Source organism: Chanodichthys erythropterus, chromosome 3, assembly GCF_024489055.1.
Source record: "Chanodichthys erythropterus isolate Z2021 chromosome 3, ASM2448905v1, whole genome shotgun sequence".
NCBI classification, from domain to species: domain Eukaryota; kingdom Metazoa; phylum Chordata; class Actinopteri; order Cypriniformes; family Xenocyprididae; genus Chanodichthys; species Chanodichthys erythropterus.
In genome coordinates, this window is record NC_090223.1 from 36,914,266 (window position 1) to 37,058,444 (window position 144,179).

General features: G+C 38.8%; 8 protein-coding genes across 26 annotated transcripts; 1 reads left to right on the top strand and 7 right to left on the bottom strand.

Annotated features, from left to right (window-relative positions):
- Window positions 1-2,046: 2,046 nt before the first annotated feature.
- Window positions 2,047-13,334, bottom strand: kat7a (K(lysine) acetyltransferase 7a). Of its 6 annotated transcripts, none has more exons than XM_067382065.1 (15): window positions 13,112-13,334; window positions 10,972-11,113; window positions 10,573-10,752; window positions 8,875-9,123; window positions 8,180-8,262; window positions 8,009-8,095; window positions 7,782-7,871; window positions 7,597-7,686; window positions 5,723-5,914; window positions 5,527-5,616; window positions 5,273-5,413; window positions 5,094-5,187; window positions 4,710-4,856; window positions 3,271-3,377; window positions 2,047-3,179 (listed from the first exon to the last, which is right to left on the bottom strand). In XM_067382065.1, the coding sequence occupies exons 1-15, from the start codon at window positions 13,124-13,126 to the stop codon at window positions 3,081-3,083; spliced, it is 1,806 nt and encodes a 601-aa protein (XP_067238166.1). In that variant the 5' UTR covers window positions 13,127-13,334; the 3' UTR covers window positions 2,047-3,080. The 6 variants fall into 6 exon arrangements, with proteins under 6 accessions (XP_067238166.1, XP_067238167.1, XP_067238165.1 ...); XM_067382064.1 differs by having other exon boundaries at window positions 2,048-3,179; window positions 7,576-7,686; window positions 8,890-9,123; XM_067382063.1 differs by having other exon boundaries at window positions 2,048-3,179; window positions 7,576-7,686.
- A 934-nt stretch (window positions 13,335-14,268) lies between these two features.
- g6pc1b (glucose-6-phosphatase catalytic subunit 1b) lies at window positions 14,269-16,531 on the bottom strand. 3 transcript variants are annotated; one of them, XM_067375033.1, is made up of 5 exons: window positions 16,115-16,531; window positions 15,795-15,904; window positions 15,606-15,705; window positions 15,105-15,220; window positions 14,269-14,985 (listed from the first exon to the last, which is right to left on the bottom strand). In XM_067375033.1, the coding sequence occupies exons 1-5, from the start codon at window positions 16,330-16,332 to the stop codon at window positions 14,468-14,470; spliced, it is 1,062 nt and encodes a 353-aa protein (XP_067231134.1). In that variant the 5' UTR covers window positions 16,333-16,531; the 3' UTR covers window positions 14,269-14,467. The 3 variants fall into 3 exon arrangements, with proteins under 3 accessions (XP_067231134.1, XP_067231151.1, XP_067231142.1); XM_067375050.1 differs by having other exon boundaries at window positions 15,105-15,259; XM_067375041.1 differs by lacking the exons at window positions 15,606-15,705; window positions 15,795-15,904.
- Window positions 16,532-24,947: 8,416 nt separating this feature from the next.
- aoc2 (amine oxidase copper containing 2) lies at window positions 24,948-29,283 on the bottom strand. Its single transcript, XM_067382087.1, has 4 exons — window positions 27,713-29,283; window positions 26,537-26,822; window positions 26,308-26,440; window positions 24,948-26,221 (listed from the first exon to the last, which is right to left on the bottom strand). Exons 1-4 carry the CDS (start codon window positions 29,271-29,273, stop codon window positions 25,940-25,942), a joined length of 2,262 nt encoding a protein of 753 aa, XP_067238188.1. The 5' UTR covers window positions 29,274-29,283; the 3' UTR covers window positions 24,948-25,939.
- Window positions 29,284-36,048: 6,765 nt separating this feature from the next.
- Window positions 36,049-49,475, top strand: nbr1b (NBR1 autophagy cargo receptor b). 2 transcript variants are annotated; one of them, XM_067382071.1, is made up of 21 exons: window positions 36,049-36,729; window positions 37,615-37,677; window positions 37,813-37,831; window positions 37,937-37,959; window positions 39,041-39,229; window positions 39,567-39,644; window positions 40,881-41,077; window positions 41,268-41,393; window positions 41,475-41,678; window positions 41,941-42,100; window positions 42,185-42,454; window positions 42,865-42,993; window positions 43,111-43,186; window positions 43,342-43,452; window positions 43,558-43,713; window positions 44,888-45,091; window positions 45,225-45,645; window positions 46,357-46,439; window positions 46,550-46,619; window positions 46,752-46,848; window positions 47,876-49,475. In XM_067382071.1, exons 1-21 carry the CDS (start codon window positions 36,628-36,630, stop codon window positions 48,047-48,049), a joined length of 2,952 nt encoding a protein of 983 aa, XP_067238172.1. In that variant the 5' UTR covers window positions 36,049-36,627; the 3' UTR covers window positions 48,050-49,475. The 2 variants fall into 2 exon arrangements, with proteins under 2 accessions (XP_067238172.1, XP_067238171.1); XM_067382070.1 differs by having other exon boundaries at window positions 36,051-36,729; window positions 39,041-39,271.
- A 755-nt stretch (window positions 49,476-50,230) lies between these two features.
- LOC137017643 (caspase-6-like) lies at window positions 50,231-54,805 on the bottom strand. Its single transcript, XM_067382088.1, has 8 exons — window positions 54,663-54,805; window positions 54,355-54,393; window positions 53,983-54,022; window positions 53,731-53,880; window positions 53,546-53,622; window positions 52,714-52,889; window positions 52,465-52,612; window positions 50,231-52,326 (listed from the first exon to the last, which is right to left on the bottom strand). Exons 1-8 carry the CDS (start codon window positions 54,691-54,693, stop codon window positions 52,085-52,087), a joined length of 903 nt encoding a protein of 300 aa, XP_067238189.1. The 5' UTR covers window positions 54,694-54,805; the 3' UTR covers window positions 50,231-52,084.
- A 502-nt stretch (window positions 54,806-55,307) lies between these two features.
- Window positions 55,308-76,808, bottom strand: LOC137017641 (deleted in malignant brain tumors 1 protein-like). 8 transcript variants are annotated; one of them, XM_067382082.1, is made up of 12 exons: window positions 76,628-76,808; window positions 70,799-70,891; window positions 70,310-70,380; window positions 68,480-69,005; window positions 64,408-64,431; window positions 63,954-64,271; window positions 58,425-58,742; window positions 58,006-58,299; window positions 57,460-57,780; window positions 56,558-56,878; window positions 56,389-56,479; window positions 55,308-56,291 (listed from the first exon to the last, which is right to left on the bottom strand). In XM_067382082.1, exons 4-12 carry the CDS (start codon window positions 68,511-68,513, stop codon window positions 56,282-56,284), a joined length of 1,731 nt encoding a protein of 576 aa, XP_067238183.1. In that variant the 5' UTR covers window positions 68,514-69,005; window positions 70,310-70,380; window positions 70,799-70,891; window positions 76,628-76,808; the 3' UTR covers window positions 55,308-56,281. The 8 variants fall into 8 exon arrangements, with proteins under 8 accessions (XP_067238183.1, XP_067238184.1, XP_067238181.1 ...); XM_067382083.1 differs by lacking the exons at window positions 70,310-70,380; window positions 70,799-70,891 and having other exon boundaries at window positions 68,480-68,592; window positions 68,942-69,005; XM_067382080.1 differs by lacking the exon at window positions 70,799-70,891.
- Window positions 76,809-82,133: 5,325 nt separating this feature from the next.
- Window positions 82,134-90,532, bottom strand: LOC137017639 (uncharacterized). Of its 4 annotated transcripts, XR_010894624.1 has the most exons (10): window positions 90,411-90,532; window positions 89,541-89,564; window positions 88,452-88,769; window positions 87,884-88,201; window positions 87,466-87,759; window positions 86,901-87,221; window positions 84,276-84,596; window positions 84,060-84,197; window positions 82,892-83,943; window positions 82,142-82,803 (listed from the first exon to the last, which is right to left on the bottom strand). XR_010894624.1 is itself a non-coding variant. In XM_067382077.1 (9 exons), exons 1-9 carry the CDS (start codon window positions 90,442-90,444, stop codon window positions 83,645-83,647), a joined length of 1,977 nt encoding a protein of 658 aa, XP_067238178.1. In that variant the 5' UTR covers window positions 90,445-90,532; the 3' UTR covers window positions 82,134-83,644. The 4 variants fall into 4 exon arrangements, 3 of the variants coding, with proteins under 3 accessions (XP_067238178.1, XP_067238177.1, XP_067238176.1); XM_067382077.1 differs by having other exon boundaries at window positions 82,134-83,943; window positions 87,466-87,756; window positions 87,971-88,201; XM_067382076.1 differs by having other exon boundaries at window positions 82,135-83,943; window positions 87,466-87,756.
- Window positions 90,533-91,304: 772 nt separating this feature from the next.
- On the bottom strand, window positions 91,305-96,448 carry LOC137017644 (scavenger receptor cysteine-rich type 1 protein M130). Its single transcript, XM_067382089.1, has 5 exons — window positions 96,366-96,448; window positions 96,030-96,059; window positions 94,668-94,961; window positions 94,130-94,258; window positions 91,305-94,028 (listed from the first exon to the last, which is right to left on the bottom strand). Exons 1-5 carry the CDS (start codon window positions 96,391-96,393, stop codon window positions 93,757-93,759), a joined length of 753 nt encoding a protein of 250 aa, XP_067238190.1. The 5' UTR covers window positions 96,394-96,448; the 3' UTR covers window positions 91,305-93,756.
- Window positions 96,449-144,179: the final 47,731 nt, after the last annotated feature.

A 144,179-nucleotide genomic window follows, 5' to 3' on the forward strand; every position in this document is an offset into this window, starting at 1 on the left:
TTCTTGTTGCCATTTTGACGGTAAAGCTAAGTTTTAGCTTATCAAAAGCATACAAAACTGCCAGAGAAAGGTTGCTAGGCAACAGCTATGCACATCTTTAACAGCAGGAAAAAGCGCTGAGGAGATACACCTGCAATATGTGCGGTCAAATTGACCGCTATGGCCATTCAAGGTAGAAATACTCAGAACTCTTTTGTGTTTTGAAATTTTAATAAAATAACAATGTTAAAATAAAATTTACATTAATTTAAGAAAAGTCATGGAACTGTAGTTATATGGGTTTTATTTCAACAAAGTTATTACATTGCAAATCTTTAAAACGGTCAAAATGACTGCCTTGGTAGTTCTAGTCCCTTTAAAGGGACCAAATAGTTGAACTGTCATCATTTGCTCACTCTCATGTCGTTTCAAACTTTTCCTTCTGTGGAACATAAAGTATTTTATATATATATATATATATATATATATATATATATATATATATATATATATATATATATATATATATATATATATATATATATTATATAGGGAGTACACCCCCTTTGAAAAGTAACATTTTAAACAATACCTTAATGAACACAAAAACAATTTCCAAAATGATGACAATACTATGTTTTATATAACAACTGTTTAACTTATAACATGAAAGTAAGGTTAATAATATAACTTAGAGAACAAAATTTTCAGTTTTTTACTCAAATTAGGGTGATGCAAAAATGAATACACCCCACTTAAAGTCTCTGGAGCAAAGCTAAATTTTAGACTACAAATGTCTAATTTAACAAGTATTCAACCACAAGTGAGTCTATTTATTCATTACTCAGGTGTCCAGCAGACAGGTGACTATAAAAGGGTGTTTAAACCCCTTCCCATTTCATGCTGTCAGCAATGGCACCACATGGAAATATCACAAGACCTGGGAAAGAAAATAATTTCTTTACACCAGAAAGGTGAAGGCTACAAGAAGATCAGCAAAGCTTTACTTATCAGTCAGAATTCTGTAGCAAAAGTGGTACAAAAATTTTAAAAAGATGGAACTGCAACCATCTCACAGAGATGTCCAGGTCGACCATGGAAGTTAACACCTCTACAGGAGCGTCTTCTGATGAGAAAAGTTGAAGAAAATTGGCATGCAAGTTCACTGCAATTATCTAAAATAGTAGAAAGCCAAACTGAGGTGAATATTTCCTGTGATACGATACAGTGTTCACTGCAGAGGAATGGCATGCATGGGTTGCCGTCCATGAAAGAAGCCTCTCCTAAAGCCCAGGCACAAAAAAGCCGCCTAGAGTTTGCCAGGGCCCATGCTGCATGGCGCCTACAGTGAAACATGGTGGTGTCAGTGTCCTTATGTGGGGCTGCATGAGTGCTGCTGGTGTCAGGGAGCTGCATTTCATTGATGGCATCATGAATTCGCAGATGTATTGCTCTATACTGAAAGAGAAGATGCTACCATCACTCCATGCCCTTGGTCGTCGTGCACTTTTCTAACATGAAAATGATCCTAAACACACATCTAAGGCCACTGTTGGATTTCTGAAGAAGAACAGGGTGAAAGTGATTCACTGTCTCCTGATCTGAACCCAATCGAACACCTATGGGGAATTCTGAAGAGACAAGTTGAGCATCGCTCTCCGTCCAGCATCCAGTCTCTAAAAGAGGTCATTCTTGAGGAAAAAGATGCAAAATGTCGCCAACTTGTTCATTCCATGCCGTGAAAATTGGTGCTGTCATTAAAAATCATGGAGGCCATACAAAGTACTAGATGTAGTAGTTTTTGTTGTGGGGTGTACTCATTTTTGCATCACCCTAATTTGAGTAAAACTGAAAAATGTGTAATCCAAGTTATATTATTAACCTTACTTTCATGTTATAAGTTAAACAGATGTTATATTAAACTTAGTCTTGTCAACATTTTTTAAATTGTTTTTGTGTTCATTGAGATATTGTTTAGAATGTTACTTTTCAAAGGGGGTGTGCTCATTTACACTGAACACTGTGTATATATTATATGTTATATATATATATATATAAGTCTCAAGTGCTTTTTTTTTGGTCCAGACAATAGTAGTCAATGGTAGCTAAAACTGTTTGGTTACCAACATTCTTCCAAATATCTTCTTTTGTGATTTGTGTGAGTGAGTAAATGATGTGAAAAATTGTTTATTAATATTTATCCAATTAACTCAGAGAGCTTCATCAATTTAAACAGTGACTAAATTTATTTTGGAGGAGACAGAAAAAATCAAGTGCAACACATGCTACTGACATATTATAGTATAGTCTGTGTTAAATCCACTATGTGGAGTTTACAAGTGCATCATGGTAATTCTATGAGCTAAATTAAGCTATTGTGCCTGCTCACAAATTACACACTTGCTGCAATATATAGCCAAGACATGCTATGAACTAAATAAAGCTTCCACTTAATAGTTTCTGTTGTAGACCTTTGAAAAAAAATATTACTAGACAATGAAGGATAAATATATCACATTTACTGCAATGTGTCTGTTCCAAAATACAAGTTAGACTCACTTGAGCTAATAAAATATTCTTTTTACTTAGTGCAATGACTTTGGCTAATGTCAAATAGGGCTGGGAATACATAACTGGTTAAGAGGAATAAAAAAGAAATAAGAAGCCAATTAAGAGTCAGGCTCTTCAGCTCACAAAACCATCAGTGGTAGAAACACTATAATTTTTTTTTTTTCACAAATATTTAACAGTCAAATAGTCTCTAAAATAAAGAGATGCAATAGATTTTTTCCTGTGACTAAAAACAATAGTAAAAACAATTGCCATTTGAGTATCAAACACTGGTACTCAAATCGAAATAAGTTAGATGATAAGATCTATAATGCATGTTGAAATGTGTTAACCATGTTTCAAAAAACTAGAACAGGACAGTTAAGGTAGTTCGAAATGTTCTAACTGTATCATGTGACAAACACGATAAAGTTAGGATTGCAGCCTTACTTATAACTTACTGTAAAAAGAAAATGCTTTCCTATTTGTTAAGCTTTTGTAATAGTGACCAAGACCTGCTAAACTACAGCAAACAGTGAAGAGCATGCAGATTATGTTCCTTTGGGTGGGCTCCACTTCAAGGCCGTAGGGTCAATAGTCTTGCTGCTTCCACGTTTTGCCTCTTTGGTTTTCCAATCATCGATCAGATCCTAAAGATCATTCAATCATTTAGATGCATTAAAAACCACTAAAACAGATGAATGGTTACTAAAATCACTACATACATTGCATTACAATTACCTGTCTTTTTAAGATCAGGTGCTTCCCTTTCCAGTACTTCAGCATCTGGAGTGACTGTAAAGTGCTGACAATGTCTACAGGATTGACAGCTGTTTCTTGACTGATTTCTGCTCCCAAGTGTTAATATATGACAAAGAAAACAATTAGAGGAAAATCAATATTCAGAATTAAATTTTAATGATAACAATAAAAGAAGAAAATACATGACCGTTCACAAGTTTGGGGTCTCTAAGATTTTTTTAATGATTTTCAAAGGAGTCTCAATATGCTCACCAAGGCTTCATTTGTTTGATCAAAAATACAGTAAAACTGTGAAATATTAATTATTATTATCATTTACTATTATCAATTTTGAAAATAGTTGTGCTGCTTAAAGTGTTAGTTCACCCAAAAACAAAAATTCTGTCATTTATTACTCACCCTCATGTCGTTCCACACCTGTAAGACCTTCATTAATCTTCAGAACACAAATAAAGATATTTTTAATGAAATCCGATGGCTCAGTGAGGCCTGCATTGACGGCAAGATCATTTACACTTTCAGATGCCCAGAAAGCTACTAAATACATATTTAAAAGAGTTCATGTGACTAAAGTGGTTCAACCTTAATGTTATGAAGCGACAAGAATACTTTTTGTGCACCACAAAAACAAAATAGCTACTTAATTCAACAATATAGTGATGGGCAATTTCAAAACACTGCTTCATGAAGCTTTGAAGCTTTATGAATCTTTTCTTTTGAATCAGTGGTTCGGAGTGTGTATCAAACTGCCAAAGTCACGTGATTTCAGTAAACAAGGCTTCGTTACGTCATAAGTGTTTCGAAACATTCCGAAATTTCAATAGTTCACGTGACTTTGGCAGTTTGATACATGCTCCGAACCACTGATTTGACACAAAAGATTCGTAAAGCTTCAAAGCTTCATGAAGCAGTGTTTTGAAATCGCCCATCAGTAGATATTGTTGAATAAAGTTGCTATTTTGTTTTTTTTGGCACTTCATAACATTCTTGTTGAACCACTGTAGTCACATGAACTGTTTTAAATATGTCTTTAGTAACTTTCTGGGCATCTGAAAGTGTTAATTATCTTGCTGTCAATGCAGGCCTCACTGAGCCATCGGATTTCATCAAAAATATCTTAATTTGTGTTCTGAAGATGAATGAAGGTCTTACGGGTGTGGAACGACATGAGAGTGAGTAATTAATGACAGAATTTTCATTTTTGGGTGAACTAACACTTTTAATATTTTTGTGGAAACCGAAAATTCAAATTCAAATAAGAACAGCATTTATTTGAAATAGAAATCTTTTGTAACATTATTAATGTCTTTATAGTCACATTTGATCAATTTAATACATCCTTGCTGGATAAAACTAATAATGTCTTTCTTTCTGACCCCCAATTTTTGAACAGTAGTGCATGATGCAACACTAAATACCTTTAATGGATATTTCTTTTCCCTGGAAGTTGTGCAGGTAGCGCAGGAGCACTTCTTTCCAGTAGCTCCTGTAACTGATGAGGCCGAGATCAGACAGAGGCCGCTCAGGAGAGCCAACCTTCTCCTCTACTTTGGACAGCAGATAACCTGTGCAGACAACAGCCATTCACATTTTCATCTCTTTCATTAATTACAGCATCCAAACGTGCACTTGATCACACAGTAAAGGAGCTATTTTAATGCATTCTTTGCCATTTAAAAAATAGCATAAACATAAATTACGTATACTATGGTTGCAACTGTAACATCACCAATCTTTTGTTTAAGCTTAAACATATAAATGATAAAACACAGATATAAATGATCTAGATCTACTGCACTCACTGAAATCAATCAGCATCTTGCCATAACCCTGCCTCATATACTGTGGCATGGTCAGGATGCAGGAGACATTGTAGTTCAGGAATGAATTCTTTTCCTAAATCCAAATACATATTTTGATTACCACAAAAGCATCACTTGGCAAGCTAACTGAAGTTTGTGGGGCATTGGATTCAGAGTACCTTGGAGAAGTATCCTACAAGATGGCAGCCAGTATTGTCAGCTTCAGTCATCACATAGAAGAGGAACGGCTCCACATCGTAGTACAGTGTTTTGTGGTCCAGGAAGAGTTTGGCAAGCAGGCACAGGTTTTGGCAATAAATCTGCAAATGGAAAATGCCAGTGTCAGTGTGGTAGAATCACAAATTAATGTGGCCTGACTGATAGCCAATTTAAAGTTGTCAAATTTAATCAAGAGTCCTGGTGGAACATATACCTTGTTCTTCTTTCCGTCCACTTCAAAAACAGATATAGGCCCTTTTCTGTAAATCTCATCACCCGGTGGATGTTTCCACACACATTTGGCCTGATTGCAATTGAAATCAGAGAGAGGTGTAGTGTAAATGCAAAAAAACCTCATTATCGAAGAGACTGTTATTAACAGTTATTAACTGAACATGTGAAAATGTTACCATGTGACGTCGCAGAATAGTCTGACTCTTCATGTACTTTAGGCAGAACTCGCACATGTAGAGTCGGCCGAGGCGGGCGTACTCTTCGGGGTACGGCGAGTGGTACCAGGTGTCCAACTCGTAGCGGCCAAACACAATGGCCTTTATCATGTTGCCGCCCTCTGTGACCTGTCCCTCGAGCCGGAGTTTCTCCTGCAAGGACCAATGAAGGGTGGGAGAAACACAGGTCTGACAAAACGGAATGACCACACCGAGTTAGAAAGAAAAACCCTGAGGCCTACCACAGAAGATTCACATGTGAATGAGGAGGTTGAGGACGCATCAAGAGATACACTACTGTTCAAAAGCTTGGGGTCAGTAAGATTTTTGTAAAAGAAGGAAATTAATACTTTTATTCAGCAAGGATGCATTAAAACAATCAGCAGTGACAATAAAGACGTTTATATGTTTTAAAATACATTAAAATATAAATAGTTCTTTTAAATTGCAATAATATATGATTGTTTTTGCTGTTTTTTAATCAGATAAATGTAGCCTTGGTGAGCATAAAAGACTTCTTTCAATAACATTTTAAAAAATCGTACCAACCCTCAACTATTAAATGGAAGTGTACATTTTCAGAGACTGTCCTAATTAATAAACAGAAGGCAATGTAGAAATTAAAGTTAAGAATGAAATCAGCAGGAGAAAATAAGAAGGTGCATGTAATGTCAACTCAAGTTAAGATTATTCTTTTCTCTTAAAGGAAAAGTTCAACCAAAAATAATAATTCTGTCATTGCTTACACACCTTGTTGTTCTAAATTATTTTTTCTAGTTCAGCTCTAAAAGATAGTGGCATACAGGTTTGAAATGTCATGGTGGTTAGTAAATGACTAGTAATTTCCATTTTTGGAGCTGTCCCTTTAAGGAAAGTTGGGTCTTGGCAGGACAGATAAAGTACAGGGTACCTCAGAGATGACGTGTTTTTGTAGGCAGAACCCGGAAGCGAGTTAGCATTTTAGGACTTCCGGTTCCATCATGGGTTTTTTGAATGTGTTTTTGCAAAATCGCCTGAAATAAGGTCTGTGGTAAACAAAGCCTCTAAATATTTTCACGTTTTGATCCATGACATAAAACACACCAGTTATAACCCACTTATGTTTTTTTAAACTTTTACTGTGTCTTAAAATCGCGGTTGCTAACAAATTGCTAAAAGGGACTACTTCCTTTGGCGGGGACTCTAGACGTCATCATGACAAACAGGACATTTGGACAGCATTTCTCATGAAAAAGTGGATAAGCATTCATACACAGCGCATATCATAATCAGTGAGCATGTTTTTTAATAGAGTTGTTTTCTAAATAAAGTTTGAGGACGCTTGGTGGTGGTGACGTTGATCCGCGACCATGGTGTGCTGTAGTCCGTTTATAGCCTACTGTTAGCCTTTTATATCTGACCACTTTATTTAGGCTTCAAAATGTATAAATGTTGTGTTAACTTGTAAAGATTATCTTGATAGAAAAAACGTGTAAGTGTCATAAGTTTATTTTTTGTGATTTTCCAAAAGTCTATGGGGAAAATGCACAGGCTTTCGATCGAGGGAACCCGTGCGCCGCTAACTTCCAGGTTGGCCTACAAAAACACTTCATCTCTGAGGTACTCTATTGTGCCCTAAAACTTTGAATGAAACTCCATGCTACAGATGAGAGAATGGCAGTAGTGTGGAGGCTACAGTGGAAAAGAGTCCATTCGATATCCCAGAATTCAGTGGTGCAAAGGCTCATCCTACCTGCGATCTTTACAGATTCATGAAAAAGAGAGGGGAAAGGAGAAAACAAGAGGGCGAAATTGTGATGGGTCTTCTCTCTTACAAGATCATCCGAAGCACGTGCCTGGGCTTTTCTAAACAGCTCCAGGTCATAGTCACTTGTGATGTTCTCCAGCAGAGGCTCATGACTGCTGCCATGGGACGGTCTGTGCTCCTGGAGAGAGTCAAACAAGAGCTCAGAGACTGATGCATGCATCTGCTAAGGGATGTCATCATTCTTTCTTCATATATGGGGTGTGTGACACCCACCGTGTACTTGTCTTTTTGCGAAACAGAGTTTCTCTTCCTCCTCATCTCTGTCACCTTTTCCTTATACCGCAGCTGTCTCTCTGTCTGGGCCTGGAGGGGTGGTAACTCAGAGAATGTGAGTGCTAGAAATCATTTCATTAACACTGCATCTCATAGAACAGGGATCATTACTAGGGCACATATCGGTTCAAGAGTGAGGACGTTAAATACTTGGTGTGCTGCTTTACCTGTTGCCGAGCGGAATGGCGGTTCTCATCCTGCCGCTGTGATAGCGTCCTCTCATCCACATGTTTGTCTCGAGAGCTTGCCTTCACCTGAGTAAAACGTTTGATTTTTTTTTTCAGTAAAATGCAATCTGGCTGAAGGTTTAGTCCAAAAATGGTAATAATAACCCTTACCTTACACTCATCTGCTGAAAGGTTATGGTATAGTGGACATCCAGATATTGAGAAGTGCCTTTCATGTTTCCCTGTCAAATGTCCTGAAAGAAGAATAAAGATTGAATTTAAGTATTTGAGTGTTTGAATACTGCATTAAAAAAAGTCTGTACACAAAACATAAATAAAACCAATATTAATACATAAATGAATAACACAAAATACAATACCATTCAAAAGTTTGGAGCACTAAGTTTATTCAGCAAGGACACATTAAATTGATCAAAAATGCACAGTAGAGACATTCATGTTACAAAAGGTAAAGGTCATCAAAGAATCCTGAAAAAAAAAAAAAAAAAAAATCAAGCAGCTCAACTGTTTTCAACACTGATAATAATAATAAATGTTTCCTGAGCAACATATTACAATGATTTCTGGAGGATCATGTGACACTGAAGACTGGAGTAATGATGCTGAAAATTCAGCTTTACTAACACAGGAATAAATTACATTTTAAAATACATTACAATAGAAAATAGTTATTTCGAATTGTATTTTTTTTTTTTTTTTTTTACAATATTGTTTTTACTGTATTTTGGATCAAATAAATGCAGCCTTGGTGAGCACTACAGATTTCTTTCAAAAGCATTAAATTCATTTCGACCCCAAACTTTTGAATGGTATTGTAAATATTCTTAAAGATTAAAATAGAGGACCTGGAATCCAATTACCAAGTGAATTACAACCAGGTGTGGGGCACTTCATGTTAAAGTTGTAGCTCTCATGAAAGCGCCGTCTTTTGGGCCGGTGAGCAAGGCCGGATTCTTTCAGTGACAGTTCCTTTGCCAGGCTCTCATCATGAGACACATTTGGGCTGGACATGTCAATGTCAGACTCAGACGAAGGAGCGTTGCCTGTGGGCGTCCTGGGTGGGGACTCGTCATGGTCTGCGCTTTGTTTAATGTCTGGATGACCAACACAACAGAAAACCGGACCATATAAAAGGTATATTCTAATCATAACATGAAAACTAAATATAAATGAAAACTACAATAACTGTGTAACTAACTACATAGGAGAGGGAGAATTAAACAAAACTATAACAAGAGGAGGTTAAACTGAAGGAATAGCTCACTACATACAGTACAAAGCACTCTTGAATGCAGGGATTACAATATCGATCATATTTATCAGTAACCTACAGTATAAAAATGATTCATTATATGATGATCAATCTTGTTAAAATAACTGGGTTGAATATTTATAAAATTTTAATTGATTTTAGTTGTCCAAGCATGATTTAATGACGGCTTTTTTTTACTTTCTCCAGACAAATTTTAATACATTCTTCAACTTATTTTTTAAATATAATTCAAATGTAACTAATTTCAAAAAGCAAGATGCATTTGAAATGCAACCTAGGGTAGTTTTATTGAAGCTTGAGGCAAAATATTTAAAAAAACAGATTAAACTGAGTTATCTATTTTAGGGTGTTTATTTGTTGTTTGTTTATTTATTTGTTAACGACATTAAACAAATAGAGAGTGGTGCATATGAATTCAAATGATAGCAAATGACAACGGGGAAAAAATAGGCAAAAGCTACAGAATAACATGAAATGAGATATTAAGAAAGTTCAATTAATTACTTAATTCAATTTGTACAGCTTAACAATTAAGAATTATGAAAATGATATAAACTACTGTTCAAAAGTCTGGGGTCGCTAAGATTTTTTATGTTTTTGAAAGAATTCTCTTAAGGCTTCATTTATTTGATTAAAAAATACAGTAAAAACAGAAATATTGTGAAATATTTTTACAATTTAAAAAAAGTGTTTTCTATTTAATATATTTTAAAAGATAATTTATTCCTGTGAAGTCCAAGCTGAATTTTCAGTATCATTACTCCAGTCTTCAGTGTCACATGATCCTCCAGAAATCACTCTTAATGTATTGATTTGCTGCTCAAGAAACACTTTCTTTCTATTATCATCATTGTTGATATGATTCATTATCAAATTATATCAAAACAATTGCACTAAAGATTTTTTGTGGAAACTGATACTTTTTTCAGGATTCTTTGATGAACAGAAAGTTCAATAAAACAGCATTTATTTGAAACAGGAAACTTTTTTTAACATTATAAATCTCACTTTTGATCAATTTAATGCATCCTTGCCAAATAAAAGTATTAATTTCTTTCAAAAATGTAATCTAACTGACCCCCAACTTTTGAATCCTAAAGAAAACTCATGAGAAAGCTCATGTTGTGTAAAGTTTACATGTTTTATGATCTGTGACAAAAAAAAAAAAAAAAAGATAAAATGAAGAGAAGCACATGTGAGCAGAGCTAAGCATGGAGATACTCAAATGAGGGAAGGCATGAGTGAAGAACCATGCGGTTTCTCCTCCTACCCCTCTCTGAGATTTCCCCATGCTGCTCCGTGTCTGAGCCAGAAGAGCGACTCTGCCGCAAGGGGTATTTCTTGGGCGAGACTGTCACCCCCTGCTGTTGACTACGAGTCACACGACGGGTGGAATAGTTCACCACCTCCTCTGAAACCGGGGCAGAAGGATTCCCCACAGGACTGGAATCTAGAAACAAAGCTCTCAGGTTTGTTCGTCACCCATCACGCTTTCTACCAATCAACCCATCACCTATAAGATTACAATTACTCTTATTTTATTTTGGGGCAAGTAAAATCACATAATTTCACATTCCTTCAGCCCAATGAAAAAGTAAATCATATTTTTACAGAAGAGTTCTTAGGAGAGCAATGCCTGCTCCTATCAGTCCAACATCTCGTGTCCTACCTTGTGAGTTACGGCTGAGTCTCAGAGAGGATCGAGTGAGGCGGGTGTTTCTAACCGTGTGGGTGTCACTCTCTGAGCTGTCTGTGTGCTCAGCAGAGAAATCTGAATCCTCTGTACCCTCAGAGCTACTGCCCGCATTTCTCTAAGAGTCAGAAACATCAAAAACTTCTTGGTCACTGAATACAAATGCGACTCTTGACCACAAAACCATAAGTCGTAAGTCATAAGTCGCACAGGTAGCAATAGCCAACAATACATTGTACGGGTCAAAATTATAGATTTTTCTTTTATTGCAAAAATCATTAGGATATTAAAGGGATAGTTGAACCAAAAAATGAAAATTTGATGTTTATCTGCTTTTACCCCCAGTGCATCCAAGATGTAGGTGACTTTTGTTTCTTCAGTAGAACACAAATGATGATTTTTAACTCCAACCGTTGCCGTCTGTCAGCTGTATAATGCGTGTCAATGGTAACGCAATTTATAAGAATCAAAAAACATGCACAGACAAGTCCAAATTAAACCCTGCGGCTCGTTACGACACATTGATGTCCTAAGATACGAAACGATCGGTTTGTGCGAGAAACCGAACTGTATTTATATAATTTTTTACCACTAATACACCATGTCCAACTGTGTTCAGCACTCACTTAGTGAGGTCTGATCGCGCTCTGACAGCCGAAGTGATGTCTCGCGCTTATACTTCGATGAGTGCTAGACTTCACTTTGGCTGTTTGGCTGTCACTCGCATTATTTGACTGACAGACGGCAACGGTTGGAGTTAAAAATCATCATTTGTGTTTGACTGAAGAAACAAAAGTCACCTACATCTTGGATGCGCTGGGGGTAAGCAGATAAACATCAAATTTTCATTTTTTGGTTCAACTATCCCTTTAAGTAAAGATCATGTTCAATGAAGATATTTTGTAAATTTCATACCGTAAATATATCAAAAATGTATTTTTATGAGTGGATATGCATTGCTAAGGACTTCATTTAGACAACTTTAATGGTGATTTTCTCAATACTTTAATTTTTTTGCACCCTCAGATTCCAGATTTTCAAAAAGATGGCCAAATATTGTCCTAAACCACACATCAATGGAAAGCTTATTTATTCATCTTTCAGATGATGTATGAATCTTAATGTCAAAAAAATTACCCTTATGACTGGTTTTGTGGTCCAGGGTCACAAATTTGATCTTTTTGTTGTTATACTTATTCATGCAAGCTTATTCATGAAAATGAATATTTAATACTGTTAATTAGGGTAACTTAACTGTGACAAAAAAATCAAATAGCTCCACTTGACCTGTGACAATGACCCTGGTGAGTTTCTCCTAAAGTTTTTCAGTTTAATTACATAGACCCAGGGTGCTCCAAGAGGTCCATTAAGACTTACCTAAGTCTAACTACTGATCTGCATTATATAATGTGGTAATATTTGTTCATATTCTTTATAAAACTTAAGAATATAAACTTTATTATATTATCTTCAATAACAGAAAACTATACTAATAAGACTTGACTGGTTTGTCCCTGGTTTTAACTATATTAATATAATTAATAGTAAATCCTGATAGTAAATATTGCATTATCAGCATGAATGAAAACATACAATAATAGGTCATTACAACGACTTTAGGCATTTTCCTTGCATCACAACAATAAAAGTCTGAACTGATGGTAAAATAAATATCAATTATTTGAGACTGTATTTTATTTATTAATAATAAGCTTAAAATATACAAACCTTTATTTTGTATTTTTTATAAAGTGTTTGTGTTTGTTAAAGGCAGGAAATAACGTATTTAGTAATTAAACAGATAAGTTAACTTAATAGATAAGTTAACTCCAATTAACTGGTACATTTCGAGCCAAAACTTTATAGTTCTGGGCACCATCTACACATTCCCCACATTAACATTAACAAATGAACTTGAAAAAATGTGACAGTCATTTGCTAACGACGGCGCCCATGCAAACTGCTGTGTCTCGTGTGTGTGTGTGTGTGTGTGTGTGTGTGTGTGTGTGAGGGAGTGAGTGAGTGAAAGGAGCGGATTGCACATGAACACACAGGTGTGTGTGATGCGAGCGCTGTGTAAGCATGTGCGCAGCTGGCCTGTAGGACGCACTCATACCTTCCGCCGCGGCATAGCGCTTCTCCAAGACTCTTCCTCCCTGCAGCCGATGCACACGGGTTAATGTCGGCTTGATTTCTTCATGCAGTTAGATCGAATAAACCTGCCGATGGCCGCATGAGTGATGTATTCCTGTGGAAGTGAGGGAAACATTAATTAGTTATGAGGAAACACAATTTTATCTCTGACAACCGCGGGTCATGACTGCGCGCGTCTGTTTACACTCAACACTTCCGGTAGAAAAATCTAATGTAAAGGTCTCACGGAAAACGATAAACAAGAGGAAGTAACTATTATTATTAAATAGACATGGCCGATTTATTTAGAGTTATCATATTTATTAACTGTTTACAAATGTTTACTGAGTAAAAACACAAATAAAAGTGATATTTACCGTTGTGCAGTTCCTCTGTTAATACTTCCGTCGCTAGATGGCGACACTGATTCGTAATGTCACTGATGATGAAGACATTCAGTGTCTATTTATTGATGGTTTTCATTTTATAAAGGTTTTGAAACTCAATTTGAATACATTTGATACACTTACTTTACTGTAGTATACCATAGACAAATATAAAATTGTGAAACGTATATCACCTAGTTATGCACAATATATATCATCATCGTACATGTTTATTGTTCAAGCTCAATTAAAAAACAACAACAACAACAAACTGTTCGATGGTTCATAATAGTTACCAGGTTACCAGGGCTAGTTGTCACGCTTTTTACTCCAGTGAATATCTCTTATTAGTAGGCTTATTTTTTGAAAGCCAGTTTCTCTGTAGGCATATTGAACAAAAGAGAGGCTCTACTTGCTCTACTGTTGCTCTGCTTAATTTGTATACATTAAAATTAAAAGCATATGTGACCCTCGTCCACAAAACCAGTCATAAGGGTCAATTTTTTGAAACTGAGATTTATACATAATCTGAAAGCTGAATAAATAAGCTTTCCATTGATGTATGGTTTGTTAGGATATGACAATATTTGTCAGAGATACAACTATTTGAGTGTGCAAAAAAATCTAAATATTGAGAAAATTGCCTTTAACGTTGTCCAAATGAAGTCCTTAGCAATGCATATCCACAAAAATATTTTTTTGATATATTCATGGTAAGAAATTTACAGAATATCTTCATGGAACATGATCTTTACTTAATATCCTAATGATTTTTGACATAAAAGAAAAATCGATAATTTTGACCCATACAATGTATTGTTGGCTATGTGACTTATGACTGGTTTTGTGGTCCAGGGTCACATATAAAGTAATCTTATGTTTTCTAGAATAATACAAAACAGGCAAAGTATGGAAAAAAGTAAATACATATTTAATTAGCAAAAATAAGAATTTTATTGTGCTTTTATTCTGTTGAATACATTTGCTAATGTGCTTATGCAGTAAGGTACAAAACCTATAGTGGTTAGAGGCACAGTGGCGCCCTTACAAAAAGAAAGCGCATAGAAGAGAGCATGAGTGCTAGTCGGTGGTCTGAATGAGTCTAAGAGGCTCAGGAGTGGCAGTGTTGCTGCTGTACAGGTCAGTCTGTAAATGGCGCTGTTTCCACAGCTCTTGTTTTTTTCCAGATCACCATGACTAGGCAAATGGAGGCTCAGCCCTAGGCCGAACAGGGCGCCAGTGTTGCGGAGGAGGCCAGCGAAGGGTGTGGTGTCCAGATGGACCCATTCAGACTGAATGCACCACTTCTGTGCCTTCATTAGGCTCCAGTAGGGGTCTATTGAAGCAGCATCCAACAAAGCATAAAGCCCCAGCGCAACAAACACGAGACAGAGGATGGTGTGCACATAACCCTTCAAGCTTGCTGAATAGATCCAGGACACTCTGTTAAAAGCCTTGGCCACTGCAATTCCTGTATAGTGAAAGGGAACAATCACTTAAGAAACCGTGTGCTGAAACCAAGAGGAGTAAGAGATCTTGTATGTCATTTTAAAAGGCAGACTAATATGAAAAGCGTATTGTGCAACTGACCCGAAACAACTCCAGCAAAGACCTGATGTGGGAAATGAGCTGCAATGAAGACTCGAGAAAGACTCACACACACCTGCACACCCCAGAAAAGAGCCCAAAGAAGACCCTGCAAGCACCTAGTATATGGCACAAATGCAAAGGAAGAAGAAAGTTTACTATTAATATTAAATAGCTAAACATTGACATTCTTCAAAAGGACCTTGACTATTTCTTTGTGTGAGTTAGACTAATTTGTCTAACCAAAATAAACTGCATGTTTGCAATATACAACTTGAGCTGTTTACAAGCTAATGAGGTATTTCCATCTAGTTGGAAGCCAGGGAAGATACCATAGATTGTGATATGTTGTTCTAGTCCCGAGACAAAGTACTTTCCTTCCTCTTTATCTCAGTTGTTTTGGAGGATTTCTTGTGATTCGGTCTGATATTATCTTATAAATGAAGTCTTACTGAGTACTATATCAAAAGAGGGAAGGAAGAAAAACAGGACAGAATCCATCACCATCTTTTTAGGGTGTCACATCCCTGCAAAATCGGCAGCAGTGATGTGATCATGGAATAGTATACCCCTGCAGCTCCCATCGCATGACCGGAGGGACTTCCTAGAAGAGCGAACAGAAACCGCTGTGAAATCTGCTTTTGATTTAGTGTTGGTTGGTCTATAAAATGAGAACCATCAGGAGACACTCACCGGGGCCAGTCTCGCAGGTCATGGGGAACTGTTTGATTTGTGGTAGAGTCAAGTTACCATAATAAACAGTTTCTTTAACCCACCAATAAGGACGCTCGCCAAACATGAGCCTGTTTAATGATTTAAAAAGTAGATCCGATTAGAAGGAGCTTCATGAGGATAAATTCATTACAATACAAACAGATGTTCAATATTGAAAGATTGCTTTGTTTTTGTTTTTTTGATCATTCTTTTATTTGCTTTCAGTCAGACTCACTTTTAACATATTCTAAAAGGGTATTCCTGGATATTTGCAGAAAACAATATAATTTCACACTTACCATTTGAGGACTAAGTTGATCCAGTCTCCCACAACAGCAACCCAGACCAGCTTCACGCCCACTGCTGATTGTAGGTGGTACCAGATGGGAAAAAAGACTAAAAATGTTGTACGCAGGTCTGCCACCGTAGACACGAACGTAAACCAGCTTTGGGCATGCCCGTAATGCGTCTGCAGGTATAACGTACTGCTTATCCCATACCCATACAAGACTTCCATTACTACTGTCGGTCTGCTATAAAACAACAGTATTATGAATATTCATTCTCAGTATTTGGATAACGTTGTCAGTCTCAGCGTGCACAAGTCACTATTTGTAAAATCTCATCATGTTGTTTTCAGTGACTTGAATCCAGAGTGTCATGCGACGACCAGCATGAATTCGGTCTGCTCCTTTTATCCATCCTCTCAGTTGCCTAGTCACTGGGTGCCACCTGAGCTTTGGACTCTGTGGGGTAAATAGAGTGAAAATTGTCTCCAAACATTAAACGCCATGCCAGTCATTAAAGGGGTCCTGTGTTGTGCATGTGTGTAAAGTGGCAGGTTTTGGGTGCTAAATTTAGCTCTCGTTTACAAGAAAGGCACTCACTAGGTGATGACATTCATGCCTGTGGACACGTAGGGCTCCAGACTCTTTGTCCTCTGAGGTTGTTTGTTACTTCAATATATAAGTTACATATAAAGGTTGAGGTCTATAAGATTTTTAATGTTTTTGCAAAGTATCTTGTGCTCACTAAAACAGCATTTAAAGCATTTGATGAAAAATACAGTAAAACAGTTATATTGTAAAATATTATTACAATTTACTAACTGTTATTATAAAACGATTAGTTCCTGTCCTTGATTCTGGTTGATCAATAGCTGTGTTTTATTCAAGATAAAACACGGCTATGACCACTTCACCCAACTGTTCTGTGTATCTTGAAGCTTACTGTATTATGTAGAAGAGTATTGTGAGAAAAGATCGAGTGAGTGAGTTTATTACCTGCATTCAGATTTAGCATTATCCTTTGTTCATAATAAAAAATCTGTTTAAAAGTCCGATGTATTATCTTGTCCTTTTAACAGTTAAGGGGTTTTCCCGTGACTGACAGCGTTAGTCAAAGCATTTGTCAATTGCATCTTGTTCTGTGTTCACAACAATTCAGTCTTTTCAATGTAAAAGTCTTCGCTACTGACTGACACACTCATAAAGACAGTCTTTGCTGCCATTTAATGTACACTGTGTGAAGTTCCTAAACGTAATTTAGGGAGGAGCGAGCCCATCTAATCTTCCAATCAACATCCAGAGTATATAAGCAGCTGCTTACCTCTCTTCAGTCTCAGCTGTTTCAGCATCCCTCCACCTCCCCAAACTCCACCTTCATTTCAGGTACCTTGCCCTATGTAATCACATCCTATATTTATTCACTGGGGGGTGTATCAGAGCTCGAGTTGAAGATGCTTCATCGAGCCCCTCCTCAGTGGACAGCAAGCCAAATTAGCTAACCTAATACCCTAAAGATTATATGGGCAAACAAACTCGTTAAATTGCCAAAAGTATTGGGACACCCCTCCAAATCATTGAATTCAGGTGGTCCAATCACTTCCATGGTCACAGGTGTATAAAATCAAGCACCTAGGCATGCAGACTGCTTCTATAACATTTGTGAAAGAATGCGTCGCTCTCAGGAGCTCAGCTAATTCAAGCGTGGTACCATGATAGGTTGCCACCTGTGCAATAAGTCCATTCGTGAAATTTCCTCACTACTAAATATTCCACAGTCAACTGTTGTGGTATCATAACAAAGTGGAAGCAATTGGGAACAACAGCAACTCAGCCACGTAAAATCACAGAGCGGGGTCAGCGCGTGTTGAGGCGCACAGTCACCAACTTTCTGCAGAGTCAATAGTTACAGACCTCTAAACTTCATGTGGCCTTCAGATTAGCTCAAGAACAGTGTGTAGAGAGCTTCATGGAATGGCCGAGCAGCTGCATCCAAGCCTTACGTCACCAAGTGCAATGCAAAGCATCGGATGCAGTGGTGTAAAGCATGCCACCACTGGACTCTAAAGAAGTGGAGACATGTTCTCTGGAGTGATGAATCACGCTTCTCTGTCGATGGACGATGGACGAGTCTGGGTTTTGGCGGTTACCAGGAGAACAGTACTTGCCTGACTGCATTGTGTCAAGTGTCAAGTTTGGTGGAGGGGGGATTATGGTGTGGGGTTGTTTTTCAGGTGTTGGGCTTGGCCCCTTAATTCCAGTGAAAGAAACTCTTAATGCTTCAGAACAACTTTGGGATGAATTAGAGCGGAGACTGTGAGGCAGGCCTTCTCGTCCAACATCAGTGCCTGACTTCACAAATGCGCTTCTAGAAGAATGGTCAAAAATTCCCATAAACACACTCCTAAACCTTGTGGAAAACCTTCCCAGAAGAGTTGAAGCTGTTATAGCTGCAAAGGGTGGGCCAACTCCATATCAAACCCTACGGATTAAGAATGGGATGCCATTAAAGTTCATGTGCTCATAAAGGCAGGGTCCCAAAACATTTGGCAATATAGTGTATATTTAGAGCCCGAGCACTGATGGTGTGAGGACCCTATTGTAATTGCTCAGTCAATTCTTCTTCTCTGAAATGAATTGCATTTTTGAGGGCCTAAACGTTCTCAAAAACTCATGAAACTTTGCATACGCATCAGAAGTGGTGAAAATTTACATTTGATATGGGTTTCAGAATTAGGTGTAGCAAAATGATTTGAGCGCCACCTACAAAATTTCAATTAAGTGCCCTTTGCACTACGTTTCACATACAGGTATGGAATTTGGTAGACAGATCTAACAGCCCAATACCTACAAAAAAGTGCAAAGTTTGTAAACCCAACAGGAAGTGAGATATTTTGAATTTTCTCTACAAAATTTTTGCAGGTTTTGCCATTTCCAGATGTTGTAATTTAACGAACTCCTCCTACAGCTTTAATCAGATCAACATCATATTTGGTCAGTCTAATCTAAAGGCCTTTGCGACGTTAAATATCAAAGATCTAGAGTTTCCGCTGAAGGGCGTGTCTGTGGCGGCCTGACAAATTTCGATGTTTCGCCATGAAACAGGAAGTTGTTGTAACTCGGGCATACAATGTCTGATCTGCCGCAAACTTCACATGTGTGATGAGAGTCCTGGCCTAAAGACGTCTATATGACAATATTCAGTTAGTCATAGCATCACCTGCTGGCTTCAGGAAATGGCATGCTTTGCACTTTAATTCACTCCCAGAAACACATTTGTATATCCCATGAAGTACCAAACATGCTAGAAACACTTTAAATCATGCAACACTTGGTTAAGTGCTAATGTATGCGATTAACGCCAAAACAGAAAGTTGTTGTAATTCAGGCATACAATGTCCGATCTGCCCCAAACTTCACTTGTTTGATAATAGTCCGAGCCTGAAGACATCTACATGGCAATATTCAGTAATAGTCGAAGCGCCACCTGTAGGAAGCAGGAACTGTGGTGCATCAAAATGACTTTGCCATATTTCTCCTCTATTTATCCGCTTAAATGACTATTGCCCACAGTTTTCCTAAGGGCCCTTTCATCGCTGCTTGCAGCTTTAATTTAAAATGTAATTTATTCCTGTTGGATTAGATGGTGAAATACAGTCTTCAGTGTCACATAATTCTTTAGAAATCATTCATATGCTGATTTGCTCAAGAAACACTTATTATTATTAACAATGTGATAAACAGAAATGAAGTTGCTGAATAAGTTAACAACAAACAACAACAAAAAATTACTGACCGCAAACTTTTGAACAGTAGTGTATGTATATATATATATATGTAATATGTATTGTATTGAAATTTAGGGGAAAATTATGTGCTGTGACAAAAAAAATTGCCACAAAATAGTGAACCATAGCTCAGTTCCGGTTCACTTGTGTGGCCATCAATTGAAGAAGCAGCAGGATATTTCTAGAGTTTGCCTGAGACTTTCACGTGACACTGTTTACCTTGACTTGACATGATACCTAATTTCCAGTAACCGCTGGAGGCCTGTTCGTGCGAAGACTCACGACTCTGTGAGATGGCAAATTTTCCATTGGCTTCCAGAACTTCTGAGAGCAGTTGCTTGAACGACTCAACCATGTGGAAAAACAAAGATGGAACATTTCCAGAGCAGACTGTAAACAAGAACACTACCTGCAAGGTGTTAAGAGCTCCACAATGTTTACAGGTGCCATCTCTATGGAGACCTTTTAGCGTAGTCAATGTACAACATATACAGTATGTACTGATGGACATTGTACTACCATAATAAAACAGCTCATTTGTGTTGCCTTCATGCATTTTAGCATGCTTTGCGTTTTGATTTCTGCTGTTAAACATGCATTTTAAGTCCACTGCAGTCAAAAGTTTTGTTCTCATGAGGAAAATGTAGCTCACATACACAGGAAGACATAAAGGAAGTGCTCAGTTTACAAAGGGTAGCACAATCTCACACCATCTGGTCATGTCCAATCTCTGAAGTCCGCCCCCCTCCCCCCCGAAACAGCGGATAAAACAAAAACAAAAAACAATGGTCCGTTCCTGTGTGTATAAAGCTTTGAAAATAAATACTGTATGCTTTCCACCACATGTTCTTCTGAATTGTGCACATTTATATTTTGTTATGCAAATACTGGTCTGATAAAGATGTTCAAGTGAGAAAGAAGATCATCATTAACGCAAAATTGAGCAGTTTACGTGTATGTATCATCTTCTGTCTCTGAGCGTGTTGGATAAGGAGATATGTTACAGAGTGAAGCAGCAATTTTCTTAACATTAGACAGAAGCACTTGCTTTGCTTTCTCTCTTTGTGTGGTAATATTTTGCATGATAACATACATATTTGATTGTGTCATGCATACATTTGAACTATATGTTTTTCTAGTTTGTTGGTTTTTGTTGGTCATCATCATCATCATCGTCATCAATCAGTCATGAAATTAAAATGATGTTTTTGCAACTAAAATGTTCCATTATCTAGAACCATTTTAAGTTACTTTTGAATTCACATTGTTTCTTATTTAAGTTTTTCTTTTCTGAGTCCTCATTATGCAGGCAAGTCTTTGCCTTTTATTAATCCGCTGAACTGAACTGTCTATAATCGTGCAGCCCACAGTTGGAAATCGTAATTTGTATTCCCATTGGGAGTGCTGAGGAAGTTAAAGCAGCGGCTGTAGAGCTTGTGCAACCCTTGGAACCTATGGAATTTTAAGCACAAGCCAGAAGACATTACTCTTTCTGGGATTTCTTGGAATTCTTGCAGTACATGATACACAACCACTTAACATCCCCTCTGAGAAACTATGGGAAACGCAGCAGAGCTTGGATAAGTTGATTCTGTGCTGTTGAAACAGGTTTAATGCAATATTATTGCAGAGATATTTATAAGCTATTATAAGCTATTTTATAGCTATTTATAAGCTATTTTGCATAGTGTGTTGGATAAAATCTTTAAATAAAACTTTTAAAAATGATCTACAGTGCCAAATGTATTCACACCCTACCCATTTGCAACTCTTAACTGAATTACAAATCCTACATTGTTATTCTAAGCACTGAAAATAAACCAGTCTCCCACAGTCTTTCTTCTTCTTTTTTTGTGACATTGTTTAAAGTTTGAAAACAGATTGATGGAGCTGCAGAGTTTATTGGCTGGGAATGATATAAAGATATACCAGTCTACTAAGGGAGTGTACTTGAAATACTCAGAGAAAAACATGTAAAAGCACATCTGGAGTTAAACTGTTGTATGGAAAAATTGGTTGTTTTCTTAAGAGAAGAAAGTACAAATTGTTTTTGCATATTACAAAGAAATGCTACAAGAGAACGAGATTTAGTGTGTTAAAAAACTGTACTGGAATCCTAATCACACCAAAACAAAAATGTAAAGCTACTATTGTTTAAAAAAAAAAAAAAAAAAAAAAAAAGTTCTACAAAATATGAAAGCTCCTCCTTTAAAACATTAAAATTTAATTTTGAATGTCAGTGTTTTTAAATAAAAATCACAGAGAACAAAATGCCTTTTGAAGCACTGTTGTATGTGTGAAGACCATAATAGAGCCATGATATTTGTTTGTTTTTCTTCAGGTCTCTCTGGATATTGACAGAACTGTCTGTTCTTTGTCAGCAACACCTTGTTCATCACTCTGACAGTTCACTTTGAGTTCACCCCAGCGTTTAACAAATCACAGCAGATAATTAAATCGTCTCACTGTGTTTTTTCAGATCACCAGTTTGTCTGTTTGATCTGTTTTAAACTGTTGTTATTGTTTGTAACTGTTTGACATGACATGTAAAAGACACGTTGTTTAAATCTGAGACGTTGCAGCACAGTGATAAATTCTTCTACCTTATAGGGGAGAAGGGGCTAGTTGTCACAGGGAGGTTGTTACAGGGGCTGTAGGTCTATCTCACTATAAAGAACAGTCAATGACTGACTACACAAATGTGTTGGACAGTTTGGGGCAAATTGTTACATTTTATTAGGGCAGTTTGTCATGTTTTTAAATGTTATAAATATATGGAATTAATTAATTACAAAATTTCTTAGACTGGCCCCTGATCCAGTGTGTTTTCCTGTCTGGGGCCCGAGATGCATGCTGAGATAGGCTTCGGCCTCCCACGACCCTGGTGAGGCTCAACGGTATGGAGAATGGATGGATGGATTTCTTAGCCAAAACAATAGTTCAGTATTTTTGTATGTTTTGTTTTTATTTTTGCTGTCGCATAATTTATTCCATTGGTTTTGTTTCATAATTGTTTTTACAGTTTCAATTTTGGCATGCTCATCTGTGATAGCCCCAATAAGTCAACATTACATTAAAATAGTTGAAATGTTCAATACATTATTGTACTGAGAAATGTGACAACTAGCCCCGCTTCTCGCATATACATATATACATTATATATATATATACACAGCACTGTGCAAAAGTCTTAGGCACGTCAGTATTTTCACCCCACAAAAAATGGTTTTAAGCTAGTTATTTATATATTTTGCTGTAGAGTGTCAGCAGGAAATTTCAGTTCAATTTTCCAAACATTCATTTTCCCATTAATTGTAATAATCCAGTGAGATTTTTGAATACACAAGGAGTCTGACAACGGCTGGTGCTCCACATAGAGATCTGATCTCACCATCATCGAATCCGTCTTTGATTACATGAAGAAACAGATGAAACTGAGACAAACTAGATCCAGAAGAACCATGGCTGTGTCTCCAAGACGCTTGAAGAAACTGACCTCCAACAATACAGTACATTACGGAAGAGGATTAGGGCCAAGCAATAATAAAAAATAAAACCATCTTGAGATTAAAGTTAAATTTCGAGAAAAAAGTCAAAATAAAATGTTGAGAATAAACTCATTAAATTATGAGAAAAAAGTTGTTAAATTACAAGAAAAAAGAGTTTATTCTCAACATTTTATCGACCTTTTTCTCGAAATTTAACGTAATTTTTCTCATAATTTAACGAATTTGTTCTCATAATTTAACAACTTTTTTCTCATAATTTAATGACTTTATTCTCAGCATTTTATCTCGACTTTTTTCTCGAAATTTAACAAGTTTTTTTTTCTCGTAATTTAATGAGTTTATACTCAACATTTTATTTCGACTTTTTTCTCGAAATGTAAAAAAAAAAATTCTCGAAATTTAACAACTTTAATCTCAAGATGGTTTTATTTTTTATTATTGCTTGGCCCTGATCCTCTTCCGGAGTTTTAGGCACTTGTGTAAAAATGCTGTAACGTGAGGATGCTCTCAAAAATTTACTACCATAATTTTATTTTATTTATCAATTAACTTCTACTAACCAAATCAATCAATGTTTGGTGTGACCACCCTTTGAATTTAACAGCTTTTGTCCATGTACACGTGCGTATCGTTTTTCAGGTAGCTTTGCAGGTTGGTTTCTTCAAGCATCTTGGAGACATGGCCACAGTTCTTCTGGATTTAGTTTGTCTCAGTTTCATATGTTTCTTCATGTAATCACAGACGGATGTGATGATGGTGAGCTCTGATCTCCATGTGGAGCACCGGCTGTTATCAGTCTTATTGTGTATTCAAAAATCTCACTGGATTATTACAATTAATGTCAAAATGAATGTTTGGAAATGTGATTTGATATTTCCTACTGACAAAAGATATAAATAACCGGCTTAAAATCTTTTTGGGGGGTGAAAATATTAATGTTTTTGCACAGTACTGTATATATATCAGTATCATTTAATGAAGGAGAGTAAAGTATGTGTAAACTAAGATAACATGGACATAACTGACACGGCTTTTTCTCTCTAAATGTACCATCTGGAATTCATTGACTGCTGAGATCTTGACAGAATATCTGTATATGTTTATATGGGGGATGGGTGTCTGTTTGAGGCACAGAAAGGGAGAAAAAAAGATTTGGAATTTGAATATACATACAGTACATCAGCCTTTACTTACATGCATATACCTTAAAATAAGAGGCAGCTGGGAGCCAAACAATCATCAATCCTGGAAAAAGTTTCTTGTACAACATTAGTTCTCATAATTTATAGCCCTCTGACAGGTCATGCTCTTAATGAGTTTGGATTCCATATCTGTTCAGCTGTAAAACCATGCCTGTTTTGCATGCATCTGCTGCTGGCTAATAAGAAATCTGAGGCATTGATTTAATAGAACTGAACTCGCCTCCTACAAGAAGAGAGGACATGTTTATGTGAAACAGGCCAAACAAATACTCCAAGGAGACAGAATGCACTATTAAATGACTGCAGCTGAACTGGTAGAGCAGCGATAGCAATGCTAAGGTCACGGGTTAAATTCCCAGGGTAGTACTGAAAAATATATCTTGAATGCATTGTCATGATGTCAAACCTGTACCATATGTAATCTGATTTCATGAGGGTTTTCAGTGAATAACAACAAATTTCTGAATGTTCTTCAAAGCTATCATATTCAGAACACTTTAATAGTGCACAAGTCATATGGAGTACTTTATTTGTGTTTTTATGTTGCTTTTCTTTTGCTTGTTGGAACTAATGAATGGAAAACACTCCTTTTGCATTCCACATAAAAAAATAACAGCATACAGATTTGGTATATGAGTGTGACTCTGTGAGTAAAATGATTGTAAATGTGGTGCAAATGATTCTTTTAAAAACATAACATTTGAATGTCATTTCTGTGCATGGACATTATTGGACATATCATTATTGTTCTTGGTGCGAACAGGCCTTAACATTTGAAATGACAACCTTGGTATATATTCATTTAGAATGTTTGTGAGGAAAAAAAAGGAAGACCAAATTAACCAATATATAGTCACCCTTTACATTTTATTGCATGGATGAACATTTTTATAAAAATAAAAGTGAGCTTAGTGAGGTGTTTTATCAGTCTATTTAAGTTCTTATAAATCTCTTTAGAAAAAGTTTACACTGTTTACAAAATCACCATTTCACATGACTTTTAAAATAGGTTTTGCAAAAAAATAAAAAATAAATTAAAAAATACACTGCCTAAAGAAAGGAAAGATCTAACCTAAGTGATATGCTAATTTAATAGTCTAAATTAAAACAAGGAAAGGAAGCATCAATTAAGCAAACACCAAAAATGGCCATCAGTCATATCACACAATTTTGCTACAGACAAATGGAGAGAATATCCATAACATTTACAAAAAACAGCTGCAAAAGCAGGAAACAGCGTGAGTAGTGTACAACTAAGTAGTTTAAAGTGAGTATGAAGAATATACTACTGCATATGTTTTTAGCAAGACTGTAACAGCATACACATCTGAGTTAAGGTCCTTACTCAAACTTCATAACACCTTCAAAGCCGTGGTAAGTGAACGGCTCCAGTGTGGAACTGCATTGATCCTTTTCCAGACACGCCATTTTGTTGTACTCACAGTCACTCTCAGAGCCTGGAGCAAAATACACTCCATCAGGTGAGTTGATGGACGGATCTTCATCGAAATAGTTGTGCGGTCTAATGATGACACCACCACCATTGCCCACTGAAACCGTGTTGGGAATGTCTTCTGCATGCGGAATGTGTAGGAAACCAGCGGTCACCCAGGCTACCAAGTCCTTAAGAAGACATAATGAAGATCAGGTCATTATTTGAATTATATCTGCTAAATAAAAAATATTCTGATGAAGCTGTCGATTAATACCTCATTGTCGATCGTCTCGTTATCTTCAATATATTTGCTGAAGTCAACAAATGGGGACCACATGTAATTCTGACTATACAGACTGCTACTAGTCTGCTCTTCATCTTTATGCTTGGTTATAGCAACTTTATACCTAGAAGAAAGCAAGTGAATGAGAGAGAAGCTAAATCCAGAAACAACACTTCTAAAACATGTATTGTGTGCATGACTCAAAACAGTGTGGCCTTACCGAGCCCAGGACATGGACCTCTCTACAGACTCACTTTCAGGTAGGTGATCTCCAGCAAAGCTCACCACCTGAAGCCTGTAAGAGCGCTGGTGGCCCCAGCGATTAGTCTGATTACTGGCTATATGAAGGTAACGGGGTGTTTTGGCACCATGAAGCATCGCTGCTTCTTTTTCTGTCCTGATTTGCTGCTCCACCAGTTGTGGTATCTTTGCTTTCTCTGAGGTCATCCATGGCAATGGCACCTCCTCATATATCATGTCTTTAGTCTGAAACATATTCTTCACACCTTCAGAAAAAGAAAGAAAATGTTTTAAAACCGTTTTGTGACTTTCAACGGTAAATATTCATGTGGCATTCTCTGCAAACAGATGGTCATAAGTAGGCTAACATATATTTCTTTGTGAGATGATTTTTTTAGTTTGATCGCCAGCAAGACACCTGTAGACCCTTAGAGAATAGTTCCCCCTAAAATAAACATTCAGTCATTATTTACTCTCCCAAATGTTGTTCCAGACCTCTATGAAGTTCTTTCATAAAATATAAATTGAAAAATATCAATCATAAATTGACTTTCTTTATTTTTTATACATTTGGGGCAAACCTAAAAAACAGATTAAGATTAAGAACTTGATGATTCTTTATTAATATCACTTATTTGTCATTCATCTTTAAATCTTGGAAAAGACAAAAGGTTTGCATGACATTTCTAGGACTGCATCTTTTATCATTAGCTCTTTTAATGCCTACAATAAAGTTGAGCAACATAAAGACCAAAGACAGTTGATATGTCCAAAGCAACAACATGGAGCTCATCTAAAATGCAAACCAGCAAGATTTGACAATTTTATTTTAAAATGTAATTTCAAATGAGTTGATATTTTTCCACGTTACATTTTATATATATTTTTTAATGAACTGTTTTAGAGCCTAAAGTTTGCTGAAAAGCCCATTATATGCTGTTTAATAACAGGTTAGTGTTAAAAATCCCCCTCATAATTATGTGGCAACATATCTCACTATTGGGGCATGTTGTCACAAAATGTCAACATGTATTATTAAAAAAATATAGATATTTTTTGTAGTATCCACATAGGCTAATCAATGTTTCTGTAATGAAATATGATTCCAAGTTATTGCAGCTCAAGTAAATGTGCTCGATTATTTAATGGCACTTACCCAAGATATCCAGGTCGACTTTAAAGTTAATAAAATGTGTATGGATATTTCCAATGACATTCTCTTGAACCTGGTGCCCGTACTTCAGATTCCCATCATTCTTAAAGGAGGATGATATGTAGCCCGTGGCGTGAACTCTCGCCTCCACGGAGCCGCTCTGATAGAAAATGAAGTCCCATATGTAATCGTAGTTCCCTATAGCAGTGATAGTGCGGAACACCAGAGCACTGTTTGCCATCCCACCGAAACCATTATGAAAGAAATCTGAGAAGTGTCGTCGCAGAGGTCTTCCAATATCATGCTCGAAAACACAGATGGAGTTTCTGAAACGCTGCGTGACATTTGTGTCAATATAGCGGTACGTGTCTATATAGGTGGCCACGTACGGACAGTCGACCCCGCGCACGAGCTCGTGAGCGAAGCGCCCGATTCCGATACTCGTGTCGAGGAACTTCGTGAGCATCATCCCAGGCGTAACAGAACCGTAGACAGACATCGCCTCCTGCACGCTGAGCTCGTACGCAATCCTTTGTCCTTTAAAATTAATGTCAAACACTCTCATCCCAGTCAGAGAGCTCAAACCAAACGCAAAGCTCCAGTGCATATAAGCCACCTGGTTGTTTTTAACGCTGTAACGTTTACCTTGAGGATAATACTGCTGTGGTCCTAAACCAGAAGGTTTTTCCATCGGCTTCAGCGAGGCGTAGTTTTTGATATCTCTGTGGACTATCTTTTTTACTTTACCCCCTTCGTAAGCGGTAATAAATGTGTCAATGCTCTCGAAATATTGGCCGTTGTACAACAACCTGTCAATCGTCCATTCTGATGTGTTGCTGCTTTCGTGATTGACCAGCATCTCAAACCCCACAGGATGGATGTACATGCCGCTGAAATCGCGAAAAAAGGAGATCCAGGTCTTGCGGTCATCACTTTTGATGCCCCTCGGCATACCCTCAAACGGCAGCAATTCATTTTGTTTTGGGACATAACCAAAACTTTCCCTCAGAGGTTTTTCAAGCTTATGGAAAGCTTGATAAAGCAGCGTGAAGAGCTGCACATACTCCCCAATTGTCACTGTTCGGGCGCTGAAGGGTAACCTCGTCGTGTTGTACTTCTCCTGAGTAACATCTCGATGCCGCAGTGGACCAGGTAACGGTCCCACCACATACTCCTTCAGGTAACCTCCTTCGCCACAGAAGAGCACGACGCTCGCCTCGCGTACGGGCTTCTGCCCGTTGGCATCCAGGTAGCGCAGCACATCAGCCTTTCGTGGGAGCGAGAGGTCAATTAAGAAGAGAAAATTCTCGGAGGGCTTTGCTGTGACCGAATGAGAGATTTTTAAGTCTTTTTGAGCCCACATGTAGTCGCGAACAGACTTGTACTCCTCTGCTGTCAGATCCGCAAAAACCAGACTTTTATCTGAATGGTTGAATTTTATGGATTCTTGCGGCTGGGACATACATTTTGGAAGCCTGTGTGAATTTAAGCATATCAGCACAATGTTGATAATCACTGAGATAAGTCCCAGGAGTATCAGTAGGTATTTGAACAGAGAATTCATAATTGTAGCGACCACGCCTCTCTAGAGTTTGAGGGCAACTCTCGTGTCTTGAGTGAGAGTGCGGAATGGGTCTCTTACTACAGTATACTAGTAGCAAGTGTTGTAATAACCACACCCCCCTAAAGTTCACACGACCCCAGTTTTATAATGCTATCAGCCTGACTTTTTTAATGCGTGGTACTTTCTATTAATAAATCTTTAAGAGGTTTGGTGGCCTGCATTGAGAGCAAAGCCACCAAACCTCTCAAGATCCATAAAGGTGCTACAAACATATTTAAACCAGTTCATGTGAATGCAGTGGTTCTATCTAAAAAGTGACGAGAATACTTTTTGTGCTCCAAAAAAACAAAAACAAATTAAAGACTTTTCTACAATATCTTGTGATGGCTGATATCAAAACACTGCTTTGAAACAAAAGATTTGTAAAGCTTCGAAGCAGTGTTTTGAAATCGGTCATGACTAGATAATGTTGAAAAGTCATTATTTTGTTTTTTTGGCACACAAAAAATATTTCACTGTAGTCTCATGAACTGTTTTAAATATGTCATTAGTACCTTTGGGCATTTGAAAGTGTAAATGATCTTGCTGTCAATGTAGGCCTCACTGAGCCATGGGTTTTATAAAAAATATCTTAATTTGTGTTCTGAAGATGAGCAAAGGTCTTACTGGTGTGGAACGACATGAGGGGGAGTAATTAATGACAGAATTTTCATTTTTGGGTGAACTGTATTTGATATATTGCTAAATTGGTGCAAAGACTAAGTGTGCAAAAATGAACAAGCAAACATAACTGAACACTTACTGCTTAAAATATTTGAGGAGCTTGTTTAGCATTCTAGACTAGAGTTATTTTCCCTGGTTTCCATCAAAGTTTCCATCAAAGTTCTTTTCAGTTGAGAGGAGGAAAATTTGTTGCACAACAGTTCAGTTCTGACATGCTGCATTTGTGCTTCAGGAAAATAAGTAGATTTCTTGATAAGGTGTGAGTACTGCAGAAGCCAGAAACACCCCCCCCCCACCTTTTTTCATTTTTTCCTTTTTACAATAATTGCTTTAATTTAGCCTCGTTGTAGTTCTTAGAAACACATTTGAATCAATGGAAAAAAGGAAACAGGAAATGCCTTTGTGTAGTGGAAAACAATGTGCACCCATTCCAAAGTGTGCCTTATTCAATTAAGTGAGGGCCATAATACAATGAAAATACGCTCATGCAGACCATATTCATCAAAATAAAAGTAGTTACTTACTATAGTATTTGTATTTATGATATCTCCCAACGGAATTCCTACTTTTGAATGTTTGAAAGTTTATCTTAAGTTAACCCAACAAACATTTTTTTTTTTTCTGTGAGTAGTAAACCTCATTGTTTTAGATACTAACAACCCCAAAGTGAGCTTGAAACAACCCTCATGAATTTGATTTGGAGATCCTAAGACAAAAATATAATAATAAACACAGTGTACTTAATAAAAGCAACTGTTGTTTAGATATTTTTATTAGAAATCAAAATACTGGCTAAGAAAAGAAAATCAGATCAACTTTCACTTCAATTAAATTTTTGCACTGTCACCCATTACAAAACGGTCTACTGAACAAGATTAGCATCTTTGTTAACTTGATTCACTTTGTTGTTGGGCTGCACGATATATCGCATGAGATTGTCACTCGCATTTCGTCAGTAAAGCCGGTGTTATGAACTATTCGGTGTCTGAGATTTTCGGTGACACTGGGTGGAGCTTACATGAATATTCACGAGTTTCCTGTTTTGAGTTAAAGCGCCACTGAAAGTGTTAGTGGATTGTCCTTGGATCACAGAACTGTTTTCTGTATCGTGATTGTGTTTGATTGTGTCGAATGAATTTATGATTCTTTTTTATTAATAACTGTTTATGTATGCTCAATTGTTTGTAGGTTACATTGTGTCGTGAGATATACTTTAGTAGTGAATACAGCCACTGGTGGTCTATCGTTAGGAAATTAGTCAACATTGAGTTTGTTTGTTTTAGTAGGTTACAACTGTTTTGATTTTATTTTAGTTCGTTTGAGAAGATAACTTGTATAAATGTATCTGTGGATGCATAATAAAAGTTTCAGTTGTGATTAACAAGTTGTTTCTCATGTTTCCTATATTGCTTTCTCAGATAGCCTGCATAACTTTAACCAGACATTATTATTTTTAAAACACATTGAGAGTTAGATTTCCACAACAATTACAATGTTAAAATTGAATTACAAGTGGTTAAATTGATCAGCTACAAAACTAAAAGTTACTAATGCAGGTTTTATTTAAAAATAGGCTATATGGAGAAGACAATTAGCAAAAGTGTGAGGAATATTATTGTTATGTGGATAATCAGACATATATACATAACACTGTGATTGTTCTGTCATTTCTTTAATTGCTTGCTCAGTTGGTATATATTTTTTAAAGAGACTATATTAAATCCTAAAATTAAGTGTTTTTTTTTTCATATTATAAGGAAACATTCTCAATCTTTGTCCCCACAAAATGATGCATTTCATTGAAAAAAAAAATGAATGTGGAAAAAACATGAAGCATTGTGAATCAGGATTCAGTTTAACACAGTGTTGATATGAAACTATATGGAACTAAATGATCAAACCTGCAGTATATTCACAATGAAATGTATTAGTTCTATTCTACAAGCTTTCCATAACAATTAACATTTTATTTATGTTAAATTAGCTGCTAAAATAGTAGACCATGTAATAATTTGCATATCTGTATATCAAAGATGAAAGTAAATAATGAGAGTAGTTTCATTTTGAATAAAAAAAGCAACTGATTCTGTGTTGAAATTTTATTCACAAATGAGAAGTCACGACATATGACATATTTATTTAGCAAAAACACTTATTTAAACACACTTTACACAGGGTCTTTGGTTTGGTCTGCTCTTGTGATCCCAGTGATACCAGCCTTTGCTACTGACACATTCAATCTGAAATATATAATAAAATGACATTACAACAAACATGTATTATTAAAATTTTTAATACACTGTCAAACAAAGTGAAAAATAAAAGTGTCTGCTTTGTCTGGTGTACAGGGATATTTATTGGCAAAAGTCATATTTGGGAATGAAAGAATATTGGCTATAGATATTATATTAGTTATCAAATGCGTAATTCACCGTGGCCTATTTGGATAGTCATTAAACTATCCCACTGAGCAAATTACGTCCAGAAGACGTCTTTTTGAGGTCTTGTCTCAGGTTGAAAAGACGTCCACTGAGGGGCCAGAATGAAAGTTTTTATGACGTCTTTTTTGACGTCTTCTGGACATCCGATATAGACGAACACGCAGAATCACCAAAGCAGAAAAATCAAAATTTTTAAGCCACCATCGTGGAGATGAGTGTTTGCTTTAGTTGGGCTCTTGACCCTTGCCTTATTAATATTAGAGTTTGTTTGGGCAGTTAACTGAGTCATAACAACCAGACAAGTAAAGAGAAATGATCGGGTGTTGGTTATGATTTCACATAATCATTATTTTGATCTGAGTCACTGAACTCAGGAAGAGCCCAATCTCTGAGTTAGATTTACATTATTGATTACAGCAGAACTGTGATTCTACAGCACAAGATCAGCTTTATCAATATAATATAAAGGATTTCACATGATAAAAAAAAAAAAAAATTCTCTTAGGCACACACAGACATCAAGAATCAACCTGTGAATCTCAATGACGGTGACAAGCAACATATTCAGATCAGCAGATCAACTCTGAACATTAGAAAACAAGCTATTAAAAAGTCACATAAACAGAACAAAATAAAATATGAGAATAAAGGAAATTACTAAGACAATTCAGCTCATAATTTATTCATGCAGCAATGCATGATGGGAGCCATGGATGAATTTTGATTGGTGGCTCCCAGAATGCACTGCAACATGCTTTTTGTTCGTCACCACTGTTGAGATTCACAGGCTGATTCTTGATGTCTGTGTGTGCCTAAAATAGATTTTTTTTTTTTTTCAACACACCTTTTCTGAAATCATTTGAATCATATTTTAAAAGCTGATCTTGTGCTGTAGAATCACAGTTCTGCTATAATCAAACTCAAAGATTGGGCTCTAAATGAGTTCAGTGATTCCGGTTAATAAATAGTTATGTAACACCATAACCAACACCTGATCATTTCTCTTTACTTGTCTGTCTGTTATGACTCAGTTAACTGCCCAAACAAACTCTAATATTAATAAGGCAAGGGTCAAGAGCCCAACTAAAGCAAACACTCATCTCCACGATGGTGGCTTAAAAATTGTGATTTTTCTCCTTTGGTGATTCTGCGTGTTCGTCTATATCGGATGTCCAGAAGACGTCAAAAAAAAAAAAAAAAAAAGACGTCATAAAAACTTTCATTCTGGCCCCTCAGTGGACGTCTTTTCAACCTGAGACAAGACCTCAAAAAGACGTCTTCTGGACGTAATTTGCTCAGTGGGCTATATTTAAAGTACATTAACATGTTTTTGAAACAGCAAATTCAGTAGATAAAATCAATATTATATGCCACTAGACATTAATTAATTAGCTTATAACGCCCACATTTGATGCTTCTGCAAACTAGTTCACTGCTGCCTTCACCACAGGAGTTTACAATTAATATTATTATGCTACCATACATTTTGGCAAACTTTCAAAACATGCTTAAAAGACTCAAGGTAATACAGAAACAACAAAAACAGGCTACTTAAACGCTATTGGCTCGTTTAGCGAATCCTAACGACACCTCTGGCGAATGTGTCATACATAGACTGTAAAAAAAGATGGACAATGCGACGCCGCTTTTATAGCTTCCAATTGTATTGAAAATCTAAATCATCACAAATGGGAACAATTGAATATATCAGTGTGATAACAACTACCTTAAATGACCAAACCCATCTTTCAGAAAGTTTTATTTGAAGCAGAATTTATTTTTAAGTTTTCACTGAAGTCTCATTCGACTGCATTGAGAGGGCGGGGTTTATGACCTGTACTGCATCCAGCCTCCAGGGGGCGATCAAAGAGCCCGTGGCTTCACTTTTCAGGACGTATGAGACACACCCGGTGTCATATCAAACATAGCTAACACATGACATGACATGACATAACACAATATAGCTTATATATAAAATCTTGTGCATCAATAACAGTTAGAATATAAGCTTGACTCCGTTTAACGCTAAAACATAGCCTTGTTATTACCTTTAATGTAAGCCGAAGAGCGTGCACTAACACTTTCAGTGGCGCTTTAACTCAAAACAGGAAACTCGTGAATATTCATGTAAGCTCCGCCCAGTGTCACCGAAAATCTCAGACACCGAATATTTTATAACACCGGCTTTACTGACGAAATGCGCGTGACAATCGCATGCGATATATCGTGCAGCCCTACTTTGTTGTATGATCCTATTTTGACAATTATAAGATGTTCCCCATAAATGGTATAGACTTTTGTCCATTTCAATTTCAAATAATATACCACAAATGTGGTAGGAAATAATACATTTCTTGATAATCTTGATAGATTTACACTGTAAGATTATTAATCAGAAATCGAAAATTAACAGTTAGTTAATACATCTTCAATCTCCCCTCGAAGCTCCGACAGTCCTCAGACAACCTGTCAATCAACTTCGAATCATGACGACACGCCCCGTTTTTATAGCATCAAATTGAATATTAATTGAAGAGTGGTCAATGCTGACCTTAAAATTCCTTGTTTATTGCCTGCAGGAAAAAGATCCTCTTCCTGAATCTGCTTTTTGTTTGCAGATTTAATTACTCCATGCTCTAATGCCTCACAATGTTTTTCTTTCTGAAGGCCCATCACTGTCCACTTGCAGATCAGACCTAAGGTTAAACTCACAAGCCCTCACTAGCCTGTGCTGCAGTTGTGAACTGCAGATGATGTTCTGCAGAGTGACCTGAGAAGTACTGGGTCTCGTCTGTCTGAATGAATCCCACTTGTTTAATATTCCTTTTTAAACATCTCTTGTGTGAACTCTATATATGGGCTATGGGCATATATGGGCTGTGTTGTTTCCCCCATCACAGGGAGGAGAAAAGCCACAGGGAATCATGTTATGTTAAAAAAAAAGCATATTCCTTGGCTCTGTCCTGAGTACATCAACAAATACAGCTCAAGTACAGTAAGAAAATTAAAAGTACAAAGTAGTCTACAGAAAAATATAATTGCAAAAGTAGCAAAATTATATTCACATCTTAAAACCATTAGAAAACTCTGACCAAAGAGCCAATGGAAATGGTTCCCCCTGCAGGTCAGAGAATTCTGATTTTTTTTGAAAGTCTAAAATAGACACAAATGGAAATAGACACACAAATATATACTAAATTTAAATTGATTAGATGAATGAATCACTGAGTTGATGAGTGATCAACAAAGTAATAAAAACAGACAGATGTTTTACAAGAGAAACTGGATAGATCACATATTTAACCTCTCGCGTAATATTCTTGTTGATAAAGAGCGACGCAAAACATTGGTATACTAAAAAACCCAAACGTAGTTTGCAACAACTTAAAAAGCAAGACATTTTCCATTTCCCACATTTGTAAAAAGCTTTCAAAAGTAAAAACATCTATCCAAATAAGAAGGTATAAGAAAAGCAATGCTTCTATGAGAGCAATTTATGTAAATAAAACTAATATTAAGCAATCTTTTTTTTTTTTGCCTTTTTATTATTTTTTTCTACTCTAAAAGTATTTAAACGTCACAACAGACGTACAAGAAAAGATTACTTCAAAAGGTGAAATATTAACACAAGATAGAATGTACAAGGCGTTCGATTCCCTGACGTAACGCACGTTGCTATGCAACAAAAACAAAAATCTATGGGTGCTACGCAGAGATATGTTTCATGTCATAGCTGTTACTATCACGCTGTATTAACCAATCAGAAGCGAGGACCGGAAATATCAGTTTTAAGATAACTAACTCCGCTCAGACCTTAGAAAGTAACTATGTACAGTTCAATTGCTGGGTGAACAGACAGTAGGCTATTTATCACAGTGCCACACACTAACCAGTTTCCTTCGTTCTTAATATTTAGAGATCAAATTGTGTACGATAACAATGTGCGAAGACAATTTTTTGTAAATATGTTGCGTTAACACGAGTTCACCCTAAATCGTCCTGCCCATTACATTGTTTCGCCTAGAATGACGTCAGGCATTTTCCTGTCAGCTGATGCAGTGGGCGTGTCCATGTCGCTGATGTAAACAGAAAGGACCATTTTGATCTGGGAAATCTAGAAGCCAGGGCACAGTAACTTATCGAAGCTTTTCTGATTTCACCTATGCAACGCCTTAAATAGGGCTCGCGCCATGGACTTCTATATCAACCTGAAGGTGAATTTCCGAGGCAATGCGAAGAGCTTCCTGCTGTCCGGCTCAGAGACGAAGAGCTGGGAGTCTATGGAGGCCATGGTAAGCAGAGGATGATGAGCTGATGTCAGTCTGATCACTCACCTTGATACCGCAAAGCCTTTAACCCCGAAGTCATCCGACGCCTGGTTCATGCGATTAGAGTAGTATTACTAGACATCTGTCGCGATATTCGCTACCCCGTTTGCTGCGTCGACAAGCGGCATGGCGCAAAAGCCTAATCATTTAGAAAGAATGGGCCAAGCGACCATTTTGCAGAAAGCCCACGAATTAAACAGCAGCCATATTTATATGTAATAAAGTATATTATATCTGACGTGCTCAGATCTTCCATCACTTAGACCAGAATTACAAAGGGTTTTGGCACACTGTCACGCCTGTATATCCCATCACTATAGGCTCCTGTGTAATGTTGAGTCACTGACTGTGTGTCAAAACCTACTAAGCAACCTTACTAGACAGACAGCATGATAGCCGCCGAGATACCAGAAAGCTGTCCAGGTATGTTGGTTTTGAAACAGACATCTGTTTCAAGCTAATTTTATCTGGTTGTCCATTTTAAAGAACCGTGTAATTGGAGTGATGTACAGTCAGCAAAGCAATTTAAACCACGACAGGCCATTCGGGGTGTATTTAACACTGCCCCTTATTACAAGCCTACCTTGTATTATTAAATAACGATTTGAGTTGCAATTACTTAATTAGCTTACCTGCTGACATCAGGACACGAGCTTGATCATAAGGGTTCCCGGATGAGAGTTAGGTTTGTAGCGTTGCCGTGGGTAACGGTCGTTATTGAAGATGTCACGATTGGCCAATCAGAATCAAGTGTACTATGAAGCTTGTATAAATCAAACACGACCTTTGAAGTTATTTGCGATTACAAAGCTGGTCTTGTGTTGACTTTTGATATATTCCCTTTTTCAGGTGAAGAGGTCCTTTGGCCTGTGTAATTTACAACTGACTTATTTTGATGAGGAAAATGAAGAGGTGAGAGTGAAGAAGTAATCATTGTTATTAATAACCTTACTTTTTGTCAAAGAAAACATCTGACATCATGTTAAATTATTAATATTATTAGTTAATATTTTTTATCATAACTGTGTATGTGACTGTTTGTTTCAGGTATCAATCAACAGCCAATGTAAGTAAAAGGTCTTAATTTGTGTATAATTGTACATTATATTTAAATCATCGAGAAGAGGTAAATACACAGACAGTGACTGGAACTATTTTTCTCTCTTTTCAGTGGAATATGAAGAAGCCCTGAAGGTAAAGATTTACTAACTCCTCTGTTTTTCTGCATATAACCTATTTAGAGCAGCGGTCCTCAACCAGGGGGCCTCGGCAACCTTACAGAGGGGCCCCGATAAGATTTAAAATTATTTAAAGGGTTAGTTCACCCAAAAATGAAAATTCTGTCATTAATTACTCACCCTCATGTTGTTCCACACCCGTAAGACCTTCGTTCATCTTCAGAACACAAATTAAGATATTTTTGATGAAATCCGATGGCTCAGTGAGGCCTCTATTAACAGCAAGATCATTAACACTTTCAGATGCCCAGAAAGCTACTAAAGACATATTTGAAACAGTTCATGTGACTACAGTGTTCAACCTTAATATTATGAAGCGACGAGAATACTTTTTGTGCTTCAAAGATTTACAGGTCTTTTGTTTTGATTAATTGGTTCGGAGCGCATTTCAAACTGCCAAAGTCACGTGAACTATTTAAATTTTGAAACACTTTTGACGTAACGAAGCCTTGTTTACTGAAATCATGTGACTTTTGTGCTCTGAACCACTGATTCAAAACAAAAGATTTTTAAAACTTCATGAGTGTTTTGAAATCGCCCATCACTAGATATTGTTGAATAAAGATGCCATTTTGTTTTGTTTTTTTGCACACAAAAAGTATTCTCATCGCTTCATAACATTAAGGTTGAACCACTGTAGTCACATGAACTGTTTTAAACATGTTTTTAGTAGCTTTCTGGGCATCCGAAAGTGTTAATTGTCTTGCTGTCAATGGAGGCCTCACTGAGTCATCGGATTTCATCAAAAATATCTTAATTAATTTTCTGAAGATGAACAAAGGTCTTATGGGTGTGGAACGACATGAGGGGGAGAAATTAATGACAGAATTTTAATTTTTGGGTGAACTAAACCTTTAAATAAATTAACACCAACCTAATTACAATGCTTAAATACACTAAAATAAATAAAGTTGTTCAACATTAAAGTGATATTATATTTTTGAGTTTATTTTGATTACAACAGAAGTTCAATAGGGTGGTTAGAGTGTTGTTGTAGAGTGTATTAAACTACACTGTGTTGTTGTTTGGACTTGTAGAGTGCAGCACGACAGGGGAACAGACTACAAATGAATGTGTATGAGACGAGGGGCAGTAGAGCCACAGTGCCAGGGCCGGGCCCACCACCAGGGTCAGGGGTGGGCTTGGGCCAGGTGAAACCTGGTACTGTTGGAGAACCCAAGAAGGGATTCAGGCCTCCTCAGCACTGCCCTACTTTGGCACAAGTGGTGAGTCGCAAAGTTCAGGCCGCAGTCCCAGAGGAAGGATTGGTAAGATTTTATAACCCTATGGTTTTGCACAATCACAGACATTCACTGTTGTTGTATCAAATTCTAGACTGCAGTTTTATTAAGAATGGTGCATAATAATATTATAAATAATTTATATTATAAACAAATCATGTTCTGATGCTAAAACCAAATAATTTAACTGAATTCTATTACATTTTATTGTAGTTTGCATGAAATGTGATGTACATCTGTTAACGGTGTCCAGATTGATAAGCACAATTTTTCACTTTTGTGCCACATATTCTATTTTAAATATCCTGCCTTTGTTTTAAAGGTAATTGTAAATGAACTCAAAGGTGGGAAGGCAGAGGATAAGACACCTCCAGCTTGGTTCACTTCATACATGGAAAAGGTATGAGAAACAATATATTAAAGGCTTAGTTCACTCAAAAATGAGAATAATGTATTTTATTACTCACCCTCATGTCGTTCTACACCCGTAAGACCTTTGTTCATTTTTGATAAAATCTTATCTATCCTATCTCTTATCTTCTCATTGACAGCAAGATAATTTACACTTTCAGTGCCCAGAAAACTACTAAATTAAATATTTAAAACAGTAAATATTATAAAGCATGAAGAATTTTGTGACCCAAAAAAACTAAATAGTGATTTTATTCAACAATATCTAGTGATGGCCAAGTTCAAAACACTGCTTCAAATCTTTTGTTTCGAATGAGTGGTTCGGAGCGCCAAAGTCACGTGATTTCAGCAGTTTGACATGCGATCCGAACCACTAATTCGAAACAAAAGATTATAAAGATTATCACTAGTTATTGTTGAAAAGTTTTTTTGTTTTTTTTGGCACACAAAAAGTATTCTTGTCACTTCATAACATTAAGGTTGAACCACTGTAGTCACATGAACTGTTTTAAATATGTCTTTAGTAGCTTTCTGGGCATTGAACGTGTTAATTATCTTGCTGTCAATGCAGGCCTCACTGAGCCATCGGATTTTATCAAAAATATCTTAATTTGTGTTCTGAAGATGAACGAAGGTCTTATGGATGTAGAACGACATGAGGGTGAGTAATTAATGACAGAAATTTCATTTTTGGGTGAACCTTTTAAAGTAGGCATGAAGTGAAAATTCATGTCTGAAGGCATGTTATTAGTGTCACTGACGCATCAATGCATGTTTAATTTTTTTACATTTTGAATCACATTGATATAACTCTTCATCCTCTGTTAAAAAAGTCAGACTTCTGTCTAGTGACGTATGCTGGACTTCCCCAGTCATTTTTTTCACATAAATGATTTTCTTAGTCAAATACAAACTCTTGTTTAGATCTGCCTCCATCCAGTCAACAGTCAGCAATAGACAGAACCAAGTCCTTGCCCGACGTTTTATTTTTTTATTCTTTATTTTTCAATAATCTGTTTCATTGAGATGTATGTCACAATACAGAAGAAAAGATTGGTCATTGCTTTGTTTCATTGTAACTTTAATAACTGACAAATACTAATGTAAATACAAATACTAATACAATCATACTAATAGTTTTAGCAGTGGAGGCAAACCCTAATATTGCTAAGGAAACATTTGTCTCTCTATCTTTCTTTATTCAAAAATATGATAACTGCCACAGTTTAAGGACCAGGTGGTTAGGGAGGCAGTAGAGAAGATTTGTAGGGAGTTCTCTGGACAATGCTGCATCCATAAGCCAGTGGGACCAGAAGCTCAGGTTCCTGAAGTCACCTCATCCACTCTGCCAGGAGCCCCAAGTTCAGCTCCAGCCTGCAGCAGCTGCCGGGGCCAGACCGCAGGCGGCGGATACCAGTGCAGGTTAGAGAGATCTCTGTGAGGTGGATGCCTGTATAATTTCTTTCTGTGGTGCATTTCAAAGGGAAACACATATTTTATGATTGTATGATTTATAGATATGATTTATAACTGGATGCCTGGTTTAATGGATGCCTTTCAGTTAGTTGTTTCCCTTTGTATGTTTCACTGTGTTTGGTTTCTTTCTGCACAGTGTGTGTACCTCCTGCACTCTGTGTGAGCCTTGTAGCTTCTCACATGATCCAAGCCACAACCTTGTGAGAGCCAGAACTCCCCTGTCTATTCCTGAGCACGGCTCCCCAGCACCAGACCACAGCAGGTGGGCCTTTGTCCTCTGCTGTTTGCGATGAATTGCTGTTAAAGTTCAGAAAGTTGAGCATATTTTGCTCTCTCTCTGAAGGTTCTACAGAAGGGGTGACCGGAGCTTTCGCAAGGCCGAGAAGCAGCGTCTTAAAGCGGAGAAGCGTCAGCTCAAGGCGGAGGTGAAGGAGATCAGGAAGCAGCTGAGGATGGAGAGGAGGGGGCTGCAGTGGAGCACTGCTGGAGAAGGGAGCTCTTCCCCCGTCCTGCTGCAGCCACGTGCCACACAGGCAAACAGCCCAGAGTAAGAGCTTGCACCCCTTTACCACCTGAGGAAGAAGATATATTAAAGGGATAGTTCACAAAGAAACCCTATGCTGTTATCTTTTCTGTGGAACACAATCTTTTCTTTTCTTTTTTCTGGAAAAATCATTTCTGCCATGAAGCGTTGTCCCAAATGTGAGAAATGACACCACACCATATTAATTGGCTGAACTGATCAGATCAGTTAAAAATGCAGCTAGTGATGATAAGATGCCATTTAATTTATACTGTCTTGGTTGCAGTCGTCCAAAACGTCCATGCCCGCTGGCAGTGCCAGCTATGACAGCTCTGCTCCTGGATGAAAACCTGCCTGATGGATCACGTCTGCGTCCTGGGACCAAGTTCATTAAATACTGGAAAATGAAAAACAGTGGAAGAGTGTGCTGGGACTCTGAGACCAAGGTACTCTTCAACAGACACGCACAAATTCCTAAATGCACACAATAAAAAAAATATGAACCTGATTGTGTCCCATTTCGACCTCAGTTGAAGTTCATGTGGGGGAACCTGGCAGTGGGCTCGGGCGAAAGATGGCGGGAGGTCGCAGTACCCACACTACAGCCGGGACAGGTGGGTGTGGTCAGCGTGGCACTTTGTGCTCCGACCTTGGAGGGCACCTATACGTCCCATTGGCGCCTGGCACACAGAGGAGAGCAGTTTGGGCCGCGTGTTTGGTGCAGCATCGTTGTGGATCCACATGCTCCTACAGCCATCTGTGCTGACGGGCTGCTGGTGTCTCCCTGTGTCACCCCGCAGGTAAGACAACGGTCCGGAGACACCCTCAGCCCTCTAGAAATGTTTATATGTGCAACTTTTCTAATGTACAATGGAAAATGTTAATTGGTCATTATGATAAATGTTATTATTGTTAGAGAAAATGAAATGAAATTTTTAACTGAAATAAAAAACTAACATAACAGAAGAAAAACAAATGATAAACTCTACTAAAATGCATTTTCATGACTCCAAATTAATTTTAGATTGTTTTTGGTACATGATATATTATACCACAACTTTCAACTTAAAACCTTTACAACCCATCTGCATTAAATGTGAAAGTAATGCTGGTAAACATTTTTAAATGATACCAGGTAGCACATTAACTTTGGCAGCTCAGATATAAAAATTAGAAAACTGTCTATTTTCACCCTCTTTGGTCCTATCAGGAGAAGTCTTCCCGCACTCTTGAGAGGGAAGAGAAATGCCGGGCCTCAAGGGACCAACTAGTTTTGTCCGTGAACCAGGACTGCGATCAGGAATTCTACATTCCATCTGTGGATTTACTCACAGCTCAGGTATGAGCGATCAGCATGATTCACTAATTCCATCACGTTTGTCATGTTTCTCATTCTATCATTGTGTTTCATGAAGAACTTGTCAATTTCACATACTCTCTTTTGCCATTTACTTAGGACTTACTGTCATTTGAACTGCTGGACATCAACATCGTGCAAGAGCTGGAGAGTGTGCCCAACAACACTCCTGCAGGTCACTTTAAAACTGGAATAATGTCTTATGTGCTCCTAATATTTAGCTTGGATGGCTTTTATTGGTTATGCTTATTAATGTTGAACAGTAAAGATTAAATAAAGAAATTACTTTTCTAATGTTCTCATTCTCTCTTTGTCTGTAAATGTATAAAGACATTACTCCATGCATATCGCCTTTGCCCCATGATGGACCTCTTCAGGAGAAACCAACATTGGGGCTGATCCAAGAAGAAACAGAAGCCCAAGGAGTCAGCAGCATCCTGGGTAAATTTTACAGGAGAACATTTCTGCACTTTTTGTCTGTATAATACTGTCAGTGACTATGTAGCTGTTTATATTTCTGTACTTTCTCTGATGTCTTATTCACAGATGTGGCTCAGGGGACAGAATTAGAGGGAGTCCCAGCACAAGAGAAAGGAGAGGAGAGCATCATTGGGCCTCAGTTTGTCAGTCCATCTGTTATCCGCTCTCTCACCCTTGAAGTAGCAGAGCATGGGACGCTTTGTGGGAAATGCCCAGCTAAAGGTTTGTGGAGGGAATAATTTCAGTAATTTTCATAATAGGTGGAAACTAGTCCATTTCAGCGTGGCTCACTTGAAGTCAGACTGATTGTAGCAGATTAAGTTGTTACGGCCATTTCACACTGCTAGCGTGAGCAGCGTGAATTTTTTTGGTGTGAATGTTAACCAATGGGTGCGTTCACACCGCGAGCAGGAGCAGCGCGTGAGCGGCAGTGAAGCGGGGGTTTCAGCGCTGGACTGCTGAAGCTCAATTAAAGTGAAAGCACACATTTGATGGACAAAATAAAAGAAAAATTAAGAATAAAAAATATTTATATAGAAGATTTACCCATTTAAACTTTTTAATTATTCAGTTTTGGGTGAAAGTATGGTGTATTATAAAAAACTCAAGTAAACTAGCCAGAAAATAAGAAATATATACATTCTTTTAGTTATTACACATATAGGCTGTAGCACTACCCAAATCAAACTGAGTTTGCTTTTTTCCACCACGTTTGCTGTCTTGTAAACATGTGCACGCCTCAGATGATGTAAACATTCATGATTTACCACATTAGTGTGCAGCAATATGACAGGAGGCTTTTTTTGTTTGTTGTTGACCATTGTACACCTCCCCATGTTAACAGACTTTCAAGACTATTAAGTTTATAAATGACCAAAACAAATTTATAGTTGTCTTTGTAAAGAAATGCTCACTTTATATGTAGCTTGGAGCCGATACTGTGACGCTATACAAACGCTTCCAATGTGATTACTCACATGTATACTGAATACTGCAGCTGCAGTGACGGTGTAGTTACGCTGACATGAAGATGACGCGCTGCTCACACTTGCGGTGGGAAACGGCTGTTACTCTGTACTAAAACCTTTTAATAGTTTTAGTAGCCATTTTCTATTACATTTACATCTATTACATCAAATCATCATATTAGAGATATCATATCACAGGAATAAAGTACATTTTAAAATATATTAAATAGAAAACAGTTATTTTAAATTGTAAAAAAATATTTCACAATATTACTGTATTTACTGTATTTTTAATTAAGTATATGTAGCCTTGGTGTACAGGAGAGGTGTTTGTTTAACAGTTTTTGTGTGAAACTTACAAGATTATTTACTTTTTACATTTTTTCCAATTTTTTTTTTCTTTTACATTTCATTTTTGCCATTTTAAGTGGTGCGCCCAGCCCCGCAAGGTTCGATGTCACTTTGTGAGAGGAAATCAGAAAAAGTTTCAGAAACAGGAAGCATGTTAATATCTGCTCCAGCCCCACTGAAAGTAGAGATGGCACAAATCTCCAGCCCTACTTCACCACAGACAGAGACCACTGAGATAGCTGCTCCCCTGCTGACGCTACCAACAGAACTCGTTAGCACAGGTAACAGGGCATTGAGAATAATTATTTCCGACCATTGTCTAATCAGATCTGTTTTTTCTTGTAAATTTCAAATTTTGTATTTGCCTAAGTGCCTAAATTGTTTAGTCATTAAAGTGATTTTTCTTATGTTGAGATGAGGGTCACGAGTCTGACATCGAGCAGATCCTGGTGGAACCTGCAGGTGGAGATCTGGTAGAGGAGGGAGAGGAGGAAGTGGATAAGAAAGAGCAAGTTAAGGACACAGAACAGGCTAAGAAAACTCGCAGCAGAACTTCATCTGCATCTTCAGAAGACTACATCATCATCCTCCCCGATTGCTTTGACACCAGCCGTCCACTAGGAGAGTCCATGTACAGCTCAGCCCTGTCGCAGCCTGGAGAAGAGCCTGCAGAGGGAGACAAACTAGAATCAGTGGAGACCACAGAGCTTCAGAGGCCCGTTGCTGCTGCTGTTAGTGTGGATGCTAATGACATGCTCTGTGCCTCCCAGACTCTGGACGCTGTGCCGCTCACCCCTGTAATTGTAGTGGCACCCCGGCCCTCAGTCAAATCCTGGTGAGTAGACTGCATGTGAGCAGTCCAGAGGTCATTTAAACTAAACTAGTGATGTACCTAAAATTGGCAGCTGAAAATATTTGGCGAAAACGGCAAAAAAAGGGGATTGGTTTCAGCCAAAGTAGTTTTGGAGGGTTGTAAACACTGACCTGAAACAGTGACGTTTAATTAGCACTTCTCCGATGATGCATTTTGACTATGCCAGCATCTGTTTTGTGGTATAGGACCAAAAAGGAGCTTAACATAGCAATATGTACAATTTGTTTGCGAATAACTGGTTTAATTTCAGTTGCCCAAATTGAATTAATCAAACTTTATTTTCAATTCAGTTTTTCAGCAAGACGTAAACTTTAATGTTGGTTTTGGTCTTTCTGTAAAACATTAATTTTAGTGCTTCACTAATTTAAACTGGAAATATTTTTTTTTTTTTTAGGATTTTCAACAAAGAAGTGTTATGGCATGAAATTAATAAGATTAAGATTCTGGACTTTTCTAATCCAATTTGTGACACTGAATATGTGATCAAGTTCTTGTTTCCATTGAAGCAGATGTAGATTGGCCCCTCACAATATCCCGCCCTTGAACTCTATATGCACAGATCCCTTATTCCTTATTCATTTCTGTCTGGATTTCTTTCACTACATCCTATAGTTCATAGATCAGTGTAATTGATTTGTTAAATGTAACTTTATTAATATGAAATCATTTCAGCACAGAGACACAAGAGCAGACAGATAATGGACCAGAGGAGCAGGAGGGATGTGATCCTACAGAGCCAGGAGATAAGGAGAAAGGTGAGTGAAACACTACAAGATATTAATGTAATAATCCACCACAGGCCATGAATTAGAGCATTTTTCAATGATTATTTTACATATATATATATATATTTTTTTTAATATAGATTCTGAGCCTAATCAACCTGACCCTGAGAACTCATTAGCATCTGCCAAGTCTGAAACAGAAGAGCTCAGGTGAGAAACACAGCACACAGTTACTCGTTCGGTCTAACAAAACCTTGGAAGTGCACTCAGGTCAATCATTGCATTGTGTGCTTTGCTTTCTATCACTCTCATTCTCACAGTCTCATTCATGTCTTTCTTCAGGGCCAATAGCATCACAGGAGGATTGGTGAAGGGTGCCCTGTCCGTGGCAGCATCTGCCTATAAAGCTCTTTTCACTGGTCAGACAGGGTCTGAGAAGGTGAGTTTGAGAAGCCGTTCACACAGGATTCTGAATGGAAGAACATTCTGAAACAAGTTGAACTTTTTGTGAGACGCTGAAAAATCTCCTCTTCTGTCCTCTATTAAAAGGAAATAGAAATATTAGTATTGTATATTTCATTACTTCTTTCATATTTAAAATAGTTTCAGTTATCTGATTTTATCATTTAAAGTTTTTGAATAATCATGTTTTGCAGGACCAATTTTGATCAAACTATGATAAACATTAATAATGAAGAACAAAGAAAGAAGCACATTTTATTTCACATAAAAGTGAGAATATAAAAATACTATTTATCTACGCCACAAGATAATCAAAAGTCAAACTCTCATTCCTAAAAGTGGCTCATGCAGGTATACATTTTAATTTAAAATACTAACGGTGCTTAGCAGACATTGCTATACAGTTGGAGCAGTGTATGTTATTATAATTAAGATATAATTGGTAACACTTTACTTTAGGTTCATTAGTTAAACATTAGTTAATATATTAACTAACATGAACTAACCATGAGCAATGCATTTGTTACAGTAATCTTCGTTAACATTAGTTAATGAAAATAGTTGTTCATTGTTTGTTCATTTTAATTCACAGTGCATTAACTAATGTTAACAAGATTTTAATAATGTATTAGTAAATGTTGAAATTAACATTAACAATGATTAATAAATGCTGTGTAAGTGGTTCATTATTGGTTCATGTTAAATAATGTTAAATAATGAACCTTATTGTAAAGTGTTACCAGATAATTAATAATATGCCATTTCATAGTATAGATAGTACGAATAGTGTGTGTTTACACTGAAAACGTGCACTTCAAATACCTAATAGATGCACTTGACAAAGTGTTGAATGTTGGACACTTCACACTACAGCTTTCCTCTGATGCTGGATGACAATATAACCTTATAAATTTCATACACTAGAGTACATAGTGTATAGTATTAGTGCAAAATATATAATGTGTCGCACTAGTTAAAACTTTTTTTTTTGTTGGGCTGTGTAGCTTCCAGAAGATGCGGCTTCTCATGACGCCATGATGGCTGTGCTGGTAGAGATGGGCTTTGGTGACCGAGCACTAAATCAACGTCTGCTGCAGAAACACAACAGAAATCTGCTGGATGTGGTCAATGAACTCGTGCAGATGACCGACAATGACTGGTACACGACACGCTACTGAGATGCTGGTCAATTATTTTGTTTCTCTTGTATCTGTTTTTTGTTTTGTTTTTGGTTTCTCTTTCTCTGTGCAATCAGCAGCCCATTCCATTAAACAGACTCTTTCATTCCATTTGGGTTGTAAAGATAGTGTGTGTGAATCTGTCTGCTCCAATATGTAACGGATATTCATTAGAGAAGCAGTTCATCACCATAATAACTGTGCTTGTTAAAGTTTGTTGTTAGTGGGCATTAATGTTTTCACAGAGGTGATCATGGTAGCTAATGAACACTAATAGGTAATTATTATTTCAAAACTATCCAAGAAATATGTCATACTTTTAATGAAAACATGATTTGAAAGAACAGTGTATTTAACCACAAATTATTCTAATAGGTAAATATCAAAGGTTCTGCAGTGTGACTGGATATTTTTCATATTTAAAAAGTTTTGTGTTCCCAGGTTTTGGAAAAGTGCAATAGATCTGGCTTTGTGTCTGGACTGGACTGTCTTAATCATCAGCCAAGACCAAATAGAGAAACTTAATTAATCATCTTAACATAGACACGAGATGACAAATAATTCCTTACTGGAGAAGTTAAGTTTAATGTGTGAATGTTTTTTTTTTTTTTTTAAGTAATTTTGAGCTGTTATTGCTTATATAATTATTATCATTATTTTGAAGACCATTGATTCCTTTCTAATAGGTCCACGAAATAGGGCACATACTGCACTTTGTGAATGCATTGCCATTTAACTATCTGAAAAACGTCATGGCTTGAATTAGCAATGCATTTGAATGGTTAAATGGACTGAAATGGGCAGTGTAGAGTGTTTTAATTTGTGCTTTAAATGGTTAAAGACCGCAAAGGCAATCATGTCATATTTAACTCCAATTTTAAATGTTGAGACACATCATAGTGCGAGACAAAAAACAACAACAGCCTACTGTTCATTCCAAACAAAATCATGCAAATTATATATATATATATATATACATATTTTGATAATTAAATAACTCTTGTATTTAGTGTGATGAAGAATTTATCTCAGCACTTTTCTTCAATGGGGGATTTTGAAACTACCTACTGTCTAGAGTGTTGGAAAGCATTCCCTATAAATCACTGAGCGTCTTTTGATTTGCTCTCACAAGTGGTACATCCGCAATTTAACTGAACAATCACCTACTTGTTTTTCTAGAGCTAGGGTTTATCTATGTTTTAGCACATTCCTTAGGAAAGCTGTAGTTGGTCCTGGGGCTTGCAGCGATCAGTAGAGATTCTGGGTGAAATTGTTTGAATCATGTGATTGTAAAGCATAATCAGTGGAGACAGATGCGCCTCACTCTGTGTTTGATGCCTGAATGGAGTACTCATAGTGTCTCTGCATCTAATGTACACATCTGTCTGTAATAAATATCCTAATAAGTCTTACTTTTGCTCACTGTCATCCATAACCGTGCACCACAAATTCCAAAGTAATGATACAACTTGTTTTATCTGGATAAGACAATATTAAACGCACTACACTTAATTCACACTCTATAAATTTAAACACTGACATGTGGCTTTTCTTTCTAGGGTGGTTGGACAAATAAAATTGTTCATGTGGCTCAAAAAAACAAACAAAAAAAAAAAAGTGCAGAAAGTACAATGTCTAAGTTTTTGTGTGCTGGAGGTTAAAGGGAAAGTTCACCCAAAAATAAAAATGTTGTCCTCATTTACTCACTCTCAGCTTGTTTTCAAAGCTGTTTGTGGGTAACCAAAAAGTTTCTGGTCCCCTTTGACTTCCATTGTGTCTTTTTCATAATATGGAAGTCATTGGGGACCAGCAACTGTTTGGTTAAACACGTTCTTCAAAATATCTTCTTTTGTGTTAATTAAACAGATTAAATAAACTCATACAGGTTTAGATCAACTTGAGGGTGCGTAAATGAAGACAGAACAATCCTTTTAAGCAAACCACACACTAAAATAATCTGCATTTTTTTTAAGCAATTCAGTGCAGTTTACAAAAAGTAGAGGGATCTTTTCATTTCATCCATTGCCACAAATCAAGTAGAAAATGTGTTGAATAACAGACAGAATAGAGTTCAGTAAATCTAAACAGTAAAAGCTAATTTGTATTTGTTAAATGAACTAAGGTTAATATGTTTATATGTAATATGTTTTATTTCAATAGAAATGCATACATAAAGAAACAGCAAAAAAGAAACATGAGTTCCTAAACTTTTTGTCAGTTACATTAGTTTCTTGTACAGTACAATTTCTTGTTTTGTTCCCCCTTTCAGATAAGTTCTTAACAGTCCTGGAGGTACTATCACAGGTCTCACAGATGGAAGAGATCATGCTTCAGTGCTGTTAATGACAGATCATGATTGAATGTAGTGAACATGCTTGATATAAATGTGTAAAACGTTACATTTTTCATATGTCTCCTTTAAATTGTATTTTTTACAAGAACACAGAGCTTCCTTTAGCACAAATAACTTGGGAATGGCTCCACTGAGGCCTGCAGGCAATTCAAAAAATGCTTTAGTACCAGAATGTATGAGTAGAAATAATCAATTAAAAATTAAATTAAAACTAAAAACTACTATTTGCACTGTAACCCCAGATGTCAAACCTCCCTATTACACTGTAATCAAAATATGTGATACATAAAAGTGTAGAGTACTCTGCGGACGGATTTCTAAAGGTCACTCTTTTCAACATTTAAGACAAAGCATGTTAGATTCACAGGGTAAAAAAACAAAACATCCCCCATTTAATTCTATAAGCCCATTTATTTTAATAGAAGTGCATGCAATCAAAAGATACAGCAAAAAATTATATTTATCAACACATGTTGAACCCCTATAAGAACATATATTATTTACCCCCTGTGATCTTAAATCATTTCTTAAAAAAAAAAAAAAAAAAAACATTAATAACTGGAAAACAAGTCCCTGTCACTTTAAGCAATCTAACAAAATTTAGTGAGATTTATGCTTAAAACCAGAAAAAAATTTGCAGAACACCTAATTTCCCAATTATCCCAATGAGCCATCAGCTCATAAAACAGTCACATTATTAGGAAAACGAAGACCTCATACCAAACGAATGTTTCTACAAAGAGGACATGATTCACATTAAAAAGCTTGTGCAGACATTAAAAGTATAAATTCCATCCCATGTTAACAGAACTGAGCAAAGAATGTATAAAGACATTCAGTTCATGTCATTATGGCCAGAGAACCGACTGTGTGAGGACCCTACTGGAATTGCTCCGTTTATATATTGCTTTTATTCTTTATAAAACAAGTGCCACGTGACAAAACTCAACACTAAAAGGCAACAGGTCAAAAGACAGATACATAAAACGTGTAGTGTATTTTTGCGTGGCCGGACCTCTAAGTCACTCTTTTCAACATTTAAGACAGCAGCGTGAACAAAAAAAAACATAATCCCCTATTTAATTACATTTTCCCGTAATTTAAGAAAAAAGAAAAAAAGTATGCTGGTCGGTAAGTAGGTATGTGTTCCAAGATGATTTTCAAGTTTTTTTGGTTTTTTTTGTTTATTTAAGCTGTATAACTGGAGTTTCTTGTTTTGTTTCCTCTTTTAGGTTAAAATAATTCTTAACAGTCCTGGAGGTACTAACACAGGACTCACAGATGGAAGAGATCATGCTTCAGTGCTGTTAATGACAGATCATGATTGTTGTACACAGATGTATGTCACTACATAATATAATTTTTCATAAGTCTATTATATTTTTTGTGAGAGAACAAAGTTTCCTTTACTACAAATCACTGGAATGACTTGCAGGCACTTAAAAAGAATGCTTTGCATTGCTACTGATTCATACTGATACATGCTACTGATAATGGGTTAAAAATTAAACTAAACCTAGTTTAGTTACTATTAAAAGTTACTATTTGCACTTTGTAAGCCCAACTGTCAAACCTCCAGGATAAAATATGTAAACCTGCATACACTCCCATTTGGAAAATGATGTATATAGGAGCACAAAATAATCTAATCCCTGAATTTGTACCTGCAATAGGCCACAACACTAATGCTCCTTCTTAGGCCTTAAAAACAGCTTCTTAGTGAGCATGGATGCAAAGCAAGGCACTTGTTTTTTTCCTATAGCAGAGCGATCCCTACAGTTTCCAACACTGCGCAAGGAAACTTTCCTGTTAACAAGAGTCAGGATCTCAGTGAACTCCAGGGAGGAGCCATAGCGCCTCAAGATATCACACAGATCCTGGATGTACCATGAGCCATTTACAGTCTCACGGTGAGAGTAATATCCTTTAAAAGAAGAAGAAAACATGACTGTTTTAAGAGACATTATTGTGAAATCAAGGATGTAAATGGCATCAAAGCCAGCACATAAAAATACAAAGTTAGCAAATCTTGGTAAAACAAAGCAAAAGTATTCACACTGACCCTCAGCCACTGAGTAGCACATAAGGAAGTCTGCTCCTGCTGGAAGGGTGTAGAGCACCCCCGCATCTACCACCACTTCATTGACCGCTTGACTGTCCACCACATCCATTGGTATCACAGGATCATCATGTTTGTCACCACGACAAGCCTTGCGTTCAAAGACGTTTACAAGAGGCATAAGATCTGGATTAATACTACATTACTGTAAATACATCGCAAAAGACATTTTGTGGATAAACAATAAATTACCTGCAAGATGAAGACCTTGGGTTTCCCTACAAGGCTACGGCACATGTCCCCCTTAAACAAATCAGTGACTTCTTGAATTTCAATCTTCTCATCATAGGCATAGATGTGGCCATTTTCTCCATGACTTAAAAAGATGCAAACGAAACAGTCTGCATCCACATGGTTAGCAGCAGCAGCTGAAATTATATATTATTATGATATATATTTATAATATTCTGGGTTAATCTGAACCTAAACTCCATTCAGAGCACATACTGTCGATTATCAAGGAAAAACCTTTTGACTTTCCCTCAGGTTATATAAACACATTGATGAACTTGCATGAATGACCAGGTTGTTAAGCAATTACAGCACACTAGTCAGTTTAATGAATGTTTTTAAATGTTTACTCTGGTGCTGACTTCAGCTGTAAGTGTGTTAATGGAAATACTTTTTTGGTATTTTCAGATTGTTGGAAGAGTATTGTTTTTATTCATTTATTTGTGGTATTTAAGAGTAGATATCTACCAGCATTTTTCTTTTTACATATGAAATTTAATTTTTAAATATTTTTGCACATTTGTAACTAAATTCATTAGATTATACTATTACAATAAACAATGCATTATGAATATTTTGAAATAATTATAAGTATATTTATTAAATAAGTTATAAATATATTTATATTATTTAAAAAAATTAATGTAAAAATATTAAAGTCTAAATATTGCCAACCATCTTTAATCAATGGAATGCCAAAGATGCTGCTCATAAGTCTCTGAATTTAACCTAGAATATTTAAGTTTGGCTTGCATTTCTCAAAACATGCCTGAAAGAGAAAATATTGAGGTACCTTCTTTGATTTCTCCTAAAACTTGATCCCGTTTGTAATCATCATAAGCCTTCACTTCAAAATCCAGCTCTTTAAATCTGACAGATATGAAAGAAAATGGATTAAGAATGTTGTTCTGTTACTTTAATCCAAGACAAGAAAATTACTTTCTTCAATCAATCAACATATCTTGTTTTGCCAAATACCTTCTAACAAGATTATCCCTGTCTGCATTTGTGCCAGAACGGCTGTGTAACCTGAGGTGCCAGTAGAAATTTTCGTGGTTAAAGATCAGAGCCATTCCTCGCTTCTTGTGATTCATCTTATACTCCTCGTTAGGATCCAGACTAAACACACTGACAAATGAGGGAAAAAAATTATATACACATTTAAAATGAGAAATATTAATATATATAAAACTGTACAATGTCTACAACGCATCTCCATTAAACGTTTACCTTTGATTCAAGCTATCAGTCTCTGTTATGTTCTCTCCAACTGAAAGACAAAACCAACAAACACTAAAATTTGTGAAAGTTTTCAGAGGATACATTCCTTTTAACCACTCCGACAGAGATATTGCACTAACTGTGGTCTAATGTGTGTGTGAAGAATGAAGATCTAAAGTTCAGTGAACACACACTGGAGGTCAAGCGTGTATTGTGTACTGAGCACCTGGTCAGGCTGGACTTCAATGGCTTTACAAACAGGTTGTCAAGCATAGCAGAGTTAACATAAGCAAATATTTACACCCTTTACACATCCTCCTTCTCTTCTCCTAATTCTGCTACTCGAGTCCTACAGGAGTTAGAAACGAGCTTCACTTCTACCTGTCAGAACTGCTGAAGCGCTGTCCTTCTCCACAGCTCCTGTAACAACACAGAAACATCTGTGAGCTCTGGGACTCAGATGACACTGTGAATAATTCAGGTCGGCTATTCAGCGATAGCAGTCCGCTTGAAAATCAGATTTTATGTGCATGATAGTGAAACCTTGTGATTCATGTTCAGACAAACACCACCTACTTCAGGTGTTGGAATAAGGAAATGAAACCTTCTCGTGATCAACATTCACTGTGTACAAGTACTGAAGTACACTCCCCCCCCCAAAAGTAACTAACGTTAGATAGAAACCTTACCGGGTTCACTGCTCTTGACTTGACTCGCCATCGCTGATTCTGCGGAGCGGATTTGGGTGAAATTGTGGAGAGTTTTAACGTCAAACTACCGACAACAAAAGCAAACCCGACTAGTCACCAAACGCAACAGTTAACCAATCACAGCTAGGGCACTACACTTTGACCAATCACAGGTCGCTATAACGTTACCCAATCACAGGCGCCCTGTCGCGGTCGAACCTTTGGTCGGACTGGTTGGACTCGGTTAAATTGGTTACAACTTCCTTCCGCTCTGAGTTCTTTGTTTTAAACGAAAATATGTCAGAGAGAGCAGCACTGAAGACATTGCAACCTACATTCACAATATATTAAATTATTTAGTATGATAGTTATGTTTAGATGTCTTATTTAGGTTTGAAGGCATTTTCTTTACGGAGGTAAATGATTTCATTTACAAAAAGCAACGTAAATGAACAAAAAAACAATGAATCTGTAATCTGTCTATTCTTATGTAGCCTAAGCAATGTATAATGAGTTTATTAACACTAACAGGTTCATCAAGAGAGTATTTAGTGTAATAAAGTAGAGTAAAAAAATAAATAAATAAACTCTCTTCATTCATGATCATTTCAAAGATTATATTATTGGTATAAAAAATAACTTTAAAACCTATTTTCTTTTTGCTTAATTATATATATAAAAAAAAGATTTAAGGGAATAAAGAAAAACATTACAAATAAATACAATTATTGTGAAGTAATGCATTTTAAGTATTTGCAAATTATTTTAATTTTCTGAAAGCCAGCTAACCACGTTCATTAAAGTTTATTTACAACATGCACACATTCATTCTTAAACTTTGCTGAAAACAGCTCTGTCAATGTTTTTGTCTCGTCATGTTCAATTACCAAAATGATAGCCTGTATTTTCAAATCATACTAAAAAAACATTTGCGATAGAAAAATATGTAATGTTTATATATGAGGTTACACCTCTTAGCCCAAAGTTGTAGTTCTTATACAGCAAATTTTAAACTTGCAACTTAATTACCTACTTTTAAATAAGTTCAAGATCATAATAATTAAAAATATTACGATATTTAGCTCTGACAAATTATATTTAAAAATCATTATTTACAGTCCCCCTGCAGTTCCTCCATGGCCCACTGGGGGTTTGGAGCACAGGTTGAAAACTGGCAACACAACTGAAAATGGAAGAGCACTAAATAGTGCAACTGTTTGACTCATATAAACCATAAAATAGCTTATCTCTTGTTGTATTATCTGAAAACAATCCTCATTAGAAAAAAAAGACAGTGAGACCAAACAAAGTTTCTTTCATTCACTGTCAACTGGACTTGGCTGCAATATTTAATCTGTTTGGAGCCTCATTAATTACAGCATTTTGGGTTCACTCAATAGGCCCATTCATAAATGTTATCATCAGATTTGTGTACCACACTTTTATTCTCTGTAACATCCACATTGACATAGTCCTCTTCAGAGACATCCGCGTCCACATTGATATAGTCCTCTTCAGAGTCATCATGATCCATGTTTTTATCATTAGAGTCTACATTTTCATAATCAGCCTCATCATCATCCTCATTTTTGTTGTCATAGGATGTACCTGCATACATATTAGCTGGACCTAGAGACATTGCATAGAGATGAAGGGAGATACAGTTATTATTAAAGGAATTGATAATAAAAAATAGTGTTGATGAAAATAAAAAATGCTATGTTACCTTCTTCTCTTGACCAGGAGGATGATTATGAGGACAGACAATAAGAGCAGCACAGCTGACACCGCAGCACCAATGACAGGAAGCAGGGAGGCTGAGACAGACACACGGTTTTGAGTTAAACTTTCATTATCATCAGTCCAGCTTGTTTTAGACTCTTACACATCAATACCTTTGATAGTGATGACCAGCAGTTCAGAGGCAGGTGAACGGAAGGAGCGTGAGGACAAAATGACTTCATAAACACAGCTGTAGTTTCCCTCGTGTGAATAATCTGCCTCAGGAAAGGAGAAGGAGGCAGACAGATCGACAGCTGACTGACTCTTGGTGATATTTGCTTCTCTAAACAGGTGGAAGGAGCCTCCAGGATACTGAGATTCAGTGGAACAGATGATAGTGAAACTGTGACCCCTGGTGATCACTGACCCCTGAGGCCCAACATCAAACTGTCCATCAGGAGCAATGCGGGGAATGTTTGGCTGCTGCAAGTGCACTGGAAAACAAGAATACATTATTTATATTGTTACAAAATCTCAGGTACAACAAACTTCTCTGAGTGCAGCAGATGGTGTATATACCTTACAGTGTTAGACAGACACGCATGCTAAGCAAGGCACAGGTGCTTGGTTGATTTATGGAAAGATCTTAAGGATTCTACAAACTTTATAAGCTTAGCTTCTGGTTTAATGGGGAACAAGGTAACAATCATCCCTTTTTGCATGTACGCCTATATGGTTTTGTTATATGATTGTTTATTTTGTTGGTTTGTTTGGTTTATTTTCTTCCTTGTTTACATTTTTCAATATTTATTTATTTATTCATTCATTCCCCTAGCTCTTATGGTGGTTCATGGTGTGTTGTTGTGTGATGGCTCTACAGAATGTGAACAATAAACTAACTGTGAATCATCACTGAAAGAGCTGACCGCTTTATTAAACAGGACACTACATCACGCATTAAATTCAAACAGCTTAAAATAAAAATGGCTTCAAGAACTTCATCTTGTCGGGATCAAAATGAAATCAACAGCCATTTTGCAAATCAGCAGCACAAACACAAAAAAGACATCAATACCTGTGATTGTGATGACCAGCAGTTCAGAGGCAGGTGAATGAAAGGAGCGTGAGGAAACATTGACTTCATAAACACAGCTGTACTTTCCCTTTTGTGAAAAATCTGCCTGAGGAAAGGAGAAGGAGGCAGACAGATCGATAGCTGACTGACTCTTGGTGATATTTGCTTCTCTAAACAGGTGGAAGGAGCCTCCAGGATACTGAGATTGAGTGGAACAGATGATAGTGAAACTGTGACCCCTGGTGATCACTGACCCCTGAGGCCCAACATCAAACTGTCCATCAGGAGCAATGCGGGGAATGCTGGGCTGCTGCAAGTGCACTAGAAAACAAAAAGAAAACATTTATGTAGTTACAGAACCTCAAGCATTAAATTCAAACTACTTTAAAAAAAAAAAAAATGTCTTCAAGAGCTGCATCTCAGGATCAAAGTATAATTCAGCCATTTTATAAAATCAGAAATAAGAAATCAATCCAGAATGAATTAATTTTCATGCAACAAATGCATTGATATGATGTAGACAATGAGCACAGATTAAACACTCACCCACAGTGATTTTAACAGTGTCACTCCAAGGTGACTTTATAGTGCTGTTTTTGTAGGAGTAATTACAGCTGTAGCTGCCCTGATGTGAGACGCCTACATTAACAAGGTTGAAAGTCACACCAGATACATGTTTCTGGGAGGATAATATAGATGATCCATTTATGAAGAGGTGGAATTCAGCATCAGCATTGCATCTTGATTTAGGTGTTGTGCATCTGAACTGAATGTTTTCTCCAGGAGAAACAGCTGCATGTGTGGAGATCAGGGAAAGAGTGGGCTTCTGCAGGTCACCTGCTAAAGAAAAGAAATATGCATCTATTTAAAATTACATGTTAAGATGTGATGAAATAAATGAAGCTTAATATAATTTCTATTGCTCATTTCTCCCATAATGTCAAGATGCAAAAGATTTGACTTACCTGAACAAACAACACCAGCATCTTCACCATGATTACAGTCATGTTTTCCTAGTCCACTGTGTGAACATTGTGTGAGTTTTCCTTCACCTCCTGAGCATCCGACATCATCCAGCCAGATCGATCCACTGCCTTGACCAAAGGCAGCACTTTGAGGTGCACTGATGGCTGATCCACACTGTAACTGTCTGCACACCACAGCAGCATCATTCATGTCCCAGCTATCATCACACACGGTTCCCCACTGACCATTATGATGGATCTCCACTCTTCCACAGCATGAATCAGATCCACCGACCAATCTTATGTCTGGTAGCTTGTCTTAAAAATGTAAGTACAATGTGATTAAAAACGTCTCGGTTACGTATGTAACCCTTGTTCCCTGAAGGAGGGAACGGAGACGTACATCAGTAGTGACCGACGAATTGGGATATCGCTAGAGAGCCCTATCAGCTTTGAGAGAACTAAAACAAGCCAATGGAGATTGGCATGCGATATTTGCATAATGCGCACCGCCCCCAATAGGTGGATATAAATAGGAAGCAGATGCAATCGCACTCTGTTTTTCGCTGAGGAGACAACTGGTGTCCGCACTGCAGCGAGGGTACAGAAATTGTGGCGACAGGACGTACATCTCCATTCCCTCCTTCAGGGAACGAGGGCTACATACGTAACCGAGACGTTCCCTTTCAGTCGGTCACGTTCGACGTACGTCAGTAGTGACCGATGAATTAGGATCCAGGATCCCCAGGGGGCGGGAATGGCATTGCAAGCCAACACTTAGAGTGGGCTCAACGCGTGCAAAAGTGGAAGCGAGTACATGGGAAGATACCGTCTCTACACGTAGGCTACAGAATCTAGTGAACGTGTTAGGTGTCGCCCAGCCCGCAGCTCTACAGATATCTGCCAGCGAGGCGCCATGAGCCAGCGCCCAGGAAGAGGCCACTCCTCTGGTGGAGTGGGCTCTCAACCCAAGCGGGCAAGGCACGCCCTGGGATTCATACGCCAGGGCGATGGCATCCACTATCCAGTGGGCCATCCTCTGCTTGGAGACAGCCTTTCCCTTCTGCTGGCCTCCGTAACAGATGAAGAGCTGATCTGAGGTCCTGAAGCTTCGCGTTCTGTCTACGTATACACGCAGAGCGCGGACGGGACAGAGCAAAGCTAGGGCTGGGTCTGCCTTCTCCGAAGGCAGCACTTGCAGGTTCACTACCTGATCTCAGAAGGGAGTGGTAGGAACCTTGGGCACATATCCGGGCCGGGGTCTCAGGATGACGTGAGAGTCACCGGGCCTGAATTCTAGGCATGATTCATCGACCGAAAATGCGTGCAGATCCCCTACCCTCTTAAGCGAAGCCAATGCAACCAGGAGGACGGTCTTAAAAGACAGTGCTTTTAACTTGACTGATTGCAAAGGTTCGAAGGGATGACCCCGGAGAGATGTAAGATCCAGGGTCAGATCCCAAGAGGGTATGGAGGGAGGGTGAGGACGATTTAATCTCCTCGCCCTCCTCAGGAACCCCCTTATGATCAGATCGTGCTTCCCCAGGGACTTGCCGTCTACTGCATGGTGATGTGCGGCGATAGCGGCAGCATACACCTTGAGGGTGGAGGGAGACAGCCTTCGCTCCAAGCCCTCTTGCAGGAAGGAAGACTTGGTGAGAGGAGCACCATTCAACGAACAGGTTCCACTTCAATGCATAGAGGCTCCTCGTGGAAGGATCTCTAGCGGAAGTGATGGTGTCTACGGCCGCTTGTGGGAGATCACTCCGCATCCTGTCCAGGGACCACACGTGGAGGTTCCACAGGTCAGGACGCGGGTGCCATTGGGAGCCCCATCTCTGAGTCAGGAGGTCCTTCCTCAGAGGAATCGGCCAGGGAGGGGCTGTCGTGAGGAGCATAGGTCCGAAAACCAGGTCCGAGTGGGCCAGTATGGAGCCACTAACAAGACCTGCTCCTCGTCCTTCCTGACCTTGCACAGGAGCTGTGTGAGAAGGCTCACTGGGAGAAACGCATATTTGCATAGGCCCCGGGGCCAGCTGTGTGCCAGGGCATCCGTGCCGAGTGTGCCGCCGGTCAGGGAATAGAACCACTGGCAGAGAGCAGTTTCTGGGGAGGCAACAGATCTATCTGGGCCACTGCTGGACCGCCTGGGGATGGAGCCGCCACTCGCCCGCAGGTGGAGGCTGTTGTGAGAGCTCGTCGGCTGCATGGTTGAGCACACCTGGGACATGAATGGCACAAAGCGACCTCAGATGCTTCTGGCTCCATAGCAAGAGATGGGGGGTGAGTTGCGACATGCGACGGGTGTCTGAGTGGACCAGTATGTGCTTGTCTGACAGCAGCTCCTTGAAGCGGCCCAGTGCAAGACGTACTGTTAGCAACTCCAGGCAATTGATATGGCAATGCAGTTGAGGCCCTGTTTCCAAAGACCCGACACTGCATGCCCGTTGTACGTGGCCCCCCATCTGGTGGCAGAGGCATCTGTGGAGACCACGAGAACGAGGGGTCCGACCACCGGATGAGGGTGTGACGGCAGTTCGGTGTCACAGGGACACGGGGACACCATCTCTGGACCCGGCCGCGGAGCCAGTGTTGAAGCGGCCTCATATGGAGCAATCTGAGCTGCGTGACCGCGGATGCCATATGCCCCAGGAGCTTCTGAAAGTCTTCAGTGGGGCCGCTGTCCTGTGCTTGAGCGTACCCAGGCAGTTCAACACTGACTGGACGCGCTCCTCAGTGAGGTGCGCAGTCCGGGTGACCGAGTCTAGCTCGAGCCCGAGATAAGAGATCCTCTGCCAGGGGGCGAGTTTGCTCTTGTCCCAGTTGACCCGAAGACCCAACCGGCTGAGTTGAGCTAAAACCCATGTCCCTGTGTTCGCACAACTGCTCTCGCGAGCTGGCCAGGATCAACCAGTCGTCGAGGTAGTTGAGGATGCGAACGCCCTGTTCCTTGAGGGGAACAATGGCCGCCTCCGCAACCTTCGTAAAGACGCGTCGCGACAGGGCCAGCCCGAAGGGTAGGACTTTGTACTGATATGCTCGACCCGTGGTGAGGCAGAATCGAGACATGAAAGTACGCGTCTTTCAGGTGATTAACTGCAAACCAATCCTGGGGACATTCGCATTCGAAAATGCGCTTCTGCATGAGCATGTTAAACGGCAGCCTGTGAGGGTACCGGTACAAGGCGCACAGACCCAGGATTGGCCATAGCCCACCTCATATCAGCTGGAGGGACTGGCTCGATTGCATCCTTCACCAGGAGGACAGCAATCTCGGCTCGGAGAACAGGTGCATTGTCCAGTGACAACTGAGTGTATTGGACACCCCTGAAAACCGGGGGACACCGGGCGAACTGAATCGCATAGCCAAGTCTGATAGTACGAATGAGCCAGCGGGATGGGCTGGGGAATGCTATCCAGGCTTCCAGACACAGAGCCAGCAGGACCAAACGCACCACAGACGTACCGGGAGTGGGGCAGCGAAGCAGAGTACGGGGACCCGACTCGGACGGCATGGTAGCGGCCCAGAGTGTGATCAGACTCTGCGAGGTAGCAGTGCGTACGGGAGACGGCGCACGGGGCGCAGCCTGCACAATCACACTGGCACCTGCTGGTGAAGTGAGAGGGGGCTGGGAGTGGCAAGGCGGGGCCAACCAGCCACACCCTCTTGGGACCTGGAGGACTCCGGAGAGCCAGCGGTGGAACAGATCAAGATTCTCCACCGGGCCCTCCTCCGGGGAGGGAGCGATGCGAGCATTGTCTCCTGAAAGAACTGTTTACCTCAGCTCCAGGTCGCCTATCTCCAGGACCGCTTCCCGCTAGCCAACTGGGTTGACTGCAGGCTGAGCGGGCTGGGTTTTAGGCCAGCTTGTGACATGAGCGCATCGAGAAAGCGTACTTTGATGGCGATACATCCCAGCAAGGCTAGCCAGGGGTGTTTCTGGACCACCATGGTGACATTGTCTGGCCAGGGGCCTGCGCTATGACTTGCATCATGCGTAGTTCAACCCCGACTCAGAACTACCCATATGCAATGAATGCTTTGGCCTAGCCCGGACTTGCCGGGGGCCAAGACCCATGCAGGGCAGAGGTGGTGTGCCCGTAGCACTGCCACCCCACCCTAGAGGGTAGTGAGAGAGAAAAAACTTGCAATGCAGATCCAGGGGCCCGGGAATGCATGGTTGTCAAGTCTGAATCTGATTCAGCACGAGCACACCACAACCGTGGGACGCTCAGCCTCATCTTCATGTTCAGAGCCCAACAACACTCTCTCCAATGTAGCAGGTCCCCCATGAGAAGGACCAGCAATCCATGCAGAAGCTACCAGCCATGTTGAACAGTGAACGTGGCTGTCCAACTGGACGACACACGGCGCACTGGGCGCTGACGTGGCCATGATGTACTAAACATGAACCACCCATGAACATAGTCACAACATGTTTGCGATGCACTAGAGGAGTGGGGGGCCCACAGAGAATGGCTCGGCGGGTATTGCCCCACTGTGATCCTCTGGTCACCCAGGCTTATTAACCAAAGTAGTATTTTTCTGATTCAGAAAAATGAACTAGATCAGGGAATAAGTGAGGGGACTCCACCTCATTAAAAGGCACTCAAGTCTCGTCCGTACATCTAGATCACCAGACAACGTGCTGGGTTGCCATGGCAACGCGCGCTGTCAACCGGCAGCTCGATGGCACATGGCGCACTGAGCGCTCGAGCCCTTATGAGAAAGGCGAGACAAACAACGTGCTGACGTGGCCATGCTCTCACAAGAGAACATGAACCACCCACAAACACAGTCTCAGCACGCTAAGCAGACATGAGAGAAAGTGATTGTGGCCGTCAGCGAGGATAGGAAACGACCGCCTCCAGAAATGCACAGACTGAATGACGTCTTGAAAAAGACGCAGTGTCTGTCTGAGAAGATTTTATTCTTTGTGCCGAAGCACACAGGGAACAGCCACGATGTGACTGCAGGTACACTTTTCACTCCCTGAGTCACATTCACAGAGAAAATTTCAGCTCTTTAGTGCTGAGGCACGCAGGGAACGTGACCAGCATGTTCAAACAAACACGGGAGGAACCGGCCCAAATCGCAAACCAAACAGCGCGGATTTACAGCGGAACAGATGTCACTCCAAAACCAAAGGCCGATGAAGAGGCTAGAACAGTCTTCTTTAGAAGTTGCAGGACACCAAAGTGTTGGCTCCAAAGCGAAAGACAGAGTGCGATTGCATCTGCTTCCTATTTATATCCACTTGTTGGGGGCTGTGCGCATTATGCAAATATCGCACACCAATCTCCATTGACTTGTTTTAGTTCTCTCGAAGCTGATAGGGCTCTCTAGCGATATCCCAATTCGTCGGTCACTACTGACGTACATGGAACGTGACCGACTGAAAGGGAACTATCTTGTAAGTATTTGTGTTTGACATTGTTATTAGTATTTAGGGCCAAACACTGTAGGTTTATGCAAAATAGCAAATATACAATGCCATATTGGATCTGGGGAAACATGTATACTTTTACCCTGTGAGCAGACGACACCTGCATCTTCACCGTAACCACAGTTATGGCTTCCAATAGGATTTTGTGGGCACTGTCTGAGGGATAATTCACTTCCTGAACATCTCACATCATCCAACCAGATCGGACCACTTCCCTGGCCAAAATAAGCCTGGAAGTGTGGACTAACAGCTCCTCCACATCCCAACTGTCTGCACACCACAGCAGCATCATTTATGTCCCAGGAATCATCACACACTGTTCCCCACCGGCCATTATGATGGATCTCCACTCTCCCAGAGCAGTCATTGCTACCATTCACCAGCCTGATACTATTTCCACCTAAAAAATAAAATATCTATATTATGAATCAACTCACAAGGCTTACAATATGCTAAACTTGCAAACTAGCAAAAACTGTCCGTCATCTCATGTAAGATGTGAGTTTTAAAAGAGTGACAAACAGTCTGTTTCTTACCAGTTACAGAAGTCAGAGCACTGGCTGTTGAGATGAAAAACAGACATTTAAAAACATTTATGATTAATTATTTAAGAACAATTTAGGTTAATTAACCTGAATTCACCCTTATATAATGATAGATATAATTTAAATAAAAACTGTGTTGCATATTAACTGATAAATATGTTAGAATGTTGTCTATGTAAATATACAGTAAACACTGAATTAGTCAGGCAGAAAAGGGCCATTACAAGTAATAAAAAAAAAATTCAGCACTAAATCCAGCTCCTAAATCAGTGAAATTTTAGGGGTAGTCAAGAGGACTCCTATACTGTTAGACCTTGCCGGGCTTTTTTACAGTAAAATACTGGCAACATTGTTGCCAGTAATTTACTGTTGATTGTACAGTTATTTACTGTAATCTACAATATGTTACTGTAAAGATACCATGCACTAAATTAAAACTCGTGTTACCTCATTTCATTTGCAGAAACCAACTGCCTCAAATTGTCAGAGTGCCATTTAAATGTACAAATTTTTATTATATGCTAATAATATGAGCATATCATTACTATGTACTTATTTCTTTAGAGTTCAATAAAAATATTTTAACTAAAAAGATTTTCACTGCATCAGCAACTACACAGTCACTATCTGTTAAATAAAACAACATGCAGCATATCACCAATATCTCTTGATCTTCTCCTGAAGCACAGGCTCTACTCTTCAGCAAAACGGTGACCCGCAAAACTCAATTTTACAGTAAACTACTGGCAACAGTGTACATAACTGTTTTTTAACTAACAGTTTGTAACTGTTTAATTACATTTTGTGGGTGTGTCTTTTTATCTTACCCTTTTATCTTTTTATCTATCCCTTTCAACCCCACAGGAACATCCTCTAGTGTCCACACTACAGAGTAAAAGTAACATTGACGCTGTGTTGCAGTGAGATATTTAAGTTAATATTTAAGTGATGATTGAGCATTAATGATAAACACCTGCTGTTAACAAGCAGAACCACTGAAAAGAGGAACAAGAATGGAATAAATACGAGCAGAAACTACAACTGTCTGTCAGCCATTATACATTATTACACTTATTACTGACCAGATTAACTTTATTTCTACAAAAGAAATCTTAGTGAGAATTAACAGAAGTTTAGATGTTGATATTTTGGTGAAAATGTTTGGTTTGGTGTTACCATTGAGGAGATCACCGTTTGCTTTAGTTGAGCTCTTTACCCATGACCTTTTAATACATCAGTGTTTTTTTTTTCCTCTGGCTGTTTTAATTATTCATATATTTATGGCAGAAACGAATATAGAGAAAAAAAATGTGTTGATTGCTGATAATTATGTGTAGGTGAAGACTTCACCATCACATAGTCTCTTGATTCACTGAATTCATACTGTTTTATCCATTGTTACATTATTAACAGACTAATATTTTTCATTATTGCCACTGTGAAACTACAGCAAGAGTTCCAACAACAATCAGCTAAAAAGAGTTTACTTTTAAATGCCATGCACAAAAAATAGCTGCAGCATTATTTAGACACACACAGATATCAAAAATCAGCAAATCAATCTCAGCAATGGTGGCAATAAAGCTGCATAATTTATTCATTCTGCAGTGCATGCTGGGAGTTTTGTACTATGCTGGCATCCAGCATGCATTGCAACATTAAACTTTTGGATGTCACCATTGTTGAGATTCATATTCTGATTGTTGATGTCTCTGCTGTGCAAGATATGCAGGAAGTAAAAATATTTTATACATTATAAGGACTTATATATTCCCTTAAATAACTGATTACTAAAACATTGCTTGTTCTTACACTGTTGAATCACAGATATAGTACAATCAATAAAGATAAAATACCCATTAAATCAAAGGCTGAACACAGAAAGAAATCAAGATGATTACAGCATCATCACAAAAGCCAAACACCTGATCAACTTAATGTTGTTTTTTTGCTGCCATAGCAAATGTGTTTTAAACACTCAGTTACACTAGCCAGAGGAAGCTAAAGTAAAAGAATCAAGAGCCCAACTAAAGCAGACACTTGTCACCACGATGGTGACGGCAAACTTCAATAAATTTTTATTTTGAATAAAACATCAACATCCATATTTGTTAATTCTCGACAAGAACTTCTGTACATGTATGAAAGAAATAATGTCAAACTGGTTTGACACTGAAGTCAGTTGTGTTTCTGCTCATGTAATTTTTCTAGTCTTGTTTCTCTGTCCTTCAGTGATTCTGCGTATCAGGTGTTCATAAAGTTTCTGTATTCACTCACTGCTTTTCATTCATTCATTCTGTCAAGTGGACTATATTAGTAAACTAATGTTGGAATAGTGAATGAGGGTATAGGGTTAGAACACAGCCTCTGAGTGTTGACTTTGAGCATTGTTAACTCACAGTATATTCCTGTAGGCTATTTTCTCGAAGATGACAAATATTACCCAGAATGCAGTGTTTTCTACAGTATATTACTGTTTTAATGGAAAATGGTTTGTTACTGTCAGAATTTGGCTGTTTTTCTACAGCAAGGTCTAACAGTGTAAGTCACTAAGACCGAATCACAAACAATCCAAAATGGCTGTTGCTGCCAATCCGCCTCAGCAATCTGCCCAAAGACACTGTAGTGTACACCGTTGAGGCAATAGGCGATAAAGCCTTAGGTGCTGAGCTTTTTCTTCATAAATGCAATAAATATTTTGATTTATAGATTTTAATCTGTTATGACATACCATAATGGTTCATTTATACAGGCAACATGCATTAATTGAATAATGGAAAAAAAAAAAAAACATTGCGCTCAAGTTGAAAATAATATCCTATCATGGCACAGATAGCCTTGTGGGCAGCTCTGGTGACCCGGGTTCCAGTTTCAGCCTGATCCTGAAATCTACAATTTGTCGAGATGCAGACATGTAAAAGGCTGAAAATTAGCTGAACATGTAGTTGTTTAATTAGTGACACTTAGCCTACAATCACTGTGAGCAGAGTTAGTAAGCGTGTTGACAACATCCATCATCAAGGTCAGCACCCACCCTCTTCACTGTAACCAATTTCTGTAATTTGAACAGTATTTTACTATAATATGTACAGTAAGAAACTGTAATGTATACAGTATGTTACTGTAAACAGCAAAGGATTATGGGAAAATATATGGCAACTGCTGTCATTCTACTCTACTATAAATCAATTTACAGTAGTGAACTTGTACCACGGAAAACTGACCAATAGCAAGATATATATATTTTTTTTAACTGTATGGTGGAAGTGGCAGTAAATGGATAAAAGATGTATTAGTAACTCACCTTTAAGGTTAGTATATTATTTCTATTTTATGTAAAAACAAACATTTCCATATGTTTTAATAATTAGCTTAAGACTTCTCTTTATTTCTTATATGTTGGTCTCAGCAGCTTTGTGAATAGGTTTTAAGAGGAAACTCTTAGCATTTACTGCCACTTAGGAGAACTCTTGGTGAGATAAAATGTTTTGTGAATATGGCCCCTGGTGTGCTAAAATAATGTCTGTACATAAAAAATAAAAGAAATATATATTTCTGTCTGAGCCCCGTTATAACATTTTAGTTCATTGAACAAGTTATTTTCATGAGCAGTCAGTGATGGTAAATTTCAAAATCAATCAAATTTAGGTAATACATTTTTTTTAAACAAAAAAATGACAAGTAATTGGTTCAAACATGACGTTTAAAAGTAGAAAGACTGAAATCGTTTTTTTTGTAAAATATACTCCAATAATCTTTGTTTTATTTACAACTTCAAATTTTTTTTTAAAGAGCATAAGCCACTAGTTTCAGTTTAGTTTCAGAAAGAACAGGTGAGAAAATCTGAAAGATGACTGATAAACATACTTTATTCAATTGTGTAAGAAAGATACGACAACCACACCATTTTACACAGTTAATAAACTTTAACTATTTGAAAGATGAAATATTGTTGTAATATTAATATTGTGACATACATGAATGTTCCATCATGAAATTGTAAACTCCATCTGTAATTAATGAGAATTAAATGAGAAATGCAAAGACTGAAAACTGAATTTACCCAGTATCAAAGTGAGAAGAGAAGGTCTTGGCATCCTTGTGTTGTTTCAAAATGCACTTAAGAGAGTATGGAGGCTATATCTCTGTTTCTTTCAAGACAAATCCAAAACTGCATCCTATTGACCATTAAAAAGAGAAAAAAAAGAAGGAAAAAAAGCATTTAGACAATAAAATGGAACATCATTTTTTTAAAAAAAAAAAAAAAAAACCAGCCTATTCCGAAAATGTCAAATCAATTTTGCCTTTAAAACAAGAATTGCAATCCAAACAGATTATTTACAACATGACAAGCTGACCAATATCTAGTTCTTTTCCCTAAGATTACCTAGACTTCTTCAACTCATTCATAACTCATCAGTCATTATAAACTAAGCTGTTAATCTGATTACTATCTGATTTTAAAGCCATACAAAAGCAAAATTACAAGGATGGCAAAGCATTCCTATGAATTTAATAGGTAACTTCCAGGCTCATGAGATCTCAAGATCTGGTTGGGTCCTATGGGGGATGAAACCGGAGGACGAAACCTGCAAAAACAATAAATAAACAAATAAATATAAACAAATATATATATATATATATATATATATATATATATCCATAAATAAATAAATCCACAAAATTATACATAAATAAATGTATAAATTAATAAATGTGCAAATAAATACATACATCCACATATTCCAGCATAAATAAATATATAAATATTTAAATGTGTAAGGAGATAAATAATATAATAAATAAAACGAATGATGGGGGGAAATAAAAAAAATGTTAAAGGAAACACTAAATTGAAAGTAGATTTGTTTTCTTTTTAACCATCCATTTATTCATTTTTTTTAATGTAGTTTCTTATTTATTTCTCCTTGGCACAACATGCTAATGAAAGGGTGTCAATCAAACATCTGAAGGCAGTCTCTGCTGCCATTGGCTGATCATTGTAAAAGCATAATTGGCTGACACTGCTGAAAATAGTAGTAGCCTACGCTACACTGTAAAAATGAAAAGTTGAGAAAACTTAAAAGTTTAAGGGAACAAACTTCAGCAGATTTTAGATTTTGTAGGAGATTGAGTTTTCTCAACTTTTTGTTGTATAAACTGAATACAACAAATAGAGAAAACTCAGAAATCTGCTGAAGTTTGTGGCCTTAAACTTTTAAGTTTTATCAACTTTTGATTTTTTACAGTGTATATCTGCTGATTATATTCTCTTCAGAGATGCATCTATACACGCTTTAGTTCAGTTAGCAGCTACATTTGATCCATTTGTCTGCTAAAAGAGCGCAGTAAAGTTAGTACTCTGAAGAGTATATAATCAGCAGATAGCCTACTACTATTGTCAACCAATGACGCTTTTACAACGTTCAGAGTATGCATCTATACATGAATTTGGTCAGTTAGCAGCCACATTTGATGTAGCACCGCAAATCCGTTTGTCCGCAAAAAAAGTGCAGTAAATATTTGGTATTTGCTGAATTTTCGCCTAGGCTGCTAAAGGGACCATCTGTAAATTCCACTCTCAGTGCAAAAATATAAACGTCCAACAAGATTATAGTAAATGCTTGTGGGCAGACTGACTTACTGTATATGAGCTTCTACCAATATCTTGTAAACAATTATTTTTATTCACTTAGTAAGTCTGAATTGTGTACTGTACATAAATTAAGGTAGGTATTGGCAAAATCTCACCTACAGTAAGTCAGTCTGGTCATTGATGTGCTACTGTGCTTTGAAACATGAAAAAAACCTGGTTAATTACAGTATTATTTTTTTTTTCTAAAAATAATCAAGCTATATTTTAGGCTTTAGTCAAGCTATATTTTAGGCTTACTTGACTGGGTGTGAAGTATGGCACTTCATCCATCCATAGCACACACAGAGAGAACGCACAGATTTCTTGAGCTTGAACGGACAAAAAAGTAAAAGTATGGCAAAAGTTGCAATCGAGAATTGTGAAAGTATAAAATTTGTATGCTATGCATAATTATTATTCATGGTCATGTAAACGCGGTAACCCGTTTTCTTTCATTGGAGTAAGGTCATAAACCGCTTAAGCATAGTAAACCGCTCGGAACAGGTAGTTTTTTGCCTCTTACCCAGATTTTGTGCGGCATGTAAATGCATTAACCTGCTTTCTGTGGGCTTATTGAAGTGCACATTTGTGATATGTGACAGAAACGCATCCTTAATGCAGATTTAAATGTATTAAAAAATATATCACAGACTATTTATATAACGCAGACTCTTTCAAGACCCAGAAAATTGTAAAAATTTGTTCTTATCTCTCGTGCAGCAGAAGTAGAAGTGGTTCACCACTTACTGTGCGTTCACACCGCCGCTGACGAGAGCGTCAAAATTAGCTCTGTCTGCCCTGCCAACAACGCTGTAGCCTACTGTGCGTTCAGACCACCGCCTGCAGGAGCGTCAAAGTAGCGGTCAACCAATCAGAATGTAGAAAACTAATCAAAGCGTATTATAAATGACAATTATGAGAATCAGAAGAAATTCTATCAACAATTAATACATTTAAAGTAATTAAAAGGAGTAATTAAAGTAAATTATAAAAAGAGCTATGAAAGAAATTAATATGCCCATTGCCCAGTGGAAGGGATTACCAAAGTGGCCACCAAAATGGCAAAGAATATTAAGAATGAGATTAAACTGATGACTCATTTGAAACGAACCAAGCTGTCACCTTTATGAATAATTTGACCTAAAGAATAATTTGTTTTTACAGGTGACCGAAAGTAGTAAGGAGAAATTGTGGCGATAATCAAGAAGCTTGAGTACGATCAATATATTCATGTTTTTTTGGTTTTTCCTGTGCCAACAGAAAAGCCCAATTTACAATTGTATTCCTGAGACATAGATAAAAGTCTGACTCCAGTGAAGGTGTGAGAGCCAAAGTATCAGCCAAAGTATCAGCTACAGATTGCCGTGGCCAGGATGGGAGCACTGACTGATCTTCAACACCAGTGGATTCATGCCTCAAGGCTGAAACATCTGAAAGAAACAGTGACACAGCATAATTGGACGACAGGCCCAAGAAGCCTGCCTCAGAAGAACCATACCTCATAGTGGTGTGGGGGCCACCTGCAGGCAGAAGATAGGAAACCTGAATACATAGCTACTCTGGGTAATCAAAGGTTCCCTTGACACCATTTAGAAAATGGCTACTTGCAAACCTGCCCGTACTGAAAGAATTCCTGTTTCTTTGGACGAACATGTCACAGGTTTTAAGTGCATTGCCCCATTTTCATTTACTAATTCGTCCTCAAGTTGGGCATGCAGAAGGGTAGGTAAAAGCAAGATGACCCATCGGTTGTAGCCATAACAGTGACCTATGCAAATTGTAGAAATCCTGTTATAGGACAGACCACTTTATTCGCATGTACTCAATTGAGAAAAGGAATATCATTGAATAGGGTCACAGGAGTGGTGAAGTAAGTAAAATCAGACATAAGACCAGGCAGGTCACACAGAAGAAGAGAACACTTAATTTGGCAATATAAGTAGAGTAAGCATGAATGATTGAATGTTAGTTTAACATTGCTCACTGACAAGTAGCAATGTTAAACTAACACAGACCATGTATATATCAGTGAGTGCAGCAGAAAAAGCAAGTTGTAGCCAACAATGTACACCCAACAATATTCCAAACACAGTGATGCCTCCTAGTAAGGGATACAAAATATTAAAAGAATAATGGAAAGACTAGAATAGATGAGAAGACTGGTGGGAAGGAATAGGAATGTTTGTGAACGTGGAATATTATGTGATGATAATAATGATTGTTTTGTTTGCATTAATTTTGCTTTGCCTTTGAACCACATATTATGTCAGCAGTCCAAAGGGCTGTGAATACTACTGTTGGAGCAACAAGATATGTATCTGCTAATGAAAATGAATGTTTTAAATGTAGTTTGCTTGTAATATGTGTTCAGGTACACTCTAAAAAAAATTGATTCTTCAGCGTTTCTTTGCTGTGGTTAAGGTGCTATATAGCACCACTACCGTATAAAGAACCTGTAAAGCCCCTGTATGGTTCTTCAGCGGTCCTTTGCTGTGGTTAAGGTGCTATATCCCACGTAGAAGGCAACGTTCTCAGGACCTTACGCAACGTTCCCTAAAAGTTCTCAAAAGGTGGACCTTCAGGGAACATTCAGGATGTTCTGGGAATGTTAAGGGGACTATTACTATAGGACGTTCTGTTAACTTCCCAAATGTCCTCTTTGTAACGTTCTCGCGCAACCATAAAATAACCAAAATAGAACGTCCCCCTAAACTCATATCGGAAACGTTATTAAATGACCAACAGAGGACCATGTGGCAACGTTCAGTTAATGTCCCAAATATCCTCATTGTAACATTCTTATGTGACCATAAAATAACCAAATTGGAATGTCCCCTAAAGTCATATAAGGAACTTGAACTGCAGCACTTTCATTACCAAAAGAGGACGTTTTATGTCCCAAATGTTCTGTAAAATTTCAGAATTTTCATCACTTTTATAGAACATTTAGGCAAAGTTGCGCAAGGTCAAGATAACGTCGCCTTCTACGTGTGTGTTTTATAGAAAATATTAGTTTGAAGTTTGAAGTCACCGTTATAGAGGTGAGCGTTTGCTTTACATGGGCTCTTTAGATTCTTGCTACTTTAACATCAGATTTTCTCTGGTTGCTTTAACTATGTTTTCAAAACATGTTTGCTATAGCAGAAAAAAAAAAGCAAGTGGAAGTTTTATGGGTTTCTTTTAAAGCTCAATATACAGAGTTTTGTGCAGTGTCTAATAGATTCATACAGACATCATGAATCAGTGTATGATCCTCAACAATGGTGACAATAAACAAAAATCTTTTTTTGTGACTTTAGTAGCTTGTTTTGTGATACTCAGAGTTAGTTATTCCGAAAATTTTGTCACCATTGTTGAGGATCATACGCAGAATCTTGATGTCTGTATGAATCTTCATGATGCTGTCTGAATAATTCCTACATAATAAAAACTTTCAAAATGTCAATATGCATTATCATAGGGCTATAACCGCACAAAATAAAATACAACATTCACTGATCAGTGAGTAAAACCAATGTATGCTGATATACTCATCGTATGACGATATACTCATCATACGATGAGCAAACAGATCAATTTTTTTCCACTCACAACAATTTTTTGTAACAAACGTGCATTAGAAACACACAGTTACAACAATTGGAGAAAAAATAAAGTCAAAATGTCAAGGGTCAGGAGCCCAACTAAAGCTAGTGCTTACCTCCGTAATGGTGACATTTTAAATTTTGATAAAACGTAAACACCTCATTAAGAAGATTTGTATGAAAGAAACAAAGTCAGAGTGGTTTGTAATAAGGTGCTGAGATCTGAGTTTTGTGAGGTCACCATTGTGCTGAAGAGTAGCGCCCGTGCTTCAGTCAGTGATGATCCAGAAACGCTGACGTTCTGCTGCATGTTGCTTTATGTAAAGACAGTAACTGTGTAGTTGCTGATGCAGTGATACAGCAGTTACATTAGTTCATGCATGTGCTGTTCTCAGTTAAAAGACAGAAAAAACAGTTTTTGTTAATCAATTTAGCTCTAACTTTCAATTAAATTTTTTGACAAGGACAGCAGGGACATTCTGAGAACATTTCCAGATAAAGTATGGTTCCCTAAATGTTCAGAGAACGTCTTGAATGTTCTGTGAAGGTCCACCAAATAACGTCCCCCAAACCTTAAAAGAACTCCACATCGTGACCGTCTCTGAACGTACTGGGAACATTACTAGACAACGTCCTTAACACCAGTGGGGACATTCTGAGAATGTTCTGGGAATGTAAAATTTCTAGCGGGGATAGCACCACTGCCATACAAAGAACCCGTTAAGCCTCTGTGTTCTTTAAATGAGAACCACTGCTGGTGCTATATGGCACCTCTTGTGGTTCTACATAGCACCATATGACAAAGGTGCTATATAGCACTTAAAAAGGTTCCCCTATGATTACGAGCCAAAGAACCATTTTTGTTTAGAGTGTACTACACCTGTAAAAAAACAGCCTTAGCCTTAGAATTAGGATGATGCAAAACACTAAGTCATAAATGACTTGGCCATTGTTAAGAAGAAAGTGTTTTGCTTTGTTTTGATCTCTTATCCTGTTTTTAATCTGTTGTAGTCACGTACACCTTTAAGGATCTTGTTATTTCCTATAAGAGCCACACTATTCTATTCTTGCCAATAAGGAGTTATTCACTCCTTAATGTTTATGTAAAATGGATGATGAAACATCTTCTGAACATGAATTTAGCTTGCCTTTGTTTTAAGTTGGCTTGACGCCCTAGACTTTTGCTATATAAGTTAAAGCGAGCTCAATAAACTTTGACTTTGAGTGAACAGCACTTTTCGTGTTTGTGTCATTCTTTGTCTCTGGTACTGGTGTTCTACTCTTCTTTGCATTATATTGATTAAGTATTGGAGGCCCATCATTTTATCTAACAGCAACACACTATATTGCCAAAAGTTTTGGGACGCCTACCTTTACGTGCACATGAGTTTTGAAGACATCCCATTCTTAATCCATAGGGTTTAATATGGAGTTGGCCCACCCTTTACATCCATTACAGCTTCAACTGTTCTGGGAAGGCTTTCCACAAGGTTTAGGAGTGTGTTTATGGGAATTTTTGACCATTCTTCTAAGAGCATTTGTGAGGTCAGGCAGTGATGTTGGCGAGAAAGCCTGGCTCGCAGTCTCCTCTCTAATTCATCCCAAAGGTGTTCTATACTGTTGATGTCAGGACTCTTTGCAGGCCAGTCAAGTTCCTCAACACTAAACTCTCTCATCCATGTCTTTATGGACCTTGCTTTGTGCACTGGTGCACAGTCATGTTGGAACAGGAAGGGGCCATCCCCAAACTGTTCCCACAAAGTTGGGAGCATGAAATTGTCCAAAATGTCTTGGTATGCTGAAGCATTAAGAGTTGCTTTCACTGGAACTAAAGTTATACTTCAGATATACTTCAAACAAAGTTCTTTTTCGTTCTTTGTTTAGGTGTAAAACGAAGTTTGAAATGCGTAAGCTGGCGTATATTTTAAACAAACTTGTAATCTGACACCGCCCACACTGCTGAGAGCAACGGTTAGATGAATATGTAAATACGTGCTGTACACTTACTTCTCAGTATCAAAATAAACACAACAAAAATTAGAATACAGCAAGCATTTTTATAGAAAGCGAATAAAGGTGGAGCCTCAGTGCACACCTCCTATTAAGTTATCGTCACGGACCGTACGGTTTTGCAGATGGAGTGAACTTTTCCTTTTACCCACCGGTTGTACACTCCTTACTGTGGTGCATTGTGGGATTGAATGAGTGTATCATACAGGTATAAATTCATTTTAACTTTATTATAAAATTGTTTAATTAAGGTTTACACATGCTGGTTCTCATGACAGAGCTCAAGATAATTTTTTTCATTACTAGTACTGGAGCTACTAGTTTGCAAATTTTTACATGATTATTAAACAGCCAGCCCTCCTGGTGCACAGAGTGTCCGAATTCACTCACTCCTTTTCATTCACTCCTTCAAGTGATTATATTAGTGGACTAATGTAGGGAATAGTGAATGAGGGTATAGGGGGCGATTTTAGACACAGCCTGTGGCATCTGGGGATGCCACCGGAAGTGGTGCTGTAACCTGCCACTGCCAGAGAGAGCACCTGGCCATGCTGCTGACATGGGTTTCAATTCCAAGCAGGCCTCTCACTCTCGCTGGAATTTATACTTGTCTTCTGTGAACAGTAATACACCTTCTTTGATTTGATTGGCCGTCTCTCAGTCACTTTGACACTGACTAGTGCTGTTAGACTGTTGAGACAGATCAACCTAAAAACTTTTAAAACTTTTTGTCATCCAAATAACAAACAGAGCTGTGCATAATGGAGTGCAGCAGCATTATATCAAATATTGAGGGACGATTTGGCCATTTCTTCTTGGTGAAATTCTCCATTTCATTTTTGGGGAGACTTGCCCCTCTAAATGTCTATTGTGGCTATATATCTAACATATACTCAACATTTCATACAGTTATATGTATCATCTTCTACATTTGTAATGAACGACTGCTATACAAAGAGTGGAAAACACATCTTAGGCCTACCTAGTGTAGCAGCAGCCCCTTCTTTTCCGAGTTGCGTGGATGTTGATAGTGGAAGCTAGAGTCAGAGCCCCTTCACCTTTAGTTGTGGGATTATTTTAAAAAAATGAATAAATATCCATTTAGTTTTAGCCTGCTATTTAGCATGAGCCTAAATTATAGCAGGAAGAGAACGAGAAGAGAGTCCCACGTACCACGATATGATTTGGAGAGAATGGGTTTCTTGTTTTTGTTTTTTAATTATGGGTATGCATTGACGTCACTTTCCCGCCGGAACACCCCCCTCAGTCGGAGTGGGAAAAATAGTGTTACAACTTACCAAAGATTCAGTGATCCATGGATGTTGACATGCGTGTTTCCTGACATATATATGTGCCTGATTTCATCGCTGGGAAATACATAAAGCAAATTTGCCCGTGAACTAGTAGATATAGACTCCCTATAGGGACGTGGTGGTGGAAAAAAATTGAGATGGGAGGAAATTTTTTTTTTTCAAAACTTTTGCCTTCCCCTGAGAAATGTTCCCTCTCAAAGATATTATCGTTGCCTTGCTGCAAGCTCGGACAAACACTTCCTCTTTAATACCCGGCTGGCTGGAAGTTTCAGTTAGTAACATAAGTTAATAATGCACACAAATAATGCGCAGCTCTTAAGAGTTTGAACTTGTTGGACTCAAATATAAAGAAATGCAGTCAGTGCTTATGTCAAGCAGTTCAGTAAAGTTGTCAATATTCACAGATTCGAACTTCACGGATCAATAACTCGTGAGTTAGCGTTGTTAAAACACAAATACATCATAGTAACCGACAACGAGCTACAACACCCCAATTTTCCTCAAATGAGCAGGCGGCGGATAGACAAGTCTGAAGGGACCGTCTGAAAAGTGCAAAACCCAAAAACCCTTTTACTCATTTTTATATTATGGAAAAAAATTAAATAACTTCATTGTAACAAACTGTACTGTCACCAAATTCAGTTTATACATCACTGCTCTAGGTTCTACAACACTTAGTTTGGCACATAAAGACCTTCTTTACACAAAGGATGTTGGTATACTTACATACAACAGCTTTTGCATGATAATTTCTTACTGAATTAGATGGCATTACAATTTATTTAATATTTTTACTAATAACAGTGAAGTTATTGATTTTTTTTTATAGTCTAATAAATAATCATAAAAGTTATGCATTTAAAAAAAAAAAATCAAACTAAGTGTTCCAGTCCAACCAGCAGAGCAGCTGGATTTGGTGACAGTACAGTGTGTTACAGTGGAGGATTTTTCATAATATAAAACGAGCAAAAGGGTTTTGGGTTTTACAGCATTAGACACATGATGATGACAAATAAAAACATTAAATCTGCATTTTTCATTAGCGTGATTTTTTTCCCAAACCACAGCCGAAATCCCGCCCTGGAGACTTTTCTAACCATTAAATTGGCCATTTCAATAACGATTGCCTACACCCAACCCTGATCCCTAAAGGCAGGAACACACCAAACCGACACAGATGAACTAGTGGTGACGAAAGCAGACTGCAGGATTGGTTCATGTCAGCAGCATCTGGGTCCAAAGTTGCCTAGACACACCAAACCGATGCTCGACAGCTGACGGCCAAGTAGCTCATCCGTTCTGCGCCTGCGTAAGATGAAATACCTTTCCATACTAGCAGGTGGCAGTAGCTGAACAGCCAATCAGGGGTGCGTTTCCCAAAGCGAACTATCAGGGGCGCAGGAGACACGGACGGTGCACGTGTGCATATCGAACGTGTCTTTCCGCGCTCATGGGCAAAGGAGTTTCTTTGAAAGGAGACTGAGCAGAATGTGGGAAATGAAGTATACCTGTGCCCGGTTGCATAAAGCACCTTAAGTGTAATTTTCCCTTAAGATCGCCCTTATGTTTCCCTTAAACTTAAGGCTGTTGCAGAAAATAACCGTTAAGTGTTACTTAAGGGTTTCTTTAGGCGAAACGTCATAAACCCTTAAGAATTTCCCTTAAGTATATATTTTTCACTTAAGTAATGCGTAAGTGTTGCATAAAGCCCCTTAACCTTCATTTCCCTAAGTAAATCGTAAGGTTCGTAAAACTTCACCTTAAGTGTTACACAGAGTGAGCAGGTTCAATCCAAGTCGTATAACGTGCCACGATCGGCCGCTTTATATGATAGACAAATTGTACTTTAGCGGTTTATTCACATAAACATTGATGAAATATAACGTATCTTATAACATATCTTATATGGTCAACGGAAGCGCAAACGTGCTTGCATCACACGCAAAAACAAACCTCATTGGTTCTTGCGCGCACATTTGAGCTTCCGACACAGCCGTAATCATATGGATGTCTTTCAATAAATGGACATAAATGATGAGAGAATATTAAAAATATCTTTAACGTATTTGTTATCCAAAGATGAATGAAAGTCTTATGGGTTTGGAACGACATGAGGGTGTCAGGGTGAGTGAATGACGGCAGGAATCTCAATTTTGAGTAAACAATCAATTTGAGTTTCTCGTCTCTTTCATATTTGGTTTTCTTTTTCTTTCTTTTTTTTTTTTCCCTTAAGTCATTCCCTTAGTTAAGGGGAAATCACGCCTTAAGTGTCATACTTAAGGGAAAAACTTAAGGTGCTTTATGCAACCGGGCACAAGGCCCTAAATTGTAATGGACTGGAGCTCATGGTTCACATCAAGAGAAATGGGAACGCGGGGGCACTGCGATGCGACTGCAAAGGGCAAACAAAGTGCATGCCACTGATAAGCTTTGTAAATGCAGTATTAAAGCATACACCAATTAAATGCGCAGGTCTCCTCTCATGCGTCCTACCCACTGTGTCTCCGGTCGAGGCAAAAACTTTCGGCAATGCTTTTAACTTTCTATATGTAATAACCGTAATCAAAACAGTCCATAAACTACAAATCGAAATAAACTACAAACGAAAACTTCAGTCAAGCCAGCTCGCACGTCAACCTGAGAGATCAGCCTCCTTACCTTAAAGTGTCAAATTTCTCGGTTTCTAAATGGACGGTTTGACTTGATTGACAAACGCTAAAGTTCAGGCATGATTTATATGCCATCGTCCTGTCCTAAACCGTTAGCACGCTGTGATTTCCTCTTCTTCACATCTGCGACAAAACAGTTGATTATTTACGAACGAAAGCTCACAGAAACGTGAAAATGGTCTCATTTGAAAGAAAATATCCTAAGCTAAAAGATGATATATTGTGACTGATTGAAGCAGCCCTTATCAAAAGTGCAGGGGTCCTGAATTACAATTAGAGTTCAATGGGACTTACGACCATAGTTAGCTAACGATGTTTTCGGGAAACGCACCCCAGAATGATCAGATGGCCCGACGGACTGACGAGCTCCTTTAAAGGTGCAATGTTTAAAATTTAGGAGGATCTATCGACAGAAATGCAATATAATATACATGTTTTGACTGGTGTATAAAGACTTTATATAATGAAACATTTTGTATTAGAAAGAGCCATTTCTATCTACATATACCGTGGGTCCCCCTCCACGTCAAGTTGTCATTTTGCATGTTTCTACAGTAACCCTAGTCTCATGTAGCCAGACCTTCAGACTGACGGCAGAAGGTGTGGACTCTATCGCAGCTTTCATTGGCCATGGACCACCCAAGTGGACGTTTGACTGACATGTAACGCAACCAATCACAGTTTGTTTTGTTCCGTGTCATGTTTAGGGGAATGAAAATGTAAAGTCAATGTCCCTGCAATAACAGAACGGTGTGCATCTAATAAATTATATATTCAAGAAAGTTGTGCAACTTTACTGCAACAATGGAGCTGCAAAAATCCAAACTTTTGAAAATCCAGCGTTTAGTTTATCCTGGTAAGTGCTTGTAAACACAACTGTGTTCTAGGGGGTTTAGCGTCACGGCATTTGTTTCCAGGTGGACCATTAAAGAACACGACACACGTCTCCTTGACATCCTGTATAATTCAACCAACTAGATGACGACTTCGAAACTCCTGAAGTGTTTCCAGATATGTGTGCCGCATCAGACGTTTAGCCAATGGTCCATGACATCTGAGGCTGAGACTACAGTAACCCTAAACGGACAAACTGCTCTACAGAGTGCATTTGGTCTCTATGTTCAATGGTTTTTTTAGGCAGCTTGCATCATCACTTTGAATATGCACACAAAACAGGAATGGTTTTACAGGTGGAGGTCACTGACATTTTTTCCCCTACTCATCTTTTCTGAATGTTTTTCACTAGTTTTGCATTTGGCTAGGGTCAGTGTCACTACCTTTAGCATGAGGCGATACCTGGACCCTACAGAGGTTTCACAGGTGTTCCAACTCCTCCAGGATGGCAAATCAATGTGTGCCATTGCCAGAAGGTTTGCTGTGTCTCCCAGCACAGTCTCAAGAGCATGGAGGAGATTCCAGGAGACAGGCAGTTACTCTAGGAAAGCTGGACAGGGCCGTAGAAGGTCCTTAACCCATCAGCTGGACCAATATCTGCTCCTTTGTGCAAGGAGGAACAGGATGAGCACTGCCAGAGCCCTACAAAATGACCTTCATCAGGCCACTGGTGTGAATGTCTCTGACCAAACAATCAGAAACAGACTTCATGTGGGCCCTGTGCTCACTGCCCGGCACTGTGGAGCTCAATTGGCATTTACCATTGAACACCAGAATTGCTTTTCACAGATGAGAGCAGGTTCACTCTGAGCACATATGACAGACGTGAAAGGGTCTGGAGAACCTGTGGAGGACATAATGCTGCCTGTAACATTGTTCAGCCTGACTGGGTTGGTGGTGGGTCAGTGATGGTCTGGGGAGGCATATACATGGAGGGACACTCAGACCTCTACAGGCTAGACAATGGCACCTTGACTGCTATTAGGTATCGGGATGAAATCTTTGGACCCATTGTCAGACCCTACGCTGGTGCAGTGGGTCCTGGGTTCCTCCTGGTGCATGACAATGCCCGGCCTCATGTAGCGAGAGTATGCAGGCAGTTCCTGGAGGATGAAGGAATTGATACCGTTGAATGGCCCACAAGCTCACCTGACCTAAATCCAATATAACACCTCTGGGACATTATGTTTCGGTCCATGCAACGCCACCAGGTTGCACCTCAAGCTGTCCAGAAGCTCAGTGATGCCCTGGTCCAGATCTGAGAGGAAATACCCCAGGACACATCCATCATCTCATTAGGAGCAGATGTTGTCAGGCATGCATACAAGCACGTGGGGGCCATACAAACTACTGAGTACCATTTGAGTTGCTGCAATGAAATTTCAGCAAAATGGACTAGCCTGCTGCACTATTTTTTCACTTTGATTTTCAGGGTGTCTTACAATTCTGTAGGTTGATAATTTTCATTTCCATCAAATGATGTGACATCCTTTAGATTTTGGTCATATCACCCACCTAAAATTATTGGTATTGTCAGGGATTGTGCTGGTATAACTCATGCAAACACGAAGATGAAGAATACAAGGAAGTCTTTAATAAATCCACAGACAGATAAGAATATAACACATATCCGAACATAGACGAGACCCGACAACAATGAACAGAAACCAGGGAAATAAATACACAGATAATTAACTCATATGACAAACAATTGATTATTGGGATAGTGTCCATGGTGACAGATTGTGGCGGGAAACAGATAAAGTTATTAGTAGTGGTTTGGAGAGGTGGTGGGAGAGGGAGGTAGGGTGGGGTCAGCAGGTCAGATGATGATGATGATGATGATGATGATTCAAATTCAGGCAAGACCAAAGGAAGTAAGGGATCAAACTCTCCAAACATTATACAGTCCATTAAATTCAGCCGGGACTAGCTTCCAACCCCTCGTACTCCACGGTGATGGATGGTACAGCTGACTTGCACACCTGGTCAGACACGGCTAGCTCAGGCTCTGGGGTGATGTCCTGCTCGATTGCTCCTCTAGGCGCGGGCTCAAACATCGTGGCGAAGACAGGCTCTTGGTCTGCGGTGGGCTCACTGTCGCTCTTCGCAGCGGGATCGTCTCTGGGTGGGCACTGGGCTAGGAGTGGGGCTGGTATAATTGTCCGCTGGTCCGACGGTTAGTGCAGATCCACAGGATACTAGCACCCACTCCACATAATCAGCAAAGCTCCCTCGAGGTTCCTCCCCGGACAGCTGCAGCTTGGGGGCAGTGTTCAGGCCTGCGTATAGGACCAAGCATAAGCAGTTGTCCGAGTAGTTGGCATAACTGGTATAACTGGTATAACTGGCATAACTGGCATAACTCACACAAACACGAAGATGAAGAATAGAAGGCAGTCTTTAGTCTTCCGACAACAATGAACAGAAACCAGGGAACTAAATACACTGATAATTAACTCATATGACAAACAGCTGTGATAATTGGGATAGTGTCCATGCGGTGACAGATTGTGGCAGGAAACTAGACAAAGGAAGCACATGTGACTGAAGGTAACAAACTAAAAGTCCATGAAAAAGAAATTAACTGAACAGAACTGTCACAGGTATAACCTAAAAACTCATTAAAAAAATTGTAGTTGTGTAATTGTCCTTTTAATTAAAGGAATTAAAAAATGTAAAAGATTTAAGAAAAAAGAAAAGAAAAAACAATTATTGTGAAGTAATGCATTTTAAGTATTTGCAAATTATTTTAATTTTTTGAAAGGCATCAAAGAAAGCCAGCTAACCATGTTCATTAAATTTATTTACAACATGCACACATTCATTCTTAAACTTTTCTGAAAACAGCTCTGTCAATGTTTTTGTATCGTCATGTTCAATTACGAATTACACTACATGACTTACGAAAATGATAAGCTGTATTTTTAAAATCTGGATACTGAAATGGTTTATGATAGAAAAATATGTAATGTTTAGCTACATGGAGGTTGGTTACACTTCTTAGCCCAAACTTTATACAGCAAAAAAAAAGCAAAATTTAAAATTGCAACATAAAATATTTTGCAGTATGCTCAATTTGGAGCCTCATTAATTAACGCATTTTGGGTTCACTCAATAGGCCTATTCATAAATGTTATCATCATATTTGTGTACCACACTTTTATTCTCTGTAACATCCACATTGATATAGTCCTCTTCAGAGACATCCTCATCCACATTGATATAGTCCTCTTCAGAGTCATCCTCATCCACATTGACATAGTCCTCTTCAGAGACATCCGCGTCCACATTGATATAGTCCTCTTCAGAGTCATCATGATCCATGTTTTTATCATTAGAGTCTACATTTTCATAATCAGCCTCATCATCATCCTCATTTTTGTTGTCATAGGATGTACCTGCATACATATTAGCTGGACCTAGAGACATTGCATAGAGATGAAGGGAGATACAGTTATTATTAAAGGAATTGATAATAAAAAATAGTGTTGATGAAAATAAAACATCTAATAGTTTTTATGAAATGCTACATTACCTTTTTTAAACGAGCACTTCAATTGAGTTTCCTTATTCTTTTGTTTTTGTCTTCTCTTGACCAGGAGGATGATTATGAGGACAGACAATAAGAGCAGCACAGCTGACACCGCAGCACCAATGACAGGAAGCAGGGAGGCTGAGACAGACACACGGTTTTGAGTTAAACTTTCATTATTATCAGTCCAGCTTGTTTTAGACTCTTACACATCAATACCTTTGATAGTGATGACCAGCAGTTCAGAGGCAGGTGAACGGAAGGAGCGTGAGGACAAAATGACTTCATAAACACAGCTGTAGTTTCCCTCGTGTGAATAATCTGCCTCAGTAAAGAAGAATGAGGCAGAGAGATTGAAAGCTGACTGATTTCTGGTGATATTTGCTTCTCTAAACAGGTGGAAGGAGCCTCCAGTATACTGGGATTGAGTGGAACAGATGATAGTGAAACTGTGACCCCTGGTGATCACTGACCCCTGAGGCCCAACATCAAACTGTCCATCAGGAGCAATGCGGGGAATGCTGGGCTGCTGCAAGTGCACTAGAAAACAAGAACACATTTATATAGTTACAGAATCTCAGGTAGAACAAACTCAGATGTGTTTTGATTATGATGTTTTATTATTTGTGTTCTTTAAGTTATTTTATTATTATTATTTGTATGTTTGAATATGTATATGATGTGAATTTGTTAAATGTAATAGGGTGTGGTGGAGGACTTTATTTTTTTTTACAGCGTGTTCTCTGAGTGCAGCAGATATACGGCGTGTATACCCAGAGATCATATTATCATGTAATGGCATATGACATCAGTCGCAACATTCCCTAGTCTGCCTTCTCTTGAAAAAATAAATTTTTATCAAGCTAAAATCTACATATAGTTCCCAAAGAAAGTATTGTTTAGTGTAAAACATGCTGAAGATTAGCGAACAGGCTGTCCATTAATTAAATGATTAGCTATTTCCCCACAAAAGCTGTTTAATCAGCATAGTGAAGCCTCTCATCCATTGACATCCATTTAAAAAACGGCCTCTGGTTTCCTTCTCTGCGTACCGCTGGGGGTGGGGTGTTAGCATTAGCCGTTACGTTTTTTTGGCTAAACGTTGCAAGCTTGCCTTCCAGTGGCTTTGGTATACCTTGGGTGCTTCTCAATTCTTATTTGCATCCTCGTTTCCTTTCCGCGCTTTTTTTCCTTAGGAAAAAAAGCGAGGACGGAGGAATTGAATCAAGTGAAATAAGGGCTGCATCCGAAAACCTAGGTATTTGACTTGCTGCATCGCTGCCTTATCAAGCAATGACTTGTAAGGCAACGTTTGTGCATGAAGGAACCTCGTGAAATGGATTTCAGACAGACTTAATTCTGAGGCAGCATAAGAGTTTAATGATCTACAGCAAAATAGACAGAGCTTTGGTGAGAACTAAACAAATATTTAATTGCTACAGTAGTAATATCTTGTTAGAAATTACATCAAAAGTGGAAATGTTTACTCACAAACTCGCCTGCAAATGCACCTTTCGGACACCATCTTTATTTTTCTAGCTCAACTGTCACAGAATGGAAAGCACAGGATTATGGGATATCAAAGGCAGCTAAGGACACATCTATGCTGCCTTCAAAAATCGATCAGATGAAGGTATCTCAGGAAACAGGAAGTGAAGCTAACATTGAATTCGGATGTGCCTTGATGTCTTCCTACCTTGAAATGTGTGCTCAGAAGACAGCATTTTCCAGTTTTCGGATGCACTCGAGGGATCTTCCGCAAAGGATGCACCTGTGTATCCTCGCTCATAACTCCTTGGGAAGCCTCCTCACTCCCCGTTCCTCGTTCCTCACCTCCTTGTGGTGCAATTAGAGAATTGAGATGTCCTTCAAGATGGCTGAGCTTGATCGGTTTCTGGGTCATAGGATGGAGGACAGAGGAGCGAGGAAACGAGGAGGGATATTGAGAAGCACCAATATGCATGGTTGATTTATGGAAAGGTCTTAAGGATTCTACAAACTTTATAAGCCAGCTTCTGGTTTAATGGGGAACATGGGGTGCTTCTTAATATCCCTTCTCATTTCCTTACTCCTCTGTACTCCATCCTATGACCCAGAAACCGATCGAGCTCAGCCATCTTCCTGAGGAGTTTTGAGCGAGGATACACAGGTGCATCCTTTGCGGAAGTCTTTCTCGTCGAAAAACCTGACGCACGTATCAATTCTCCTCCCCATTCATATCTGTCACAGTAATTTAAATGTATGCTTTACTTTTGCAGTTTAAATAAACTTTACATCTCACATATTTCAAAGGGGCATATTGCTTTATTAATATGTATTAATAACTTTAACAACATATGGGTAGATCCCTCGAGTGCAGCTGATGACGCTTTGAAGTGACGCTAAAGGGAGTGAGGATATATCATTTCACTTGATTCAATTCCTCCATCCTCGCGTCTTTTCTTGTGTCCTTCCCTCGCATCCTGAATGGGTGGAGCTAAGATGCGGGGAAAGGAAGCGAGGAAAGAAAACAAGAATGCACAAATAAGAATTGAGAAGCACCCAAGGTAACAATCATCCTCCTTTTTTTTACGGTGGCCAAGAGAGCTCAACACGCTGCAAATGAAGAAAACACATGCAAATAGCCCCCCTCTGCGATGATCTGAATGATGATGATGATGATGATTAGGCTACTTTTAGAATTAAATTAATATTTTCATTTATAGTTAAATTATTAAATTCAAGCATTAAATTCAAACAGCTTTAAGTAAAAATGACCTCAAGAACTGCATCTTTTCGGGATCGATATTTAATTCACAGCCATTTTGCAAATCAGCAGCACAAACACAAAAAAGACATCAGTACCTGTGATAGTGATGACCAGCAGTTCAGAGGCAGATGAACGGAAGGAGCGTGAGGACAAAATGACTTCATAAACACAGCTGTAGTTTCCCTCGTGTGAATAATCTGCCTCAGGAAAGAAGAAGGAGGCAGAGAGATCGACAACTGACTGACTCTTGGTGATATTTGCTTCTCTAAACAGGTGGAAGGAGCCTCCAGGATACTGAGATTCAGTGGAACAGATGATAGTGAAACTGTGACCCCTGGTGATCACTGACCCCTGAGGCCCAACATCAAACTGTCCATCAGGAGCAATGCGGGGAATGTTGGGCTGCTGCAAGTGCACTAGAAAACAAGAATAGATTATTTATATACTTACAGAGCCTCAAGCATTAAATACGGATAGCTTTAAAAAAAAAAATGTCTTCAAGAGCTGCATCTTCAAATATAATTCACAGCCATTTTTCAAATCAGCAGCACAAACAAAACATAAGACATCAATACAGAATGAATTCACTTTCATCTAATCAAACTAATTTAACAAATGTATTGATATGATGTAGATAATGAGCTGAGATCAAACACTCACCCACAGTGATTTTAACAGTGTCACTCCAAGGTGACTTTATAATGCTGTTTTTGTAGGAGTAATTACAGCTGTAGCTGCCCTGATGTGAGACGCCTACATTAACAAGGTTGAAAGTCACACCAGATACATGTTTCTGGGAGGATAATATAGATGATCCATTTATGAAGAGGTGGAATTCAGCATCAGCATTGCATCTTGATTTAGGTGTTGTGCATCTGAACTGAATGTTTTCTCCAGGAGAAACAGCTGCATGTGTGGAGATCAGGGAAAGAGTGGGCTTCTGCAGGTCACCTGCTAAAGTAAAGAAATATGCATCTATTTAAAATTACTTGTTAAGATGTGATGAAATAAATGAAGCTTAATGTATTTCTATTGCTCATTTCTCACATAATGTCAGGATGCAAAAGATTTGACTTACCTGAACAAACAACACCAGCATCTTCACCATGATTACAGTCATGTTTTCCTAGTCCACTGTGTGAACATTGTGTGAGTTTTCCTTCACCTCCTGAGCATCCGACATCATCCAGCCAGATCGATCCACTGCCTTGACCAAAGGCAGCACTTTGAGGTGCACTGATGGCTGATCCACACTGTAACTGTCTGCACACCACAGCAGCATCATTCATGTCCCAGCTATCATCACACACGGTTCCCCACTGACCATTATGAAGGATCTCCATTCTTCCACAGCAGGAATCAGATCCACCGACCAATCTTATGCCTGGTAGCTTGTCTTAAAAATGTAAGTACAATGTGATTAAAAACTATGTTGTAAATATTTGTGTATTATATGTTTGACATAGTTTGGAGCCAAGCACCTAATGTGCAGAGCCCCTTTGCTTTTTTAAATATATATAATTATTATTTGGGGCCAAACACTGTAGGTTTATGTTGTTTTTAATCTCTTTGGTATCTTTTCCTCACAAGCAAAACAGCAAATATACAATGCCATCTTGGATCTGGAGAAACATGTATACTTTTACCCTGTGAGCAGACGACACCTGCATCTTCACCGTGACCACAGTTATGGCTTCCAATAGGATTTTGTGAGCACTGTGTGAGGGATAATTCACTTCCTGCACATCTCACATCATCCAACCAGATCGGACCACTTCCCTGGCCAAAACTGGCACTGGAGGTTGCACTAACAGCTCCTCCACATCCCAACTGTCTGCACACCACAACAGCATCTTTATTGTCCCAGTCATCATCACACACTGTTCCCCACTGACCATTATGATGGATCTCAACTCTCCCAGAGCAGTCATTATTACCATTCACCAGCCTGATACTATATCCACCTAAAAAATTTAATATCTGTATTATAAATGAACTCACATCTTACAACATGCTAAACTTGCAAAATTACAGAAACTGTCAGTCATCTCATGTAACTAGAATAAGGTGAGATTTAAAGGTGCCCTAGAATCAAAAATTTAATTTACCTCGGCATCAGTAGTTGAATAACAAGAGTTCAGTACATGGAAATGACATGCAGTGAGTCTCAAACTCCATTGTTTCCTCCTTCTATATAAATCTCATTTGTTTAAAAGACCTCAACATAACATAACACCGACTGTTACGTAACAGTCGGGATCATTAATATGTATGCCCCCAATATTTGCATATGCCAGCTCATGTTTAAGGCATTACACAAGGGCAGCCAGTATTAACGTCTGGATCTGCACAGCTGAATCATCAGACTAGGTAAGCAAGCAAGAACAATAGCGAAAAATAGCAGATGGAGCAATAATAACTGACATGATCCATGATAACATGATATTTTACTGATATTTGTACATTTTCTTACTGTTTTCTTAATGTTACTATTAAATTTGGTTAAAAGCTAAATGTGGGGAGCGCGAGATTTAAAGGGGCTGCAGCCTGAATCGGTGCATAGTTAATGATGCCCCAAAATAGGCAGTTAAAAAAAATTAATTAAAAAAATCTATGGGGTATTTTGAGCTGAAACTTCACAGACACATTCAGGAGACACCTTAGACTTATATTACATCTTGTGAAAGAACGTTCTAGGGCACCTTTAAAAGTGTGAATAACAGTCTGTTACTTACCAGTTACAGAAGTCAGAGCACTGGCTGTTGAGATGAAAAACAGAGACATTTAAAAACATTGTAGGCTTTTAACTAGATTTTATGATTGATTATTTATGAACAATTCAGGTTAATTAGGACACTTTTTCCCAATCATCTCAGTGGCAAAAAATGTCCTAAATAACCTGAATTCACTCCTATAATGATAAATAATCATTTAAATAAAAACTTTGTTGCATATTAACTGATAAAATATGTTAGAATGTTGTCGATGTAAATATACAGTAAACACTGAATTATTCCGTGCCATAGCAGAACTGGGCTGTGACTGACAGGAAAAGGCCATTATCATGCAAGTTCTTCCTCTTAATGAGCCCCCCTTTTTTTAAAATAAAATAAAATAAATTCTGGTGTGTTAAAATAATGGTGGCATTCACATACAAACAAAATAAATATATTGTTATATTTCTGTTATATCATTTGAACATTCAAAATCAAATTTATTTAATAAAAAAAAAATGACAAAGAAAGTAACTTTTAAAGTAGAAAGACTGAAATATTTTTTTCTTGTCAAACATACATTGTTTTATTTACAACTTCAAAAAAAAAAAAAAAAAAAAAGCGCATAAGCCACTAATTTCAGTTTAATTTCAGAAAGAACAAGTGGCAAAGGCTCTGAGAAAACCTAAAAGATGACTGATAAGCATACTTTACTCAAATGTGCAGGAGAAATATGATAATCCTACCATCTTACACAGATAATAAACTTTAACTAAACTGTTTAAAGGATGAAATATTGTTGTAATATTAATATTGTGACATGAAATTGCAATCTTTAAACTCCATCTGTAATTAAAAATGAGAAATGCAAAGACTGAAAATTGAATTTACCCAGTATCAAAGTGAGAAGAGAAGGTCTTGGCATCCTTGTGTTGTTTCAAAATGCACTTAAGAGTGTATGGAGGCTATATCTCTGTTTCTTTCAAGACATACAAAACCAAAACTGCTGTCACTTCCCCTTTTGACCATAGAAAGAAAAAAAAAAACAACAAAAAAAAACAAAACAACAACAACAAAAAAAAAACAGCCTATTCCGAAAATGTCTTTTCATCAATTTTGCTTTTTAAGACAAGAACTGCATACCAAACAGATATTCACAATGATATGACAAGCTGAACAATAGTTATTTTACCTAAGATTACCTAGATTTCTTGAACTCATTTATCACACACTATTATAAACTAAGCTGTTAATCTGATTACTATCTGATTTTAAAGCCATACAAAAGCAAAATTACAAGGATGGCAAAGCATTCCTATGAATTTAAGAGGTAACTTACTGGCTCATGAGATCTCAAGATCTCACAGTTATTATGAGCTTCATCAATTTCTGTCAAGATCTGTCCATCAATCTGTTTTTCACTGACCTGAAGACTGTACACCTAAACTAAGCAAATTACACCACAATCAAATGTTTTATTGTGTTTGAGTGTGTGAATAAAACAGTGTTTATATCAGTGTTTTTTTTTTTTAACTAATAATATTTTTGTGGGCACAAATATGTTGATTTGGAATAACATACATTATGTTTAAAATGACCTTTTGTGAAATACATGATCAAAAGTCCAAAATTTACACCTGCTTAGTGCTAAATAATAATATGTTTTATTTATAGCACCTTTCAAGAACCCGAGGACACTTTACGTAATGTTGATAGATACAAATATACAATCAGGATACAACAACAAGAAGGCAAACAGACAGTGATTATATTATGTTTTATTAACGTATTGGGAGGAACAACATCAAATAAGCTATCCAGTTGTCACATCATCTCAACCAGCTGTCAACAATCAGTCATAATCAACATATCTACCCAATCAGAATGAGTACAGGTATATATATAACCACAGTCAACTCAACCATGAATCCTCGACAGTTTTCAGCATCCCTCCACCACCCCGTCTCCTCACACTCACTTGGTTACTTCCTAACTTAAATAGGGGGGTGAGTACTCTGTGTTTGGGCCAAATACCGAGCTCGGAGCCCTCTCCCCCGACAGCACGCCAAATATGTATACCATTTATTTTATTTGACTTATTTGAAAGTATGAACTCGTGAAATAACATGCTAATAACCAAAGTAAGCATAGACCTGAAACTGAAAGTAAACAATCAGTTAACAAAACATAATTTAAATGAGTTTTGAGATCAGTTTTGTGAGGAGACAGTGTGAAGGTTTTGTAGGATTTTATTCCAAAGCTTATGAGCTAAAAAGCTAAATGCCCTATACCACTAACAGTTTGAGCTTGGGTACTGCAAGCTAATTCTCAGAACTCAGTCTCAGAGTATGGGCAGGGACATCATGAAGTACCTTGAAAAATAGGACAAGTATAAACTGCATGTGATTGGGAGCCAGTGCTGCTGTAGGATGTGAGTGATGTCAGCTTATTTTTGTTAAATGTAAAGGCACGAGCAGCTTAGTTTTGAATTAGTTGCAAGTGATTAAGGGCTTTAGTGGGTAGGCCGTAAAACAAAGAGTTACAATAGTCCAGACGTGAAGATATAAAAGCATGGACAACCGTTTCAGCATCTTCAAGATTTAATGAAGGCCATATACGGGCAATATTACGAAGATGAAAAAACAAGACTTAACAAGCTGATTGATGGGGTTCAAATTATAATTTAGAATCAAATAGAGATTGCATATATTAGGTGATGGATACACTATAACTCCATCAATATGAATGGAGAAGTCATGTTGGGAGAAGGGATTTAGGGCCTACTAACAGGACTTCTGTTTTCTCAGTATTCATTTTTAAGACATTTTGATCCACCCATAATTTGAGATATAAAGGCAGGATATAATGGAAGGTGGAGGAAAAACAGAACTGGACTGAGCAGTAAGATAAATAAGTGAGATAAATGTGAATAATATTGGCTTTTTAAATGATTGTCTGACTCTCTGATTTCATCTGGGGGTCAGAAATTGGTTGGTTGGAATGAACCCCCTGCTGGTAGATGCTGTTACTACACCATGATGGTGGTGAAATGCATGTTTTTCATTGACAGCGAATGCGATAAAACCAATGTTTTATGCAAAAAATTGAGTGTTTATTTTTCTTTAAAATATATAAAATAAAGAGAAAAGGCACGTCTGCATATTCGAAATATTAAATAATCTCTGCAAAGAAGTTAAATGAGCTGTTTAGGCTACATAATTACTCTGGGGAATATAGAGAAACCATGTCAGAAATGCAGTACTTCAAAATGGAGGATTCAGTATGATTTCCCAACCACTGTGATTTTGCAGGATGCAGAAAATATCTCTGTTCTCAGCAAAACAAGTTAACGCACTGATAAAGCTGTGAAGCAAATTTGAGGAAGTGTCCTTTTGGACACACAGAGTCTGTAAGTGTGAAACATGTTGCCAGCATGTTCAGCATTTCCTTGTATAGAACACGGAACTAAAAACTGAACTTGCACTGTATTTGCAGTCATTTAGTAAAACATGACAGCTATATTCAGAGGAAACATCATTGTGCAGAGTACAAGCATATTAGACTGTTTACATTTTTAAAATTAATTCTTAATTAACTTTATTTAACACAAGGGCAGTCATGATAGAAGGCAGACAGCACACAGTAACAGTAACTCATTAGTGGGTATTAGCAACAGTTGAGGGAGGAAGACACACAGCAGATCGGTAGTGGGTAAATGTGTCACAATGTAAATGGACAGCTATACTGTTTTCTTTCTCTCTGACATTTCTTCTTTAGAAAGATTCTCATCATGAGGATCTGTCAAAAAACTTTTTTTAAACAAAGTTCTTGTTGCTTGCTCCATTCACAATTGCTAAATTGCTATAGTGCCACCATTTTCAGTGAAGTAGAGAACTGACAAACTTTGCAATAGGAATAGTGAGTCTGCACTCACAAAATTCCAGAGATTTGTAAGTATGCAGTATTTTAATATTTAGGCAACAATTTAAATCTTTAATATTAATGTCCCCTGAGTCATTGTTCTCTACATTTACAAAGAATAATTCATAACTGGAACATTGTTTGATATAAGATATAATGAATTAATTCACTGCGAACTGTGCTTGTTCCTTGTGTGGCGACGTCTGGCTCCATTTTTATCAGTGTGTGCAGTTTTGTGTGGTAAATGAATCTTGAAATCCTTCGGAAGTGTAAAAGTCCTGGGTCCTTTTTTACTTTTGAAAATCAATAATACATTTCATAAAACAACTTTCATGTCTTCATAGTTATTGTCCAGCATACTTCTGTTTTCTGTAATGCTGACATTGACATAGTCCTGTTCTGAATCGTCTGTTTCTACATTGACATAGTCCTGTTCAGAGTCATCCTGATCTACATTTACATAATCTTGGTCAGAGTCAGAGTTGACATCTTCATGATCTCCATAATCCATATCTACAATCTCATAGTCATCATCAGCATTCTCTTCATTTTGGTGTTTATGGAGCACATCTAGCACATTAACTGCATCTTGAGATACAAAGTGCATAAAAAAAGGTGTTTTACTGTAATGGTTAGATGTTTAAGCAATAATATTTGCAGGTAAAAAACATAATGTAAAACCATCTCACCTTGTGAACAGGAGTATATTTGGATTTTCTTTTGTTTTTTTCTCCTCTTTACCAGGACAACAATCAGCAGTGCAGACAAAATGAGCAGTACAGCCGCTACCACAGCAACAATGATAACAACTGAAGAAGCTGCAAGAGAGATTTTAGTATATTAACAACAGTCTTCACTATGGTATGTTCAGAATGGCATATTATGTTTCTGCTGAATAAACTGGTTGAATGAATGATTAAACTCTCTAATATATCAAGGCATGGTCACATTTATCATTAATCTGCGATTTTGATGCCAAAATCCAGACATTTCAATAATAATCTGTGTGATTGCGAGTTTTGTGTGGTGCCGCAAAAGTTGCAGGCAGATTTCGTGTGTCGATCACACAAATTCTGAAAAATCTTCACCACTAATATACAGACTGACAGTGTCTGAAATGTGCAAACACAGATGAGCGGGGTGATACAAACAGTGAAAAATCCCATGGTGTTTTAAGCATCCTTGCAAATAAACACTTTGATCAAAGTACAACTGAAATTCTCATACCTGAACACACGACTCTAGCATCTTGACAACCACTTTCATTTTTAAAATGGCATGTTTTGATGAATGACAAATCTTCCAAACAACTGTCCAGCCTTACATGATCACTCTCTGGCTCGGAAGGAGTGTGGCCATGTGCAATAACAGCTCTTCCACATTCCAGCTCTCTGCACACCAAAGCAGCTTTATTAATGTCCCAGGAGTTACCACACACGGTTACCCATGTGCCATTATTCTGGACCTGAACTGTCCCAAAGCACCTGTCTAAACCATTGACCAGTCGGATGTCGTGACCACCTGTGAAGAAAATGAGGCAAATTGTCAACTCACCTGTAAACATATAGAGGACAATCTTTATTTTTGTATGTGATCCTCAAACAAAACAGCTGCTGTTTGCTTTAAAGGGATGGTTCGCTCAAAATGAACATTCTGTTATCATTCACACATCCTAATTTCATTCCAAACATGTATAACATACTTTCCTCTGTGGAACACAAAAATAAAAATCTCCTGGCCATTGTGTTTAAAAATTTAGAAGTGAACGAAGACAGGCTGTCAAGCACCACAAAGGTAACATAAAAGCCTGTTCGTCTTGTGCACTATATTCTATGTCTTCTGAAGTCATATGATACAGCTTTTATGAGAGTTCATGTGACCGACTCTTGTCACCGCCAGGACAATTTAAGCTACCTTGGGTGGTCAAGGGCTTCTCTTGTCCGGGTCCCTCTTGACCAGAGGAGAAGCAATGCCAGTACAACTGAGAGAGAAACCGGTAACCGGAGTTAGCAATGCTAGGTTTCGAATGTCTTAATTAGGCCCCATCTCCATTGAATGGCAGTTGACCTTCTTCTGGTCAGATACTCGTGAGGTTTCTCTGCCCACAGTATGATGGTGGGAAACTATCAACTAATGGTAGAGATATCGAAATATCGGCATTTCCTAACAGTTCCCAACAACAGCACAGGATTGATGTCGCATGCTGTCCCGGACTGTTGCCAGTGAGCCTTTATTCAAGGTGAATACCCAATGCATGTCAGCTAGAGAGTTCATGTAAGAGGTAGAATTTGTAAATGTTATGTCTTTTGAGACTGATCTTTTCAATGATTCGATTGAAAAACAAAACCAGTTTGAATGCTTCATTTGTGTGCTGACAGCAGGTCACTGGAGGTCAGTAGTATAGTCAGTGGATAATGACTGTAATTTCAGTATGTTCCACACACAAAGGTATCGTATCGTTATCGTATGGTATTCCACAGAAGAAAATAATTTATGTTTGGAACATGATTTTTAATTACTATAAAGACATTCCTTTAGCAACAATAGAGTATAAACAGTAAGGTTTAAGATACTGAGAGGATCACTTACCAGTAAACAGGTAATTGTTTAAAACCACGGCTGTCAAAGAGAAAACATATGGAGCGTTTCATTAGTATAGAATTTATCACAAAGATTTTATGTAAAAAAATAAAACAATTGGGTAAGTGGCATCTTACATTTTCTTTGGTAATCTAATTAAAAGCTGCTTTGTTATGTCTGAGCACACTCCTACCAGTGCCCCATGTAGAGTTCACGGATTATGAAAAGCCAAAATGGGAATTCCTTCTTACTATTATTAATGATTATTTAACCATTTCAAACAGCAACAATATCATTTAATATTATAATAGATAAACTGATGGTATAAATTTAAAAAGTGATTACCTAGTGTGAAAAGAAGTGGTCTCAGCATTTCAGTTCTTGTGTTGAGCGATATGTTTGATGTGTATCTCTGCCGCTCTTCACGTCTAAATAAGACCTTGTGAGTCAGTCAGACACTAGTTCCGTTTTTCACTGTTACAACACTTCAGCTTCTGAGAAAGTAAATCAAAAGAAATGGCTTAGTATTATTTTGCTTATTTAGAAATTATCCTCAGTATGTAACCACTGAGAGCTGAAATACCTGACACTGTCCTACACTAAATGTGCAGCACTTGTTTTCACTTCGGCCTTTCAGCATTCTGACCACTGATGTAAAACTTTAACATGCTAGTCAGTGTGCAGATTTGCAAATAGGTTTTGTTTGCAGATTTGCAACTAGACTTGCATTTTTGCAAATAACTAATTGTCAGATTATTTTGTTCTTTATAATGCAAACACATTTTTTTTTTCTTCAAATGTGAGCACTTCTTTGAGAGCTTGTGCTCTTAATGTGTTGCTACACTCTGACATCCGCATATGGTTCACACATTCAGGGTTTCTAAAACTTGTGGTTAAATGTATGCAGGCCTATTTAAAGACACACCACACTGGCCACAAAAAACCATTAGAACATCAGAAAGTACAGCATACTCCAGCCTTTATGTTCAGCAGAAACATATTGTCAGTTCAATTCAGTCTACTTTTAAGTTAAAGATCTGTAACCATCAAGCCACACCACCTTACATGGAGCAGCCATCAGAAACTGTTGAGCTGTTTATTGGGGCCATTTTATTGAACTGTAATTTTTGTTTGTGACATTAGAGGGCATATGAGTATTTTAAGTATATTTAAGCCAAGTGCTGATGAGTTACAGGAGGTGCAACTGAAGGTCAAACAAACCTTTTGACCGTGCCGTATCGAGCATGCATCATATTGTAGCAGTACTGTGCTCGTGCCTGTTTATTTTGAATGGATTATTTGCCTATGTCATGTGTGACCTCTCCAACGTGATTATGTAATGCATGGTGCATTGCAAGAGGAGCATTTGTGGTTAAAAGTGTATAATTTTAATTTTTTTTTTTTTTTTTTAGAAAATGACCAATCATTTTGCTAGACAAGACCCTTATTTATTGGCTGGGATCATGCAGAGCCCATTGAAGCTGCACTGAAACAGCAATTTGGACCTTCAATCCGGTAGCTGTTGAAGTCCACTATAAAATGCTTTCCTCAAAAACCATAATTTCTTTTCAACTGAAGAAAGAAAGACATAAACATGACATGGGGGTGAGTAAATTATCAGGAAATTTTAATTCTGAAGTGAACTAATCCTTTAAACATAGAGTCCTAAAGCTATTTCTTCAACCTTAACAATCATCTGGTATATTAGAATGTTGTCTGGGCACAATTAATGAGTGGACAGGTGATAATCCTCATTACTGTTGTAACACCACTGGATGTCTAACAGCAGAGCACATCATATTATTTGCATAGCAAAATGTACTAAAATTAAAATTATTTAACATATATGTGAAAATTATATACAGTTTTATTGTATATATATTAACATGTGTGTATGTATAGCCTATTAGAAATGTAGGATATTTTTCTTTAAACAAGCTGTCAGGAAAACAAGCTTTTATTAGGAGAATCAAATGAAACGGTTCAGACTCAGCAGAACATGTTAAGGAGGAAGTCATTTCGCCCACCAAACTGGACAAAGGTTCATGAGGCTAACTTTAAAAACTGATGTAGCCTAACTGCTGAACTGATTTAGAAATTCATTAAATCATTATTTTCACATTGAGGCTGCAACAGGGGTTATGTGCAATCTAACTTCCTTATTCTGTAAAACAGATCAGGTCGCTTTCGGTTTAGGTCTTTTGCATGTACTTCATGAAATAATTTGCTGTTTTATTCAAGATAACTTAAAAGGAGCTAGCAAAGAAGAGTATAACTGATGTCCCCCGCATATGCAGATTGACATTTAAAAGCTTTTTTCATTTTTCTTCTTCACACTAACGTTTAGATATTAAATAGAATAAAACACCTATACTTGGCAGTTTCGCTGATTACTTTAAAACTCTCTCTACTCTCTGAAAAGCAGATGCAATGAGACCAGTTTTCCGGTTTGGTCATGTGACGTTTGACATATAGGCTAGATGGTACCAACAAAGCTGGATTGGAGTGGTTTGGTTTTGTCAACTTGAAATTAATCCTTAGTTTGTTCAACTACCATCATGGTACAGGCCCCAGGTAAGTTATCTTCGGGATCAGGTAAGCTATCGTCTTCAGGATCAGGTAAGTTATCTTCAGGAACATGTAAGTTATCTTCGGGATCAGGTAAGCCATCTTTGGGATCAGGTAAGCTATTATATTCAAGATCAGGTAAGTTATCTTCAGGATCAGGTAAGCTATTGTCTTCAGGATCAAGTAAGTTATCTTCAGGAACAGGTAAGTTATCTTCGGGATCAGGTAAGCTATCGTCTTCAGGATCAGGTAAGTTATCTTTAAGATAAGGTAAACTATACTTTTTCAGGGAAAGTGACATCTGAAGGGTCTTGCCCAATGGTGGTCAACAATTTGGGAGGCTCTGGTGCAGTTTTTCCTGGTAAGTACTCCACAGTTGCTGAGGTGTGGTCTGGGTTTCCGCTCTTAGCCTTCTTGAAACTTCTTGAACTTCTTGATCATAGCAATATTCCTCAAGGTCAGACTGGGAATCGTTCTCGTCAGCTTCATTAAAGTTGACACTCTTGGCATTTCATTGAGTTCTTGGCCACCAAGCTACCTTCATCATATCAGCTTCATTTTCTACTTGGGTCATGGGAAGGAAGCTGCACAGCAGCAGGAGATCACTGTGAAGTGTTCTTTGTGGCCTTTTCCAGTTTCTGGCCTTACTACATACTCAGGAACACCTTCAGATTGTTTCACAACAACATACACATCTGATTCCCATCGTTCAGCTAACTTGTGAGTAACTAACAGAACTAACATAATATGTTTGCCTCGGAGGTGAACGTTCAAGACTCGAATACCTTCTTTCAAGGTGGAATTTACAATGTGCTTGTCGAATAAAAATTGCTTTGTTGTGATTCGCTGTCTTTTTTGCACTCTCTGTAGCTAACATGTATCTCTCTGTCATGTCTTTCCTTAAGAAAGGAAAATCAGGGGCTCAAAAACGAAAAGAAAAGAAGATTAAAGAGAGAAAGGCAAATGAGGGCAAGCAGTTGCTCACTCAGTTTTTTTAAAAGAAAGGTGAGCTCCAAATGCATCATCGAGCATTGACATTGTTTTAACATAAATATCTACTCCAGGTAGAATAGCATACATTTATGTTCGTACTCTATTTGAATAATATACCAATACTTTATAGTATCACACCCTACATAGCGAGCAAACAATATTTCTGTGTAAATAACGGAGTGAGAAGCAGACGGAGGCGGAGCTGGAGCTCAACACACTGCCACTCCAGGCAGCTGCGCAGCTTGTCGTCTCTTCTGCTGCAGTTCTCCCCAGAGTCAGAAGTTTACATGAAAACACTGTATATTTCCCTCCATTGTCAAAATCTAACACCCGCGAAAACACAGATCGTTAGCGCCTATTTTACCGCATTGTTATGCAAATTAGCTCGCGCACGCTCTTACATCAAGTACAGGATTGTTCTCAGTTTAATGCACATCTTAATGATTAAAAATGACTTATTTTAAAACGTAATTCAAAGACTGAATGTCTAGTTTGGCGGTTAGTGTACCCTGTGATTCATTTGAAACAGACAAATAATCAGCAATTAACTTGTACTTAGCCTACACTTTAAAAAAGGTATTGTGACAATAAAGGATATTTTAGCAACCATTTGAAGCCATATATTTCAGTTTCAGACAAAAATATATTAATCAGAGTGTGGCTTATTTTGTTTACATTTTAAGTGTTTTTATGATAAAAAAGCAATACCCCACCCATTGGTATCACTATGGTATTTGGTACGGGGGCCCAGCAAGATGGTTTGTACCCAGGGCCCAAAATTTGGTGCTACGCCCCTGCTCTCTTGTAACTGAATGTCTTTGATATGGTTGGAACCTGGCTTCACTGAGAGGAAATCCATGCATACAAGTTTAAGTGGCCTTGTAGCTGTGATATTGACAAGTGGTGCAGCTTTCTCAGCTTAAGACTTGGGCCGTACACAGCGGTGACAGGTTTTGATCTTGATTTCCACATCAGCTGACATCTTAGGCCAATATCATCATGCTGAATTTTCAGAACTAAGGGCCTCAAGGTTTCAGGCAACAGAATTTGGTGGTAAGTTTGTATACCTTCTTGTTACTTTTGATACAGGATACCATTCAGGATTTCAAGTCTGTTCTACTCTCTTAATAAGAGGCCTTTGGAGGAATGGTGGAATAGTTTCTCCTGCTTCTATTTGTCTTACTATCTCAAGGATACAGGTGTTTTCTATTTCTTAGTTCATCTGGTGCTAACAGAGTTATAACAGGTAAGCCACCGAATTAATCCTCTTCCTCAATTTCCTGGAAGAGCTTTTGGATGGTAGCCAAGAGACAAAACAATTAGGCAAATTAGGCAAAGTCTCTGTGGTATGATTATTGACCACTAGGTGAACTAAGTGATTAATCACAGATGGCTTTAATGGGGTTTTCATTCATAGTCATATGTTTGGATCCCAAGTGTCCCTTTGTAAACTTTTATATTCTTTCCACCTCTTTCTATGACAAAGTGTCATCAGGTAATCTGCTTTGTGGTCATCTGGACAGCCCATCTGCATCCTTTTTTTGTTTCCCAGCTCTGTATTGTAGTTGGAATTCAACCGTTGACAGTGCGGATTACTGTCAGTGACAATAAGGGCTTTCATATAGGTAATCCTGGAATTGGTCTGTTACAGCCCATTTAAGAGCGAGGAACTTATGGGCAGAGTCCCTGCTTTCACATTTCGGCTCACATAAACAATAAACCATTTCTGACTTTGTTGCTCCTGCTAAAGCGCAGCACCGAGGCCTGAGGTACTCGCATCTGTATGCAAGATGTAAGGTAACTTGGGGTCAGCAAATCCAATTAATGAGGTTTTAACAGGTGTAAATTCCGTTCCTGAGATATTTCCACTGGTTGCTGCTGGCATAAATGTTAATGATTCCCTGGTTTCAGCATGTCCATGAGATGAATGGAACTGGATATTATTATTATTATTAAACATGTATTATGCTATTATTATTATAAATATATTAAAGTTTTCACAAATAAGTTATCCACTTTTACTTTCTATTAGTTTCAAAATGTGTCCATAATCTTACAAATGGTTCCTTTTAGTGTAGGTTGACAATGTAAACTAGCCCTTACTTCAAGACACACAACAAGATTATAAAAAAGCAGTTTTATTCACTTGACAAATCATTTTAAATCTTTACAGTTCCCCTGCAGTACCTCCATGATCCACTGGGGTTGTGGAGCACAGGTTGAAAAAGACTTGAAGAGCACTTAAAGGGTTAGTTCACCCAAAAATGAAAATACTGTCATTTATTACTCACCCTCATGTCATTTCACACCCGTAAGACCTTCGTTAATCTTCGGAATAAAAATTAAGATATTTTAGCTGAAATCCGATGGCTCCGTGAGGCCTCCATAGGGATCATTTCCTCTCTCAAGATTCATAAAGGTACTAAAAACATATTTAAATCCGTTCATGTGAGTACAGTGGCTCAATATTAATATTATAAAGCGACGAGAATACTTTTGGTGTGGCAAAAAAAACAAAATAACGACTTATTTAGTGATGGCCGATTTCAAAACACTGCTTCAGGAAGCATTGGAGCATTGTGAATCTGTGTGTCGAATCTGCAGTTCGGAGCGCCAAAGTCACGTGATTTCAGCAGTTTGGCGGTTTGACCAGCAATCCGATTCATGATTTGATACACTGATTCATTTGTGCTCCGAAGCTTCCTGAAGCAGTGTTTTGAAATCAGCCATCACTAAATAAGTCATTATTTTGTTTTTTTGCCGCACCAAAAATATTCTCGTCGCTTTATAATATTAATATTGAGCCACTGTACTCACATGAACTGCTTTAAACATGTTTTTAGTACCTTTATGGATCTTGACAGAGGAAGAAACATTGCTCCCTATGGAGGCCTCACGGAGCCATCGGATTTCAGCTAAAATATCTTAATTTGTGTTCCGAGGTCTTATGGATGTGAAACGACATGAGGGTGAGTAATAAATAACAGAATTTTCATTTTTGGGTGAAATAACCCTTTAACATTCCTACCAGTAGTAATAAACAACACCCTGTTGAGTTTGTTCATTTTCCAACATTTCTATATGCTATAAAATTGTTTGCCTGTACCCAAAAACTGCATCTCCTTATATTTACTTATTTTAAACTTTAAAATTATTTTACAGTTACCATTAAAAGTTTAACAGGTTTTTGATAATATTGTAATTTCAAAACAATCCTTATTAATAAAAATACAGTAAGACTAAAATATTTTCTGCTAAGCTTCCTTTCACCTGTTACTAGATGTGATCAAGAGACAGTCTTATATCCCTGAGATATCACTTGCATCGCTGGATAAATTAAACAAAATATATCAGTTGGAACATGTGCAGCAGTCTGTAATGCACTGAAGAATGAATGCACTCTATTATCATCACTCATATTTAACATAAAAGCTTTGCAAGATTTAATCATCTGTTGTCATCTGTTCATTAAAACCATCTGTTTGGAGCCTCATTAATTACAGTATTTTGTGTTCACTCACAACAGCTTTCATAAATATTATCATCAGATCTGTCCAGCACACTTTTATTCTCTGTAACATCTGCATTGACATAGTCCTCTTCAGAGTCATCCGTGTCCACATTGACATAGTCTTCCTCAGAGTCATCCTCATTCACATTGATATAGTCCTTTTCAGAGTCATCCTCATTCACACTGATATAGTCCTCTTCAGAGTCATCCGTGTCCACATTGACATAGTCTTCCTCAGAGTCATCCTCATTCACATTGATATAGTCCTTTTCAGAGTCATCCTCATTCACACTGATATAGTCCTCTTCAGAGTCATCCGCGTCCACCTTGACGTAGTCCTTTTCAGAATGATCAGAGTCTATATTAATATAGTCCTGTTCAGAAGCATTGTGATCCATGTTTTCATCAAGTTCTACATTTTCATAATCAGCCTCATCATCATCTTCATTTTTGTTATCTTGGGATTCACCTGCATGTGTATTAGCTGATCCTCCTAGAGACATTGCATAGAGATGAAGGGACATAATTATTAAAATAATTGTTAATGAAGACGTCTAATAGTTTTTATGAAATGCTACATTACCTTTTTTAAACGAGCACTTCAGTTGAGTTTCCTTATTCTTTTGTTTTTGTGTTCTCTTGACCAGGAGGATGATTATGAGGACAGACAATAAGAGCAGCACAGCTGACACCACAGCACCAATGACAGGAAGCAGGGAGGCTGAGACAGACACACGGTTTTGAGTTAAACTTTCATTATTATCAGTCCAGCTTGTTTTAGACTCTCACACATCAATACCTGTGATAGTGATGACCAGCAGTTCAGAGGCAGATGAACGGAAGGAGCGTGAGGACAAAATGACTTCATAAACACAGCTGTAGTTTCCCTCGTGTGAATAATCTGCCTCAGGAAAGAAGAAGGAGGCAGAGAGATTGAAAGCTGACTGATTTCTGGTGATATTTGCTTCTCTAAACAGGTGGAAGGAGCCTCCAGTATACTGAGATTGAGTGGAACAGATGATAGTGAAACTGTGACCCCTGGTGATCACTGACCCCTGAGGCCCAACATCAAACTGTCCATCAGGAGCAATGCGGGGAATGCTGGGCTGCTGCAAGTGCACTAGAAAACAAAAACACATTTATATTACAGAGCCTAAAACATTAAATACAAACAGTTTTAAATAAAAATGGCTTCAAGAACATCTTCTCGGGATCAAAATTTAATTCACAGCCATTTTACAAATCAGCATCACAAACACAAAAATAAGACATCTCTACGACTTGATTTTCCTGCTAAGACAAAAGTTGAGATCAAGCACCCTGCAATAAAGCAATAAAACTCATGTGAGAAGATCTCAAAGAAATAGGACACCGCCTTGCCCAAACTCTCCTCACTCACCACCTTCTCTCCTCTGAAACCAGGTGATGGTGTAGTAAATATTTACAATCCTTTTGCCCTGGTCTGGGTTGAGGGAAAGTGCAAAGCAGCCATTTGGGACAGTCTGCAGCCAGAACCCCCAGTGTTCATCCACCACTGTATGTATGCATTTCTTACTCTGAGTCATCTTTGAGAAATTGATGTTATGTATTTATGATTTCTGAATTGGTTTCTAATTGTTTAAATGTGTAATTGGCATGACATATTTTTACCTGACAAATAAAATGATATATTTGATGTATTCTGGACTCTCCTGAAATCATTATGAGATTCGATTAGTAGATTATTGGAGGCTGATGCTACCACATATCTGTGTTCAGGATAGGTCAAACTGAACTCTTATGGATGAATAGAGCAGTAGGCACGTCATCTTTTGATTTCTGTCTATCACTGATTTAGCAAGATGTATGGAAGTGGCTAAATGAAATACACTTTTTGTACGAGTGAGCAGTAGGCAACCGACTAAAAGGTATTAGCTAACTTACTACATCCTCTGATGAAAATCAGGCTGACGAGTCTTTGTCCGTGAGATCTGCTCAAACCCGGGGTGCGTATATCTCTGTGCCGCATCGGGTCCATAATGAAAAAAATAATTGAAAGTACGGGATACCCAGAATTTCTAATTAGAAACACGATCTAAGAGTAACAATCATTTGAAAATTGAAGTCAGATTAAGCATGCAGCTAAAGTAAAATTGAATAAATAAATAAAAAAATCTCAAAATTAAGTGAACTTCACAAGGGCGCTGAAAAGACATACACGCATTATACCTTCACCCGGGCCACCGGAATCCATTGTTGGGCCGACAGGGGGTTCTTTACAACATCAATACAGAATGAATTCACTTTCATCCAAATAATGTATTGTTATGAATGTAATGAGCAGAGATCAAACACTCACCCACAGTGATTTTAACAGTGTCACTCCAAGGTGACTTTATAGTGCTGTTTTTGTAGGAGTAATTACAGCTGTAGCTGCCCTGATGTGAGACGCCTACATTAACAAGGTTGAAAGTCACACTAGATACATGTTTCTGGGAGGATAATATAGATGATCCATTTCTGAAGAGGTGGAATTCAGCATCAGCATTGCATCTTGATTTAGGTGTTGTGCATCTGAACTGAATGTTTTCTCCAGGAGAAACAGCTGCATGTGTGGAGATCAGGGAAAGAGTGGGCTTCTGCAGGTCACCTGCTAAAGTAAAGAAATATGCATCTATTTAAAATTACATGTTAAGATGTGATGAAATAAATGAAGCTTAATATAATTTCTATTGCTCATTTCTCCCATAATGTCAAGATGCAAAAGATTTGACTTACCTGAACAAACAACACCAGCATCTTTACCATGATTACAGTCATGTTTTCCTAGTCCACTGTGTGAACATTGTGTGAGTTTTCCTTCACCTCCTGAGCATCCGACATCATCCAGCCAGATCGATCCACTGCCTTGACCAAAGGCAGCACTTTGAGGTGCACTGATGGCTGATCCACACTGTAACTGTCTGCACACCACAGCAGCATCATTCATGTCCCAGCTATCATCACACACGGTTCCCCACTGACCATTATGATGGATCTCCACTCTTCCACAGCAGGAATCAGATCCACCGACCAATCTTATGCCTGGTAGCTTGTCTTAAAAATGTAAGTACAATGTGATTAAAAACTATCTTGTAAGTATTTGTATATTGTAAATGTTTGACATTGTTTGGAAACAAGCTCCTAATGTGCAGAGCCCCTTTGCTTTCTCTTGTTTTGTTTTTTTAAATTTAATATAATATATATAATTATTATTTGGGGCCAAACACTGTAGGTTTATGTTGTTTTTAATCTCTTTGGTATCTTTTCCTCACAAGCAAAATAGCAAATATACAATGCCATCTTGGATCTGGAGAAACATGTATACTTTTACCCTGTGAGCAGACGACACCTGCATCTTCACCGTGACCACAGTTATGGCTTCCAATAGGATTTTGTGAGCACTGTGTGAGGGTTAATTCACTTCCTGAACATCTCACATCATTCAACCAGATCTGACCACTTCCCTGGCCAAAACTAGCGCTGGAGGTTGCATTAACAGCTCCTCCACATCCCAACTGTCTGCACACCACAGCAGTATCATTCACGTCCCAGGAATCATCACACACTGTTCCCCACTGGCCATTATGATGGATCTCCATTCTCCCAGAGCAGTCATTGCTACCATTCACCAGCCTGATACTATATCCACCTAAAAAATAAAATATCTATATTCTTAATCAACTCACATCTTACAACATGTTAAACATGCAAACTAGCAAAAACTGTCAGTCATCTCATGTAACTACAATAAGATGTGAGTTTTAAAAGAGTGACTAACAGTCTGTTACTTACCAGCTGCAGAAGTCAGAGCACTGGCTGTTGAGATAAAAAACAGAGACATTTAAAAACATTGTAGACTTACAACAAGATATTATTTACTTTAACATCATAATCATTAAGCTTCTGACAATTCTTTCAGTCTTTATGTTAAAAATATTTTCCCTGAAATTTAGAGTTATAATAGTTTGCAGGATTATAAACACAACGAGGCTGTGAAAGTCAACTAGTGACATGAGTTTCTGTTCGGCTGAAGACACTTAATGTCGCAAACAACCTCTGTAGTCCCAGTTAGCCACTTGTTAGCAATGCCTTTTTCAAGAAAAGAAAAATCTTTAAAGAAAATCACCAGAGTGTTTTATGTGATAGAGTACAACCTGAAAATATCTTGAGCTTGTTTTAACCACAGGCCTTATTTAAGGCATTTAACCAAAAACTCATTTAAAAAAATCTATTGATTTCAGAGCGATGAAGCCAGAAGGTTTGTTTTTATATGTATTAACTCAGTATTACAGGTTTTTAAACTATGGTCGCTTTTTGATGTCGTGTTAGCTTACACCTTGTATCTAACATTAATGATAAACTAAATCCTATGAAAATCATCTGCTGAAGTCTATTACAGACATATTACATGTGTATAACAGATACACAGTCAACCTTCTCTTTGACCATGGCGGACCTCTTATGTATAAACCATACTTCAAACGAACATTCGCAAACTGCATCGCAAACTTGTGTGGTTGGAACAACAGCTCTCGAGCTGTGGTTAGAAACATAGTTTCTTGTTTTTATGACATGTGGACTTAAATTGTTATCTTGAGCAAAATAAGCAAGCTGCAAAATTCACTTTTGGCTATAAATGTGTGTTGGCAGTGTGTGTACACAACCACCCTATAGTGATAAAAATCCACCCACTCCTTCCCATAAATCATAAGCAGTGTCTCAGAACAAGCCGTTTCCAGATCCCTGGCAGTGTGAGGTCACAAAAGCCACAGGCCCTGCCCATGAATGTTGACAGACACTGCCGTTTTAACATAGAACCGCCCTGAGCAAGGGCCGTTCTACCGCCCACAGCGAGTTGTCCACAGTCCGCCATTGCTGCACTGACGACAATGTCTCCCAAGAGTTTTAGGTGTTCTGTAGCTTGATGGATTAATCCACATAGCTCCATTTACTCCCAAAATCTGAGCTGCTATAGATGAGGTGGATTCATTTTGTTTTAGAAGAAAATGCTCCCTAAACTTTACCAAAATTTGTTTATGTCTGCGCGAATCATTTCACACCATACTGCTTTGTGAATGAATGTCAATACAAAGGGACTCTTTTACAGAGATTTTCTACAGTGAAAACAGACACTTACAATAAATGTCATAAAACTCATCTGTAAAGTTGAACGGGATCTGGTACAACAGGCTTGTACTAATATAGTGGATAAAACAAGAGGACAATATAAGTTAAAAAAATATATAATTTAATTGAACTAAACTTTACCTGTTCTATCTCCATGCAGCATATATTCATAGTGCGTCCTGACTGAATCCTGACACCAGAGAATGAGCTCTTGAAGCTCTGCCCTCTTAGGCCAGTGCAGCAGCTCATTTGCATTTAAAGGAAACACACTGAAACAGCGTGTTTTTGCTCAACCCCAAAAAGTGGCAATTTTAAATGATCTGAGCTAAAACTTCACATACACACTCTGGGGACATCAGAGACTTATTTGCATCTTGTAAAATGGGGCTTAATGGGTCCCCTATAAGTACAGTGTATATCTTTTATTTCAAATATATACAAATGTTATTTTACATATGTTTGTTAAGAGATTTTTAGCACCGTTTTTGAAGAGTGCACATGTGCATACGTGCTCTGATACGCAAGAACGAGCCTACGATTTAATCTGGAAATAAAGCAAAATAACTGAGAAAAACGTCTCGGTTACGCATGTAACCCTCGTTCCCTGAAGGAGGGAACGGAGACGTACGTCAGTAGTGACCGACGAATTGGGATATCGCTTAGAGAGCCCTATCATCTTCGTGTAAACTAAAACAAGCCAATGGAATTGGCGTGCGATATTTGCATAATGCGCACCGCCCCCGACAGGTGTATATAAATAGGAAGCAGATGCAATCGCACTCTGTTTTTCGCTGAGGAAACAACTGGTGTCCGCACTACAGCGAGGGTACAGAAACTGTGGCGACGGGACGTACGTCTCCGTTCCCTCCTTCAGGGAACGAGGGTTACATACGTAACCGAGACGTTCCCCTTTCAGTCGGTCACGTTCGACGTACGTCAGTAGTGACCGACGAATTGGGATCCCAACTAAAGCGCCACAGTTACGAAACCCCTTCCAGTGCCCAGCACAAGCTCAGCCGCCCATAGCACCGGCTGGCGGTGAAGGGGGCGAGCTTACACCGAGAGAGTCTACTGCTGTCTAACCACTACCCACTAAGTAAACTAGACACACTGGGGAAGCGAACCCGTAAGGGACGCTGCGGAGACCACTACCTACCCAATGGGGGAGGAGTTTATGTGGGAAATACACACATGGACTGGCCCGGGGGGGCAGTACGCATATGGAGTCCCTGGGATGGCTCCACCTGGTTAGGGGGAGACTCATCTGACAGGTGACAGCAGAGCTGGCTCTGCTAAGGGAAAGACACGGACTCGGCCCGTAGGGAGTTTTAAACCGTGGAAAATACACATATGGGACCGCTCACGTAGAGGGGTCACGACATATGGGCCCCAGCCAACAGACAGCGTCAGCGACGGATGTAGGCCTGGCATCAGACACTCCGCAATGTCCGAGCCGAAGGGGGAGGCGGAGGAACTCGACAGGGTTCGCCAAGCGGGGAACACGACTGGAGTGAAGTATGCACGTATTCGGCCAGTGGCAGGAATGGCATTGCAAGCCGACACTTAGAGTGGGTATAACACGTCTACCGACTAGTGGATGCGAGTACACGTGAGGATACCGGCTCTACACGTAGGCTATAAAACCTAGCGAACGTGTTTGGTGTCGCCCAGCCCGCAGCTCTACAGATATCTGTCAGTGAGGCGCCATGAGCCAGCGCCCAGGAAGAGGCCACCCCTCTGGTGGAGTGGGCTCTCAACCCGAGCGGGCAAGGCACACCCTGGGATTCGTACGCCAAGGCGATGGCATCCACTATCCAGTGGGCCATCCTCTGCTTGGAGACAGCCTTTCCCTTCTGCTGGCCTCCGTAACAGATGAAGAGCTGATCTGAGGTCCTGAAGCTTCGCGTTCTGTCCACGTAAACGCGCAGAGCGCGGACGGGACAGAGCAAAGCTAGGGCTGGGTCTGCCTCCTCCGAGGGCAGCGCTTGCAGGTTCACTACCTGATCTCTGAAGGGAGTGGTAGGAACCTTGGGCACGTATCCAGGCCGGGGTCTCAGGATGACGTGAGAATCACCGGGCCCGAATTCTAGGCACGTTTCGTCGACCGAAAATGCATGCAGATCCCCTACCCTCTTCAGGGAAGCCAATGCAACCAGAAGAACCGTCTTAAGAGACATTAGTTTCAGGTCGACTGATTGCAAAGGTTCAAAGGGATGACCCCGGAGAGCTGTGAGAACCAGGGTCAAATCCCAAGAGGGTACGGAGGAAGGGCGAGGAGGATTGAGTCTCCTGGCCCCCCTCAGGAATCTGACGATCAGATCGTGTTTCCCCAGGGACTTACCCTCAACTGCATGGTGATGTGCGGCAATAGCGGCAACATACACCTTGAGGGTGGAGGGAGACAGCCTTCGCTCCAACCCATCTTGCAGAAAGGAAAGCACGGATCCGACCGAACATGATCGGGGGTCCTCTCGGCGAGAGGCGCACCATTCGACGAACAGGTTCCACTTCAACGCATAGAGATTCCTAGTGGAAGGAGCTCTAGCGGAAGTGATGGTGTCTACGACCGCTTGCGGGAGATCACTCAGAACCTCCGCATCCCGTCCAGGGACCACACGTGGAGGTTGGACAGCCGCCACAAAATCCCCCCCGGCCCTCCTCCGGGGGTGGGAGAGCAGATGGAATACTCTCCCAAAGGGCAGGAACCTTCCGCTCCAGGTCTGCGACCGGCACCCTGCTGTTTGGCTGGTGTAGGCTGCTGCTTTGCCAACTTAGCAGGGGCGGAGGAAGACGCAGGCGGGCACCCTCGGCGACGAGCGGGCTGAGGCTGAGCCACGGGCGGCTGGGTGGAGGCAGCAGCGGACCGCCGTGGCATGACATGTCTGATAGCCTCAGCCTGCTTCTGTGCAGCGGAGAACTGTTGGGCACAGCTCTCCACCGCGTCGCCGAAAAGGCCGACCGGAGACACGGGGGATTTGACCAGCGCGACCCCCCCCCCCCCCCCCCCTTGTTTTAGTTTACATGAAGATGATAGGGCTCTCTAAGCGATATCCCAATTCGTCGGTCACTACTGACGTACGTCGAACGTGACCGACTGAAAGGGAATGAGAATTAGTCCTCAGATGCAATATGTCACTCGTTGTTTAAAACAAGGAGGAAGCAGGATCTAAACGCAGCAGTAGGTGTTTAATGACCAAAATTTTGAAATACAGGAACAAAGGAACAGAACAACAACATAGGCATAAATAAGAACTGACAACGGAACTGAACAAACAAACACAGAGCTTAAATACAAGGGGAACAGAGGACCAAACGAGACTAATTAACAAGACACACCTGACCTCAAACACGAATCAAATCAGAAACCACGGAGACACAAAAGTGGTGGGAAACTGAGAACAAAGGGGAACATGTGACCAATGAAAAACAAGCTCTAGACATGAACAGAACACAACTCAAACCGTTAAACAATACCTGTAATTTATTGTAAAAAAAAAAATAAAAAAATCTAGCATTAATTAGATCTTAAATGGGTTCATTTAAAGAAGTTAATAGTCTACTCCACCCCCTGCATGACAAATTTTTCAAAATGCATGTGCAAATTTGTCTGATCCTAGACACGATCATGGGCAGCAACGCAAAGCTGATTCTGAGGTAGTCTGATCTAATATTTGATGTTTTTTTTTTTTTTTTTTTTTTAAATGTTGTTGATTTAATGAATATCTGGCTGACTTTTCCATTTCTTGACATTACATGGTTAGATTCACATAGCAAATATCAAATATCCATCTTAGAGATAATCACTATATTTATAATGAAACAATCACATTTTAAAATATATTAATCATATCATAATAAAATACCATTTATTGTTACTACTGTAAATCTATATTAAATATTATGAGATCTCCTTCAGAATCTTTACTTTTAAAAATAATTTTGTTTCTGTATATCTGTATTTTTAAAATCTATTTTTATATTTTATAAATAAAAATATATATTACATAGGCCTATTGTAATGACAGTATATTTATTGAACAAAAATGAATTATTTAATTTATCAAAATAAACAGAAAATAGTACAAACTTTGCTAAAGTTATTCTTTTTGAACAAGTATTAATATGTTTTTAATAATGACTAGGTTATTTTAGCTAAAGTATTTGTATAAATACTGTGTGCCTTTTACCCCAAGGCCTCCCTTACCACCTCTTACATTTGTAAGATTTTTAAACAAAATTAACCACTTTATGATTTTGTTTCATGCAAAATATGTTGCTCCATCAATGTCCAATACAAACATATATATATATTCCTGCAATCATATACTTTGAGAGTAGTGAAAAGCACAATTTTTCTTAAGGTGTGCCTATTTGTTATATTTAGGCCTATTTGTTATAATGCGGGTATTTTTTATTTTTTTTTTATTGTTCTTTTTTTCCATTAAAGGGGAAAATCCATCGGTCTTTAATCTATTTGTTACAGGTGGGTACATCATGTCCTCTGTCTTATTCATTTTTTTATATTAACAAATAATGTTAATAGGCTAATAATTCTTGTTCAGAGATTGAAGGAAGATGTAATGTCAAAATGCAACGGAGTTAAGATTTTTTTTCTTTTTCATATGCAATCGTTTATTGTGAGCCTAAATTAGTGAATTGCTGATGTCAGGCTGACTTGTCACCACCTACTGGTGGTCTTTCATATTTACAGTATTGTTTCATGTTATCACTTCATATTTTTCACTGTTGCATTTAAAACGCTCTTAGAATGCAACTGACATTGATGTAAATGCATTACTGTGCCACCTTTGAGATGCACTGAACAGTGTGTAAATACGTCATGCAATGTCAGTTGCAGCTTCTGTGCCACCTATAATGCAAAGCTGGGTGTTTGTTGATATAGATTTCATCAGACAGCCTATAATCTCTTACTGCTATTTATGTTGTTGATTAAATTTAACAATATGACGTAAGTGATTTTGACATATATTTACAGGTTTTCAAAAAACAATTTGACATGATTTGCTCACAACATTTTTCTTACAAAACCGCATCATTTTGCAGGACAATGTCTATTACAGTAGGCTATTCAACATAGATAGGGTGTTAACAGAGTGATATACATGCTTTAAGAAAATTGTTTCATCACACTGTAAAGTGATCTAGAGGAAAAGTTCAAATTCCAAAAATGTATATACAAACTCAGCAACAAACTACAGCATACTGTTAATTACAGTTAGTACCACGCAAAGTAGGGGTGCTGAGGGTGACCTCTGGTGTGGAGTGCAGGAAAAAAATTTGTGTGGTGATAAAAAAAAAGTTTAAACAAAAACTGTTGTGTTTTGGCTATAGTTATACATATTACATGTGTTTGTGTTTTAATCTGTATTATAGGGTCACCAACTAAGGACAGATTGTAATCTAGGCCTGTAAATGAACACATGCTTCTTGACTCTTCAACCAAGTGTAATAGAATATGTTAAAAGGCCTTTAACGTTATTATGTGCTCATCTATAAATCTGTAACATGTAGCCAACATTAAGAATAGGGATGTGCCGGTGAGGAAATTTTCCCACTGATTAATTAATTTGTGACAACACCATCATTACACCTGCACATTCATCAAGAAAAGATATTTGTCAAAGACGTTCAGCATCTGCAGCGCTTATTTTGATCTTTAACGTGTGACAAAATTACATCTTCCTCCCCTCTTTCAACAAGACATATTATTAACATTAGGGTGAAGTCAGCAAAATTTGGACCCTTTTTGGTAAACTGTGTATCAAATACAAATAAATATATTCTACTGCACTATTAAAGGATTGGTTCACTTTAAAATAAACTTTTCCGATAATTTACTTACCCCCATGTCATCCAAGATCTTCAGTCGAAAAGAACTTAAGGTTTTTCGTGAAAACATTCCAGGATTATTCTCCTTATAGTGGACTGGTCAAAATTAGTTTCAGTGCAGCTTCAAATGGCATCAATACGAACATCTTTTTTTTTCTGTAAGTAGAATAGGGAAGGCGTAGGACATACAGTGTAAGCGTTTTGAAGAATGCGGAAAGCGGAAGCACGTGCAAGACGATCATTTGTGTTTATAAAGCATATACAGTTGTATTCTTTTTTTGAATGAATGATCGTTTCCCTAGATAAGACCCTTATTTCTCGTCTGGTATCATTTAAAGCCCTTTGAAGCTGCACTGAAACTAATTTTGACCTTCAACCATCTGGAGGCCATTGAAGTCCACTATAAGGAGAAAAATCACAAAGTTTATGGGACTTTTTACCCTTGTGCGTGCTTTATCAGATCTTAATTATGAAATTGAAACTCCGGATCGAAAGAAAATGACTCAAATTTGCCATGTGAATTTATTGAAACCATTTTTTCCCCCCGTACTTGTAAACAATCTATCAAGTCGTCTGCTGTGGTCAGTTCTGTGACTGATGAGCTGAGTCGATCTTCGGTAGGAGAGACTGGGGGGATTAAAGTTTTAGATGACGCTGTATTACAACCTCGTTAAAAAAATTCGGAGGCTCTAAATGATTTGGAGAATTTGTTGACCCATTTATCCGTTGTACAACGAACAGAGCTGTCACAGTTGATAGGCGATTTTATCGTGTTCCTGTTGAAAAACGTCGGTAATTGATCGAGTCAGAGATTCAGTATATGCTGAGAAATAACATCGCAAAACCGTCTTGTTCGAGTTGGGCTTCGCCGTGTCTATTAGTTAGAAAACCAGATGGAACGTTCAGGTTTTGTACGGATTATAGACGAATTAATAAAATCACCAAACCTGACGCTTTTCCCCATAGACATAATCAGGGGTGCACATAAGAGGTACGCAGGTACGCATGCGCGGTAAAAATAAACTATGTGTACCAGAAAACATGGAGGGAAGCGCTTTTGAGTACCGGTTCACAGGGATAGGTTTACTTACTGGAGTAGGATTTTTCTCCATCTCTGGTAAGATAGCAATCATCATAATGTGTGTTCTTTAATTATTAGGTGTGCAACGGATCGCAGTTAATCCGTGATCCATACGGATAAGGTCCAACGGTTCGGCACGCATGTGATTCGCGGATTAACTGCTATATTTAACCATCATAGAGTGAAAGTTTGTAATTTGGACGTGTTTTGTCTCGCCAATTAACACATTCAAACGACTTTAAAAGCGGAAGAAGAGGCAAAAATCGGGACTCGCGAACTGTAATCTGTGCGCACAGCCCCCCGAAACGCGCGCATGATGAGAGTCAGACAGCGCTCGAACACCGAATTAACTCCGCTTTCGCGTTTACTTGCGCTTGAAAGGAAACATACACACAAAATTATGTCAAAATACCTGTCTCGGCAAGTATTCTCTCGGTTATGTCATAAGTGAAGTTGAGAAAGAAACCATTTGTGTCAGTTATTTGGTCCGTGCTTTCCTTCTTAAAGTGACAGCAGCCTTTGCTGTCATTAATGTTAGTAAAAAAAAAAAATCATTATCATCATCTACCATGTACGAGAGAAAAGAAGATAGTGAGGAGAGCAGTCAGGAGGAAAGTGATTAGGACAGCTTTTAGGATGTGTCATGTAAAGTGTGAGTACCAAGCAAAATCTCCAGGTACTCCCTTGAGAACCAGACCAAAAAAGTTATGTGCACCCCTGGACATAATGTAGGGCTCTCAAGTTTTGGAAACAGGCAAGAGTGACCCCCCCCAACCCAAATAAATTCATGAGACCAAAGAATGCCCGTTATACACAAGATGAATGATATCTTGTTTTTAACCATTACAGAGACATCAGAGCCAGCGGCGAATGTCAGAAGGACTAGCCGAGGTACAGCTGCTCTCGGCTGGGTACATGAGCACCGAGCACCCGGTGATCGCCTGGATCTCACAACTCCGACAACTTCAGATCAAATTTTCAAATAGGCGCTATCTTTATAAATTAACGACAGATTTGAGATTTAAACAACTACATTCTCGCCTGAAAAACTTTTAAAACATTTCATGACAGTAAAATAGTTTTTAAATTACGCGGGTTTTCTCCTCCGCTTGCTGGTAGGAGCTGCGGCCTGGACGTCTGAACTTTGCGATCTTGGTATTCTGAAACGCCGAATGCAAAGCTCGTCTTCTTTTTGTGACAGACAGCCTCAAGCCGAGAAGCAAGAACAAGATCTGCTGTAGTATGTCCTCCATTGTTGTTTACTATATCGTTTTCTTCTTCGCGCGAGAATGACGTCGATCACTATTTTCCGGCTACACCACGCCTATCAAGTAAGGGTACTGTTTGCGGTGGAAACGCAAGCCTGATCATGGTGTACCGTTCCGAACCGAACCGTACCGCTCAGTGGAAACGAGGCATAAATATCGCGTCATATCCGTATTCATATTTTGAGACTGTGGCGGGACCAATTAGAATGTGGTGGGCCGCCACAGTCTAGTCAATGTATGGGAAACACTGATCCATGGCCTGGCCAGGATATAAAATGTGACATGATTTTAAAAGTGACCTATAACGTCGACAATGCAATACACTTTAATGCTAATAAAATTACTACAACTATTTGGAGAAAGATGTTTAATGTAACAAAATGTCAGTCATCGTGTGATAGCAAAATATAACTAGGCCTAGACTACTTGTTCTGAGCAGGTGTCAATGAACAGGCGGTAAAACTGTTGTCTAAGTTCACACTCATGAAAAACTGATTCTGATTATCTAACAGCAGTCAAGTTGTCATTGTTTGTGTCACACAAGTTGTGAATTTGTTGTAACATTAAAACAGGAGATCATGACTTACTCTGTGCTCACAGTGATGCTCAGAGCTCCAGTGGTTTCCTCTGTGGGTGAACGAGGATGATGGTGAACAATTCCAGGATATGCTTTTTTTTCATTGGTTGTTGCATTAAATCTTACCCAGATACAATAGTGCTATTTTCTGATTGGCTATTGTGTAGCCACTTTCTTTTTTTTGATTGGCTGATAAGTGGCAGGTTCGAGACGCGCTTGATTCCTTCCCGGTTGAGAGAGCGGCGCGGCCAGATATATTTTGGGCGCTGCGGCATATTAAATATATGATAGTTTTTCTGCGTGAGAAATACAATGTGTGGCGGGAGTGCGTGACAAAAGACCGAAATGAGTGACTGTCACGCTCAATGCGTGACACTTGAGAGCCCTGGACATATAACACTAGACGCCCCATTGGCCGCTGGACCGCACGTCAACGGCGCCGCCATGTTGTGCGGGGCAACGTTCGCATAACGCTCATAACTGGAAAAAAGGCCTGCTTCATGTGCTGTCTAAAATCTAATCTAAAACATGAAAAATTATGTATTTAAGGCATGCATAGGACTGGGATCTAAAAAAAATAAAAAATCTGTATTTAATTTAAAAAAAAAAAAAAATGTATTTCATATCCTGCCCAATATTGTCCTAGAAACAATGTTTGTAACTACTGGCTGGTTATTAAACAGTCCACGATTCCAAAGTACTGATGTCCATGCGTTTTATTTGTTATGGAACACCGTGAAAACTAGACACAAACAAAAACAACAGACACAGTCTTACACATAACACCACTAAACCACAAAATCAAATAAAGAATATACAAAATATAATTTTTTACCGTGTATGCCTGGTAACCAGCAGTAGAATAGTCAGGAGCACTAACATGCTTATCTGAATTCATGCATCGCCTTACTATTGGCGCCAATACTTCCAGGTGAAATAAATCAGGAAGAGTCACATGACACATTCAGCTGGTAGACAACCGAATTTAACAATAAAATACAATACATAATTATAAAGTACAATACATAAGTGAAATACATAATTACCAAATCATAAAGAGTAAACAACCTTTTGAAAAAATTAATAAAGTCATACATAACCCACAGCTGACCCATCAGCGTCAGCTACACTCCCACCAAATTACCTTTGATTTACTACATCATAAATATAATCACATAATCAATGGTAATTTCATCGACAATACATAAAATCAAACCAACATGATTCAAAACCCCACAGTTCATAATTGCATATTCTTTAGCTAAAAATGAACAAATTTGTCCACCTTATAAACAATTTAATATCAACCAATGTTAAACGCAGCACAAAAAACACATGATCAAGATACAAACTGATACCAATAGGACTAAGATTCTAATAAAGTGATAGAGCGATTTTATTTTATTTTATTCAACTTTTGGCTACAAGAACTACCAACTTTTGGATCGGGCGTTCGACAATAGAGGGTTTAGTGAGGAGTTCACCCCTTTTTCCCAACCCCCGATTCCCCATTTGTATCATGGCTCTCCGCACCAGTCCATCACTGTCCTTGGAAAATTCAAGGACCCTAGCCAACCTCCATTCATTACGAGGAACTTCCTCTTCCTTTACGATGACAATGTCACCAACTTGCACATTCCGTCTTGCTGTGTGCCATTTTTGCCTGAGAGAGATATTAGTGAGATATTCTATCCTCCATCTACTCCAAAACTGTTCACACAAATACTGCACCTGCCTCCACCGTTTCTTTACATAAAGATCTTCTTTGACAAATGTACCAGGAGGAGGGAGTGGAACAGATGACTTCATGGTAAGCAGGTGATTTGGAGTAAGAGGCTCCAAGCTTGTAGGATCACTGAGGCCATCTACTGTCAAGGGACGGTTATTGACTATAGACATAGCTTCATAAAAGAACGTACGTAAAGAGGCATCATTTAATCTCCCAACACTTTGTGCCAGAACTAAGTTCATTACCCCTTTAGTGGTTCGAATCTGCCGCTCCCAGACGCCTCCAGCATGACTTGAACTGGGTGCATTCAGACAAAAATCACACTCCTTAGTTGCCAGATATGCTGCCACTCTCTCTTCACTCACTTCTTTTAAGGCCTTCTTCAACTCGCTCTTTGCCCCTACGAAGTTAGTTCCTTGATCTGATCTGATATGTCTGACAGCTCCACGGATGGCAATGAAACATCGTAAAGCATTAATGAATGCATCAGTTGTCATGTCTTCCAACATCTCTATATGAACAGCTCTTGAACAGAGACAAGTGAAAAGGAGACCATACCTTTTATATACCTTACGACCTTGTTTGGTGTAAAAGGGACCAAAACAGTCCATGCCACAATAGGTAAATGGCAGGGAGGGATCAATACGGTCAAGGGGCAAGTCTGCCATCCGTTGTTCTGGTGGCCTACGAGCTCTCCTACAAGGAACACATTGCCGTATATACTGGGCTACCACTCCTGGCTCGCAGTTCATTTAGAGTCTGCCCCCTACCTTGATGTTGAATTTTTTGATGATAATGCGCCAGAATAAGGCATGTGACAACACCGTCACTAGGAAGGATTGCTGGATGCCGTACTTCAAAAGGTGCAGATGCCTTCCTTAATCGTCCTCCCACCCTCATTATTCCATCTTGCATAAATGGATCAAGCTGATACAGAGGATGGTTACGAGGTAGCCTCCCAGATTCCTGGCTGAATGCATGCAATTCTTCCTTAAAGGCATCCTGTTGTGCAAGCTGAATGAGAGTGAATGAAGCCCTCCTTCTTTCCTCCACACTTAAAGGTTCTGATGTCTTCAACTTCTTTACTAATCTTTGGATTCGGGCAATAACATTCACAGCTGTAGACCATTTTGAAAATCGTGATAGTTGCTGTTGAAAATCCACTTGCACTATGGTTTCAGTCCTCAATACTTGGACAGCTTTGACCTCAGGGTCTCCCACCGACAATTCTGATGTTCCTTGTTTAGCAACTACTTCTTTCTCCCAAAGGAATCTGGGCCCTGTGAGCCAGTTTGAATTGATCAGCTCGTCTACCGTGAGACCTCTTGAGGCATGATCAGCGGGATTCTCTCCTGTATTGATGTAATACCACTGTCTTGGATCAGTGGTCTCCCGAATTCTTTGGACACGGTTAGCAACGAAGACATGAAATCGTCTAGCTTCATTGTTGATATAACCAAGGACTACTTGTGAATCGGTCCAAAAATATTCTCTGTCGACTCCAAGAGCCAGCTCCTCCTTCAGCATAATACTCACAGCTGCAGAAATCACCGCTGCAGTTAACTCTAATCTTGGAATAGTGACAACCTTTACGGGAGCAACTCTCGCCTTTCCCATCACCAAGGCACAGTGTACTTTGCTTTCACTCACCAATCTGATGTAGGAGCACTGACCATAACCTTGACTGCTAGCATCCGAAAAGTGGTGCAGTTCAGTTCTCAAGATCTTTCCAAAGTTTGGAGGTGTAAAGCATCTTGGAATTTGTATTTTTCCAAGGTTGGGCAAATCATTCAACCAATTCTCCCACCTTGGCCTCAACTCAGAGGGTAATGGTTCATCCCAACCGATGCCCTTATGACACATTTCTTGCAGCACCTTCTTGCCAGATACAACAAATGGAGCCAAGAACCCCAATGGATCATAAACAGAAGCCACAATGGAGAGAATTCCACGTCGTGTGGCAGGTTTCTCATCAAGAGTAACATTAAAGGTGAAAGTATCACTCTCTACATCCCATCTTACTCCCAAGACATTTTGCACTGGAAGAAAGTCATGATGGAAGTCAACATTCTTCACCTCAGCAGCACGATCACACACACTAATGGACTCCAGCACTTCTCTGTTGTTAGAAATAAATTTATGAAGATGCAGCTTTCCTTTAGCACACAAGGCTTGAGCTTCTTTCACCAGCTTGATTGCCACCTCAACAGACTCCAAGCTTATGAGACCATCATCTACATAGAAATGATTTCTGATGAAACTAGCAGCCAAAGGATACTCACTTTCATTCATACTGGCAAGATACTTTAAGCCATAATTGGCACAGCCTGGAGAGGATGATGCTCCAAAGAGGTGTACTTTCATACGATTATTCTCTGAGCTCTATGTCCGTGTCTCCATTTGCCCACCACAGGAACCGCAGATAATCCCGGTCTTCTCTAATAACATGAAATCTATGAAACATTTTCTCAATGTCACACATGACAGCGATCAGGTGTTTACGGAAACGGCAAAGCACTCCAGTCAATCCATTAGTAAGATCAGGTCCAGTTAATAGATGGTCATTCAAGGCAGTACCTTCATACTTGGCTGAACAGTCAAAGACTACCCTGATCTTATCTGGTTTCCTAGGGTGATAAACACCTTGGTGTGGAATATACCACACATTTCCCACATCTGGTCGTTCATCTGCCATTTCTGCATCTCCATCCTTGAAGACACCTTCCATGAATTTCATATAATCTTGTTTAAATTGCGGATCCTTATCCATTTTTCTCTTAAGGTACTTCAGCCGTCCTAATGCAAGTTTCTTATTATTTGGAAGATGGGGACGTGTTTTAAAAGGAAGGGGCATCTCAAGATGCCCACAGTCATTCTGATGGACACCTTCCTTTACGACCTGCAGAAACTGCACATCGTCCTGTGATATGCTCTTTTCTCCTAACTGAGTATCCACAAAATCCAACTCAAGTGCTTTAAGAACAGCAGCAGGTGTCACAGGGGGAAGCTCCTTGACTGATATACGATGGCATAAACCAGTAACATCCTTGAAACTCACACTCTGTGGTGTTCCTCCTATGATGCTCCAGCCCAGTTCAGTCTTAATGGCATAAGGCTCTTCATCCCTGCCAGTGATTACCTGTCGAGGTTGCAGTGCTCTAGAGCAATCATATCCAATCAAAAGAACAACTCCACAATCCATCCGTGCAGGCATCTCATCAACAATCACTTGTAGATGTTTCCACTTCATAGCAGTTTCACAGGTGGGAATATGTGTGCGTTCAAAGGGAATGAAGTCCCTTGTATAAACGGGAGGCAGGCAGATAGGACTGTCTGAAGAAAATCCTCTAACTCTAAGTCCACTTACTCTCTGACTCTCCACAATGGAGTCTTTTCCCATCATAGTGGAAAGTTTTAATTTTACTGGTTCCATTGATGCCTGCAAGCTTTCACACACTTCCTGATTGACGAATGTGTGACTACTTTGAGTGTCTAATAAGGCATATACACAGAATTCAGTCTCTGAGTTAGATGAAGACACCCATACTGGAACAATCATAGACGTTATACCGCCTTCTCCCCCATTCACACAGCATGATATAGATGTATTCTCTTCAGCCTGCAAGGCTCTCTGTATAGGTGACTGGTCTTCTGGTTGACGGTCTTCATGCAATAGGGTTGGATGGCGCTTCTTGCATACAGCACACACAGCCCTATTTCTGCAGTCTTTAGAGCCATGTCCCTTTCTCAAGCATGCAAAGCACAACTTATTCTCCAGAACAAACTTTCTCTTTTCCTCCGCAGTTCTCTCCATCAGTTTTTGACATTTATGGATAAAATGACTTTCATCACAGTACACACATTTAACTGAATTCGTGCTACCCAATGTAATCTTCGGTTCAATAATATTACTGAATTGGGCCGTAGCACATGCTGCATCTAAAGCCTCTGCAGTAGTTGCCAATGTGTTTGCTTTTGAACGCTTTATCTCCTTAGGTGGCTTCTCTTCAAACATCTTTAATGCATGCAATGATGACACAGGATTGCACGCTATGCGTGCTTCCTTTGAGGCAAATGAAGCAAACTCACTAAAGCTTGGATAATCCTTATCTTGGTCTAGCTGTTCTGTGACATAACGGTTCCACCTGCTCGTCACCCAGTTTGGAAGCTTGGTTAGTATCCTCTGATTCTCCTCACAATCATTCAGCACCTGAAGACCTTTAATGTGCGGCATAGCGTCACTACATGATTGCAGAAAGTCAGTAAACTCTCTTAGCTTAACATACTCTGACGCCCCAATCTTGGGCCACCTATTAAGTTTCTCTCTGAAGGCACGTTGCACTACAAAAGAGTGACCATATCTGGCATTCAACTTCTCCCATGCTTGTTGATAGGCCTGTTCATCTTTCCTATAGAAGCTACCTTCCAGAGCTGATCTTGCTTCACCATCAATATACTTCTGTAAATAGAACAGCCTATCTGCTGGACTTGAGCAGCGTCCTTCTATAAGAGCCTTAAAGGTTGTGCTCCACTCTAAAAACTTCAATGGATCACCAGAGAATACAAAGGGTTCTGGAGTAGGAAGTCGAGATAGGGCCATTGACCCTTGTATCGTTTGTACTAAGGATACTTCACTTTTTGTAACTTGCTGGTTCAAACATGATGTGTTAGAAACAAATGGTCTAGGGATGCTCATATCACTGCATGCTGATCCACACTGCTGACTTTTCACTCTTGATTCCTCCTCAGTATACACTCGAAGCCTCGCTTCCATAACTTCAATATCTCTGCGATTTTCAAGCTTCTTCAGTTGCGGTCTTTGTGCATCAATGTCAGCCTCCATTTCTACTTCAGCTTTCTTTGCAGCCAACAATGCAGCAGTCTCTGCTCTTTTCGCTGAAATGCTTGCAGACTCTGATGGGGGTTTAGAATGATTACTAATAACTGTGGCTCTAGAAACGGTGGATCCATATATGGACCTAGCATACTCACAGTCCAGCAGCATGCGTAATCTTGCTCTCTCAGCCTCAGCGTCAAACTCCATGCCATCTTCCACCAAGCGTACCCTCGTTAATTTCACCAAGTCTGCCGTTACAGCTGAACATGCATCAATTTTCCTCCTAATTTCTTGGCTTGGTGCTGCTTGGAGTCACATGTTATCATACAACTCTCTCAATTCCAACTCTTGCTTTTCAACCCCATCCATCATGTCACACAATTCACTTTCAGAGCACTCATATTTTAATTTTGAACTAACATCTGACTTGAATCTTCCAATTTTCATATGCAGATTTAAACTTCTTTTCCTTTTGAGCCAGTTCTTTCTCTTTTAACTCCTGCATCTTTGGTGTTAAACGTTTATCACGAGAGGATTTTCTAATTTCATTTGTTTTCAACAAATCAGAGTTAAGCTCTTTAAACCTTGCCTCAGATTTCTCTGTGCATGTTGTACATGATGCATGGCGATCTTTCACAACACCCTCTATCATCTCATTCTCTGGTGTATCAAACCCAACAATTAAAACAGCTTGCTCTTGTAATAGAGAATCATTTTGCTCAGCTAGATCACCCTGAACTGACATTTTCACTTTTCAGAATTTGCACTTTAACAATTAGTACAAAATTAGTAATAAAATGGCAGTAGTTAACAGTAAAACACTCTTAGACTGATTATCCACACTTAGATCAATGCCCTTAACACTCATTAAACGTTTCCTTAACAAACATGAAAATTGATACATAAATGAATAATCATAAAATATATCATATTAAACTACTACCAGTTAACACCAAGACATGTATTCATTTATTTATTCTATAGTCCTGGGCACCTATATCTTATAACCATTTCATTTTAACTTGTAAAACCATCCATCATTTACCAAAGATAGCTTTTAAATATTGCACAGTCTGACCTGGGGATGAACAAATGGATCAAGGCTGTGTAAGAAGATCCTCCACCGGCAGTAGAATTTGCACACTGAATTCTGTAACAGTCCACCACGGGAGGCAATCGCCAAACGGAACGCTGAAATCTGTAACAGTCCACCACGGGAGGCAATCGCCAAACGGAACGCTGAAATCTGTAACAGTCCACCACGGGAGGCAATCGCCAAACAGAACGCTGAAATCTGTAACAGTTCGTCACAGGAGGTAGTCAGCCCGTGCACAGAGACCCAGAAGTGGCAGGCCGCACACTGAAGCCGAAGGATCGAAGCTAACTTCGGTAAGGTGGATAGGCCACGTTTTCACTGTAACTACTGGCTGGTTATTAAACAGTCCACGATTCCAAAGTACTGATGTCCATGCGTTTTATTTGTTATGGAACACCGTGAAAACTAGACACAAACAAAAACAACAGACACAGTCTTACACATAACACCACTAAACCACAAATCAAATAAAGAATATACAAAATATAATTTTTTACCGTGTATGCCTGGTAACCAGCAGTAGAATAGTCAGGAGCACTAACATGCTTATCTGAATTCATGCATCGCCTTACTATTGGCGCCAATACTTCCAGGTGAAATAAATCAGGAAGAGTCACATGACACATTCAGCTGGTAGACAACCGAATTTAACAATAATAAAATACAATACATAATTATAAAGTACAATACATAAGTGAAATACATAATTACCAAATCATAAAGAGTAAACAACCTTTTGAAAAAATTAATAAAGTCATACATAACCCACAGCTGACCCATCAGCGTCAGCTACAATGTTCATATTGAAGGCTATAAAAACAAACATGAACTGTGTAGTATGGATCAAATAACATTAGGCCTAGGCTATATTCTAAAATTGTAACTTTACAATGTAAAATCAAAATGTTTTTTAAAGCAGAAGTTAAATACATTCAACTAAAAAATTAAAATAAATAAAAACAAAAGAACAGAACAATTATTATTATTTTGAATACCCTACAACAGTCACTTTACACAGTTACTGCTATAGTACAAATACACTTAGTTGTATTTTCGAAATTGTACATATGGCATAATTATGTTCGCCAACAAAAACACATTTTCAACTACAAATATTTTTAGCAAAATGTATTTTACTCAGATTGAACTCCGTCTGTTTGGCGCGCATGCGCGCGGCGGCGCTCGTTCACGGAAGTTTGTGCTTGCTGAAGACTCGTCCACGCCTGACTGCAAAATGGAAATATTTTCTCGACTTTCTAACATTTGCAGATGGAGAATATATCTGTGAAATGTAAATAATGGACTGAGAAAATTATTGGATGTCACTTCTTCTTAAAGAAAAATATTAATGGAGGTATGTTTGTTTTCACCAATCGCTACACAAGTTAAGGTTACGTATGATGACGAAAGCACGTTAGTGCGAGCCCTCCCGGAACCCATAGAGATTGCATTGCAGTGCCTGCAGTTCAAAAAAAAAGTTCTTTGAATGGAAGTCTATGGGAGTAGTCGGGGCAAATCTCGGCCAGACTGAAATTGCCCAAAAAGAGGCGGTACTCCACAGAGCGTGACTCGATGCTGATTGGACTATATCCAGAAGCGGAACACACAGCCTAGCAGTGACAGCTAGCGTAACTTTGGTTGTGTTTAAAAAATTCGTCCCTTTCTCACTTTGGTGGTGCGTTGCCCTATTGCCCTAATGAAGAAACCGCCCCTGGATGTCACTCTAGTTAGCTGTGAAAGTTGAGACATGAGTTTACATGATTTCTAATATAGTTTTAGCTTATATGTTATTTTATCAACAACATTTCCTAAAGTTAAAATATGCATCTCTATTTTATAAAACCAACTTTTATGACAAGTACTCGTTACGGCTAGGTGACTGATATTTTGTTAATCTTACTGTAATGTTAGTTAGTTGGCTAGCTTTTCACACATTTAAGGTTTCACCGGTTTCACAAAGACAACAAGTTAAGGAGACAGTGGGAAGTAGCTAGAAGGAAATTTTCCCGACTCATATACAAAATCCCGACTATACTCATACACAGTTTGCCATTAAATGATGATTTGTTTATATTTTTATTTCCTTTTCAGCCCGTTGCACCCAGGGCTAACGTTACGCAAGCCTTGAGGAAAGCTGAGGAGAGCCTGTCAGTTCACTGTCCTCACCATTTCCAAGAGACTGATGGAAAATATATAGCATTTTGTTATTATTATTATACCAATACTATATTATTATTGTACCAGTAACTATTTAATTTACTATTTTTATTATTGTCTATATTATTCTGCAATTGATATTACATTGTATTTGCGATTATTATTATTATTATATCAATACTATTATTATTATACCATTTGAGATTATATATTATTATATTATATTATTGTACTTATACTATTATATAAATGTTCTATTCATTACTATTTTATTTGCTGTAGGCTATAACTATTCACTATTCTCACTTAATATCATATTTACTATTTGCATTTGAACTGTAGTTGTACCATATCATATGTATTACCATAAAGGATCCATCAGTTATCTTTGTTGTTGTATGTTTTTGCAGTAACTATCTGTAATATATCAGTATCATTTTAGTGCTGTAAAAATACAGAAAGCAGCCTGTGTGATTTGTATTTGATGATTTGTTTAATTTTATCAATGGTGGTCAATTCTAAGCTCAAGAAAAGCTAAAATTGCGTTAAAGACAGAAAATCCCCTCTTCACAATAAGAAAACATTATTTCATTTAATGTGAAAATTAAATTATATCCCAGTATGGACGTCTTTACAATTCTTATGCAATAATAAAGCAGCCAAATACATGACAAGTCTGAACTTTGACTTTCTTATTTAAATATTTTATATGTCTAACTATATAGATCTTAAGTAACTAGAACTTTTTGTACACCACGTACATTATAAACCACTGAAATTGGTTGATACATGTAAACGTTACTTTTGTTTTTATCCAGAAAAACCGCAGCTCGTCCGTTTACTTGTGTTTGTGAAGAGCGCAGTCTTGCCCCGCACAATATGGCGGACTCGTTGACGTATCGCAGCAACAGTCCAAAGCGGCCAATAGGGCGTCTAGTGTTTATTATATGTCTATGCTTTTCCCCTCCCGAGGATGGAGGACTGCGTCGATCAAGTGGGTTCTGCAAGGTATGTCAGTAAATTCGATTTAGCCTACTTAAAGGATACTGGCAGGTGCATTTAACACCGCGGGCACAAGAACTGCGTTCATAACTTCTTCTGGGTTATACTCCTATTCTGTCATGAGTTTCGGGTTACGAAACGTGCCGGCGACCTTTCAGAGGTTAATGAACCGTGTGGTTTCAGGTTTAGACGGCTGCGCAGTCTATTTGGATGACGTTGGTTACCCAGCTAACAATGACCTGGCGGTCCGCCAGCATTTTTTGGGCGGCACAAAGTCAGTGGCTAAACACGGTCGGACCACCGTCGGCACACCATCGGCACGCCGACCAATCTGAAAAGGCCGTCGGTCTGCCAGCGTTTTTTGGGTGGCACGCCACCAGTGGTTTGCCGCTGTTGGACCACCGTTGGTATACAGTGGCAAAGTCCGTCCAGTTTCTACTGAGCGCTTACAGGACATCTTTTTTGATAAGTGTGTATTTATTTTATATTATCTTTGCAGTTAAAAAGAATATGAAAGCACTGAATAAAAAATATTGAGACTGACTAATATCTATATCAAAAGCTTGGTATAAAAACTGCCTATGAGCACGCTTTTAAATAAAATAATGTGGTTAAATGTTTGTAAAAACAACAATAAATAAGTTATAAAAGTTTAAGTTATACAATAAAGTGCCCCAGGCCAGGGATGACGCGTTTTTGTAGGCCAACCCCGAAGTTAGCGGCGCACGGGTTCCCTCGACTGAAAGCCTATTCATTTTTCCCATAGACTTTTGGAAAATCGCAGAAAATAAGCTCTGTGTTTAACAAAGGGTTATGACACTTACACGTTTTGTCTATCAAGATAATCTTTACAAGTTAACACAACATTTATAGATTTTGAAGCCTAAATAAAGTGGTCAGATATAAAAGGCTAACAGTAGGCTATAAACGGACTACAGCCAGCACACCATGGTCGCAGATCAACGTCACCACCACCAAGCGTCCTCAAACTTTATTTAGAAAACAACTCTATTTAAAAACATGCACACTGATTATGATCTGCGCTGTGTATGAATACTTATCCACTTTTTCATGAGAAATGCTGTCCAAATGTCCCGTTTTTAATGATGACGTCTAAAGTCCCCGCCAAAGGAAGTAGTCCCTTTTAGCAATTTGTTAGCATCCGCCGATTTGAAGACGCAGTAAAAGTTTAAAAAATCACAAGTGGGTTATAACTGGTGTGTTTTATGTCATAGATCAAAACGTGAAAATATTTAGAGGCTTTGTTAACCACAGTCCTTATTTCAGGCGATTTAGCAAAAACCCATTCAAAAAACCCACCCTGTGTCTCAATCAGCTCCCTAGTTCAGTAGTCAGGGAGTCGGTCATTTTAAGCGCTGTCTCAATCGCAGAATCCTTCCAGGGCACTGAAACGTTCGCTCCCTGAAATGTCCCACAATGCACCGTGAAAACCAGGGAGCATCGATGCTCACTATGCTCCCTTAACGGAAGTTCTGAAGCGCGAAACTTGAATCACGTGAGCCAACTCACTACACATAACGATACGCGATAGATGTTTTTAAAAATACAAAGCGTTATTTTATTATATTTCTGCATAAACATACATTGCTAGACAGGTAATGAACATAATCTAGCTAACACTTATAATTTATTCACGGCTGAAATGTTGCACGTAAGCAAATAATTAATCATAATGTACTTTAAATAACATTACAAGTAATATCAGAAAATATCAGCTCTGTTGTTGTTCATAAATACCAGTAGTGATGTTGTACAATGAGGACGTTGTCACGTCGCCGGAAATAGAGTCATAAGTGTCCCAATGTGTAGTGAACCAGCATCTTTTACTGTCCTTACCAGTGCCCGAATTCGTGTACACGATATACTGATTCACGAGCTCGGGAGCTAGGGAACTGATTGAGACACACCCCCATAGACTTTATGGCGTTGAAACCGGAAGTCCTAAAATGCTAACTTGCTTCCGGGTTTTGCCTACATAAACGCGTCATCCCTGGGGCACTCTATTATGAAGTTATAAAAGTGCCACAATTGTCCTCCTATCACATGCTGGGGTTTTATTTTGCTCCTATGATCAGGTCATAAAACTACAAAATGAGTTTTAAAATCATGATTTAATATTAATGAGATTTTTTTTATGTAATGTTTTAATTCTAGATGTTTATTTATGTAAATGCTGCATGACTGTGACGTATTTTAATGCGTGTGCGCGCCGAACATTCGCTGCTTTCAAACACTGGAGCGGCGCAGAGTTGCCATGGAAACGAAGAAACAACAACTGTCAAGCAGCAAAAACAGCAGTCTCTCACTGTTGTTTTCACTTCTTTCAGGTGAGTTTAGTCGCTAAAATAATAATACACACAACTGTTCTTGAGAAAACCTGCAAGCATGCAGAGAAAGGTTTCCATGACTGTTTATCGCCGTGGAGAAATCTGCCATTTAAAAGAAGAAACTCGAAAACGTCAGGCATCCAATGTCCATAGGGGAAAAATTGCAAAAGTCATCCATAAAGGTGTGAGCCAAGTATACTATAATAAGCTCAGGAGGACTCCTGTGGAAGAAATTTTGGCAGGAAATCTGACAAGGTCCCTAAACAGATGTTTTAAAAGTAATTTCTTCCGAGGTTAAAAAGACAGCTTCTCTTCATGACAACGTCTTGTTATAGTTGCATTTAATGCAGCAAATCATAAAAGCATGTGACACCAATTTCAGACATCTGCCCGGCTACATCCAAAGCTTCCAAGTGGACCCTTTCTGTTGCCATATGTATACTGTAAAGGGTATTTCTATCCTAGCCACACATATGAGGAAATCACCAGTAACCCTCTACTTGGATGCCACTGGAAGTGTAGTATCTAAAATACAACAACAGAAAAAAAGAGTTCTGTACTATGCCCTTATTTTGGCAGGTCAGGGCCATGGCACACCACCTTTGCCCATTGCTGAAATGCTGACTGATGACCACACAGTGCCGTCTGTTTCTTTCTGGCTGATGCAGTTTGTGCACAACCTGTCAAAGTACACTACACTGACAGTCAGGTTTGTGGAAACAGACTACAGTTGGGCACTTATTCAAGCTGTTCTACTGGCATTTAACAGAGAGAGTGTTCTGTCATATCTTGACAGATGTTTTGATATTTGCCAGGGTAAGGACAATGTGACCAAAAACTTCACCATCATACACCTTTGTTCAGCCCATGTGCTTAAGGCTGTGGCCCAGGCCGTTTGCAAGCATGTGAAAGACAAGGGACACAGGGAGTTTGTCATATATGTATTTGCAAGACTGCAAAACAGCCAGACTCTGGATGAAGCAGATATTATTAATATTGAGATATTTTGGGCTCTTTGCATTGTCCTTTATACAAGGAGTAATACTGCTTCTGTAAAAGAGCGTTAAGGCTCTTCAAGGACTCATTCAGAGCTTCATCCTGGACATAGACATATCTGAAAACAGATTCCAGGTGAACACTGTGGCTGCTATAGATGATCAGGCAAGGACAGTTGTCGGAAGGTCTTGCTTCTTAGCTGTGTTCAGAAGAGTGTTTGATGAGGCAACCACAGCAGTCCCTGAAGATGGAGAGTCTACAGAGGAAAACTTGTACTACAGTCCACAAATTATTCAAACACTTTTCAAGACATGCATGGCTATCTTTCGCATGTGGAGTGGAGTCATGTTGGATGACCTAAAAAGGCACTCAGCTGACCAAGATACATCATTTGAAGATGAAAAACAAATACAACACAAAACATGAGAAACAAACTGCCATGTAGAAGGATGGTTTTCCATTGTTAAGCAACATATCCTACAGAAGGCACGTAGACTGCGTCTGGGCAACTTTGTCCGCAAAATGTATGCTTCACTACAGGGAAGATATATTGAACATATAATGCAGCATGGCTTGTCTCAGAAACTTTTGAAAAACACCCCGGAATTTAAAGGACATCAGATTTGCTGAGGAATCATGGGCCAAAAAAGAAGAAAAGACTGGTTCTTCAAAGGTGGGACACTACAAGTTCTATTCTGTCCCATGGTCCTGTTCTGATACCCTATTCTGATACCAGGTCCTAAAAAAAGGCCAAAAGTCATGCCACAACAACACAAGCAACTGGGTTCACAGAAACTGATACAAAAGAGAAACCTACAGTTTCAAAGCCTGAAGAGGATACATCTGCTCCCAAAAAGAAGCAGCCAGGGAGGCCTAAAATTCTCGACATTGTCAATACATCAAAACGAAGTGGAACAAAATCCATGCAGTGTCCAGCAGTGAGGAAGTAGACTTGTCCTCCATGACCAACATTGGCAAGGATGTTGCAGCTACTTTGGAGACAACACCACAAAATGTACAAGAGCAAGTATGTACAATTTCCAATACAATATAATGATTATATTAGTTTGAAATAGTACATTACAATATTGTATTTCATATAAAATCATGGCTTATCTTGACTTTGTAATTATAGACAGAAGAATTGTGGGAAAAGAGAGGCTGTGAAGTGGTTGTTGCTGTCCAAAAAAATGCAAACAACAAGGCTAGGATGTCTGTTAGACACAAAGACTTTCTTACATTGAAGCCTCACAATCTTTTGAATGGAGAGGTTAGTACAAAATCTGTTCAACGATCAATGACTTATTTTAAAATTAAAAGGTTTTCAGTACTAAACATAGAAATATTAAACTGTTTAATGTTTTCCAGATAATAAAATACTATATGCATGCCTTTATGAATAAATGTGAAAGCACAAAGAGACTGTTCATTCTAAACCACTTCACTGTAAGTGTAATCCTGTTCGGAAAATTACCCCAGATTGCACACCAAGGCTTGAGAAAAGTAAGTAAAATTCAAAAGCACAAAAACATGACCATTACAAAAGTAATTACAATAGGTAATATCACAGATCTGCTATAATACTACTAAACTTTTTAAAGTAATCATTACAGTTTATTATGTAGTACTGTTATGAATGGAGACTCAGGCGGGAGATCCAAGTGCAGCATTTATTTACAAATGAGAGTGGTCGTACAGGCAGGGTCAAAACAGGAACAAACAGGAACAGTGAGGAACAAGCAGAGTCGTAGTCAAGGGACAGGCAAAGATCAGGACAGGCAGCAACGGGTCAAAAACAAGAAACAGGCAGGAACGATAACAAGCAGGCAGACAGGATAGAAACGCTCAGAAATGACACAAAGGTAATCAAGACTTCGCGGTGAGGTGGTGTGTGTGAAAGTCCTTTATAGTCCTGGTAATGATGTGCAGCTGGGTGTGGTGATCAGTGTGGAGTGCTAGGCTGTATGTGGCCGCAGGTGATTGGTGGAGTGAGTGCATGTGATAGGCAAGGGAGGATTATGGGAAATGGAGTCCGGAGTGAGCAGGAACAAATGGTGATCATTACATAACGCCCCCCTTCCGGAAGGCGCGTCCTCGCGGCGTGAAAGGAACAGCTAGGGAGGGGGGGTGGGTGCATTGGGGACCTGCATGCAGACAATAACAGGGTCCCCAATGCAGGTCCATGCACTCGGGCAGCCATGAAGGGTCAGGAGCCATGGGCAGCCACGGAGGGTCATGTGGCTCGGGTGGCCACAGCAGGACAGGTGGTTCGGGCAACCACGGCAGGTCAGGTGGCTCGGGCAGCCACGGCAGATTAGGTGGCTTGGGTAACCTCAGCAGGTCAGGTGACTTGAGCAACCACGGCAGATCAGGCGGGTCAGGTGGCTCGGGCAGCCACAGCAGGTCAGGTGGTTTGGGTAACCACGGCAGGTCAGGTGGCTCAAGCGGCCACGGCAGTCCATAAGTGACCCCAGCGGGTCAGAGTCCATAGGTGACCCCAGCGGGTCAGAGTCCATAGGTGACCCCAGTGGGTCAGAGTTTATAGGTGACCCCAGCGGGTCAGAGTCCATAGATGGCCATAGCAGTTCAGGGGTCCTTAACGGCCATGGTTGAGCAGGGTCCCCACCCACAAGTTCCCCACCCACAAGTTCCCCCCCCCCAAAAAAAAGTTCTTGGGGATTTCAGTGGGGCCCGTAGCAGGTTCGTGGACAAGGAGTTCGGATGACGCCGGCAGGGCAAGGCGTTTGGGTGGTGCTGGCAGAGCAAAGTGGTCGGGCGGCGCCGGCAGGGCAAAGCGCTTGGGCGGAGTAGGAGAGACCTCTGGAATGGTCTCCAGGCCCACAGCGGCCTCTTGAAGGGCGTCTGTGTCTTGAGGAGAGGAGGACGCCTTCTTCTTCCTCCTCCTCCTCTTCCTCCGAGAGTGAGACGATGGTTCACCGACTGGAGCGGTCTCTGGAGCAGATTCAATGGCTGGAACGCTCCCTATATCCTTAAGCTCCGAGGGGGTGGCCATCTTGGCCGTGGGCACTGGCAAAGCATCCAGGGCGCTTGAGTCCATGGCAACCGGCGAGCTTGAGAGCGTTGCAGCCGGCGAGCTTGAGAGCGTTGCAGCAGGCGAACTTGCGTGCAAAGCGTCCGACAAACTTGAGTACGAAGTGGCCACCGGGCTTGAGAGCGAAGCGGCCGGCAGACTTGAGAGCGAAGCGGCCGTCGCGCTTGAGTGCGAAGCGGCCAACGGGCTTGAGAGCGTAGCGGTCGGTGGGCTTGAGAGCGAAGCGACTGCCGGGCTGGAGAGCGAAGCGACCGCCGGGCTGTAGAGCGAAGCGGCCTGCGGAGGCTTAGGAATGCCAGCCGCTCGTGCTGAAATCAGCGGTGGATCAGTCACACTGGAACGTAGTCCTCTAAACCCTTGGACAGATCCAGAGACATGACGTGGCTCTTGGCGATCGGCGGAGACGTGACGTGACTCTGGGCGATCGGCGGAGACGTGACGTGACTCTGGGCGATCGGCGGAGACGTGACGTGACTCTGGGCGATCGGCGGACGTGACTCTGGGCGATCGGCGGAGACGTGAAGTGACTCTGGGCGATCGGCGGAGACGTGACGTGACTCTGGGCGATCGGCGGAGACGTGACGTGACACTGGGCGATCGGCGGAGACGTGACGTGACTCTGGGCGATCGGCGGACGTGACTCTGGGCGATCAGCGAAGGCGTGATGGGGTGTTGTAGCATCCGCCATTTTGTGTGCGCGGTCTGTAGCAGCCGCCATTATGTGGTTCAGCGTGGTGTCGCGTTCCTCCGCGACCCCCACAGTAAAAGTTGAACCAGCTGTGAGCAGGGCAAAGTCCAAGAACTCCACGAACGACCCTCGTGGACCATTGGTGAATACATAGTCCTTAAGTGGTTCGTTTAATCCATGAATAAAAAAGTCAATGAGGGCACAGTCAGGTAGATCAGATAGGTGGGCTATATCCAGAAACTTTTGAATATGTGCCTCCAGGGTACAGTTACCTTGATGAAGGCTGACAAGACATATGGCTGGGTCCATGCTGAGGCTGGACACACTCGTAGAAGCTGCTGGATCGTAGTTGGCGAAGTCTTCTGTTATGAATGGAGACTCAGGCGGGAGATCCAAGTGCAGCATTTATTTACAAATGAGAGTGGTCGTACAGGCAGGGTCAAAACAGGAACAAACAGGAACAGTGAGGAACAGGCAGAGTCGTAGTCAAGGGACAGGCAAAGATCAGGACAGGCAGCAACGGGTCAAAAACAAGAAACAGGCAGGAACGATAACAAGCAGGCAGACAGGATAGACACTTAGACACTTATTTAGACAAACAACATAGGCATTATGGTATGTAAATATTTTCCCCTGCAGACAGTATAAAATTTTCCTTACATTTTGCATTAAAACATTTGCCTTAATTTCAGATGGCAAGAGAGCTGATTGAGAAATTTCCAGTAATCCCTGATGCATTCAACATTGATCCCAATAGCGATAACATCGTGCAACTCAGACAACAAATGGCAAAGGATATTCTTCAGGGATCAGGTAATATAACAAGCATCTAGCAACTGTACAGGATAGCTATAAAAATATTCTGTATAAGTTATTGTGCTGCATTAGACCAATAATAAGAGGCCTAAACACTAGTTTAGAATGTAGTCCACATACTGCAACTTATGGTTAAACATTCATTTACAAATTACATAATGAAATAAATAAAATAAAATTAATCAATCAATCTGCTATAAAATCCAAGGAGGAATACTGTTCTGACTGTGGATGTGAAGAATTGCCAAAGTCCAAAGAATTGGGGAATTCCGAAATCGACATTGTTTGGGTATGTATATTGAAGTAAATAAAAGTGTGTAAACATGTACTAGCAATTCAACATTGCATGTGTTTATATTTTTTAATTTTATATTTCTGTTTATTTCTTAAGATACAATGTGAACAGTGCCAAAGATGGTACCATGTTCGTTGCTTTGGACTATCACCAGATGTAATAGCTGCAAAAGAATTTCACCTGTAGTAAATCAGTCTGGTCACTAGGAAGGTACTACAAGCTTTGGAACTTGAAAAAACCCTTTTGGTGAATTACAGTAATGATTTTTATAGAAATATTTGAGTACTGTACATACAGTAAGGGATACATTGGTAAAATTTCAACTGTAGTAAATCAGTCTAGTCACTAGGAAGGTACTACAAGCTTTGGAACATGTAAAAACCCTTTTGGTAAATTATTATTATTATTATTATTATTTTTTCCAAAAAATATCTGTGTACTATATATACATTAGGGGAGGTATTGTCTAAAGTGAGATATTGGCAAAGTATATTAAGTCAGTTTGCCCATCTAGATTACTATGGCCCCGCAAACATTAATTCAGACGGAATTGTTTCGTGAATTTGCAGATGGTCCCTAAAGCAGCTTAGGCGGATATGCGGCGAATATCAAACCTAAAACTAAAGCTGCGTTCCATTCGACAGGGTCCCTACGCAGTGTTCACTGCTCCCTACTCCCTGAGCACGGTATATCAGATGAAGTGGACTTCGCTGGCAATAATCACTCATTTGGAACGCCCTGCAAACGTCATCAAAGAAAGTCAATGACGGTGTCGCGCAGATTATGATATAACATAAATAAATATTATAATTTACTTTCGAATTTAAAATTGACTCTTAACAGATTTGAAGCTGTAACTGTCATGCCATATGAAAATAAATTCTCATTTTGGTTAACTGTATAAATGTATTCTTAATCCACCGTCTGGGTCTCATCTCGTGCGCATTCTTTTCCACGCGCAGCTGCATAGTTAAACACTTCTGAGGTAAATAAAGTAAAATAAAAAATGACAGAGCCTCAGCTGCTTTTCAAAACTTTTACTTTGTCATGCCTATTTATACAATAAAATATGCAACACTCATCGCCATAACCTCATACTTTTGTTCGTATATAATAACAAAATTTATGAATATTCAAAATTCAATACTTTTTGTTGTGGGGTAATTTTTTACAGGGGGTTGTGTTGGTTTGGGGGTTTTGGTTTTTCCTTTGTTGCAGGTCGTGTGATTTGGGGCGTGACTTCAATACACCTGTTCCTCATCATGGGTCTTATTTAAACATGCTGTAGGAATTCAGCAGGGCGGCTGCTCAGCTCTTGTTTGGGAGCAGTTTGCCTGGACCGCGCTCTAATGCTGTTATTTTGTATTTTGTTTTACATTCACACATTTGCACTGACAACGTTTCAACTGACGCATCCATTCACTTGCAGTTCATAGCTGATCAACTCTACTGATACAGACTTTCTGATTGTTTTTTTTGGTTAATACATATTATGATTGAAGTTATTCCGCCGTGTCGTCTCCCTTAATGTTACACCTTTGAGCCAGGTGTAACAGTAGGCTATACTTCCTGATACCATGTGCGCAAACACATATAATCTAAATATATAAACTATATATAACAGTTAGGTCCGATCAAATGATTTATTAGTAAATATTGATTGGATTATGATGGCAATAGGCACTTAGCTAAAGCTAAAATTAGTTTTGTGCCTCTGAAAAGTGCTTTCATCTTTTTGCTGTGAATAGTAGGATGTAGAACATACTTGAGGTTTGCAACACACTTGCCACCTACAACCCAACTGAATGTTTCTTCAAGTGCTTCCATGCTTGAAAAATGCGCGGGAAACTACTTTTAAACAGGAAATGATGGAATTTTCCCGTATTTACAGCGGGTCTATTCGAACGAGATTAGTAGTATTACCTGAGGTAATTTTTTCCGGACCTTTTCACAGAAGGTTAAAATCGCCGTATAATCTTTACTGACATGGCACATTCGGACGAGACTAAAATCACTGAGAAGCTCTGGTAATAATTTATCCCACCTCCTCATGTAAAACTATCCGTCCGAATAGGGCCTTTGAGCTGTTATCTTGGCAAAAGGAGGTTGCAAAAAGAATTAAAATAAAAGGGTATGATTAATTGTGAGCAATGTGTATTAGAGAAAAACATTTCTCTCATAATGAGATTTTCACCCAATTTAAAATTATTATTCTCCAATAAACGGTTGGATTTTTGTAAATTTTTAAAGTAAAATATCAAAAGGATATTTTTTAACAATTAATAACTGGGTTACATACTACCCCTACACCTAACTTTAACCCATTTACCTTATATTACCAATACTTTCTTGTGTAAATACACTATAAGTACACTTTAAGTAATATGAATATTATAGTTTAATCTACAAAAAAAAGTGCAAGAAATGAAAATTCTATTTACCCAATATAAAAATGTGAAGATAAGGTCTTGGCATTGCAGTCCTTGCGTTGTTTCGAAGTGCCTATGAATTGAAGATGTTACTTCCTGTCTCAATAGAAAAGCTGATGGTGCTTTAATGAGAACTGGAACTAACACTTTGTGTATGTTAAGAATGATCTGCCTATCAAGATTGTGCCCATAAACAAGACATACCACTAATATTTTTTTTTAAGTGTATGGATAGAACAAATAATGTTTTAATTGTTATTTGTTTATTTATCTATTTATTTTATAATATTGATGAGACCTTCACAGTTTCTATCCGGAGGTCAGGAATGGTTTGTTTCAGGTGTAGCCACTTCAAATTGTGGCATTCAGGTTTATGTGAAAATAACAGGCAGGCATGTTGGAGCAGGGCTGGAAGTGACGTCTGCGGGACAGTATCTCTTTGGGAGCGGGTTGGAAACCCCTGGTCAGGGTTGGAAGTGACATCTGCGGGACAGCATCTCTTTGGGAGTGGGTTGGACACCCCTGGTCTGGATTGCTAGATGCTGTAACTACACCATTTTGGTGGTAAAATACATGTTTCTTCATTAAGGGGGAAATGCAATAAAGCTAATGCCCACACAATGTGTTGCTGTGTACATTAAGTTAAAGGATTAGTCCACTTTTAAATAAACTTTTCCTGATAATTTACTCACCCCCATGTCACCCAAGATGTCCAAGGAATGTCTGCCGGGATCTGGTAAAACTTTAGTTTTGAACCAAAAGTCTTGTTCCTTCTATTCTGGCAGCCAAAAACACAACAAGACGACATTTTAAAGTCAAAACCTCAAACTTTTAGCGCGACCGCAATTAGTTCTTATTCATGTTTTACCTCCAGCTAGAGCGGTGACGTCACAGTGATGTAGGCGATTAAGGGGTCTTTTTAACAATTAGTTCAAACTTTGACCTGTGGACGGCAGTAATACGCTTAGCAGTGTCTAAAGAAGAGAGCTAGTTCAAGATGAGCATTTATGGTTAAAACTTATTTTCTTTTTTTTTTTTTTCAGAAAATGAGCTATGTTTTCACTAGATAAGACCCTTATTTCTCATCTGGGATCAATTTGAAGCTGCAGTGAAACTAATTTTGACCTTCAACTGTTTGGTGCCCATTAAAGTCCACTATAAAGAGTATAATCCTGGAATGTTTTCATCAAAAAATTTAATTTCTTTTCGACTGAAGAAAGAAAGTCATGGACATCTTGGATGACATGGGGGTGACTAAATTATCAGGAAATTTTTATTTAAAAGTGGACTAATCCTTTAAAATCTGTAACATAAAGGGAAATGGCACTACTGCATGTGAAACCCTTTGAATGATCTCTGCAACAAATGTGAAACTCTTTAACTTTAAACCATGAATATGATCCTATACGATACTTGGAAATTGAGATGAAGTTGAGCATTTGAAATCATACCGAATTAGCAGAATGCATTCAGAGAATATAGCTCTGATGTTAAAAGAAGAACTAGTTAACAAGCTGAAAAAACTGTGAAGCATATTTGAGGAAGTACTTTTGAACAATTTAAATCATCATTATACAGATTACAAGGAGATGTTAAGCATTTTGTTTAAACTATATTTTATTTGAAATAGAGTCAGAGTTAGAGTTGACTTCTTCATGATCTCCATCATCTACAACAGTGTTTCTCAATCGTGCTCCTGAAGGACCCCCAACACTGCGCATTTTCTTTGTCTCCCTAATCAAACACACCTGATTCAGCTCATCAGCTCATTAAAAGAAAAAAACAAAAAAAAACATGAAATTGGTATGCCAGAAAGAAGAGACTTTCAAAATGTGCAGTGTTGGGGGGTCCTCCAGGACCAGGGTTGAGAAACACTGATCTATAATCTCATAGTCATTAGCATCTCTTCATTTTGGTCTCTATGGAGCACATCTGCATATTATCTGCAGGATACAGACTAAAAAAGATTTCTCCTGTTCAATTAGGGTTTCAGTGGTTTTACATTTACATTAGATGATGTTCCTTTCACTCGGTCACTCTCGACATCTCATCATGACCAATGAATTGGGATCACGCTAGAAAGGCCAATCTACTTTGAGTCTAACTAAAAGGAGCAAATGCACATTGGCATGCGATAATTGCATCAGTTGCACTGTCTCACAGCACAGGAATTTAATGGGCAGCAGGTACATCGCATACTTCAGCTTTTCACTTCAGAGCTGAGTGTTTGTTTCGTTCTGAAAGCAGACTTCTATAAGAGTGTTTTTCTTTCTCTAAATTGAGTTAATCTTCAGAGAACAAGACTCTACTTCTTGGTTTAGTGTTGGTGACACACCACAGTATGTGGTCGAGCTTCAGCACTAAGAAAGAGTGCAGTTCTCTAAAAGAGCTCACACATTCTGCCACATGACATTCCGCACATGCATTTCTGGATGCGGTTGTTTCCTGACCACAGGTGATAGTCATGATCACTGTCTTACGTGTCCGGGCACTTAGCATGCAGTGTTAGCTTTTGTGGATGAGTCATGTACCCACTGCGGGAAGATGACCATATCGGAGTGGTACAAAGCATTCTCCCTCACACATGGGAAAGCTTCTGGCCACTTTGTGTATCTGTCAACAATCACCAGCAAATATTTACAATTTTGAACAGGTTGCATGTGTAAAATCTATTTGCAAATGTTGAAATAACCTCTGGAAATGGTAAAGCTGACTGACTTACAGGTCAATGGATGTTAGTTTTTGCACAAATTAAGCACAAGATTAAGCACAAATTTAACACCAATTTGCTGTGTTGTAGTACTCAAGACTCTGACTCGGTCTTGAACTTGGTCTCGAGACCATTTTGTAATGGTCTTGTCATTAGACTTTGCTGTAATTTAACAGTTACTTACAGCAAACAAATCCCAGTAAAATACCATATAGGTTATTTACGGTTAACTACTGTAATATGCAATGCATTATGGGCATTTTTTATGATATTTAGAGTAACTTACTGCATATGGGAATTTACAGTACTTTACTGTTTACTCAAAAGCAGTAGTGCTACTGTAAATGACAAAGACTTATTTCCTGAAGTGTGTATGGTGCTGTGGACTGCAGGAGTTGATAGATAGGGGAACTTTTTGAGCAGTGTTGCCAAGCAATGTTGCTTGGGCATTTTCCCATTGAAAATGAGCAACAAATTTCTATCTGGATACTTTAGATCGGTCGTTGGCAATTTTTTGAGATCCTCCCATCAGAATGCTATTGCAGCCAATCACGTGACTAGCTTGGAGCTTTCAGAAAAATTATTCAAACAAGATGGCGGCCTCTCAGTGGCAGGGAAGCGAAGAAAATGAGTGTAAACTTATATAGTTTTTACGCTGGTAAGTTGTCATGTGTCAACCCCAATAGGGAATTTACCTCATTTCATGCTTAAAATAACAACATAGCCTATGTCTAATTTATTGTACATAGGCTGTAATTTAGCCATCGAAAGTTTTCAGTTAAATAAACTGTAACATCCGTAGTAGTGTATGAGCGTAGGCAGTAGAGCATGTGGTGCGTGAAAGTTGCTTTCGACGCGATCAACCCGGGTTCGAATCCGCCTTTATGCCAAACTCGCTCTTCTCCCTTTTCCCATCACAAATCAGATAGGGAAGGCATTTATATATGTAATAAAAATGAAAAGTTTAAATAAAGTGCCTTAACAAGAAAGTATCATATTGGCTGCCAACCATATACTGTATTTGTATATTATTTATTTATTTATTTATTTATTTTTTAATTCCGTGGATTAGCACAAGTGTGCTGCTATAAATGTAATTTTTAAATGATATATATAAAAAAACTTTGCTTACGCCTCAAAAATTTTAATTGTTACTCACGTACAAAGCCCGCGCAACAAGCTGGCAGAGGGCATATAAACTGAGGTTTGTGTCGAGTGCGTGCATAACGGACTGCTGAGTGGATCGCTAACGTTAGGCACCAGCTGTGAGTTTTTCTGAGGTAAGTACATTTTACTTTACAAATATCTTTTAAGTTACGTTTACAACTAAAACTTACAGCATATTTTACCCGTCAGTCACGTTAAAGGTGCCGAAGAACATGTTTTCAAAAGATGTAATATAAGTCTTAAGTGTCCCCTGAATGTGTCTGTGAAGTTTCAGCTCAAAATACCCCATAGTTTTTTTTTTATTAATTTATATCTGCCTATCATTATAAATGCGCCGATTCAGGGTACGCGGCCCCTTTAAATCTCGTGCTCCACACCCCAAGAGCTCTCGCTTGCCTTAAACACCATAAACAAAGTTCACACAGCTAATAGAAGCCTCAAAATGGATCTTTACAAAGTGTTCGTCATGCAGCATGTCTAATCGGGTAAGTACAGTGTTTTTTTGGATGTTTACATTTGATTCTGAATAAATTTGAGGCTGTGCTCCATGGCTAAAGCTAACATTACACACTGTTGGAGAGATTTATAAAGAATGAAGTTGTGTTTATGCATCATACAGACTGCAAGTGTTTAAAAAATGAAAATAACGAGTCTCGTCTCCATGAATACAGTAAGAAACGATGGTAACTTTAACCACATTTAACAGTACATTAGCAACATGCTAACAAAACATTTAGAAAGACAATTTACAAATATCACTAAAAATATCATGTTATCATGAATCATGTCAGTTATTATTGCTCCATCTGCCATTTTTCACTGTTGTCCTTGCTTGCATACCTAGTCTGTTGATTCAGTTGTGCACAGATACTGGCTGCCCTTGTGTAATGCCTCGATCATGGGCTGACATATACAAATATTAGGGGCGTACATATTAATGATCCCGATTGTTTCGTAACAGTCGGTGTTATGTTGAGATTCGCCTGTTCTTCGGAGGTCTTTTAAACAAATGAGATTTATATAGAAGGAGGAAACAATGGAGTTTGAGACTCACTGCACTGCATTTCAGTTCTACTTTCTGAGTGTGAATTATCATATGCAGTAAAAGCCAACAATACTCAAGCACTGTAAAAGGTTTTGCTACTAACTCAACTGACTGGTTTCTCTCCTGTATGATTTCAGTCTCTTCAGACCTTACTGTACATGATTTATGAGCTTCTACAACCTTTGACCTCGTAACTGAACTCCTTTCCACAAACTGATCATAAAAATAAAAACAGAATAAATAAAAATGTTAACACTTTACAATAAGTTCTCATTTATTAACATTAATGTATTAACCAACATCAACTAACAATGAGCAATATATTTGCTACAGTATTTATTAATCTTTGTTTATGTTAGTTAATAAAAATAGTCATTCATTGTTAGTTCATAGTTTACAGTGCATTAGCTAATGTTAACAAATGAAACCTTATTGTTTGTGTTTAATAAGATTAAGAGAAAACTGCTATTCGTTTTTATGGTAACACTAAAGTGCAACCATAATCACACTCTCTCATTATTCAAAGTGCCAATAAGACAATTTTTTTCTTTGATACAGAGCTAAGAGATGGTTACAACTACACTGCCCAGCCTAAAATAGCTTTCATATTGAGAGATATCTGTATTCATCAGGGAGCCGCTTTTAAAATGCGTGGTATTGAGTTCGCGTTTGGATGCGCGCTCGCGTTTACTTTCACTTCCACGTTTGCGCGTTACTCTGTAAATATGGAGCGGCGGCGTCCGTTATCCAACTGAATTAAATGTTTTTTATTTAAATACAAAGCAAAACGATAGTG

Coding starts and splice junctions, on each gene's coding strand:
- kat7a (XM_067382063.1), bottom strand. Junction 9,124..10,572: donor TGGGGAAATCTCAGAGAGGG/GTAGGAGGAGAA, acceptor TTGGTCATCCAG/ACATTAAACAAAGCGCAGAC. Junction 5,188..5,272: donor TTGTAGGATACTTCTCCAAG/GTACTCTGAATC, acceptor ATTTGGATTTAG/GAAAAGAATTCATTCCTGAA.
- g6pc1b (XM_067375050.1), bottom strand. CDS start 16,332: ATGGAAGTCTTGTATGGGTATGGGATAAGCAGTACGTTATACCTGCAG. Junction 15,706..15,794: donor GACCTGCGAGACTGGCCCCG/GTGAGTGTCTCC, acceptor TCGCTCTTCTAG/GAAGTCCCTCCGGTCATGCG. Junction 15,260..15,605: donor TGTGACACCCTAAAAAGATG/GTGATGGATTCT, acceptor TAATATTAATAG/TAAACTTTCTTCTTCCTTTG.
- aoc2 (XM_067382087.1), bottom strand. CDS start 29,273: ATGAATTCTCTGTTCAAATACCTACTGATACTCCTGGGACTTATCTCA. Junction 26,823..27,712: donor AGTCGACCTGGATATCTTGG/GTAAGTGCCATT, acceptor CTTTTTCTGAAG/GTGTGAAGAATATGTTTCAG. Junction 26,222..26,307: donor ACGAGACGATCGACAATGAG/GTATTAATCGAC, acceptor TGTCTTCTTAAG/GACTTGGTAGCCTGGGTGAC.
- nbr1b (XM_067382070.1), top strand. CDS start 36,628: ATGGACTTCTATATCAACCTGAAGGTGAATTTCCGAGGCAATGCGAAG. Junction 41,679..41,940: donor ACACAGGCAAACAGCCCAGA/GTAAGAGCTTGC, acceptor TCTTGGTTGCAG/TCGTCCAAAACGTCCATGCC. Junction 43,714..44,887: donor TGGGAAATGCCCAGCTAAAG/GTTTGTGGAGGG, acceptor TGCCATTTTAAG/TGGTGCGCCCAGCCCCGCAA.
- LOC137017643 (XM_067382088.1), bottom strand. CDS start 54,693: ATGGCGAGTCAAGTCAAGAGCAGTGAACCCG. Junction 52,890..53,545: donor TTTAGGAGAAATCAAAGAAG/GTACCTCAATAT, acceptor ATATAATTTCAG/CTGCTGCTGCTAACCATGTG. Junction 52,613..52,713: donor CCAAGGTCTTCATCTTGCAG/GTAATTTATTGT, acceptor TTTGAACGCAAG/GCTTGTCGTGGTGACAAACA.
- LOC137017641 (XM_067382084.1), bottom strand. CDS start 68,513: ATGCCAAGACCTTCTCTTCTCACTTTGATACTGG. Junction 58,300..58,424: donor TGCTGGTGTTGTTTGTTCAG/GTAAGTCAAATC, acceptor TCTTTTCTTTAG/CAGGTGACCTGCAGAAGCCC. Junction 57,781..58,005: donor CACTGTTAAAATCACTGTGG/GTGAGTGTTTAA, acceptor TTTGTTTTCTAG/TGCACTTGCAGCAGCCCAGC.
- LOC137017639 (XM_067382075.1), bottom strand. CDS start 90,444: ATGCCAAGACCTTCTCTTCTCACTTTGATACTGG. Junction 88,202..88,451: donor AGGTGTCGTCTGCTCACAGG/GTAAAAGTATAC, acceptor TACATTTTTAAG/ACAAGCTACCAGGCATAAGA. Junction 87,222..87,465: donor CACTGTTAAAATCACTGTGG/GTGAGTGTTTGA, acceptor CTTGTTTTCTAG/TGCACTTGCAGCAGCCCAAC.
- LOC137017644 (XM_067382089.1), bottom strand. CDS start 96,393: ATGCTGAGACCACTTCTTTTCACACTAG. Junction 96,060..96,365: donor ACCACTTCTTTTCACACTAG/GTAATCACTTTT, acceptor TCTCTTTGACAG/CCGTGGTTTTAAACAATTAC. Junction 94,962..96,029: donor AAACAATTACCTGTTTACTG/GTAAGTGATCCT, acceptor TTTTCTTCACAG/GTGGTCACGACATCCGACTG.